The 144179-nt window shown below is 45.9% G+C and overlaps 2 protein-coding genes across 3 annotated transcripts; both read right to left on the minus strand.

Annotated features, from left to right (window-relative positions):
- Window positions 1-8983: 8983 nt before the first annotated feature.
- Window positions 8984-12335, minus strand: LOC144722316 (DNA-binding protein inhibitor ID-2-like). Its single transcript, XM_078600476.1, has 3 exons — window positions 11910-12335; window positions 11013-11082; window positions 8984-10337 (listed from the first exon to the last, which is right to left on the minus strand). Exons 1-2 carry the CDS (start codon window positions 12174-12176, stop codon window positions 11029-11031), a joined length of 321 nt encoding a protein of 106 aa, XP_078456602.1. The 5' UTR covers window positions 12177-12335; the 3' UTR covers window positions 8984-10337; window positions 11013-11028.
- Window positions 12336-50887: 38552 nt separating this feature from the next.
- Window positions 50888-107565, minus strand: LOC144722317 (membrane-bound glycerophospholipid O-acyltransferase 2-like). 2 transcript variants are annotated; one of them, XM_078600477.1, is made up of 13 exons: window positions 107270-107565; window positions 76417-76562; window positions 73887-73964; window positions 71720-71815; window positions 69200-69255; window positions 65386-65440; window positions 64159-64339; window positions 63058-63250; window positions 62577-62680; window positions 60259-60323; window positions 59683-59815; window positions 57255-57406; window positions 50888-56306 (listed from the first exon to the last, which is right to left on the minus strand). In XM_078600477.1, exons 1-13 carry the CDS (start codon window positions 107345-107347, stop codon window positions 56093-56095), a joined length of 1551 nt encoding a protein of 516 aa, XP_078456603.1. In that variant the 5' UTR covers window positions 107348-107565; the 3' UTR covers window positions 50888-56092. The 2 variants fall into 2 exon arrangements, with proteins under 2 accessions (XP_078456603.1, XP_078456604.1); XM_078600478.1 differs by lacking the exons at window positions 50888-56306; window positions 57255-57406 and adding an exon at window positions 58289-59533.
- Window positions 107566-144179: the final 36614 nt, after the last annotated feature.

Consider the following 144179-nt stretch of genomic DNA (forward strand, 5'->3'; position numbering starts at 1 on the left):
AACCTGGTGAATTATTGATTAAACAAGCCGCAAGACCACGAAGGCCTGAGGTAACCGCCATCCTTCGGTCCGTTGACAAGGGGCTGTAAATTATTATTGAGCGGTCAAACACTCCAGAGCAAGACCCGCCTATAAATGAGCCTTGCGACTCCATAAATTGCCGTCGCTGTACAAAAAAGGTTCCCTATGAGTGTTTGCTCTGCACGTTGCCACACATCCTGTGACATCACGGTAAAACCCACGCCTCCTGAGAAACAAAAACATCAATTCCCATGCCCTCTCCCAGGAAAACCAACAGATTTACATTACACCATCTCGACTCCACGACTACATTTCGATTTAAAGCTTTCGTGACTGCAGGGATTCATCTTCTTGGTTCTTTCGGTAAAGTCACGTAGAAGGGAAGTAATAAAATAATACAAATACAACATCATACAATAATTCTCACGACGTTTCGGCCACAACGCAAGCAGCCGTCCTCAGGTGAAAACTAGGTCTGTCGAGGCGACAGCGTCTGAATGAAACAGCACACGTGCTTGGAGCATATATATAAGCTGGGTTGGAAGGGGGGGGGGGGTGTCTTGACAAAATAATTTGCATATCAAGAGGAATTTAGCATATTTATGGGAAATGCAGGTATGTGATTAGTACACGACTACGCTCAGTATACCAGACTCAGTACATCGGGGCTGGGGTGGACGGGGGGGTGCACGGTTTAAAAAAAAGGAGTGCGTGGGTTTGATTGTGTTCAAAAATGTTCGTCTGGGTTGCAGTGTTTCATCAGAACGTGTAACTGGATTCGAGTGTGTGACCATGGGCAAGGGTGCACCTTGGTTCGAGACGGTAGTGTAGCGGCAAAACAGAACTGCGCTACAAACTCAGCAACGCGAGTTTCATTTCCCTGCTCACAAGCCAAAAAAATCGGTCACAAATAAAAATGATCTGAACCAGTCCTAGGCCTCCACTGGGTTGACTCACACCCTTAACTGAGTACCTGATGCCGCGTGTAAACATCAGCATTGGGGAGACAAAGGTGGCCGGGCGTGATGCTGGCCACCCGCCCGCTTCATGTGCTGTAGCGACCTTAATAGGTGCTCGCTAACAGCACCTGCCCCAACACCCTGTTTAGGTGGGGGGGCGGGTATCTTTGTCTTTGTTTATGGGTGAGGGTGTTTCTTGGTCAGAGCGTGTGTCTTGAATGTAAATGGCACATGTTACTGGGTTTTAATGGGATCGGCTGCCATTCCCTGAATTACAGACTTTTACTGTCGCAAGACTTCAGACCCAAGCTCAGTTCCCCCGATGATGACTGTGGGCCCAATGGCACCGCATCATCGACAAACAAGCGCCATGTCCTCTCATTTGTGCGAACGTGACAGATCCCACGCATTGCTCCCGAGAATAGACCATTGTGTGTGTTTGTGTGCAACGCAGAATCGCCAGCAATCGCTAAATGACAGGATTGTCCCGGCTTGAATGCTCGCTGGAACTAAATTTCGTTGTAATGACACGGCAGGGAAAGGTGGGGGGGGGACAAAAACACACCCCACTTTGTACGAAGTGAAAATCCAACGTTCAAACGAGCCCACGGTGGTGACACTTTCTTCACTGGCGGTGTTGAGTCAGTCGCGAGGGCTCCACGTTTTTTTTATTTTATGGCAGGAACATTCATTATCCTATGTTTAATTCTTGTCTGTAGTGGACGTCACCAGTGGCTGGCCAGTTTGTTGTCTGAACCTGCTCCGTTCGTCCATGTAGGTCGACTTAGCCTCAAATGAGTGTTCCCTGTGGTGTGCTTCAAAGTCTGCAAATTTGAAAGAGGAAGCGACTGGGTGGTGTTGGGCGCATCGTCCGCCATGGGAGCCTTGATGGGACTTTGCTTGGGTTACTTTTTAAAGGAAATCGGTCTGGCAGTTGTCCTAAAACATGTATTTGTTGTCCCAACAATCCTGTTAGTGACTTTTTGACTACAACTTAAATGTGTGTACGTGTGCGCGCGCAAGTATGTACTTGCGCGGCTGTGTGTGTGTGAGATTTGGGCTCAGCAATTTTTGGCCACTTTTTCCACACTCAGCATTGTGCATGTCTCAGAGCCTTCCCGGATGAGATGGAGGACACATTCCATCAGCTCAAAGAGAAAAAAATAACCCACTTTAGAACCTTAACAAACAAAACAAGTATTTCCCGTGCCCTTCTCTTGGCCCACTGCCCTCCCTCCCTGTCAGCCAGTCCTATTGAACGCGTTTGTGCCATGGGAGCGAAGTAAGAGGCACCGCTCTTCAGCTCTCCGCGTGGTTAAAGGGGCGCAAGAGTGAGGTGGGATTTTTTTCTACAAATTTTTTTATTTGTTTCTTCGGGCGGAGCGCAGCTGCTTCAGGCTGATGAGATGCACAAGCAGGAAATGTGTGTTCGTAGCTGCTGTTCTGGGCCAAACACATTTAGGATGTGCTCCGTGCACGTGCGACTGCGTGTCTGTGCCTGTGTGTCGCTTGCATGTTCTTGAGTGTGTGTGTGTGTTGAGTGGGGAGCGGTGGTGTAGCGGTTAGCGCACTGCGCTACGAACACGGCCACCCGAGTTCGATTCTCCCAATCGTCACTGGCCAACGCCAGTGACGATTATCTGGACCATTCCTGGGCCTCCCCTAGGTCGACTCAAATGAGTACCTGGTGCGGTGTGTAAACATCGCCACTGGGGAGACAAAGGCGGCCGGGCGTGGTGCTGGCCACCCACCCCCTCGTGTGCCATGCCGGCCTTCATAGGCGCTCGCTAACAGAACGTGCCCCAACATTCTGTTACAGGCTATATGGGGGATCTTTGTCTTCGTGTGGTTGAGCGATGTGGTCGTGGTTTGAAACTGCTGCAATCTCGGTGACCTGGGTTCAATCTCCACGCCTTGCACACCGCTATTGCCAACCCGTATTTGACCCTGTCCGTAGTCTCCCCTAGGTCTACTCAGCCTAAACCAAGCACCTGGGGTGCTGTGGTCACCTTCACCAACCTGGTGAAGTATGGCCAAATGACCCACGTGACCTGTATACTGTGTGTTGAATAAAGGGTTAGTGCATGATGGCCAATCGCTAAATGAGTTGTGTTGTAATTAGACAGTATAAACATAACCGACTTAACCAGTCAAGAACCCCAGGAGGCTCTTTCAAGGGGAGGCCTTGCTTTAAGCATTTGCTCTATGGGAGGGCAGTGACATGGCCTGACGGTAGCGTTTGCCACTTAGTTCAGACCTTCACGGTTCGAATCCATTGGCTTGGCCTGGTTATTACTACTGGACATCTGCGAAACAATAAAACAAATCTTATTTTACGAAACTGAAACTTTTTTGGGTATTTTATTAGGTAAGGCCTCACTAAGCTACGTAGCCCATTTTTAGAAGCGACCTGGCTACAAATGGCAGCTCAGCGAATGTGGCTTATCACGTGGACATTTATAGCAGTCAAATACTCACAACGCCTGTTTCTAAATGTGGAGGGAAAAGCCGGAAGACCTCGAGAAAAATCCAGGCGACCACAGAGAGAACATGCAGACTCCAAATACAAGACTCCAAATACACAGACATCAGGGTCGGGATCAAACTCACAACCTCCTGTATACCAGGCGAGGTAGTTAACATCTCAGCACCGTGGGCGCCATTTATGCCCAAACTACTGGACATTTGTGATAAAGAGCTTATAGCTCATCAGATTCCAACCAGTAATAAATAAATATTGTGCTTCTGAGGCTTATTAACCCTGAAAAATATGCGCCGTTTGCCTCACAGTGGGCGTTAAACATCCCCTTGACGTCACAGCGTGCCGGTGTAATGGTCCAAATTTGCTAAATAAATAAAAATTAACTACAAATTACTCATTTGGGATTCCCCATAGCAGCATCGCCAACTACTCTGAAACTCCTGAAGGCTATGTCTGCGGTGTTACTATTGTGCGATAGGAACGGCGGAAATACCAAACGTACAAAACAATGACTATTCATGTATATCTGCATGTGGGTTATAGAGTGTGGCGTGCAGAGAGTATAGTGAGAATGAGATGAAGAGGAGATAATGTTTGTGAATGATAAAGAGGCAGTGTGTGTGCGTGTGCGTGTGGAGCGGTGGTGCAGCCGTTAGCGCTACGCTGCGCTACGAACCCGGCGATCCGGGTTCGATTCCCGCTCACGGCCAACACCAGTGATGATTATCTGAACCGGTCCCGGGGTTCCCCTAGGTCGACCCAGCCTCAAATGAGTACCTGTGTAAAAATCGCAACTAGGGAGACAAAGGCGGCCGGGCGTCGTGTTGGCCACCCACCCGTTCGTGTGCCGTTGCCGGTCTTTGCTAACAGCACTTGCCCCAACAGTCTGTTAAGGCTATACGGGGGATCTTTGTGTTTGTATGACCATTGATGTGTGACCACACAACCTGGTACAAGAAGGCTCCCATCGCGAATGTTGTAGGTGTGCAGAGGGGGTGAGCGTGAATGGGTTTGAGAGGCACCCAGAATCCGATCTTGTCAGATCCTGGAAGCCCGATTCATACTTCTGAAGTTGCCCCAGTAAACATGATGGAACGTTGGCGTGTTTACAGAGAAGCCACGCAATTTTCTACGTGTGTACCCTCAGCAACTTCAGCCATTCCCACCCTTGTACAAGCGCGTCCCGCCCCCCCCCCCGTTCTGATCCTGTGTTACTGTGCCAGTAAACCATCTACTTTTACCCAGCAGCAATGATGATCATCACGCAGTCTATGACAGAGGCCGCACCAGGGTCGCAAACTGGTACCCGTACCCGGCCAGGTATCGGGTAGGGTACGGGTATCGGGTACCTGATTGCGACCTCTGGGATGAAGCCATGTTGCAGGCGCGGGTGGGTTGATTCTAGGAACTTCAATTGTGAGAAGAGACAAGACGTTGGGAAATGAGTGACAAACGGTTACTCACCAGTGACTCACGGTCTACCCGTACCCGGCCGCACCAGGGTCGCAAACGGGTACCCGTACCCGGCCGGGCACGGGTAGGGTACGGGTATCGGGTACCCGGTTGCGACCTTTGGTCTATGTGACGACTGGTGGGTCACCCCACAACTCCAGGTGTTGTAGACTTGAGCATGGAGATGGCCAGGAGATGGCAGCACAGCAATTGATAACACTGATCAACACACTTTTTCTGGCATAAGGTATTCCAACGGTTTCAAGGTAATTTTGGAGTGCTGATTCCAAATCTGGCATCAGTTTTTGTCTATCACATCAGGTTTTTGAGATATCAAATATTGCATTTTCAATAAAAACTGCAGAAGAAAAATATTAAATAAATGTGGATATCTACATACAATGATATTATAAACACACTATCCTAAAAATACAGCACCATATTTTAACACTAAAGCAGTCACTGACTCGCAACAACTTGCAATCATAAGTGACAGAGTTAATTTCGGGTAAAATCAATGAAAATGGGGTATGCCGATAGCATAAAAATGAGATGTGATAGAGCAAATCTGAGATCAGATTTGGAATCAGCACCCTGAAATTAGTCTAAAACAGCTGCAAAAGTCCAGGCCAGAAAAAAGTTTTTTTGTTGTTGTTGACCAGTGTAATTGAGTGTTACCACTTCCCAGCAGTTATCGAAACGCACCTTGAAACCGAGGCGACCTGAGTTTGATTCCCGTGCCTCGGCTGACATCAGTTGGGACCGATGTCTGTACAAATCCAGGACTCCAAAGTGGTCAAACAACTCCCTTGTGGCTGTGACAATCGCGCAGCAGAGAAATGACAAAACTCTATAAATTGTAACTCTGGGGGTCCATCCCAAAGTAACCGTAAACGTGAAATGTTGGGCCAAGGTTGGTCCAACATTTCACGTTTATATGTGCCACACGTCGGAGGCAACATCTGCGCGTTTGTTAGAATGTCAAATATTAATGGAATTGTCCAAACGTCAAAACAAAAATGCTCCCGAAAATTTGTCTTGAGATGTCAATGAGGAAGCACTATTTATAAATATCGTATCGAAAGGATTCTTAATTCGTAACTTGACCCTGAACCGTGATTATAAGACGCTCCAGAAAGTAAAAAAGTTACCCCAAACTTGTGCCCGGTGTTTAAAATAAAGTTATACTCTTTTAATATTTCACACAAACACAGCTCCCGGTTTATAAAAACTCACCCTCCAACGTACACGGCTACGAAGTGCGTCTTATAATCCGGGAAAGATTGCATATTATTAAGCCAGTGTATATGTATGTGTGTGTATGAGAATGAGAAAGATGTGCCAGTATGTGTGTGAATGGGATGGATGGAATGACGAGGGTGTGCGTGTACGCGCGCGTGTGTGTGAGAGAGAGAGAGAGGTGGTGTGTGTGTGCATGTCAGAGAAGAGAGAGAGGGGCAGGACTTGTGTGTATGTCGCAGAGGGGTAGGGCGCTGGGTGGATGGTTGGGTGGGGGGGTTGCGTGCGTGTGTGTCAGAGGGAGCGAGAGGCTGGGCTGTGTGTGTGTGGGGTGCTGGTGGTTGTGGGGGAACATGCAGCTCCCGGCAGGAGGGTGGGGAGGGCCCAGACAGCCTGGCGCCAGCCTGCACCTGTGAAGGCTTACACTGCACGCCTGATTAAACCCAGGTGTTCAGAGCCAGGGCAGGCAGGGGGTGGCGAGGGAGGAGGGCTGGGGAGGATGTGTGGGGCGGGGGTTGAGAGAGGGTGATGTGGGGGGGCCTTGGGGGAGAGGGAAGAGAGTAAGAGGCTCATAGAATGACGCCTCCCCGGTGCATCCTGTGCTAAAGGGGTTGCAGGTTCAAGTCCGGGACAGAGTGCTTCGACTGTGGGCTCCGCGAGACCACAATTATTGCTGACCGTAGGAATTTCATAAACGCAGCGTTCAAAATAACTGTGTATCGTTTAAAAGGGACAAAAAAAAATACGCGTACACGTGGCCCGCTGGCGTTATTTTCCAGTGGCGTGTTGTCACACTTATAATCCTGGGTAACTGGCTCTGTGCTATTGGAACTCACCAGGCAACCAAAGTCAGTGGCATGATTGCCAATGTTGTTGTGTTTACACCATCCAGAATATGTATGCGGAATATATTTGATATGAAGTGGCTCAATGGAAATTCTATGCCGAGGGGATTGATCATAGCTAATGATTATGATGATATTACTGCGGCCCGAACTGTATTGCCCTCAGGCAGTTTAGCACAATGGCAGTGACTGACTGGGTATATCAAAACAATAAACTTAACTGTGCATGGATCGTATGCGCAGTGACGCTAAATGCACTCACATGTTGGACATTGCTAATCTGTTCGTGGTCCTGAACCGGTGGTTCAAATTCCACATTCCTATCTTAGGGCAGGGACAATTGGAAATGATTGTCTCTTGACTTACACTAAGTGGGGCAAATGTGCCAGGCGGAGCTCACTCGACTACCGTAGGTGGTTTTTGATGATCGACGATGATAATTATTATACCATGCAATGTATACTGATAATGATGACGTGTTGGTATATATCATTATGGTGTAACGATGCATCGATTAATGATTAAGCATTACGCGTGACAATTTATGTTGGAATAGATTCACCTAACTTCTTGTGGACACGATAATCCCACATTTACCCAGTGGTTTACATTTTTTATTTATATTTAAATCGTATCGCGTGACAATAAATTTAATCTGGACATCTGTAAAATCTCTGAAAAAGAACGTGATCGCTCATCGGATTCCTCCAGTACAAATAAATATTCTGATTGTGAATCGCGAGTGTGGGGAAGCGAATTGTCCCAAAGCTAACGATGGCGATGAAGCCACGCGCGTGTGTATGGGTGACGATTGATGCAAGGAAGATGACAACGTACGATGGTGATGATAAACAACGCACGGATGGATCGGTGTCAAATATTTCCCACTGACGGTTGGGACACACACAGAGACCCTGCTGGATATTGAGCAGGCGTCCATGTGACGGTATTCTGTAAAGAGCTCACGGCCTATTGTATGTACAATAAAAAAAACACACCCAACCCCACCAGAGCGTGCCTCATTGAAATGAGCGTGCAGGGGGGCAAGATGTGGAGCTCTCCGGGAGTGAGCTTAGAATAGATGCTCACACACACACAGGGCACACTACTCACACGCGTTTACGTTCAACCTTTGTTTGGAAACGCAAGCTAAGTCTCGACTGATTAAACACTTCCGATGGAGCAACGCGCACACAAAAACCAGCGTGGGTTTTCCATTCTAACGTCCACGGGTGTAGTTTTTTCTCGGCTGATTGGAGGCCCCATTAATTTAACCACGTGCCCCCCCCTCTCAATTGAGCCCGTGTGCTGTGTATTTGCAAGGCGAGCCTGCAGTATGCGTCTTTTATTTAGCCAGGTGAGAGCCCATTGATATGCAATCTTTTAAACAAGTGTGGCCTCAGCTTTGCAAGCACAAACTCCCACGACTGCCACCTGGGAATTTTTAAAACCCCGTTTGTCAAAGGACCCAGTGGCAAGATCATGCATGACTTGCCCACTGTGTACCAGTGTCAATGGCAACATCACCTCCCAACTTGCAAGCTGTACAAATAAAAAGGTTCCCACATAAACCACAGTTACCCTGGCATTGCGCTCCCGCAAGAGATAGTCGCAATAGGCAGCAGCCACCTGGTTAAATAATAGGACACGGGCGTTATGTATCCACTGCCGTAGTGGCACCAACAGTACTACCCAAACACTTGAGCCGCTAGGCAACTATACGCCCAGCTTGCCGGGAATGTATTTAATACCCCTTATCTGGGTTCCGTGACGGCGCTGTTCAATAGAAATACAGCGAGGGTGAAGTGGAAAGTGTAGCTCAAAAGTGCAATGTTGCTTCCCGGAAAACCGAGTGTTGTTGTGTACGAATCGTGTGGTGGGCTTAGTCGAGGGTCAGTCTCGCCAGACGGCGGAACGAAAATGTGTCGGGGCAGATATTAAGCCATGGTGTCACTCACGGTGCAAGCAACAACGCAAACAAGGGCTTTAGGAAAAAAATGGTACATTTTAATATAAAATATTTTTCAACAAGGCGTGCCATATACATAAAAGGTATAGGCGAGTGTTAAAACAATGTTTTTCCAACAAGGCGAGTTTTGTCAAAGCAACATTATACACGGTCCATCATCATGGTCAGTAATGATTTATACACGTCGCCTGATACAGGATACGATAATCAAAGTGTTGCATCAAAAGGTAAAAAAACGTGTCATAAAGAGAGAACAGAAATAACAAATTTACAAGCGAACTTACGTGCAGCCAAGTTCGGAACATTTTTTGTACTTTTCTGCTGACAAAATTTTACTCTGTACACAATCCCCCCCCGTTTTTTCACAGCCTCGGCCACTCTCGCAGAAATTGACCCAAACACGCACGCACTTTGCATTGCCATTGGTCTAACAAAAAATATAAACTTTATATATTATATACATATTACACACAAGCAGCCACAGTTGTTAACGCAAACTGCCAGCAATCTTTTTTTTTTACAAAACAGTGCTTGATTGCAGCGGTACCCCACACCTCTTGAACCGATCTCAAGCTGCCCCAGTGGTGGTGGTAACAGGCTCAGGACTTGAGCCGCAAACAAGCACTGTTAAGACATTGGTCCACGAAATACCCTCTAACAGTTGTGCAGCACTGCCTTGTTGAGTGTACGTGCGTACGTACGGCAACTAACTTCCTCTCCCGTCAGTAAAGTGTCTCTCAGTACTGCACTTGCAGCAATCGCCAAACCTATACTACTTTTAACAGCAAACGAACCCATTAGTCCCCAACTCCAATTGCTCCCGTTTACATTTTCACCAGGTCCAGAGGGTGTGCAAATGTGTTTAATGCACCGGTTTGCATTCAAACGGCGAGTGGCGAAAATGTTGAAGTGTGCATCATTATCATGCATGCCAGCAGGCCCCTGTGGGGCCGGGGGTCTAGAGTTTGGGGGAAATGCTGCATCACTGAAAAATTGTTCTGTTTTTTTCTCTTTTCGGAAATTGTGAAAATGTAAAAGTCCAAGCAGCTGCATTTTACAAAACACCAACCCACAACTTGGAAAATCGACATTAGGTTTTAAAACGCTAAGGAATAACAAAAAAAACACTAGACATTGTTTCTTTTAGTTGTTTAAATTACTTGCTAAAAAATATAAAGCGGTGTAAAAAACAAGCTAAGGAATGACTGAGATCCGTTGGTTTCGAAACATTCGTCTGCTTGCGGCACTCTCCGCGTGCTTGTGGCGACTCTTCTTGGGGACGGACACACGTGGAGTCAAACTTCCTTTTTTCTCCCAAGTCGGCGCACGCCCCCCCGCTCGTTCCAAGGGGGAGGACGAGAGAAGGAATGCTGTGGAGAGGGGCACAAACAAGAGTGGCGCGGTTAGAAGCGGCTCATTATCCTGGGTTAAGAGGTGCTGTGTGTGTGTGTGGAAAGGAGGGAGGGGTACGGGTGGCCTTGCCAGGCGGGGAGCAGACAGCCTGGCGCCTGTCAGGAAATAACTGTGGACATTCCCCCCCCCCCACAAGAGACGCCTCCCCCTACAGCCCCTGGATGCACACAGCTGCAGCCTCCCTCCCCTCCCAACACACACACATCCAATCCCTCCCACCCTCGAAACACACACAACCCAAATCTTCCCTCCCCCTGCACACACCCACCCAACCCACCCACCCCCCTTCCACCCTCTTCTCAGCATTCAAAACAGCCAACAGGCAGCCAGCTCATGCTCTGGGTATTGCACAAGTTACTCGTTTTGTTTTTGCTTCGCAACCAGTGAAAAGGAGAGCAAGAAATCGCAAAACACTGCGTGCCCCCCCCACCCCATCATGTGATTTTAAATGTCAGAGGCCCACTCTTTTAGGATTTTGGTGATGCTGTTTTTGTGTTTTCAGCACCCCCCCCTCCACCGCCCCATTGCCAATGAATGCTGGATCCAAATGGTTTGAGTTATAGATGCGGACTGAACTTGCTGATAAACAAAACTGGATTGAAAATTGATGAGTTAAACTGCCATGCGCTTACCAAAATCTCGCGAATCTCAGCAGCAGAGAGTTTCGTTGTTTCCGGTCAAACTTGCCATGTCTGCGCACACCTGGAAAGAGAAACGGAGAAAAGAACATCGTCAATTACACATCGCCACAGCTTCACAAAGTTAGCTGTCGGTTCTCGTACCCACCGTACCACCACCACCCCCCCTTTCACTTGTCATCACTACCACAGATCACTCAATCCCGTGTCACTTTGACCCGTAAACATTATCGCTGTTTAAAATACCAAGGTGTGAACATTCTCTAAGTTGGCGTGGTGCGTGGGTGGGGGAGCTTTTTAAAATAACACCATCGAATGAGAATGTGGCCAAAACTGAGGAATTGTAATCATGGACGAGTTATATTGCAACTCTTGCCCTGCATCTCGCCGAATAGCTACGGCACACATGGCCCATCCTATAAAGTCAACCTCTTCCAGAGCTACGTGACCGCTCAAAGTGGCAATTTCAGCAGCCCCAGGTGTTTGATAACCCACTTGGGCAAATTCGGCGTTTTATCAATGAGCCTAATACTACACTCATGACTCAAATGTCTCTTCTTCACCATGGTGACATTAGGATTATTCGCATCCCTTCAGGAAGTGAACGACCAATAGATACGTTGAGTATACCAACTTTCGAAATGGCTTTTTTCCAGGCAGTTTAAGTGTGGAGACTAAATCTTTCCCAGTGCTCAATACGCATATCATTACTGACCTGGCTTGCCACACTTGGGACTGAATGATCGTGCCAAGAAGCCTCTCGACTCGTGCTCACCAGAGCGACACCCCCCAGGCCACCCTCACACAAGCCAGCCCAGTCTGCCCCCATCACCTGGCCCATCACCTGGCCCATCACCTGGCCCATCACCTGACACCCGTGTCACTGCGTACCTGCTGTGCGTCGCCGGGCGCTCCCTCCTCCACAGGGCCCTCGTCCAGTGCCACCTGGAGGTCCAGGATGTAGTCGATCACGTGCTGCAGGATCTCCATGCGACTCGCCTTGCGCCCCGTGGTCGCCAGCGTGGGCACCAGCTGGCTGAGTCGGCTGTAGCAGCCCTTCATGTCGTACAGCAGACGCTCCTCGGCCAGCCGGTGGACGGCGGCGGCGGCTTCGGCCGACTGACGGTGTACGGAGCGGACGGGACTCACGGCCTTCATGGCTGTGATGTTAACAAGAGGTGGTTGTCGGTGGTGGTAGTTGTTGTTGTTGCCGGCTCAACGAACGACAACACAAACACGTGCGGCGAACAGGGACAACCTCGAGATGCTATTTCGCTAAGCGCGGTCAAGTGACAGGTGACGATGCCTCGCGTTGCCCCCGCGCGCGCTCCTTTTATACTCGAGCTCGCGGTCCCCGCGGTCCAATGGGAGAGCGCGAACCGCGCAGAGGGCGGGGCCACGGCGCGAGAGCGCGGCTTTGATTGGCTGAGCGCCCTGCACGGGGCGGGGGGGGGGAGTTGGTGGAATGTCCCACTGGGGGTTCTGTCATTGTGAGTGTGTGTGTAAAGGGTGTGTGTGTGTGTGTCTGTAAGGAGTGTGTGTGTGTAAGGAGTCTGTGGGGGGGGGGTGACGGAATGCACTGGGGCGAATACCAGCGCTTATTGTCGCTTCCCAGTGAATGATGTCGCCTCCAGCAAATACCCACACACGCACACCTACAATTACATTACATACACCGCTTCACTACTGTATACGTATGCATTACACACGACGGTATACGCAGTGTACATGCATTCATTACCACCCGCATCACAACATATGCACACGTGAATGTATAACACACCGACATCACATACCACTAAGTGGCAGTGACGTCACAACGTCGCTTGTGCCAGGTTAGGTGCATCTAAATGCTGATTCTATACACGTGCATTAAACGATGTGTGTAGACACACATTAATTTCGCACGTACCTGAATCATCACATCTACTGCTGTGTATGCATTACTCTGTGCACCGATGTGACATTTTGTATCGAAAATATTATGTTCACATTTTATTTTCAAATTGAACATAGAATATACAGTATGCAACATATACCGTGTACTTGGGCGTATATCTCCTGGAGGTAAACCCCCAACAGGTCAACATTTCATTGATGATGTTTGAGATATTAATTTAACGTTCAATAAGAGACAGCATCCTGCAGCATGTGTCAATGTTGCGAGTTATACATACCTCATGGCAACATGCACTTTGTCTCCAATTTAGTAAATAATATTTTTAGGCTCATTTAAAAAAAAAATCATTAATTTGCAAGATATAAAAACATTTTTCGCTTAAATGAAAATTCATTTTGGCACTTTGGCTGAAAACATTTATTTGTTTTGGTTATTTGTATCAACACCAGTATACGGCAGTCACTGGAGTATTTAACAAGACACGGTTGGCTACGTACGGTGCCAAAGAAGTTATACATACATGACACATCTCGAGTTTTCATTTAAATAGTCTAGATTTGGTTATATTCTTGAATATATAAAGAGGACTGAAAATAGCTTTTTTTATCATCATTAATCGTCTACCCACTGCTGGATAAAGGGCCTCACCATCCAGCTCAGCTACCATTTATCTCATCGCTCCACCATTTATCTGCCATTCTGTCGGTCTTGTCCACAAACCATTTTTACCCCATCAAACCTACAAATTAAAAGCTCATTTGTGCACTCAAATTAGGTTTAATATTTTATTTGTAGAAAGCATGTCCATTTACAGCACTTTGTATTTTTTTAAAAATCGACCCAAGTTTTCCAGTCAAATATTTCCACACACACAGAGACGCACACACACTTACCTATATTTTAACACACAACCAACATTCAATACATTTTCACAAACACGCTCGCTCAACCGTAGTATGGGTATTATACTCGTGGCTAAGACACCACGCAATGTCCCCTATTCTTCTCGGTTATTATGAGGTGTAGTTTTGTTCCCCCTTTGCTTCATCTGGCTTTTTGGGGTTCTTACAGTGGTAGCTTGTGTTTGGCTCTGGGAGGGGCGTGCAGGTGCCTCTCTCTCCCAAGCCCCATTTATCGGTGCAGCTGTGTTTGTCTTGGGACCAAGACAAACGCGCAAAGGGGGCCCCTATGCACTCAGCAACCACCAACAACCTCATCCATACGCAACACAATATAATATTATGCACACACTCATAACACAGAGGCAGGTGAGAGTGTTGTGAGAACGAGATGTCTCCTAACGCCAAAGCTCCGTTTCCAGCATCTGTATGTCAATAAGCCTGTCCACAGATTTGCCCTTGCTCAAATGTGCAGCCCTACAATGTCCTGCTCACGCCAATGCTGGAGGAAGAGCCTCTGCTAGTGAGAGCTCGAGAGAACCTTGGTTTGGGAGTATGTTTGGCCTACTCTTCCACACTGGGCCAGACGTCTTTGACGTGATGGGAGTTCCCACACTTTACCTCGCCCTACACAACCTGCCGATCGACGAACTTTGGTGTACACATTTATTCGACTGGTCGGACAGAGGCGGGGGGATTGAATAAACTTCCCATTTGCTTCAACTGCCGCGCCTGGAGATTGAACTGGCATGACCTCTCAATGGAAATTGACCTCTGGATAGAAAGTCCTGTCAACTAACAATGACAGCACGGCAGCATCTCTTTAAAAAAATCAATGGATTCGAAACGTGTCTGCATGGCTTCTCACCCTGTTTAGATTTGACATGACCCTGTAGTTAACTGCAGGCTCTCCAGATATTCATTGCCAAAGTGGATATCGTATCTAAGTGAGCAGCCTCCACGCAAATATCTGAGATATGAAAATGAATTTCATCCTGACAAGTGGAGACTAAGCTGACCGCATGACTGTACGCATGCTGCGTGTGTGCGTTGACTGTTGAGGTTTTTTTCTCAAACAAACGAATGATTGAATTAAAATAACATAGTCATTTTATATATAGAAAACGTGTGGCCGTGTTGATGGAATTTCGTCACATTCCGATACAGGCAGCAGAAGAGAGGACCGTGTGTTTGGACAAAAAGGCACCCATCACGGATGGAATATTTAACATCAACTCTTGAGAAGAAAAATAAAGATTCCGTAAACACATCGAGTGGTCTTAACTTTCGTGTGTCGGCATGGATACACCACAAGGCCGTTCTACTAAGTTAGCAAGCTTTGTGCGCGACTTCATAGCATTAGCCAAACACCCACATGCATTCAAATGAATGGGTCTTTACATGAACTCCTTTCAATTCGATGGGGCCAGGAATTGACATGACGCGCATCAACACACTGGCATTTTAAAGGATGTGAGTAATGAAAACCGGTTTCATTCATTAATCGTTTCCGGTAACAGACCAAAAAGTGTTGTCACTTGGAAGCCACGTCTAATATGGTGTGTTGCTGTACACACAGCTTTCATTTGGCGAAGAACAAACATGCTATGTTATTCAGACGCTGTCTTTCCGACAGACCTGTTCTTCACCTGAGGACGGCTGCTTGCGTTGTGGCCGAAACGTCGTGAGAATTATTTTATTATGTATTATTTTATTATTTCCCTTCTACGTGACTTTACCGAAATAACCAAGAAGATGAATCCCTGCAGTCACGAAAGCTTTAAATCGAAATTTAAATGCTATGTTATATTTGCTGATTGGCCGTGTCGGGTGGTGGAGGGTTACGACACATTTATAAATAACGCTATGCTATTTCCACAGACATTATTTGCCTATAATATAGACAGTTCACCAGCAATGATTGATTCAAGCAAGCCTGACTCTGCTGGTGATGAGACACCGTCCTGTAATGTCGAAACCGGTCCACAGTTTTGCTGATCCCCAGAATAATGTACAATAGGGCATTTCACCCATTGTGGCTCAAAGATGCCTACACATGTACACTACACATACTTATGCATCGTGTGTAATGCTACACACACACGCCAATACATAGCGCATATATCATGCATAGTGTGTATACAATGCATTGCCATACATCTCAGAACACTGTAATGCGTGCATAATGAATTGTTTGGCTAAGCGAACCGCGTGCTATCGCATTGAGACTCCATGGGCCGCACGCCGCACATAGTAGCCCCGCCCCTCCATTCCCCCTCCCCCTCCAGTCCCCCCGCCCCCCTCCGGTTCCCCCCTCCCCGTGCCCCCCTCCCCCCCCCCGCGATTGCCGCAGACTCCGTGGCGCCACCTCGTGACGTCACCGCCCCAGCTGGCGCCGCCGCGGCGGCTGCCGTGGCAACCGATCGACCAATGGCAGGCGGCGGCAGTGGGAAGTTGCGGGGGGGGGGAAGCGGCGGCCAATGGGATGCGGCGGTGAATGCGCGCGCGGCTGATGAATGGGCGCACCTGTGGAGCCCCCCCCATCACCGTCACCCCTCCCCTCACCCCCCCCCTCACCCCCCCCCCTCCACTCCAACCCACCCACGTGGATGGGAGGCCAGCCCTGGCCACTAACGCCGCACTAACACTAAACACAACAGCAGCAGCAATGCACAGCGTTACGCAGACTTGTGACCCCAACACTTGAACACGCGTGGCTGTAGGAATACGGTGCAAGTGGCTCATGGAAGTTTATTTCATATACGGCCACATGTAGCACGCATAGCCCCATGCACGCTTGTACAGAAGCTATACACACACACTTGCATTCTATCTACGATGCATAGTAATACGCATAGGTGTGTAACGCATAGGTATTACTCATATCCGTATCTCCATATAGTGCCCGGCTACATACTGTGAACACCGAGATACATTCAGCTGCATACACATAACTACACGTCCACAGATGTACACACACGCCTACACGTGGGTACTGTAGTACTATAGTTGATGTGCATACACATTCACAGCTGCATACACATTGCTACGTACACATAGCTTCACAGTATATGCATTTACGCATTGCTACGTAATGTACACACAGCTACATACACAGAGTAAGCTACATATTGTTGAGTACGTGCACAGCTGCATTCACAACTATACACAAACTGCATTATATACACATACACGTCACTACACAAGCACATCGTACACACGCAATGAACTACATGTGCAAAACTACACAACGTCCACATCTACAACTAAATGCACGCACAGTGCTAAACACATTCACACACAGAGCTATAAACAACGTAAGCTGCATAAGCCAAATGTATTCACACAACACACAAGGACAGATAATCGGTCCTCCCAATGATGTACACACACACACAAGGACCCAGGCCTTGCCTTAAACCCAAAATGTGGGAAAATAATGTTTTTTTGTTGAAAGTCTTTGTAAAGCAAATTTTTCTTCTCCCCTCCTTTTTAGCTTTTCAGAAGGGGCATGTGGGAGACTTTTGATTCCTTTATTGAGGAGGGGAAAAAAGCCGGGTTTAAGGCACAAAGGTTCTCATTGTACCTGACCAGTAGTGGTTGCGAAGAGTCTATAGGAATTCAAACTTAACAGGCAAAGGGGTGTGGGAGTGTGTGGACAACACATCTGCTGATAACCCCACGGGCACCCACTAACATAATCACCATAGCAACATATATAATACAAAATATAGGCAATTTAAATTACAACCTGTCACGAATAAATGAAGATAATTGTAATATTGGTAACAAGGACTTCCCCCCCCCCCCATACATTTTGGTAGATTTTAGCATCATACCCTGATGGGAGGGGAATTAGTTAATTGACTATTGATGAATATATATTTCTGTTTATTAAAAATACTCAATAAAAATGTATTCTGGCCCTTACCTATTGGTGATCTTGGTCAACCCGTGCAGTTGTAAAGTCTGTGTTGCAAAAGTCGATGTTTTATATTGTTTTCCTATCTATAAACAAATGACAGCTTGTTAGTCTTTATATTTTAAGTCAAGGCCACGTAACTCATTATTGTGTCATTGTGAGGTTGTTTATGTATCCACATTGCATATGGTTCCATTCAATAAAGTACTATAATGTGCAGAACTGTATGTACATTGGATATATCATAAATAAGCAATGTCAAAACGCGGTGGCTTGTGATATACTGCCGGAATGTTGTCAACATTCCAACATGAAATGGTAATTTTAAGATTTATTACTAAAATGTAAGAGACAACGCAGCTTCAAAAGGTTCGTTTACAACAACGTACCCAAGGGACATTAAAATAATGTTTTTGGCATTATACAATGAATAATATGATGCTATGCATATGAAGCTGTTCTCATAATCCTCCCAAACAATGGGTTGTTGTGGATTCCCGAGTTACATTTACGTAATTATATATGAAGATAAACACACGTTAAGCCTAAATAGGGGCCCGCGTGGGAACTGGCTGGTATTAGCATCCTAATAAACTACAAGGCACTCTCCATTGAGTTGTAAACGTGGGGTGTGTGTGGGTGAGAGAGAGAGAGTGTGAGCAAAACAGGGACCTGTTGTGCGTTTGTGTGTATGTGTGACAATTCAACAAGGATGCCGTGTAAGATCTCACAGGGAAACCCCCTCTGTGTGTGTGTACACAAACAGGGCCCCGTGTGTGTGTATAACAGGGGTTCCATGTGTGTGTGTGACAAGTTCTATGTGTGTGTGAAACAATGATTGGTGTGTTGTATGTTATTAGGGTCTCACGCATGTCAATAAAACAGGGAAACCTCTGTATGTATGCATGCAACATGGTTCCTTCCCTACGTGTACAACAAAGTTTCATGTGTTGTGTGTATGTGCTTGTGGCAGGGTCCCCAAATGGGTGATTAACCGGGTCCCAAGTGTGTGTATGTGCTTGTGACAGGGTCCCATGTGTGTGATTAACAGGCTCGCGTGTGTTGTTTGTAGTGTATATAAGGCCACAAGTGTGTGTGTTATCAAGACTTGACGTTTGTGTAAGTGAAACAGGATACCATCATATCGATGTAAATGTGTGTAGACGTGGAAACTGGCCTCGTGTGTGTTTTAATATTCCACCTAGCAGCAAGGGTCACCATGTCTACGTATGGAATATATTCGGAGTCTAATGTATATAAGCCTGTACATGTCATGTGAGGCATGTAGTCACAATGGCCAATGTTGCTGTCTAGAAATTACTTTTGTGTATTGTTTGCACGATGTGTGAGTGTTATGTCTAATTGTGGTCTGGTGTGACTATGGAGTTGCTGAAATTTGTTTGGATGAATGTGTTTTGTATGTGGGTAAGTACGTCTGCCTCTCTATGCACGGAAGTATACGTCTTGTCTATGTGGTTATTGCTGCATCCGTGTCTCTGTATGCTGTATGTGGGCCTGTGTATCTCAATGTTTGTGTTTCTCTGCGTAGTATGTCTGTGTACATTTGCGTATTTTTCAACATCTCTTGGCATGCATGTATTTGTGTGCGTGTCTGTGTATCTTCTTGCGTGTGTGTGTCAGTATGTGTGTGTGTCAGTGTGTGTGTCAGTGTGTGTGTCTCTGTCAGTATGTGTGTGTCAGTATGTGTGTGTCAGTATGTGTGTGTCAGTATGTGTGTGTCAGTATGTGTGTCACTGTCAGTATGTGTGTCAGTATGTGTGTGTGTGTCAGTATGTGTGTGTGTCAGTATGTGTGTGTCACTGTCAGTATGTGTGTGTGTGTCAGTATGTGTATGTGTCAGTATGTGTGTGTGTGTCACTGTCAGTACGTGTGTGTGTCAGTATGTGTGACTGTCAGTATGTGTGTGTGTCAGTATGTGTGCCTGTCAGTATGTGTGTGTCAGTGTGTCTGTGTCAGTATGTGTGTGTCAGTATGTGTGTCACTGTCAGTATGTGTGTGTCAGTATGTGTGTGTGTCACTGTCAGTATGTGTGTGTGTGTGTGTCAGTATGTGTGTGTGTCACTGTCAGTATGCGTGTGCGTCTGTAACATCTAACAGGGGTCCTGCCCGCCACTGCCTGCGACAAATTAGCGGGCGATTCGGCTCATTTCCCGAGGGGGGGGAGGAAGAGGGTGGTCGGTGTGTGTGTGTCTCCACGTGTGTGTGTGTCTCCACGTGTGTGTGTGTGAGAGAGAGAGGCAGGGTAAAGCAGGGTGGCCGGGTGGGGTAACAGGTGGCCAGCCAGCACAATAGCTCTGGTGTGGGGGCTCTGGGAAAGCCGCGGGGCTGGCGCCAGGCTGTCTGGCCGCCCCCCCCTCCCACAAGCCCAATGCACACCCCCATCCCATCCTCCCCATCTCACACACACACACGTCCCTCCCTCCACATCTCACACACACACATCCCTCCCACCCAGCACCCTCCCTCTCTCTCACTCTCTTGCTCACCCTCCCACCTCTCCATTTCCCCCATCACATCCCCTCCCACACTGCAAGTCTCCCCGGCCACTAGCTAAGCTGCCACCATCATCACCATCATCATCACCACCACCATCATCATCACCATCATCACCACCACCATCATCATCGCCATCATCATCATCACCACCACCACCATCATCACCACCATCATCATCATCACCACCACCACCATCATCATCACGATCATCCTCACCACCATCATCACCACCATCATCATCATCACCACCATCATCACCACCACCATCATCATCACCATCATCATCACCACCATCATCACCATCATTATCACCACCATCATCACCATCATCACCATCATCATCACCACCACCATCATCACCATCATTATCACCACCATCATCACCATCATCATCATCACCACCACCATCATCACCGGTTGCTCCCGTTAAGTCTCGCAAACACATGATTCACGCGTGCATTCCGATACATAAGTGTGTGTAAATACGCACGTGTCTATGCACAGTCATGCACGGGGATGATGTGAATGCATTGATACGGGTCCGCATGTATGTTTACATACAACATGCATTCCGATACACATACCCATACATACGTTGCATCGATTTCAACTTATATCCTTAACAGACTATTGGGGCAAGAGGTGTTAGCGAGGGTGTGTGGTCAGGTGTGGGTAGGACTGGTTCAAATAATTTGCCATTTATTGATCTGTGAGCTGGAATCGAACTCGGGTTGCCGAGTTTGTATTGTAAGTAGCGCGCTAATCACTGCACCACCGCTCCCAATAGATTTACACACGTGCCTAAGCATGCAATCCAATACACACACGTGTGTACACAGTCATACACACGTGTGTGCATTGCCGACACGTAGTCATACTCATGTTTACATATTTCAGATTACTCATACATATATAGGCTATGTACGGAATGCACACGTGTACAAACAGGTCAATATATTCGGGTTTGCATTAACTATAAACGGTTACCGGTTTTGTCTTGCGAAATAGAAATATCTAGAAAATTAAAAAAAACTTTTTTTTTAACTGATAAACTATTAAAACTGCCACCACCGTGTAAAATGTTGAGCGCACTGCACTTGTAAATCCAAAGGTCGTAGACTCGATTCCATCACCCCGTGCCTCTGTTGTCCCACCCAGAAGTAACAATTGGGACCACCACATGGGTAAAGTACTCCCACCATTTTCCAAGACGTGTGGTTGGCGTGGAAGAGTAGGCCAAACACTTCCTTTGGAGCTTCCTCAAGTGGGGGCTCTTCCGCTAGCAGCGGCAAAGCAAGCCAATTGATGGCAGGGCTTGCAAACTTTTGGGTGTTGAAACCCAGAAATTCGGACGAATTGCACCACGCGCGGTGACTAATCCCGCCGTGCGGTTTGTAGTTCGCGTGCGCCAGCCAATCAGCGCTTTCATCGCAGAACGATTGACTCCACTCGGAACGGTTACCGATTATCGACAATCGATTGTTGTGAAATCGGTTACCGGTTTACCCCGGCATGCACACACATTCCCATACACACGCACGTGTATATATAGATAGCCATACTCACACACGTGTGTGTACATGCAAGTGAATATGCATGCATACACATACCCCATGCATAGATGTTAGCAATTCATGGACACGTGGGTGCATGCATGGCTACGCACTACCACGTGTTCACGCACATGGCTTCGTGCACACGTGCGTCCACACACACCACCGCAAGCACAAACCCTCTTCTTGGAAACGCAGCTTTGCAAATTATTCTTAAAATGCACCCGTAAAGGAAATAAAACAGCTAGATTCTGCAGCGCAAAATACAGTACGTGAAATAAATAAAGTTTAAGAAATGTATAGACTCATATATTTGTTTTAATGCTCAAATGCTATTATCCTGTAATTGTATGACAATTGCACAGGGAGTAGGCTAATGTGTAAAATGCTTAATAATTGTACGCGTAGATGCTATCGTTTACTCTGCTTTTAACGTGTACAGTATTATGTACGTGTATATTGCACATTTGCAAGTACTCAATTCAACGTTGCCAGCAGCAGAGGTCAATGCAGCAAAATTATTAGTTGTACTGTACCTCCATGGCCCAGCGTTAATGTTCCCTGTCTTTAACAAACACTGACCAGTGTGGCGAAGTATAGTCAAATCCCCCACTCCCCAATACTCGCACAGCGAGAACATGCACTCATCCAGCAGTGGATGAACAAAAGGACATATATTTAAAATGTTTACCCTTTGTAAATTATATTTTAATGTGTAACAAAACATCTGTTGAGGAATGCACTCACAAAGTCAAATTGACATCCAGTTTACATTTGGGTCATTCGTCTCCAAAGTCAGCACGACAAAGTTCTGTTCCTCCGTTCCGATTTGGGTATATGACAACTTTCTGCCAGGTCTGGTTTTGTATCAGGGGACTTTAGAGACCCAGGAGAAAGTCAACAGACGGTGAAGAATCCTTGGCAGAGTCCACCAGAAAGCTGTCTGTGCTGCCCTCTGCAGTCAACATCTGGCTGTCGCACACAATCGCATATTGTGGCTCTTGCAACAACAACAAAAGCCCCCCCCCCCCGACTATCAGTGTGTGTGATCCATCGTCTCAGAGTTTCTTGCAACTCAATAAACGCACGCATCTCAGAAGTTGATACGCAGTAAATACGCCCTACGTTTTGATTTGAAGCTTTCGTGACTGCAGGGATTCATATTCTGGGTTCTTTCGGTAAATACTAGATTTGAAGCTTTCGTGACTGCAAGGATTCATACTCGTAGGTTTTTTCGGTAAAGTCACGTAGGTAAAAAATAATAAAAATGATTTAGCTGTGACGGTCCCACCTGATGACGGAGACTTGTGTTGCCTCCGAAACGTCGCGATTTATTAATTTATTTCTATTATTTCTATAATTTATTATTATTTTTATTATTATTTATTTTTTACCTACGTGACTTTACCGAAAAAACTTAAGAGTATCTTTCGATAAAGTCACGTAGAAGGGAAATAATAAAAGAATACAAATATAAAAAATTGTTGTATTATTTTATTATCGAATAATAAAAGAATACAAATAAATGTATTATTGTTATTTTATTATTAAATAATAAAAGAATACAAATGTAAAACAATATATTTTTTATTTTATTATTTCCCTTCTACGTGACTTTACCGAAAGAACCAAGAATATACGCCCTATGTTGTTGGTTTGAACCTTCGGATCAACACATTGCCAACCAACGTTCCACATGTACTGGCTAAGCGCGTTCGTGACTGTTTTGTACTTGCTCACGAATGTATTTCGGGGCATTTTCCTCGTGTTTGTCGGACTCATATCTAACGTTTCGCTTCCCCCCCACCCACCCGACGAACCAGCACCTGGGTTGTCGGGGGTTTCCCTCCTTCGGGACACTGGATTTCGAGGAGGGGGGGGCGCAATTTTTTTGTTAAGGGCAATTGACCACCCCCCCCCCCAAATAAAAAGTCGACTATAATTTTTAGCCCATGAAGTGCTCTGCAGACGTTCACGTTTACCCGATGTGTGTTGGTGCGTACACCTGAAATGTCCTTTTTATACCACGTAGCCCCCCCTCCCCCTCCTGGAGGCATCTTAAGTGTGCGGCAAGTGTCAACTCTTCATCCCTGCCCCCCCTCCACACACTCTCTCGTTGTGTCTGTGCCAGGCACCGGGCGTGCCCAGCGTGCTTCGTCAGCTGCGAGGCGGACGGATTAAAAAAAAACATCTCGTCTCTCTCTCGTTGCGAACAACCTGGTGGAAGCTCACGCGATAGAGAGACGTTCTCATCTACTAAAAATAAAGATGCAAATTGATCAGGAGTGTAATTCTAGATTTGAAGCTTTCGTGACTGCAAGGATTCATATTCTTAGGTTTTTTCGGTAAAGTCACGTAGGTAAAACATTAAAATTATAATTAATAAAAGTAAAATAAAATAAAAATAAAAATCACGACGTTTTGGAGGCAACACAAGCTTCCGTCTTCAGGTGGAACCATCACAGCCACGACAGCTGTATCAAGTAAATGAGAGATTGCAGGAGCTACCACTCCGTTTATATAAAACATAAGAATATGATCAGGAGTGACTTAACCCCACATTCTCGTGATGTCTCAAATGTATCACACATTTAAGGAAGTATGTCACCACCATCATCATCATCAACCATGATCAGTCCACCGCTGGATGAAGTATGCCTAATTCCGTGGGACGTATCTCTGTAAACGTATTTTAAAACATGGATACAGGACACAGTAAACGTATCTTCTTATTTCAGGCCTCTCTCTCGCCGACGTTTCTATTTCACTGGGTGCTCGCCTGGTAATAAAAGAACTGAACCGACATGTTCAAAAACAAAAGCCAGCACAAACACTCGTGTTGTTTAGAACAAAGAATAATGGTGCAAAGGAAAACGAGATCATACATCGTGAAATGTGATACACTAGAATCAATAAAACAAAAACAACCACAGGATTTGAATGTCACGGTGTATCCCAGGTCACCATTGCAACATATGCAATGTATCGTGTGTCGCAATGGACCTACGGTTCATCTACGTATTAAATTCAGCATACTGCAATTACATATACATGCAAGGCTGTTCGTCCCATCGTCCACACAATTGTGTAAAGAAGGAATTGATTTGTGTTTCATATTGTGTGAGGAGTAAATACACAGTGTTAGGTGTGCAATTTCTGCAGACCTGGGTTGCTGCTTTATACACGCATGTTCACGGTATTTAAAGTGGAGGGGGAAGAGGCTCTGGATGCACAGGGAAAATTAAACAATGTCGTGCTTGTACTTGTATTGCATTTAACACGCACATTCTACGAAATTCCATCCTTGTGATTCTAACGTACATTGTATACTACAACATGGAATTCCAGGGAATGTAATATACATTATATACTACATAATTGAATCCGATATAATATATTATACATTATATATAGGATTGCATATCGGTATTCTCGTACATTTACTATAAGCAATGCATTTTATTTACATTATTTAGGGGATTTAAGATAGATTCTATATCACATCACGGTATTCTAGGGCACTTGATACACGTGACATATTTGATCATTTTGCCGGTATGTCATTCCATCCAGTTTTATCTTACCAGTATGCATACAGGTGCATACCGCCCCAACCTACCACTGCAATATATCCATCCCTTCATGTTTGAAATTGCATGGACAATCCATGCATATATATACCTTCATGCGTGGATTGTACTTGCAAGTCCTGTGCTTTAGCTGTCTTGCAGATGAAGACGGTGGCTCTCACTGGACTCATACCTGAGCACAGAGCATTAATACACACATGTATATACACACACACGGGCGCATGTGCGTGTGCATGCATGGTAATGGTACTAATAACAGTGCTGAAGTCCACGCATATACCCCCCTCCCCCAACGCAGAAAGCACTGCACGTGCGCCCCAGCGTCTGCCGTGCAGATGAGCCCACGCATGTGCATTCCAGCACCACAGCTCTCTCGCTCATGCCTCCGTCTCCCCCCCTCCCTCCCAACTCTTCTCGGGGCCGACACCAGCTTTCATGGGTGCACAGGACCACGGCAGCCCCAGGCCGAGAAGCAATTGATTTAATGTAAAGGCAGCCCATCAGCGGCGAATGTAGCCCACCTTAAAGGGACACCAAACACGTTCTGTCTACGGCGTAGAAATGCGAAGGCGCCCAATAGTTTTTTTTTCTTCTTCCCAGAGCCTCAACACACCGAGCAGCATATGGTCGGTGAATGTCCCTTCAGATGCGTCGGCACAATAAGGCTCAGACTCACGCGATCGGATGCCTGGGAAAACGAGATGTGGTTTTGTTCTTCGCGATCGTCTTATTGAGGCCCCAAACATGGGCTGTTTGACTTTACATCTCCGTGACGAGTCTCTTCTTTTTTGGGGCGTTTAGCCTGGGACAATACCAGGGACTGGCTTATCTTTGTGATTTCATAAGTGGGCAGGTGATGTGACATCATGACACGTGTGAAATCACTTACTGCTGGGTCAATTTATATGGAGTTGACAATTCACTTTTCACAGCTGCCTGGTAATTTATATATGTGGGAAGTAACCGAAGTGTTTATTTGTTTATTTTCACTGTAAAATGCGGGTTAAGACTATTTGCAAGAGAATGTTATTTTGGGCTGGTGCAAGAAACCCACACTCCCGATTTGAAAATTACCCATGACTAAACTGTAAAAGAGTCGAGTCAGCTACAGCAGCATCGTCATCCCTCCGGGGTCAGTAAAATGAGGACCATTTGGCGAGGCTGCATCACATGGAGCATGGAGTGAATCCAAAAGGGCTGTCCTCTGCATAGAATATTGTTTGCCACTAGAATGTGAAATTGAAAAAACGGAGATGATGACCACCCGCTACATATTAGTATATGGTGACGCATTATGCTTAAAATAATGTTCTCGAAATATTGTCATGTTACATTTTCTGTTGAATTAAGTATGCATAGCATACATTTGGTGGTGGGAGCAGAGCGGAAGTGCAGTGCATAGCAGATCGTGCTATGAACCCGACGACCTAAGTTATATTCCCACCCACTTCTAATATCAGTGGTAATATTTAAACTGTTCCTGGGTCAGCCCTATCCTCCACCAACCTGATTGATGTGGCTTGGTGAGCCCTTCATCATTTATTAGCTCTGAATTGGATAATTGTAGTTCAATAAAAGAATGTTACTCCACTTAATCCAACCAAAAACACATTTTAGCTCAACGAGCTCTCATCTCACTGAAATAAAATAAAATGCACACTTTAAATATCATGTACAAACTCACATACTAAGAATTGCACTCTAATGTAATGGCATTCAGGCACCTATAAAATATATAACGATTAAAATATTAAAATGTGTAGCCCGTTTGACAATCTACTGCTGGATGAAGGACTTCTCATGCCATGTCAGTTATGGGGGTTGATGGGCCATACTTCACCACAATGGTCATTGCAGTTGATGAAGGAGGTAGGGGCACCCAGGACTAGGAATTTCAATTAGGACATTGGGTTCATAGCGCCATGCGCTTACAAATGCGCCACCGCTCAAAACACATACATATTTAAGAGTAAATATTCCCCAGTTATGCTTTTTCCAAAGAATGATTGGCTTCCACCACAAAAATATTTAATTTCCAACACTTGCTCATTTGTTGACTTTGGGTAAATATAGCATTGAAATAAATATAGAAGCACTTGTGTTGTATGGCACTTGATGACTATATATGTGTTTGTGTGTAAACAAGCATTGTAATTTTGACATCAATGCGTTTAAAAATTGATGGGTTAGTGGCCCAGTGGTCTGCTCACTGTGCCATGAACCAGACATCCTGAGTTCAGTTTCCAACCACAGGTGATATCAGTGGCGCACTAATTTAACTGGTCCGAGTCCTATCCTTCGTCAGTGGTCACTGACGACTTTGGTGAAGTACGCTATAGGCAAAAAAACCCTTCTGACTGACTTGGTGTGGGCAGACCTTCATCTAGGAGTAGAATGACAAAGGTCTGTTAGTGTTTAATAAAATATTTAAAATCTTAAAGAATGGCACATATATGCAAGATTGCTTACAGCCTCCCTATAGGCTTGCTATATATCCAGCTGACAATGACTCAGATTAAACCTCAGTGGCGTCAGGGTTAATGGGACTTAGACTCGCGCTCTGAGCCCGTGTGGCCTTCCCACGCCTAAGGCACTCATAAAGCCATTAATGCACAATGAACTGATACACAAGCCTGTCCAATAATGGTCATTGTTCCATATTGTTTTGTGTTATCTCAGTGAATGCTATTCTCACTCATGAAAATCGCCCTCGACCTCACCGAATGTTCTGTTTCCCTCGCAGGGTCGACCCAGATGCCAGATGCTGGGACTGGTGTAACCCCCCCCCCTAATCCCGCCCCCAGGTATCTCACAGAAACCTATACACCCCTGCTTCTCCGTGATTCAGAGAAGAAAAACGGGACTTACAGCAACTTTTGGAGAGAGAAAAAAAAGTTTAAACAAAGTGCAGAGATCTCCTCGTATCGGGAGTAACGTGTCGGGCTGCGTGTGGCACGCAGTACCAGCGCTCCCACGGACCGGGCATTAGCATGAGAAAGGAGAGGACGGGCCCTACGCCATATGGCACCCGTGGGCCCTTTCGGGGGGGGGGGGGTCCGTGGGTGGGAAAGGGGAGGGTGAGGGATTGAGATGGGAGCTGGCGAAGGGGGGGGGGCGGTTGTACTCAGCGATGGTGGGGTGGGGGGACAGGCTGCTTTGTGACTCGCACACACACACACATGTGCCGCACAATAGGGCACATGGCATACGGAGGCCAGACCTTGGGATTGTGTGCCAATGTGCTGCTGAATGGCGATGCAATGGGAGACCACGACTCATTGTATATTGGTATCGATCACTCAATCAATGAGAGCCCATTGAGCTTCATTATCTCTTTTCTATGGGACACCTGTGGGCTGAGAGTTAGGTAGGGATGGAATTAAATGCTGGATTTAGTTTTTAATCCGAGGGCTGCTTTTAAAATTTGGGATTTTGGCGACAGCCCTGGTACACATTGATTTACTCTTGTCAACAATCTCATATACAGCCATTTTGTTAGTCTACTGCTTGATGTGTCCTCATGCTGTGCGGATCGTGGGGTCCCTCTGACGATACTTCATGCTGATCAGTCAAGTTTGGTTAAGGCAGATAGAGAGCATAGACGTGGGAGTATAGAAGTACAGTACAATAATGGACTTCGCTACACTGCCCTCTGCTGTCCACCACGCAACCTCTCAACCTACAACAATCTGTTGTGTATAGTGGTCACCCATCCATGCAATAGTCGGGCTATTGAGCTCTGTCAAGATCGGGCACATTCCATGTGATTTGTTCGTAAAGGCTTAATAATCTCACATTGATTTAAATGCACACTATGCGTGCGTGAAAAGTGTGTGTGTGGTGTATGGGTACGTATATGGTGGCTCGCTAGTGGCGTGATCTGGGGTGCAGTGTTGGTGGGATTTTCACAGCCACCGGGTAATTTCTTGCGGGCATTTTTTTGGGGTTTTTATCAAACCATGCCGTCTGCCGGTACAGTGCGCGTTAGAAAAGCCCGTGACCTCACGATCAAGGGTTGGCCATTGGGTGCAGGTGTTACGGTGCTGAAAAATTAACTGCAAATGTGAAACGTGTTTAACACCGTTGAAACTGCCACACACCTCGGGTCGAGGAGGCTCTGTATTTGGCAGAATTATTGCAGAAGTATGTTCCAAAGCCGTAATTTATGCTTGAGTACTTTATTTAAAAGAACATTGGATACATTTTTTAAAAATGGCTGAATAGGCATGTTGTGCTTTGGCACCAAAGTTGTGGAAGAGCTTACCTGGAAATATTTTGAATGCCCCCAGAATTATATAATTTAGCACAACATTAAGGGCATTGTTTTCAGGAGGTTTATGAACAGCTCGAATTAAGTGGATAGGACAGAGAGGAGACTCAAGCACATGCTATCTTTTATTTGTTTATTCTTGTTTGATATGGATACTGTATATACATAATGCATTCTTTCTGAACATTGTATTTGGTCTGTACTTTAATCACTTCCTTACCAAGTACGCAATTATCTCAAATACCAATTTGTTCTGGTACCTCGAAATGTACTGAGATATAGATTGAACAACTGTTTAAAAAAAAAAGTCAAGTGTTAGTTGTGCAATTGTACACGGTTAGGTATCTAACTCTTAAATTTCGATTTAAAGCTTTCGTGACTACAGGGATTCATATTCATATTCTTGGTTCTTTCGGTAAAGTCACGTAGAAGGGAAATAATAATATTGTTTTATTGATTAATTTTTATTATTTTATTATTTCCCTTCTACGTGACTTTATCGAAAGAACCAAGAATATCTAATTCTTGTTTCTGAAATCAACGACCATGCTACGCGCATGAAACCTGAGATTGTGGGAGAAAATGCTGTTGGTGAGCACCTATTTAGGTTGGCATATGCCAGAACCACTCCCTGCCTCTCTAAATGCTGATTGCTCACACAGCACAATATACTAATTCTAGACTGGGTGAATCTAGTGGCGAGCGACTGAACTTGGGTATATTGGGTAGTAGCTCGCCAGAAATGCCATCATTCCAAAGGCAAAGACGCCTCACAGCATTCTAGATTACTGGAAGCGCCTATTAAGGCAGGCATTTCACACAAGAGGGTGATGTGGACTACTACTACCCCCGAGTTTTGGTCACACACGACAGAGCTGAGTTGACCTCAGGAAGGCCCAAAGACCAGTTCACAATAAGCTGAGAAACCACTTGCTACTGATGTTATCGATATTCGCGAATCGAACCAAGATCACTGGGTGTGCTAACCACCAAACCACCAGCTCACCACCCCGCACAGAAAGACAAAGATCCCCCGTATAGCCTTAATAGACTGTTGGGGCAAGTGCTGTTTGCGAATAGCACCTATCAAGGCCGACACGGCACACGGGGGGGTGGGTGGCCAGCACCACGCCCGGCCGCCTTTGTCTCCCCAGTGGCGATGTTTACACATCGCACCAGGTACTAATTTGAGGCTGAGTCGACCTAGGGGAGGCCCGATTCAGATAATCGTCACTGGTGTTGGCCGTGAGCTGGAGTCGAACTCGGGTCGCCGGGTTCATAGCGCAGCACGCTAACCACTACACCACCGCTCCTCTCACACACAAACACGCGTGCATACTGTACATACCTGACTCATGCACACACGCATACAAAGACAAAGATCCCCCGTATTGCCTTAACAGTCTGCTGGGGCAAGTGCACCTATGAAGGCCGGAACGGCACACGAGGGCGTGGGTGACCAGCACCACGCCAGACCACCTTTGTCTCCCCAGTGGCGATGCTAACTACACACCGCACCGGGTACGCGTTCGAGGCTGAGCCGACCTAGGGGAGGTCCAGGACCGGTCCAGATAATCGCCACTGACGTTGGCCGTGAGCGGGCAATCGAATTCGGCTCGCCGGGATTCGTAGCGCAGCGATAACCTCTACACCACGTACGGACACACACGTACAGACACACACGTACGGACACACGTACAGACACACACGTACAGACACACACGTACAGACACACACGTACGGACACACGTACAGACACACACGTACAGACACACACGTACGGACACACGTACAGACACACACGTACAGACACACACGTACAGACACACACGTACGGACACACGTACAGACACACACGTACAGACACACACGTACAGACACACACGTACGGACACACGTACAGACACACACGTACAGACACACACGTACAGACACACACGTACGGACACACGTACAGACACACACGTACAGACACACACGTACAGACACACACGTACGGACACACGTACAGACACACACGTACAGACACACACGTACGGACACACGTACAGACACACGTACAGACACACACGTACAGACACACACGTACAGACACAGACGTACGCACACACGTACAGACACACACGTACGGACACACGTACAGACACACGTACAGACACACACCTACGGACACACGTACGGACACACGTACAGACACACACGTACGGACACACGTACAGACACACGTACAGACACACACGTACGGACACACGTACAGACACACACGTACAGACACACACGTACAGACACACACGTACGGACACACGTACAGACACACGTACAGACACACACGTACAGACGCACACGTACAGACACACACGTACGGACACACGTACAGACACACGTACAGACACACACGTACGGACACACGTACAGACACACGTACAGACACACACGTACGGACACACGTACAGACACACGTACAGACACACACGTACGGACACACGTACGGACACACGTACAGACACACACGTACGGACACACGTACAGACACACGTACAGACACACGTACGGACACACGTACAGACACACGTACAGACACACACGTACGGACACACGTACAGACACACACGTACAGACACACACGTACGGACACACGTACAGACACACGTACAGACACACACGTACGGACACACGTACGGACACACGTACAGACACACACGTACGGACACACGTACAGACACACGTACAGACACACACGTACGGACACACGTACAGACACACACGTACGGACACACGTACAGACACACGTACAGACACACACGTACGGACACACGTACAGACACACGTACAGACACACACGTACGGACACACGTACAGACACACGTACAGACACACACGTACGGACACACGTACGGACACACGTACAGACTCACACGTACGGACACACACGTACAGACACACGTACAGACGACCACGCAAGCGCTCCCGTAGAGCAAAAGCAGTTCGCACGTGCGCACACAAAGAAGATAAAACATCTCTGCCACACGCACACGCACGTGCGTGTGTGCGTGCGTGTGCGCGGGTCAACACGCGCGCAAGAGCACGCAGAGGGGCCCCCAGCGAGTTTGCTCTCTCGCAGATAAACATGTTCCGCACGGAGCACGTGCGAGCACCAACCCCTTAACTGGTGTGGGAGTAGGAGGAGAGGAGAGAGGAGGGGGGTTATTGGGGATCAGTTCCCTTGGAAAAGCTCCCCAGTGCGGGGAGCCACATGGGGTGGATGGTCGTCGCAGTCGCAGCAGCAGCAGAGTGCCGGGCACGAAAATGTTGTGCCTCGTTTTGGAAAAGTTGAGGGCCCACCCATCAATCCATCCATCCACCCATCAACCCACCCACCCATCCACCCACCCACCCATCCACTCACCCACCCATCCACTCACCCACCCACCCATCCACTCACCCACCCACCCATCCACCCACCCATCCACTCACCCATCCACCCATCCACCCACCCATCCACCCATCCACCCACCCACCCATCCACCCATCCACCCACCCACCCATCCACTCACCCACCCACCCATCCAACCATCCACCCACCCATCCACCCATCCAACCACCCACCCACCCATTCACTCACCCACCCACCCATCCAACCATCCACCGACCCATCCACCCATCCACCCACCCACCCATCCACTCACCCACCCACCAATCCACTCACCCATCCACCCATCCACCCATCCACCCACCCATCCACCCACCCACCCATGCACCCATCCACCCATCCACCCACCCATCCACCCACCCACCCATCCACTCACCCACCCACCCACCCTCTGAACTGCTGTCCCCAGCGTTCTCCATCGTATTCAGCAGCGCCCATAAATCATTAGCGCGTTAGTCAACGGTGACACGAGTTGCAGTTGTTTTTACTCTATTGAAACAAAAATAGAAAATTAAGAGTTTGTCGGCGTGTGCCTGAAACGACGAGAATTCGCCGGATATCGTCAGATCTATCGGAAGCTAAACCAGGTTGAACTTGGTTGGGTAGTGCTGGCATAGATGACCACCAAATATAAACCAGGTATTATAGGCTGCTTGCGGTACTAAGTTGTCGGTCGGAGTCAGTGCAGAAAAATCCATTATTGAACTGTGCATTGGTCGAACATCTACTATGCTCCTTCATATGATAAATCTGTATTTTCTCAAATGCTCCCCGCTTTCAGAAAGCCACACTGACCAGCGTGGTGAAGTATGGTCAAATAACTCACACGGTCTGCACAGTCGTGGTGGAGACCACCATCCATCAGTGGGGCTCTACGTAGTTTAATATCAAGGCAAATAATAATTACATTCTTTGGTGATACAAACGTGGCAAAGAAAAAAATCACACTTTTTACACGAAAAAATAAACATTTTTCAAGATATTTGTTGGATAACATGCAGAAATGGCAATCTTAAATGTAAGGATGTAAAATGTATATTTGGGTAATGGGTCTTTCGGTAAAGCCACGCAGATAGAAAAATAAAAAAGAATAAAAATAATAACAATATCACGACGTTTCGATGGCAACACAAGCAATCGTCATCAGGTGAAAAACTATAGCGGGAGAGCTGCCTCACCAAAGAATATGAATTCCTGCAGTCACGAAAGCTTTAAAGTAAAAATTTTGTAACATATTTTTTATACTATATAAATGTCATATATACAAAATACACATTCTTATGGAGGAAAATAGCTTTAGAAATGTGCAGCAAACTGCATTTAATAAAACGAGAAATTCAGACTTTCAATTGAAGTAAAACAAATACAAATTCTTAACCTTCCCTATAAAATCTGACCGAGTCTCGACACTAAATATGTAGAGATAGAGAGAGATCCTTGTTTGAAATTTTTTGTTCTATTTCCTTTATCGAGCAACATCAAAAAGACGGAGTATATGGAGTGTGGCCCCCAAACCGACGGCACCATCAGTATTGACGGAGAAGATCTGAAGAAAGTGACGGACTTTAAGTACCTGGGCTCCACCATCAGCTCAGATGGTAGCATCACGACTGATGTGAGGTCACGAGTCAATGCGGCGTGGATGAAATGGAGGCAAGTCACCGGAGTCCTCTGTGATCGGAAAATGCCGGATAGGCTGAAGGGAAAAATATACAAGACCATCGTCCGACCGGTGGCACTCTATGGATCCGAGTGCTGGCCAGCCACAACTGTACACGAACAAGCTCTCCACACCATGGAGATGAGGATGCTCAGATGGAGCCTCGGGCTCACTCGATGGGATCGTGTCAGGAACGAAGACGTTCGGAAGCGACTTGGTGTGGCCCCCATTGCGGACAAGATGCTTGAGGCAAGGCTTCGGTGGTACGGCCACGTGATGCGAAGTGAAGAGTCATCAGTGGCCAAGACTGCCTTGCGTATTGAGCCAGAGGGCCGCCGTCCACGCGGACGTCCGAAGAAGCGATGGATGGACCGAATAAAGGAAGACATGAAGACGGTCAACGCATCCCCTGAAGATGCCCTGGACCGAGCCAAATGGAGAAGACAATGCCGAAAAGCGGACCCTGCGCCACAGCGGGAACAACGCTAGGAAGAAGAATTTCCTTTATCGAACACTTAATATAATATGGGAGGAAACAGAAGTGTTTTGCACTTAAACTCTATACAGATTGTCGTCAACCGACTTGCTGTACTGCCTACCACAGACACCTGGTGCGTAGCAGGTGGGGTTGCCACCGAACCACGATGCATGGGTTCACCAAAGCGCCCCTGTTCAATAGCTGGGGATTATTGGCATATGCCACCGCATCTGCCACCAGTCCACACGTGTTGTTTTGCTTGCATAATTAGCAACTTCTAAATCAGTCACAATCTTGTTTGCCAATCAGTGACAGAGTGCCGACGTGGATTTCATTCGTGACGGGGGCGGCGGAGTGCAGCTGACATTTAATTTCAAGAACACAGAAGCATCCCACACGTGTGTAATTTATGGGTAAAAATTGGCCCTGGTTTTAGATATACATATGTATGATGATGTGATTTGAAGTTTTCGTGACTGCAAGGATCCATACTCTTTGGTTCTTTCGATAAAGTCACGTAGATGAAAAAATAATAATAAGAAAAAATAATAAAATGAAATAACTAAATTAAATGACGTTTCGGAGGCAACACCAGCTTCCGTCATCAGGTGGAACAGCTACTCACTACAGTAAATTTTGCTGTGGCTGTTCCACCTGACGACGGAAGCTTGTGTTGACTCCGAAACGTCGTGATTTAATTTATTTATTTTCATTTTATTATTATTATTAATTATTATTATTATTATTTTTCATCTACGTGACTTTACCGAAAGGACCAGAGAGTATATTTTTGATGATGTGATAAGTTTGACCTTTAACCCGAGGATGTAGCTGTGGGTCGTTAGTCCTTATACAAAATATTTAACGTATTATTACAGAAATTGATGAACAGGCTACCTTTCTTCTGAGCAAATATACATTACAGGAGAACTCTTTTATGCAAAACCGATTTACCGTGAATCCTATTATTCATGGCAGTTAGTGGGTTTGAAAAAACCCCGTTATCCGCAACCCTATTGTTCCTATTATCATTATCAACGATCATCCATGGATTTTCCCACCATGCTTTGCAGATCTGCTTCCTATTATCTGCAAAAGTTTCGTGAATGATTGGAGTCGCGTGGCAAATTCCCGCTCTTATCCATTACGAGCTTCACTACCCGGCTTCGCCCGAGACTTGGATTCTTGTCTTGGATTAACACGCGGCCTACGCGGAGGGTGGGGGGTGCGTGACGTCCACAGGCACACTGCGTGACGCTGCCGCATGCGGGTGACATCACAAATGTGACGTCACCGCTCACTTGCCATGCAAAATATATCCATTATTGCCCCCCCCCCCCAAAATACAAAAGTCTATTTTTATACTTTTTGCATTGTGTACAGTCTGGAAGCTACCCACATGCCAAATTTCAAGTTTGTTGCATGTTGGGAAGTCCGCTAAACATTTCAAACAGACACACACATTCACAAATTTCCCCTTTATTTATAGATTAGCTGCAAACAAAAAAATCCCGCGGAGGGGCGGAAAAACAATTTCGCGTAAAACAGAATTGGCGATTGGTCCGCCACGTCACCATGAATGAAAGGAATTCTCCTGTATGGCTTGCACGGAACTGGCAGACCCTACCATGGAAACACTGCAGAATAGTTCAGAGCTGCATCCTTGAGTTAAGATCCATATCAACTGCGCTGCAAGTTAAGCACGATTGGCTACCTACGATGTGAAAGAAGTTCAACATACATACATAATTGCCTGGAACATTATGCTGTGCAAACAGGACCCCCCCACATCCCCTTGAATTACATGACAGTGTTTGTTTGGAGGTGGTGATTAAATCAGTTTCGTTGAGTGTGTGGGAATGCAAACTGAGCGTTGCTGTGGCTGCGTGAGTGCATAGCAAGTGACTCACTCAGCTTGGGATGGATTTCTAGCACGGGACCTTCCAGGCACTCGACAACTTCCAGGTCCAGTGGCCAGCCCCCGGGGCCACGCTTTAGGCTGAATAAAAGTCCCAATGCTACTACTGACACAAAGAACTTACTACAAGGGTCGAGGTCTGAGAATGCAAATAAGCCGCATGGAAATCATCGGTATCAGCCTCCCCAAATTGTCGTGATGCCCCACGGTCCCGCAATGGAATCATAATCATACTGACATTTATAACGCGACAAATTTTGTAGACAAGTCAACAACTCAGAGGGGCCGTCCATAAATGACGTCACGCACCTAGGGGAGGGGAGGGGGGTCAGACATTTGTGACGATGTGTGACGAGGGGGGGGGGGGGTTTGAGAAACTTGACGTCACATCAAAATGCGTAACTTTAATTAAATATAGAATTGTTATAACAGCACCACATTAAATACGCACTACAAAGACAATAGTTTAAAGCGATTTGAAGCATGTTTTATTTTCAAAATGGAAATATGGTTTTGGGGGGGTGGGGCGGGCAGAGCTTTGTGACGTCATATTTGAGGGGGGGGGGGTCTGACTTTTTGTGACGCCGCGTGACGAGGGGGAGGGGGATCAAAAATCGTCCAAAATCGCGTGACGTCATTTATGGACGGCCCCAGAGGCGTGGAGTCCGGCTTAAGGCTGCTTCGAAAAGCCTGACCCAACACAGCTAAGGGGCCTTTAGACGTTTCTTGAATTGCAAAGTGCATTTGATGAACAGAGGTCGGAAGACCTGCGACTACTGAACCGCGTGCGGCTCTTTAAGGACCGGTCCATGACGCCACCCACCTGCAATGCGGCTCTTTATATATAGATGTTTTTTGTAGTACCGAATTCGAAAAAAAAAGTGTCTGTTCTTGTTATTTTGGTTGCCGATATGTTTACCGAGGGGCCTGCACGTGAGATTATTTCATCGCTCCATCTCCTCGGTAGAAGACCCCTCGAAAGTGTTTTATTCGTGTGTGGATATTCGATGGTTCTTTCGGTAAAGTCACGTAGATAGAAATAATAATAACAATCAAATAATAAAGCCTCTGATGGCGACCGCTTGTGTTGCGATCGAAACGTCGTGATATTTTTATTATTTTTATTCACTTGATTTCGATTTTTATTTTTGTTATTTTATTGTTATTATTTTTTCTATCTACGTGACTTTACCGAAAGAACCATAGAATATTAAAGTCAACATTCACGTGTGGAGTTTGCGGGGGGTGGGGGGGGGGGTGCACTGCCCTCTCCCAAGCTGGACACCTTTATTAATTTATTTTCAGTAGTTTTCAATTAAGATTCAAAAAAATATTCGCACACGCGATTCCTAATGTGAGGACAAAGCGAACCCGTGCCCCCCCCAAATATAGAAGTCAAACTCCGCCTCTGGTTCTATTCCTCAGTTGCCACTCTGTCGTTATCGTTAGATAATTTTCTTAAAACTTGGAATGACGTCATTAACCTGCGTATGTTTTCTCATCAATGTGTTCCTACGTCTGCCTCTCAAAGCAATTGCAAGTACACACGTATAAATATAACATTCAAACATAGAATATCAGTGGTCTGGCACATCCGTCTGGCTCGCTGCTAGCTAGATGCCTGCTTTATGCACATGTGGCTGGCTGGATCATTTACAAATCAGTATCTTGGCAGTGCTGTGTCGGTGCTCTTACACGTACATTGAGACACCTCGGCAATAAACGGTGTCCTCCATCAACCCGATAGGGTCACTTTTTTTTTAAAGACTGGGGGCATGATTGTACAGGAGGCACGTCACAATGTTAAACGCACTTTATTGAAATATTAAACGATAACAAACAAAAATAATTATGAACGAGAAGCTGTATGATGTTGTCCGTCATGATTTCTGTTCTCTCACCCCGCATGTATTTGATGAAAGCCTGTGGTGCCCATTGCTTAATTTGACTCCTTTTTGGCCATTTAGTTTGGTCCCCTTAAATGTTTGCAGAAAGTTTACATCTCAAATGACAGTACTTCACTCTAACAATACGAGAGGGTTGAGCTTTCAGTATTGGGGGAGGGGAGGAGGTTACCAGTGGTGGCACGAGGCCATTGGGAACCCTCAGCAAAAAGTGTTGCTGGGTGCATCAGCTGACTAAAAACGTGATGTGATGCACAAGCTACGTGAGCATTCCACAACACGTTGAGTGAAATCACTCAGCTAATAAGACTCGTAGCAATTACATTCACTATTTTTGTATTAACAACAATAATTTAAATGTATAAACCGCCCATAAATAAGCGTTCTCATGGTGCTATGCATGGGAAGGTGGAAATGATTAACATCAACCAAGGAAAGAAGCGAGAAAGACGTTTGAAAATAACTAAAGAGAGAAAGACATTTTAAACAGATACATTTTAGTTTCGGAAGTCCCCTGATCTCGAAGGGCCAAGGGGTTCCAGAGTTTAGGTGCACCAATTCGTGGCTGAAGGAGGTTATGAATGTAGGGAGGAGCAAGTCCATTTATGGCCTTGAAGTAAGATAGTCTCTAAATCAATACGGGTACAGACTGGGAGCCAGGTGTGATGTGCTCCTTAAAAGGTGTACCTGTTTTACACCCTGGCGGCCGCATTTTAAACATTAGAATTACGAGGCATTTAATTGTTTTCATTCTTTTGAGTACCTGAATTCACCCTTGAGCTAATTAGGACCGCTTAAGCCTTCGCTTCGTAAGCCTGTACCCAGCGCCTCCAAGTGAAGCTGGCCCCCATTGTGAGAGACGTGTTGCTGCCATCGGCTTCAGGGAGGTTCGTGCGCTGTTTGCCTTGAGATTAATGTTCACGTTCACACGCACGTGTGCGCTTCGAACCCGGCGACCCGAGTTTGTATTCCAGCTCAGGATAACACCAATGACGATTCTCTGAATCGGTTCTGGGCCTCCCCTATGTCATGTCAGCCTCAAATCATTGCCGGATCAAGCTAGTGCGGGGCCTGCAGCATATGTTTTAAAGGACCCTAAATAAATACATAAACACATTAATATTAAAACACACATTTTTAACTTGCAGGGTAAAGTCATTGTATTTTTTTCATTTGCTATACAGCCAGATAATACGACAAATCTCCAACCTTAAATACCCAGTCGTTCATAAAAGTTGAAGACAGTATAGTACTATAGCAATATAGCAAGTGCAGAATCATTGAACCGGAATTGATAGCTTGAAAGCATTTAGCGTGGGGCCCTTGAAAATGCGGCACCAGTAGCTACTACATATGTAGCTACTACATGTGTAGTAGCTACTTTGCTACTAGGATAATCCGGCACTGCCTCAATTGAGTACCCAGTGCGGTGTGTAAACATCGCCACGAGGGAGACAAAGGCGGTCGGGCGTGGCACTGGCCACCCACCCCCTCGTGTGCCATTCCGGCCTTCGTAGGTGCTCGCTAACAGCACTTGCCCCAACAGTCCGTTGCAGGCCATACGGGGGAGCTTTGTCTCTGTGTGTGGCCACGCCATGTAAAGCGCACACGTGTGCCTCGCGCTGTGTCACCAATTTGCATCGCGTTTGCATGAGAGCTCGTGAGCACGTGTTCCCCGTGCTCCCCGCGGCTTCTTCATGTCGCACCACCTGCAGGGCGGTCTCCCCGTAGCTACGTCCGGCAGGTGTGGCTAGAAGGGGGCTCAAGAGGCGACTGAAGCCTCAGCCCAGCACCCCCCCACCTCCATCTGTTAAAAGCTCAGCACCACCGCCCGCGTGCCTTCTTTTAACTTGCAAGCACCAATTTGATTGACGACGTTTAAAGTGATTGCTTGTTAAACAATGGAAGTGATATTCTTATTCTTGGTTCTTTCGGTAAAGTCACGTAGAAGGGAAATCATAAAATAAAAAAAACACAATATAAATTATCACGACGTTTCGGCCAGAACGCAAGCAGCCCTCAGGTGAAGAAACAGGGCTGTCGGAAAGACAGCGTCCTAATGAACACTGCTAAGGTTGGCAGCGTATTTGGGAAGTGATGTGTTGCTCATCTCAAGCCATGGGTAGACATTCCATTTTCCCGTGGCAGCGGCGAGTCCCATGCATCGGACAACTGCTGTTTTGTACTTTTGACTCTTTCCACAAAGTGCCCCCCCCCCCATTTCATACACTCGCGGAGAGATGATAGGCTGAGTAACCCCCCAAACTGTCCGCTAAACAGTGCATGGCGAGAGAGGGCTGGACAACGTGCAGAAAAATATGCAAAAAGCTTCGGGTGAGATCAAGAGCAGATCGCACGATAGACAACATCGTAAAGCGTTTTACTGTATCAAGGCGAAATATGTCAGGGGTCTTTGGCGTGCTGGGAGAAGTGAAACTTGACCGGTAGTAGCCACGGCGATGGATGTGGTGTATACTGGATGTGGTGTGCCGGGTGGAAAAAAACATTTCACGGGTTGCAAACCCAAGCAGACCGTGACTGGAATTAAGTCCGAGCACGTCGTAATCTCGTTCACACAGCTCCTCCGTCAACCACCCTGTTTTTGTACTTGTCCCTCTAAATCAAGTCACACAACGCGGTCACCTTCAAGAACACGTGTACCGCGCCCAGGTCTGTGTGTGTGTGCATCCACAGTGTCTGCGTTATGTATATGAGTAGCTGTGTGTACTTGGTGTGCCCGTGTGTTCACCGTGTCTGCAGTAGTGGCCCAGTGTTTACGTGTATAGACAGTCCCTCGATGTCCCTTGGTGTGGGTGCGTATGGATGCACACTATGGTCCGATCTGTCCTTCTCAATACTTGTGTGGTCACTATATTCCTTCGCTTACCTGTGGTGTATATGGATACTCTCTGTTCATGTGTGTGTACACTTCGATTTGCAGGGCTTAATTTCAGCCGGAGGACAGTCAAAATATTGTGGGTTATGCACTTATGTCCCTGTATACCAAACACTGTGTCTGCACTGTGTTCCGCTACGTCTGTATGTCCCTCTATGTTCCTGTGGATGTACACGATGTTCTTGTCTGTGTGTATATCCCTGAGTTCCTGTGGGTGGACGTTACATCCTGCCCGTATCTGCGTCCCTGTGGTGTCGCCGTATGTTCACTGCGCACGCCTCTATGTACACTAGCTATGCGTAAGTATTTACACGACTGCCTCCCTCTCTGTGTTAAGTCTCCACACGCGGGGCCACCACGCGCCACACCCCTGTGCTGGTGTCGTAATCATCATCATCACCACCACCACCCATATTCAATCCACTGCTGGATGAAGGCCTCCCCAAGCCGTCGCTGTCTCTCCATGTCTTGCGGTGCCATAACCTGCTCGCACACGAGCTAATTCAAGTGCCCTACCTGTTCCATTCCTCGGCTTGCCACTCCGACATTATTCTTGACCACTGGTCGTCATCATCCCCTTGAGCGACGTGTCCTGCCCAATCCCACTTCACGTTTCGTAACATGTTGCATTGTGTTCAGCTTGCGTGGGTTCTCTCATCCACGCGTTCCTATTTCTGTCTCTAAGCGTAAATTGCGAGAATGTATTTCTTCATAATTCTCTGGGAACTTTTCGGGCTTAAAAAGAAAAACGTCTTCGTTATTGTCCACGTTGTTGATGCACTCGCCACAGCAGGGAATGCGCATTGATAACCCCGTATTCGTTAGACACATTGGTATTTTGGTATGTGGAGAGAAACGTTGGACACTATGTATGTTATGTGTGTACGTCGAACTTATTTCGCACCGTATGAAACCAACCGTGTTAATCGGAGGTGTGGGGGATGGACAACAACCTAACACATGCCGAACAAGATACGGGGAAACAGCGAAAACATCCTCAGTAGTAGGTAATACAGGTCAGTATATACAAACTCAATGGATTCGTCAACAACATTGCCCTTTAAAGGGAAACGATAATAGACGACGTTTTATCCAATGGCCCTTATTCTGCTATGAGTGTTGACGAATACGGTGGCAGTGTTACGGGGAAAATGTGTTTATAGTGTTTTGTTATTTATTTGATATCAGTACCAAATTCAGTATCACACATCGTTCGCAGTAGCTTGTTAATTGGTGATATTGCTGTTTTCTCAATCAAGCATGGGCTGAGTGGAGGACGTGTGTCTACCTGACACGATCAACAGGCCGACGCGCACATCTAAATGGAAACAACAAAGGCACAAGAGCCGCTTCAAGTCGTGATATTGTGGCCATCCAACCCAAAGCCATGGCCCACACGCATCGTAAAACCACCGTAGTCTGCACTCCGTTCACGGAGGAACAGCAAAAGTCCACGAACTCTTAACTTCCGAAAGCCCTCTCGTCGCATTCAGCAGACCGTCGACGATTGACATCGACCTCTTGAACGCGTCGCTGACATCCTCGGCAAGAACCAGTATATATACAAATACTGTTTCTTGGAATTTCTCTCACTTGATACAGCTATCGTGCTGTGACGGTTCCACCTGAAGACGGAAGCTTGTGTTGCCTCCGAAACGTCGTGATTTTTATTTTATTTTTATTTTACTTTATTAATTTTATTTTTTTACCTACGTGACTTTACCGGAAAACACCTAAGAATAAGAACAGGAGCGTGAGCTCGCAATCATCGCCGTGCGTGTACACGCCTCGTCCCTTCGTGGGAGTCGGGGGCCTGGGGGGAGAGGGGGGGGGGCGGGATGCAGGTGCAAGAAGACTTCTGCCCGCGTCCTCATCCAAAGCCGCTGCCACTTTGCATGAAGTACAGGTGCGGCGAGCCAAAGTGCCGAGTCAGCGCAGCGCGGCCACAGTGCACACGCGGGCACCGAGTCACGCAGCCACCAACACGCAGCCACCAACCCGCGTGAGAAGTGGCGAGCTGCAATAACAACCACGACTGCACACGAGCTCCAACATTACACTTGCTTCACCACCACCGCCACCATCACCACACTAGCCGAGTTCTATGTTGAAGGAGTGTTTTGCATGTGGTCGAATTTTAAACTTTAGTTTATGAAAATGTATCTTAGAACTTTATAATGGGTTTCAAATCCTGTTGAACAAATCGAGATCAAATGAAGTACTCAAGTGTGGTGAATTTGATATTACTCTTTGGTTTTTTCGGTAAAGTCACGGAAGTAAACAATTAAAAGAAATTAAATCACGATGTTTGGGGCGCAACACAAGCGTCCCCACCTGAAGAAGGACGCTGGTGTTGTGCCCGAAACGTCGTGATTTAATTTATTTGAATGTTTCACCTACGTGACTTTACCGAAAAAACCAAAGAGTATGAATCCTTGCAGTCACGAAAACTTCAAATCTAGAATGAATTTGATATTCTCAGCCCAAATGACATTCTGCGTTTGTTTTTTTTAATATTAAGTTGGCCTTTCTCAGAAAGTAGGGCTTTTTTTGCTCTTAAGAGGCAAATTAGTCACGGGCACAGCTAAAGAGCAAGGCCGAGAGAACGTGGTGAGATAGAGCCTGAAAACTACTTTTGTTATCACGAAAGTACTTTTCAGGGTCGATCACAAAAGTACCTTTCAGGGTCTATCTCACCACGTTCTTTCGACCTTGCTTGTGATAACAAAAGTACTGTGATGACTGTGATAACAAAACACATCTGTCACTTCTGGGTCATTCTCCCATGCACTGCTGCTGTGGGAAGTTCAAGTAATAGGAAGTGTGTTTAAGAGAAAACTTAAATCGCATTTTTTTAACTATTAATCAGCGCCTGAACAGCGAATTAATGCGGACTGCACGAAATAATGTCCTACTCAATGTAAACTCTCACTGACATTTTAACCCTTCAAGCAAACATACGTCGCAGATTTCGATTTAAAGCTTTCGTGACTGCAGGGATTCATCTTCTTGGTAAAGTCTGTCGGAAAGACAGCGTCTGTCTTTCCGACAGACCTGTTCTTCATCTGAGGACGGCTGCTTGCGTTGTGGCCGAAACGTCGTGAGAATTATTTTATTATGTTTTATTTTTATTATTTTATTATTTCCCTTCTACGTGACTTTACCGAAAGAACCAAGAAGATACGTCGCAGAGTTCTACACCAGGCTCTGTGGCGTCTTGTGATAAATTTGTTGGACATGAGCTGTGGTTGTGAGGGTTAAACACAGGCGAAGGTGGCATTGCTGACTCATTCTCGATGTCTCATTATTTTCTCATTTTATAAATGGCAAATTTCCCCATCCCCCAGGAAGAAATAATTAAATTCAGTTTAATTTTTTTGTATTTGCCCATTACCCTGGAGGACATGTCACAACGCGTGATGGCATTTCACGGGGTGGGGCCACAGCCGGCCGGATGCACACGCCTCTGTGTCACCCCCCGCAACCGCGTGGCGCGTTCCGTGCCACACGCGTGCTTGCGTGCGTGGATGTATGGGTGTGTGTACGTGTTTGGGGAGTGGTAGTGTAAGTGGTTAGTGCACTGAGCCAAGAATCCGGTTCTCCGAGTTCGATTCCAGGCCACGGATAACATCATTTGGCAGCCGATATCTGGATTAGTCTACGTTCCCTCTTCAAAAAGCAGAACCGACCAATATACGAAGACAAAAGTCAAGTACGGTACGGTCCATCAAATCCCGTGGCTTTTTCAGCGTAGGGAGAACTTCACCCAATAGTAGTTTGACAGAGGGCTGTAAATTATTACTGTACAGTACTTCAATTTCCCGACCACATGAAGCCACACACTCACGAATGGAATTGTTCAAACATCCCAATGCAGGACCCTCCTGAAAGGTCTTGAGACTCGGTGAGGTTTTCTTGGATAAATGAAGGTCACGAGTTTCAATCATGAGTCATTAACAATTTGAATAGCATAAACTGAAAAGTACGTAAAAAAGCAGGGAGAGATACCGCTTTGAATTACATTGATGGACAGGGTGATTATATCGGTGTTCTTTGGGTTGACTCGGTCTTGCACGAGTACCTGGTGCAGTGTGTGAACATACGTGACTTTACCGAAAGAACCAAAGAATAATTCCTGCAGTCACTAAAGCTCCAAAATTAAGATTGTGTGAACATAAACACTGGAGAGACAAAGGCGGCCAGCCGTGGTTTTGGACACACCACCTCTTATCTTGTTCCGGCCCTCATAGATATTATCTAACAGCACTTGCCTCACCAGCCTGTATAGGTTATGCGAGTGGGATTATTTGCTCTATCCTGTGTGCGTGTATGCAGGTGTGCTTCATGAGTGTGCAAGGGAGTGGCGTGGAATTGTGATCAAAGAAAACTAAGGTTTGATCCCTGCGACTGACCAAATGGTGCACACTCGAGGCGACTTGGACATGGGACCTGGGCCTGCATCTCTGCCTTAGGTTGGCACAGCATGAAAATGAGCACGTGATGTGGTGTTGTGGTGGATGTCAGCACAGGTGAGACACAAATGCGACAGAGTATGTGTGGCACTGGCCACGTGACCTCACCGAGTTTTGCCAACCTTGACAGGTGCTCGCTTGCAGCAGTCGTTTCAAAAGGCTGTGGTGTTAAACAGGCATCTCGTTGATGTCTGTGGAGCCTTCGTGCACCCGGTCTCGTCAGCTAAGAGTGCAGTGAGCCTGGACTGTGCTTGGATGGGTGATCACCATGCACAACAGGTTGTACTAGGCTGCAAGGATACGTGATGGGCAGAATAGGGCAGTGCAACACAATCCTTTGTGCATTGTACTTATTATATGCTCCCATTTCTATGTCTCCTATTGTCATCAACCCCCACTGACCAGCACGGTGAAGTTTGGTCAAATGACCCCTCCTGACCCATTAGGCGTGGGGAGGCCCTCATCCAGCAGTGGCTTGACACAAAACTGTGTATCTACATCAGCAAGTGGTCTTGTAGGGCCCAAAGACGGTACTAATGACTGTGCCTTCAGTCAAATTCCAAAAGTGACTTTTGCCTTAACTTGGAGATTACAACGTTTTAGAAGAAACCTTTGGCTGTGATGCTCCCTGTTGGGCACAAGTGGAATTAGTTCTATAGCTCGGGCCAACAACAGTCACTAAGTTGTAAACCGTTACAATTTCAATTACTATAGCTCCCCCCAAAAAAATCAACAAACAGCGCTATCAAATGGAGCCGACACGTTTCTTGCATGAAGAAAGTTCATTATGAGTGGTCAGGGAAGGAGACCATTGGGAGGGAATTCCAAAGTGGAGGAGTGCGAGGGCAAGATGCAAGACATTAGTGTGGATATATCGTTACGCAAAGCCGGCGCCGCCTGTTCGCCTAAATCAGTGGTTCCAAACCTTTACTGCAGCCTTGCACCCCCCCAGAAAGGTCATCTCACACCCCCAGGGGGTCCAGCGTGCACCCCAGGTGAAGAACCACTGGCCTCAAAACACACGCCACCCCTCCTGGATCACATCAGCCTCAACTCCACGCCACAAATACAAATGAAGGCGAGAGATGGAAGCGTGATGTCGAAAATAAACAGCGACCCTACGAACATATTCTTATATGTTGCTTACGTATGATGACGTAAGCACGTTAGTGCGAGCCCTCCCGGAAGCCATAGAGAATGCATTGCAGCGCCCCCGTTCGAAAAAAAACATCTTTGAATGTAAGTCTATGGGACCACTCGGGGCGATTCTCAGCCGGAGTGATATCGCCCAAAAAGAGGCGGTACTCCACAGAACGTGACATGACGCTGATTGGACTATATCCAGAGGCACAGTGACGGCTGAGATTGGTGGTGCGTCGCCCAATCGCCCTAATGAAGAAACCGCCCCTGGGTGAAACCCACCCTGCTTCTGAACAGACTATTGCGTGGATATGCATAACTCGCCTTTTGCCCATCCAAGGACGGGTGTATTGCAGTAAATCTGAAACTTAAGCAAGCCAAAAGCAGACCGCGACGGGATTTTCATTGCATCCATTCGTGTGCAATTTGTAAGGGCCCGGTGACACAGACCTATTTCATTTTAAGGTTATAATCCCTTGTTCATGATGACGTCCTTCTTACTTTGATGTCTCAATAGCGTTACGGAGATCGCGTGACGTGAGGGTTCTACAGTCTGCATTATATACTGCCAGTACGCTCACTCAGTTTATTAACCATTGCTACAGTCTACATTATAGACTACCAGTACGCTCACCGAGGTTAAAAACCAGGCTACAATCTACATCATAGACTCCCAGTACACTCACACAGCTTAATAACCATTGCTAGTCTACATTATAGATTGCCAGTACACTCACTCCGATTAAGAACCAGGCTACAGTCTACATTAGTGTTTTTATTATTATTTCTATTCACTGAATTTTTTATTCTTATTTTTCTATCTACGTGACTTTACCGAAAGAACCAAAGAATATTAATTCCTGCAGTCACGAAAGTTAAGTCAAAATTATTGGCTCATTATTATTAATGAGGGATGTCCATTTGGAGGACGTCACCTGCTCATGAATATTAATGATGGGGGCTGTTCGATGTGGAGTGACGTCACTTGCTCATGATTATTAGTGAGGGGGGGGTGTACTCCATATTGAGTGACGTCACCCGCTCATTATTATTAATGAGGGATGTCCATTTGGAGGACGTCACCTGCTCATGAATATTAATGAGGGGGGCTGTTCGATGTGGAGTGACGTCACTTGCTCATGATTATTAGTAAGGGGGGTGTACTCCATATTGAGTGACGTCACCCGCTCATTATTATTAATGAGGGATGTCCATTTGGAGGACGTCACCTGCTCATGATTATTAATGAGGGGTAGCTGGTTGATGTCGGAGTGACGTCACGAGCGTTAAGCACAGACATTCCTGGGTGATTATAGTAGGTATATGGTAACAATTTTGATTGTGCTTAGACCTTTGTTCATGCACTGCTGGGTGAATGCCATTGTTTGGCCATACTGTGCTTCACCACGATGGTGTCAGTTTGCGGTTGGATTGGGTGTTTGGTGACCAGGACCGGTTAAAGAAAATCCTCAAGATATTCACCAAGTAAATGTGCCACGTGTGGCCCAACGTCGTCACGTGGTTGCCCCAGAGTTGGCACAACGTTCCATGTTTTTTTGTGCTGCATTTGCCAATGCGTTTCTGCGACTTTGCACCTCTGGGGGTTTAAATCCGTAAATTATGAGAAAAATCCCATATCATAACATAATCACCCGCGCTGAAAACCCATGTGTCAAACAAGATGGAAAATGCGTCAAAAGGACAGAGCATTATGCAAAACAATTGCATTGTGGCACTTCAGAAAATAGCGATGATTTGTTTGCATATGCACAAAGGTGTTTAATACACATGCGTGTTGTCTTGTTTAAAGCCTCTGGAGTTGCAACGCTCTTGGGAAAAAGGGAAAGTAGATCTAAGTCAACGTTTTGAAAGGCTTGAATTCTTCCACCCACCTCTGCTGTTCTCAGGTTTTGATGGCTTTTACGGTTCGGTTTAACATAGATCACGACGGCGGTTTTAACTGGAATTAAACATTGCTGTACGGCATGGTATTCCCGCTGTTCACCACAGCACTTGGCTAAACGGAGTTAAACCTACATTTTGATTTAAAGCTTTCGTGACTGCAGGGATTCATATTCTTGGTTCTTTCGGTAAAGTCACGTAGAAGGGAAAAAAAAAATATATAAAACAATAAAAATTCTCACGTTTCGACTGCAACGCAAGCAATCATCATCAGGTGTGATGATCATCATCATGTGTGATGATGATTGCTTGTGTTACAGTCGAAACGTTGTGAGAATTTTTATAGTTATATTTTTTGTATTTTTATTTATTTTATTATTCTCCTTCTACGTGACTTTACGGAAAGAACCAAAAATAGGAGTTAACCTAATTGTTATATGTGAATATAAAAAAACGCGTTTACCCACAGAAGCCTCATCGAGTCTCAATGCTCTAGTGAGGGTCCTGCATTGGGATATTCGGCCACTTTCTATTCACATGCGTTTGGATTCCCTTCCAAAACCGAGAGTCTGCTACGCCTCGCACACGCGCGAGGGGGTGAATCATTCGGCACTGTCACCTCCTGTCCACCTCGCCACCCGCTCAGCCTGTAACACCTGGCCAGCCACGGGCTGGTGATGCATCCATCACCGAATAACTCAGCTCAAGTCTATTGTCGAGGTTCAGCAGGAGGCATTCCTGTGGTTGTGCTGCCCTCTGCCGTTGGTCCTGTGGCTCACAGCAACAGCGGATGTTGGGCATTAAAACATTTCTGCTAAGTGCGGCACTGTAATGAGCAACAGGACAGAGAGAATATTGAAAGTCTAGGCGTCTAGCACAAGAATGAGAACTTAACCCATATATTTATCCTTGCAAATTGTTAATTTTCGCATGTCTTTTATTTAAACTTCAAATGTCAGTGATTTAAAAACGTAGAACTTCTTAATGCCCGTCATCTGTCTTCTTGGTTCTTTCGGTAAAGTCACGTAGAATGGAAATAATAAAAATAAAACATAATAAAATAATTCTCACGACGTTGCAGCCACAACGCAAGCAGCCGTCCTCAGGTGAAGACCAGGTCTGTCGGAAAGACAGCGTCTGAAAATTGATTCAGACCTGTTCTTCACCTGAGGACGGCTGCTTGCGTTGTGGCCGAAACGTCGTGAGAATTATTTTATTGTTTATTTTTATCATTTTATTATATCCATTCTACGTGACTTTACCGAAAGAACCAAGAAGATGAATCCCTGCAGTCACGAAAGCTTTAAATCGAAATTTACCCGTCATCTGGTTGAGTTATTGGAAAAAAGGCTTCGCGTACCTGGGGGCATGAATGCCTTTAAATACACACAAACACACATACACACTGAAACACAACGTGATTGTAAACTCGTTTAATAATAAAAAAACATTATTCTTTTCGCAACAGGTCCACATTTTAAAACATCAGAGCTCTAACTTTAAAACCCGACAGAAGCACGTACAATTGGAGGTAAATGCTTCCATTCACTTGACATAAAATTTGGCAAGCACTCCTAGTCAAGAGTGTTATGTTAATGTACAACCATTTCGTGGGATGGTCACGGGAAGGCCTTTTGTGCGATTAATAAGGCCGTGTCCCGCTACGTAATTGGTTCATCTGCATGCACAAGATGAAGAAGACACACGTGCCGTACAGAATCACGGGAAAACACGCGCACAACACCTTGTGAGCCTAAAAATGAGCTCCCTTGATTAGAGGTCCTTCCACCAGCTGTTACATGAGCAAGTTAACGAAGAGCTGCACCCATTACCACCTACACCCAGAGCAGCCCTCCATACACACTGTGGCGGCGAGGCGTGCAGCCGGGTTTGAACGTGGCTTCACGAAATCCGTTCATGATGACAAGGCAGCCAAAGGCAATTGCCGAGCTGAGCATTGTCGAGTGTTGTTTTGAGAGTTCCACTATGAAACTATAACATTTGTTTTTATTCTACAAGGTAACGCCCATTCAGCTATATAGCTATTTTTAAATAGTGACATGGCCACACATAATAGCTCAATGAAGTGGCTTATGTGGAGATTTATAGCAGCCAAATACGCTGAACGTATGTTTCTAAATGTGGAGGGGAAAAACCGGAGGACCCGGAGAAAAATCCACGCGACCACGGGGAAGATCACACATACTCCAAATATACAACAGGCGCCAGGGTTTGGATTGAATCCACGACCTCCTGCATATCAGGTGAGGGAGTTAACATCTTGCCATCGTGGCGTCTCGCATCAATGATCACAGCTCCAAAGAACTACAGAGCTGAACCCTCTCCAGCATTTACAGTGGCTGTAAACTGGGCCTAAAAGCAGCAACTTTAAAATCGCGGAGTGACAACAACGAAACACGGGTTTTGTCCCACGCCTTCATCAAAATGTGGGATGTTTGGTCAACTCATGATTGCCTCCTCCTTGCACAGACACTGACTGCACTATGCACACATCCTTTCCGTACCAACTGTGCCCTAGCGGAGTGACCCAGAGTGGCATCATCTGTACGAGTTGGAATCTAGGCAAGGTTGGAGAGGTGAGTCAAGGTTAGGATTGGTTCAGATGTAAGCAATACAAATTAAAATCGTACTTGAATATTGCAGTTAAAAGTTTGGGTAGTATTATAAAAAAGGTATATTATTAAATAATATGTAACTATACAAGGAGGTGGCTGGGTAAATCAAGGATCACAGCACTCAGCCAGTCCTGCAGATTTGAAGTGTGCTTCAAAGTGGCCAGCCACGAATGTGCCTGGTTTCCAATGCTTGTGAATGTAATGGTACAAAATTTCAAAACAACCTTTCAGCAAACCTTGACTAGATTTTGCCCTGCAAAGGTGCACTCCCCTTTGGGTGAATTAGTAGGCCGCAGCGGTGTAGCAGGAAGGATGCTTGGAGGAGCTATTTATGGTGGAACCTTGTAATAACATTTCCACTTTGAGAATGTTTACATATTTTACGTCCTATTTTAAAGCCCCCCCCCCCCCTCAAAAGTCATCCGTCTCATTGCTCTACATTTTCTAACATTCGATTTGGCGGGTCCCCTTAAAAACGTCGTAGCGAGGTTTCGCTGTACTTTGTTCCTGCAATAACGCACGACACATTTACCAATGCAACACGCTCATGGAACTGTATGATTCGAAATTAGAAACACCTCTAAATAAGCCACAAGGGTCCTGGCCTAATCGTACAAATTCCAAACATTAAATTCCACAAGTCTGCAGCCGTGCACATTATCTGGCCTTCTTCAAGTCAATAAAGACCGCTGCCGAAACACAAAATAAAAATAAATCTGTAGTGCAAACACGTGCCGAGTTTAAACAAGCGTTTGATTAAAATTGACGATCTTTTTTTCTTTTTAAAAACAGCAACCCAAAGACACAAAATGGTAAAACACACATTTCACAAAATACATGACTGTACGCACTCCAGGGGTAAATGAAAATCACTGGCAAGCCAGTCCAATAAATGAGGATGCGCCTTGTATTATGAAGTGACGTTTTGTAAGAGCAAATGGTATTGCATTGCGCATTTGTGTTGTACCTTATTAATTAGTTATATTGAAAATAGCTCATGCATAATAATGCAAGCTGCATCCAAACTGCAATGAGTGAGTGCTCCATTATTTCATGGGCACTAGGCCACGGATGTGTGAAGGGGAATACTGAATACTAAATATTTTTTTAATCATGAAAATGATTTCATTTCAATAGACACAGCAATTATTAGCATAACCTCATTACTAAAACGCCTTTTGACATCCCAGGGCCTGAATAATGTGCTGACGGAAACTTTTTTCAGATTTTACAGTATAAAAATGGCCAAACAGGCAAAGTATAATAGCAATCTGGCCGCTCTCTAACGAAAAATCTACAAAAAATGCCTTTCTGCCAACACAAACTAGGCCTCTGGTCTCAAAGTGCTTCAGCCAGCTGAGGGCACTGCTCACTTTAGTTAATTTTGCCGGAGAAATAACCAGGCGACAATGGCGGGAATCGAACCACCGACACCATGAAAAAGGCTCCGTGGTGACAGCGCATTCACTGCTCGGCAAAACAGATACTTAACAGAGTGCGAGATATCACATAAAAAGAGTCAGTTGTATGGTAATCTGTTTCTGCTGAATTTCATTGAACACGTTCTTAGTTAACGGAGCGTCTGCACAGCCAAAGGTATCAGACAGACGCACCTAACGAGAAAGATACAAAAATAAAACGGTCGGCACGAGAGGGTAACCGCAACCGGCCTGTCTGAGGTAAAGGTTACTAGAGTCGTAGCAACGTTAGAACGCGCAAACAAAAAAAACACCATGACCCCTCCCCGCTCCATGGCACGACCAAACGCGCGTTGCCAGAAACTCCGTCCCCCACCGTCGCGTCACTCGCCGGAGATCGGCTCTCGGCAACGTGGGGACTCTCATCGTTATGGAGCGCGTCGCAGCGCGGTGGGCCTTGCGCCCCGGCGCAACGCAACGCTTGGGCCCTATGCCACGGTGGCCGGGCGTTGTACGAACGCGCTTGGCAAACAATTAGTGGTCATTCGCGTAAGAGTCGTCTTTTCTTCATGTTTGAGAAGCCATCGGAACATTAGGACAACAACGGGACATTGGCGTGGAGCGGCTGTCGCCCCCCCCCCCTCCCCCGCTATACTGGGGGAAAATTGAAAAAAAGTGGGAAGGTGTAGAGGCACAGCTGGCCAGACGGTGGGCTGCAGATACTGTCGACAGCAGCCTGATTGGAAGAGGTGGCCTATTAATTTATATCCAATTCATAAATCTGTTCAGGACTGTCATGAATATGGTCCTGTGAGACGAGCAGCTAATCATGCGAGCATGAGACTGCTAGAATCATACATAAAGGCTGGGTTGTAAGAGGTTTGCTATAATATAGAATCCAGATGGTAAATTGAGGTTTAGAAGGAATAAAAAAAATGCAATTTGTAGAAGTGAAACAAGCATAAGATGCAAATATGTTGTCCTAATATTTTTGTTAGCTTTTTCGAGTCTCACGTGTGTGAGAAAACAATGAATAGTCTCTTATAATGAATAATAACTTCAATCCCTCAATAAAAGTTATTGGAATTATTGGTACACATTTTAAAACATTACTGCGGATGATTAAATTAATATTTTTGTCACAGATCAGCAATTCATCACTTGATGAATTTAAGTTGGACAACTCAAGTAAAAAATCCTATAAACTAGTTCTGCTAATACTCAGCACAGGATTTTAATCAACTGTGCATTGGACCTCGCAGCAAATTTTCATCGTAGTTCATAGGTCAAGTTTACATTTAAAATAAATTTTAAAATATGGCTGCGTGGTAAATAACATATAATACAGTTTTTTTTGTTTATTCTGATGAGAACTGATTGTATTGCAATCAATAAACGAATGTTTGTACATAAAAACAACCTATGTTTCTTGAACATCTTTTCGAGTGGGATTAGTTTGTTAAACCTACGTGCCAATTTTTCTATGTTTGACAATTTAATTGTAATAAAACTTGTGTACATAAAGTATTTAGAAAAATAGTACTGCTATGTTTAAGGCGCTTTTGGTGTGAGAGGCTCTGAGTTTGTTCAGGACGAAGCCTGCATAACTAGGCCCAAGTAAATAAAAGTCTTCCACAATATAAATTTTGCTTTCAGTAATTAAAACAAAAAATGTTGTCTTGTTTTGGTGTTAAGACAAAATATATGTGTAACTGCTATTAAAAATAGTAATAAGTGAGCTTATGTTTAAATGTTTTTATGAGGTAATGGCATTCCAGAATTTCTAATTACATTTTTGCTAGACCAAATAGACCACAAACTCCAAGTGTTCATCGCATTGTGATGGCCCAGGAAAGAATATTTTTGGTTGTCTGGCACTTTAAATCTTTCATAGTGTGGCTTTCCATACAATTTTCCTAAACTAAAAACAATAACAATTATACTTTTTTCCCACTTACTGTTGCTGCCAAACAACACTGCCCCCCAAGCTAATGGTCTACAGACTACGGCCGTGTTTCCTCAGCCTCCGAAGGTCGGAGGACACTTTAATACAATGCAGTGGCTCGCAACTCAATCTGTTGTGCTGGTGTGCATGGGGACGGAGGAGACTGGTAAACACGAAGAGCCGGGCCAAGGATGATGCTCATCGAGGTTTGGCATTTGTAATCGCTGATCTAAGGCACTTGTTACAATTTTTATTTCATAACCATTTAAGTACAATTTTGTAAATACAGCGCTTGAATGTTACATTTTTCTATTATTTACGACTTTTAAAAAATACATTGGCCTAAAAGCCTGGTGTTCTGTATTGTGTCATTTACTCCCACACCCTCCCAGACCCCTCTCTTTCCCCCAGCACCACCACCAGCCTCCCTACAAACCCAGCCCTCCCTAATAAAAGCCAGAGAGTTCTTGTACTCCCCAGCACTCTCTCTCCACATGAGACCCCCCCCCCACCCCCCACCCCCCTTCTTGCAGGAGTCTGTGAGGGACGGTCATAAAAAAAAATACATGGGGCGTGCTTCTTAGGACCGTGCTCACTGCTTGGTTGTGCTGGAGACGGCCGATCTCATTCGATTTTGGCGCGTGGCGGTGGCGGCACCGGCAACCGTGGTGCCGACGGCACCCCACAGCTACAGCCGTTGGAGCAGTTGTTGTTGAGCGGCTTCTGGTGTGGCGTGACGTCATTCCCGGAGCCCGCGCTCCCCCTGGGGCCGCTCCGTCGGCTCGGCAGCAGGAACACGGCCATCAGCGACAGCAAATGGAAGTGGAAGTACATGGAGCTACGGGCGCACACGGCGGTGGGGGTACAACGGAGGAGTTGTCGGTTACCGGCCACAGGGTGGGCACTCACGAGGCCAGGACCGCGAACGACGACTCTAATCCAAGGTCAAAGGCAATGGCCGATCGCTCAAAAATCTGTAGCTACGGCATGGCCGCCTCCGATTAGCACGGTTGGCTACGTACGGTGCGAAAGAAGTTCAACATACGTACATACATACACGATGGCTATTTGATTAAATGTAATTTACTTATTTTAACAGTTGTGTGCCTCTCACAGGAAATGCTATGTTGACTTTGCTTAGTGTTTAACTGGATGTGTGTTGAGCGAGTGCATCAACTGCTGGGCCCACCCAGAATCCACTTAATTGGCCTTGTTGTATCGGATCGATCGGCCATGCCATGCTAATCCACTGTTTCAGCCTTGCGGTGAAGGATGGATCAATTCTGCCGCAGGGATGTTATGCTTAAACATTAGAGTGCTCTGCAGTTTCGGGCTGGGCCCGGAGGAGCAGGACTTACGAGTGCCAAATACCGATAAAGCGTCCAACCATAAGTTGCGTGCGCGGGCAGACGCTAGTGTTTGTGGACGCCACTTAGCCAAACTCCTGGGTGATTTAAATCAGCTTGCCTGCACTAAATGATCACGATTGGTAGAGATGGCTGCTAAGCAAAATGGACATTAAAAGTTTCAACTACAGACCTGGGCCAGGTGACCGTGGAAGGTCGTGGAATATTTGCAAGTTGCGTTGCCCGAGCGGAGCTGTGAATGTGGACAGCTACAAACTGTGACCCAAATTGCGGAGGACTGCCCTCTGGCCAGGCTGCTCAGGAGGACTGAGAGCACTGAGCATTGCAGACGGAGATGTTGTGGCCTGGCTCGGCCGAGAAGGCACACGTTCGAAGAAAAAAATAGGTACATATTACATTTCCCACATCTGGCTGCTGACCTGTAGAATCGCAGCGTGGGCTCCGTGGCGAGCAGCACGAACGGCGCCACCGTGTAGGCGATGCCCATCTGCGTGGAGGCCCACGTGACCACATCGTACGCCACCTTGAGGCCTCGTGAGCCCAGGAATAGGTGCCGGAAGTTGTTCCGCACCTGCATACACCGCACCGCACGCAAGAGCGCTCAGTCAATTTGATGTGGCGAGCGAAAGGTGTTACAGGGTGTGGTGGCTCATTGCTGCCGTCGGGTAATTTGGAGACAACGGGTGGTGGATTACGTGGATTTGTAAAACTTCTAAACCCACTGGGCTGCAAGATGACCCAACACATGGTAAGGTGAGAAATTGGGCCGTGATTCCCGCTTGTGCAGGGCGATGAGTGTTAATCCCCTCATTTGCGCGGTGGGACTTCTGGTAATTATTTATTCAGGGATGCATCAATACATCTCAAATTTCCTGAGTGCCCTGCATTCAAATGCAATTCCATTCAAATTAAATTCTATTAACGACGTTTTCGCTTGTGGTAGAACAATGGAGTAAGTTGACAAAAACTTAACACATATTAAAGAATACCACGAAAGTTTCTGCACAGATACATTCAATCGATTGGTGTACTGCCATCGTGTCCTGAACACCTCGCAGAATCACAACCTTCCCATTTCCTCTTCCCTAAAGCACAAAGCTTATCCACGAATTGGCCAAACATCCAAAATGCAGTACGCTCCTGAACAAAAGTCTTGAGACTCGAACAGCCATTGCTTTTTAAATACCCCCATTCCAATCTGTTGACATCCACGAACCAATGCACCCTTCTAGCTTTGGATTTTGCTCAGTCACCCATGACACACCCTCACTGCTCTGGAAGCTCGTACACCCACCCACCTTGGAACTCTCTCTCGTGTCAGGTCTGAACCTCGCGATACCTTGGGAGCCTTTAACGTTTTGTGTGCAATGTAAATCTGACTTACGTTTTTTTCTCTTTTTTTTAATTCCCTGCCTTTCATTATTCACTTTTCAGGATGTAACAGCCACTGGGTTTGGAAAATAAACACATACAGTGGAATTATAGGCAGTACATAATTATTTACACAGACGTGTAAACCAGTGTTTCGATTAAGTGGCTTGCATAAAGAGATTTGGCAACAAGCCATTGATCGGATATAGCAATTACTTAGTTATATATTCTTTAAGTAAGGTATCATTTGAAATATCTACCCAGTAAAGCCTGATCGAGTCTCAAGACTATTTAAATGGATATGTTTTGGTATGAGTGGTCATTTCCGCATAACGTTTTGGGAATTAAAGGAAATCGTAGGTGGAGACCTATAACGGAGTAGTCATGTCATCCACGTACTTTCTTTACTGCCTCATACAGGAAACACGTTGGCCTGCAGCTGAAGAGCTATCTCACATGCACGACTGTTCCACCTCCGCATGACCCAACAACAGACGGACAATTGCCTCAACAACCAGCAAGAGGAAAAGATTACAACTTCCCCTTGACGAAAATTGTTGAGTAGTCACACGGTTCAAATGCAGACCACGCACACCGCTACATTGCACCTTGGTGTGTGTATGCGAGACGCTGCGGCAGAGCACTTCAGGTGGCACTACTAAGTTCACAGTCTCAGAAAAGTCGCAAAAATAACTCATCGTATTCAATGGGGGTTTTTTGTTGTTCACTTAATGTGGCTTAAATTTCGATTTAAAGCTTTCGTGACTGCAGGGATTCATCTTCTTGGTTTTTTTGGTAAAGTCACGTAGAAGGGAAAGAATAAAATAAAAAAAATAAAACATAATTAAATAATTCTCACGACGTTTCGGTCACAACGCAAGCAGCCGTCCTCTTCCCGACAGATCTGTTCTTCACCTGAGGATGGCTGCTTGCGTTGTGGCCGAAACGTCGTGAGAATTATTTTATTATGTTAAATTTTTATCATTTTATTATTTCCCTTCTACGTGACTTTACCGAAAGAACCAAGAAGATTAATGTGGCTTATTACAGATTTTTATTTTATTAAATTAAAATTATTGACATGCAATGAACACACCTTGCACGACGTGTAAAAGGAGCACCCCCCTACAGGAATTATTCAGGCAACTTCAGAAGACATTCTGGGGCATCTCCTTGCAGGGCAAGATGACTGACTGCACGGCAGGCGCAGTGGTGATATTGAACGATGATGGTGACGATGAGGACCGTTGCTTCCGACTCATCGCGGTGGACTACACAATCGAAGGTTGCCCAAATGGAATGTCTTTGTTTCATGACAACGTGAAACCTATGGTATAATTGGAACACAAGAGAGAGAGAAATGAAGAAAAAAAAGATAAATAAATGGGGGTGCGAAATTTGAAAAGTGTAAGGAGTTTTTGCTGGGGGGGGGGGATGGCGGGGGGGGGAGGGGGAATGTGGGGAGGAGGGGCTCACCGCTCGAGCTGCCATGGTCATGGGGATGCCGGTGAGGAAGGTGAAGTAGTATCCGGGGTAGACTCCATGCCACACAGCTGACAGCACGAACGTCGCCACCGTTCGGTGTTGTGCAGCTCGCTCGTAGCACACCCTGCCGGCACGTGGAGAGGTCGGATGGGGTCAGAGATTACACGGGTTGTATGAACGTGGTGGGGGGGGTCATAGAGGGGTCGGAGGTCATACGGAAGGGGTCACGTGGAGGTTAAAGGTCACAATAGTCTCACAACTGATCAAGTTGCAATATTAAGTCGTGTAGCTGGGTGGCTTGGGGGCAAAAAAAATACGATTTGAATGTTTAAAACGCCCCACCTCCGGCTGATAAATGTGGGAAGTCAACAATATTCATTATACGGAGAGACTTGTCCCCACGACATGAATGTGAAGTTGCTATGATTGGGTCAAGACTGCCAATGCAGGTGGGAGTACTGTCCAATGCTTGGTTGTGCATGGAAATACTTAACCTGGAACGTTTTCTCAATCTATCTCGTGACATGGGTTAACTACGTGGAAAGCAAACACACAATGTGAACTCACCGTTTCAGCCAAAGTGCAGTCTGTATGTTCCAGTTATCGATGAACATTTTGAAGCTGGTTGCTGTCTGTAGCGACAAAACAAACATACATTTTCCAATTGTAAAAACACAATGCACTAAGCTTGTGCGTTAAACATTACAAAACTACATATTGCACCCAGTTTTTTGAGACATTACTTTAAACAGGAGTAACTTTCGTGGCAAAGAAAAAAAACTAAACTCGCAGAGGAGTCAATGTTGGTTGGTAAAGGAAATTTTTCATTTTATTAAAAATTTCGAACAACTGTTATGCCTTTCTGTACAACCTGTTTCTACATGTTTAAAAGGAGGCAGATTTCAAAAGAACACGAGGTCCCTTCTTAGAGGATCCCCACATCCGGGACCCTGGGCTCAGTGCCACCTTGCAAACTGCTTGAAATACAAAACAAAATACTCAACTATTTTTATTTTACCAGTTAAGGCCCACTGAGCTATATAGCTCTTTATCAGAAGCGACCTGGCCACAAATGATAGCTCAACGAAGTGGCTTATCTCATGGAAATGTATTGCAGCCAAATACTCTAAACACATTTTGTTTCTAAATGTGGAGGGAAAAACCAGAGGACCCGGAGAAAAATCCACGCGCCCAAGGGGAGAAGTGTAAACTCCAAATATGTAGGCGTCATGGTCGGATCGAACCCACGACCTCCTGTATACCAGGCGAGGTACTTAACATCTCACCACCGTGACGCCCCATGCCCCTCAACCAATAGGGGGCGCAGCTCCTAACTCTCTCACTTGTTAGTCATTTCCCACCCCCTCCGTTCCCAGCCCTCTTCTAATTACTAAATGAAAATAACGGCCTTCCCCTTGATATTCCAATGGTAGGCTTTGTCATCATGCCTCATATTTATCTTTAGCCCAAATTTGTATCATTCTCTAACCAATCTTGATTTGAAGCTTTCGTGACTGCAGGAATCCATACTCTTTGGTTCTTTCGGTAAAGTCACATAGGTAGAAAATAAAATAAATCACGACGTTTCGGGCGCAACACAAGCATCCGTCATCAGGTGGGAAAGCGTGGTCTGCTGCTGAGGCAGACTGTTTTAAAACCAGTTATTCAACTATCTCCTGTAGTTAATTTCCAATGGTGATTGATAACGATTGTCATCGGCGGCAAATCTGCGATGGTCGGGTTGATACTCATTCTCAATTTAGATCTATGCCTTTTACTCATAACTCTCATCCAAGTTGGAGAAAAAGTCTTGTGATATCGTTGTGAATATCCTTAATAAGAGTGTGTCTCTTTACCAGACTCCTCTTCTGATTTGTGACTTTCTTCATGCCATGTCAGCGTCGCTGCTCCTTTGTTATAACATAGTTTGATATCATTTCTATATTTAGTTTTTCCCAAGTCCTTGATTTGTGAGGGACGAGATAACTGTGTAAGTTTCCACTTCATGAAATTCCAATTCATACTAAGCCAGGCATAATGGTAAATTACTATTAATTAATATTTCCTAGAATCTATTTGACAGTAAGTACAACAAAGTTAGTGTAGCAATAGGCCATTGTTATTGGAGGTACACGACTAGAAAACACAATGGAGTATAAACTGTGGCATTTTCTTTAGGTGGACTGAGATCACATTTTATTTCAAATAAATAGGTGAGCCAGTGAAGGTTGGGGTGCTGTTGAAAATGTAATTTAATCAAGAGCAGTATATCAATGCACTGAAAGAGGAACGTTTTAAATTTACTGCGTATTTCTAGATATTGTATTAGGAACAGAATCAAGGGACAAAAGTTGACAAAAGCGTAAAGAAACGGAGATACATGCTTGTAATTACTATGATAGACAGAAAAAGGAGCAAATGGAATAGAGAACAAATGCTAGAGACGTGGAATTCTGAGGAAAGGCAAGTGAGGTCAGGCAGGACACGTCGCGATGAGGGATGACGCCAAGTGGACAAGACTGGGAAGGGAGTGGTGGCCAAAAGCGGAACATGTCTGAGAGGACGACCACCACAGAGGTGGAGCAATGAGATGTAGCTAGTGTACGAGAGCAAGTTGGATCGCAAGACCATGAGAGATGTATGTTGAACTTCTTCCGCATCATAGGTAGCCAACCGCGGTAATTGGAGGTGCGAGGGAAGGACAACAAAATAAACACAAAAAGCAGTTCTAAAGAAATTAGTTGTTAATCTACATTTAAAAGTGCATAACTCCAGTGACTTCCTATTAAGAGATGGTGATCATAGCGGCTCGCAGATATAGCTTGGTTAGCGAGTTGTCCTCGCGTGCACGCTCATTGCACGACTTGCGCAAGGGCTCGTCGTACCTCGATGTTCCAGATGTTTAGATTAGACACCAGGTCCCACTTGCTGCGGCCGTTTTTGTCGTAACCGTTGAAGCCAAAACCGGCCGCGTTGTTGATCGCATCCGCTGCCGAAGACACACAAAGCGCACGGGATGCGCGGGGTGTGAAGCAACAGCGCTAGCGGCAGGCAGGGTGGCCGTGCGCACGGCCAAATGCTCACCAAATGAATATCCACAGTCTAGAACTTTAATGAAATGGCGGTGCGCGCTGTCGTCAGCTCGATTGAGACGACTATAAACACCGACTAAAGTGGAACATCTTACCGGTGAGCTGAAACTAAAATAACCGACGCGTTAAAACTCTTGCGCACGTGACAACTAAATATGTTTGGTGCTGGACGTTGGTGGATGGTATTACGGCAGACATTCTGGCCAGATAATTACATGGCCTAATGCCAAAAATCCATATTAAATGAACACCGAGCCCACTGCTTCACACTCACCCAGAGTCCAGGCGAAGTAGTACTTGGGCCGCCCACCCTGGCAGGACACGTAGAGGTAGCAGAGGCGCGCGTGCAACGGCGCCGAGGCGATGAACGCCTCGTCGGCGTTGAGCGACACGGGGAAGGCCTTGGAGAGTGTCAGGTAGAAGACGAGCGAGAGCAGCACCATCAGCAGCTTGGATGTCACGGCCGCCTGCTCACACACAAAGATAGACAAAAATCTTCCATATAGGGCGAGTGCTATTAGCGAGTAGCACCTATGAATGCGAGGAGGTGGGTGGCCAACACCATGCCCGACCGCCTTTGTCTCCCCAGTGGTGAGTACCAGGTACTCATTTGAGGCTAAGTCGACCTAAGGGAGGCCCAGAATCACGCACACGCGCACACACACGTACGCATGCACATAAAGACCCCGCCCTTCCGTTGAGATCCGCAGACTCACAGCGGCACGTGCTGCTCGTAAGCAAATATAAGAACCAGCATAATGCACCAAGGAGGTGATGGGAAATAAGGTGGAAGGAAATGCGATTGAGGTAGTGGCAGCTGAGGTGGGGGGGGGGGTGCTGTTGAAGGGAATGGGGCAGACGAGGGAAGTGGTAGTACCCGGGGGCAGAAGTGAGACTGGGTAGAAATTGAGGGAATGACAGTTAAATGGTTGTGGCAGTTAACGGGATGACAGTTGAGAGGGCAGCAGTTAGATGGGTTGGCAGTTGTGGGGGTGGCGGTTGCGGGGGTGGGAAGACTGGGCAGGTTCAGGGACAGCGGTGACATTCGGTGGCAGTGGCTGGGAAACATCTGAAGGGGGCACCAGGAAGAGAAGGGCGCCGTGGAAAAGGGTGGAGGTTGAAGAGGGTGGCGGCAATTGAAGGGGGTGGCAGTTGAAGGGGGTGGCAGTTGAAGGGGGTGGCAGTTGAAGGGGGGGCGGCAGGTGAAAGGGGGCGGCAGTTGAAAGGGGGTGGCAGTTGAAGGGGGCGGCAGTGGCAGTTGAAGGGGGGGGTGGCAGTTGAAGGGCGGCAGTGGCAGTTGAAGGGGGGCGGCAGTGGCAGTTGAATGGGGGGTGGCAGTGACAGGGGCCGGTGGGTGGGACATGCAGGTGCACACCGCGGGCGATGGCTCATGAAGGGGGCCGTTCTCCCGGCCGCACACGCCACTGCGCTCCCACCCCTTGTAATGGCTGCCCTCGATGAAGGCCGTGTAGTCCTTAAAGGAGCTGCTGGGCCCTGCGAGGATGCTCAGGAAGTTCAGGTTGAAGCTGAGAAACTGCAGCAGAGTCGGCAGTCTCCTGCGCGAAAAGAAAAAAAACCCAGCTGTGTTATTCTGCGTTCTACAGATAGTCTCAGGCACTGCAGGGGAACCTTCCAATGCGCATTTCTGTGGAGAAACATGCAAATGTATGTTAAAATCTGTTAAAATGGATGTGCGTATTTGGGACACGATTATCACGGTTGGCTATGTACGGTGCGAAAGAAGTTCAACGTACATACAAGCACTCGCATTCTAACAGACGTACACCAATCACATCGGCATGCAGAAAAAAACCCATTAAATTAAAAACAACATTTACAAGTATTTTATTTCCAATTTTCCAAAATAGACGATACATATCTGGGAATGTGTGTTGGTAAGCCTTGTAAGAAAAATTTGTAGCGACTGTTTTTGTGAAAACAAGCGAGGGGGTTCTGAAATGGACCAATCGTCCAATCTGTAAATTATGAGAAAAACATCGTAACCATGGTAATAGCGCAGGCTGGAAAACCGTGAATTTTAAACAACACACAAAAACGTGTAAAAAAACCAGCACATGGCCTTTTATGTTTATGCAAAACCCCATCAACAATACTTAATTAATAATTAACGAGGACCATAACGTACATCTTCAGGAAATGCTGGTGGCTTTTGCATAATGCACAGAGGCGGTGTGCTTTTCTCACACATTTTTGCCTGTTGCTTAAAACTTATCAGATGGACCAACGGGTGGATATAATATTTCAAGGGCGCAGAAATAAGTGGCCGGTGGTCTTCTCTTAAAGATATGTGCACAACACACACAATCAAGTACAGATGCCGCACAACGTATTTGTGCATATGCACATATTCACGAGGCAAGGCAGTGAAGCAGGCTTCACACATCCTTCAGTTGCTCCGTAACCCTTTGTAGAGAATATATGAGTACGGTGGAAAAGCCGAGTAACCGAACGTAGCCAAATCAGTGCACACTGCGGTTCATTATCTCCTTGGAATTTGCATGCAGGAATACCAACGTGTGCACGCCCACGCGTGTGGATTCGTGAGCACTCGTGTCTGTATGTGCGTGCGTTATGGTCTCACCTGGAGGCCAATCTCCGCTGTTCCACCGTAAGATCTTGGTCTTCTTTAATCATGCCTGGGGGCACGCACGCACACACGCACACACAAACACACAAATCCTGTGAGCAGGCACTAACCAAGGCCAGGTGCTCATTGTAGTCTGGGTGGACCTAAGGGAAAGGCAGACCAGGTTCAGATTCCAATTGCCATTGATGAGGACAGTGAGGAATTGACCCTGGCTCACATGGATTGGAGGCTATTGCTTAAACCATTGTACCACTAATCCAAACGGAAACAAAGAAACAATGACACACACACACAATGATGAAAATACAATCAAGCACACACACAGAGAAATGCAAAGACAAATGCACAAAGGTACAGAGACCCACAAGCGCATACACACACACCGAGGCCAATTACCTTTTAGTGAACCTGGTTAGACCATTTTGGAACGTATTATTCGCGAGCACCCATAATGGTCATCATTTCGTACAGGGGTGTGGGTGAGGCCTACCATCAGGACCGGCCTCTTTTGCCTGGTGTTGAAAAACCTGGCTGCATGTTTTCATTAAAATCTCAGTGAATTGCCATCGACACACGTACAGAGTGGGAGGGGGGGGGCTGCCTGACATGCTGGGCACGACAGCCCCGCTGTGCACTCCACGGCTGCCGTGCACTCGCGTGCAATGACATGCAGGCGCACGTGTGGCACGTGTGGCACGTGTGGCGCGTGTGTCGAGGGGTACGGTCAGTACCCCCGGTCTACGTCGGGCGATGTGTTCCCGAAACGTGCGACGACGAACATCGAAATGACGTAAGTCAAAGCAAAACATAGTCCGCACGCAACGAGAGCGAAAACGAACACAACGGAGGGTACGGTGCAGCTGTGTGTTAGTGTACGCGCCTTCATCCTGGACATACCGACAACGTTATATTAATTTACTAAATGACTACAAATATTGTACCCAACACAAGTGTATAACAGTAAACTTTAACACAAATTATACAGAGTACAATAAGATACAGTGCACAATAAAAAAAATCAACAAAAATGCAGCACATACATAATACATTCTACTCTACAGGAAAGTACAATTCTTTATGAGCGACACAAAGTAGTTTACGTACAGGGTAGGTGGAAGCAAAGGCTGAGAGGCGACCAATACGAGAAAGGAAGAATGATGATGCTGTCAGTGACGTAAGTGTGGGCCGAGGCGACGCAAATCGGGAAGTGGTGTTCACAGAATGACGACGTATTTTCTAAACGACGTTAAAGGGGTAAGTCGGGGTGTTGCTGCATTCACTTTGGGAGATTCCCATCTGATATGCCAGGGATTTCTCAACTACAAAAAAAATACTCAATAAGGAAGCGAGGCAAACATTCTGAGTGTAAAGAAAACGTCTTTGAGACTCTGTGAAGTATTCATGGGTGAAGAAAAAAAATGGAGCCGACATTTTCTTTCTCCATTTTCCACAATTTTATTCAAACTGTGTTCCCGGCATTGTGTCTTAAAAGAGACGTTTCGATTCTGAACTCTGGCAGAGCAGTGTTACAGAACAGCCTGCAGAAGATGATATAATAATGTTTAGTTTTACAGAGCACTATTCGTGCAAATCGCATCTCACAATCGCAAAGGAATCACAGCTAGAAGGTGAACCAGTGCCAACAATTGCCGAAGTTTTCAGCCAATTAACGACTGTTTAGACGTGTGGGGGGAAACTACAGCAACCGAAGAAACCCCACCCGTGCGAGGGGGCAACGTTGTATCCCATACAGAAAGCAGCAGAAGATATTTGTCCACACTTTGCTGTACCGCCGTCTCCTGGCAAGCCAAGGTATGGCACCTCGACGCCCATGGGAAGCGAGTTTCACAACATCCGTGCGATCCGCCGACACTCGCACTCCACGAGTTTCCATTACAGGCCATGTGCGTAGGGACCATTGCCTAGCGGTGATGACGGTGACTATGCTATTTCCCGTGACACGCGCACAAGGCGCGCTGCAATTTCCCGCGTGTCCTGCTCGCATGTACAGTAGAACCTCTGGTCACGACCATAATTCGTTCCATAACTTTGGTCGCAACCCGATTTGGTCGTGACTCGAACCTAATTTCCCCATTGGATTGTATGTAAATACGATTAATCCGTTCCAGACTCCTACGAACTGTATATAAATATTGTTTTTTTAAAGATTTTTAAGCACAAAAATAGTTAATTATGCCATAGAATTCACAGTGTAATAGTAAACTAAATGTAAAAACATTGAATAACAAAGAGAAAACCTTGAACAACAGAGAAAACTAACATTGCCGCGTCAAGGTTTAGAATCGTTCAACAAGATGATTGTTTTGTCTGCTACATAAGTCGGTCGATTTTGAGAGAGAGAGAATATTCGTACGAGCAATTCATGTTTCTATTGAAAGTAAGTTAACAGTAATATTTGGGTACAGTATTGTTTTTGGAAGCATTCACCGTAATATCGTATGAACGTTTACTTCACCGCATCATCGTATGAATGATGCGAGAAGAGAACAGGACCCTGCGGGGTGGGCTGGTAGGAATAATACTAATACCGGTACAGGGATATCGACCGCACACACACGCACACGCGCACACACGCGCATAAACGTACACACGCACACACACACGCACACACACACGCACACACACATACATGCACGCACGCACACGCACACGTAATGAAGTTGTGTTGCTACGCTTCCAGTTCGCCGTGAATAACGATCCGAAGCCCAATAGCGCCCATTCATCACGCCGCTCGAGTGGGCCGGACACGCACACACGCATGCACACACACGCACACAGTCACACATATACACACACGCACGCACACACGCACACACAGACACGCACACACACGCGCATACACACGCACACACACGCACGCACGCAAACACACACGCACACACACACGCGCAGGGGGAGCGGGCGGCCATCTTGTCGGACGGACGGACGGACAAACGGACGCGGACGGACGGACGGACGGACAAACGGACGCGGACGGACGGACGGACGGACAAACGGTCGGACGATATAATCTATTGGTGGTCTGGTCCACTTCGTTCCTACCAGTATAAACGGGTTCTTATGTTAGCGATGTACGTACTCAGCGCTTTCGCTCTCTAAATTACGGCTTGAATGAGGGGGGAGGAGCATGACTACACTCACAAAATTAATATCTTACTAGGAATTTTATATAACAGAAGTTATATACATAACTGTAAACAAACAACAGGAAATTTGGCGCTTACAAAAAAATGGCGCGGAAGGGGAAATCGGCCGCGGCCGTGTTTGATCACCACCCGAGTTTGTGTTCGTGACCAGATTCAATTTTTTTGTGAATTTTTTGGTCTGAACCCGATTTGGTCGTGGTCAGAGGCGTTCGTGACCAGAGGTTCTACTGTACGTATGTTGAACTTATTTCGCATCATACATAGCCAACCGTGCTAACAGAAGGCGCAGGGGAAGGACAACAAAACTAAATACAAAAAGCAGTTTTAAAGAAATAAAATATTCTTGAGAATAAAATTGTCGAATACATTTTTTAAAGAAATGCTCCAGAGATTCTCATTGCATGACAATTAAATTGAAAGTAGTATCTTTTTTTATTTTGGAACTTATGCAAAAGTAAGTGAGAATTCAAATTTCACATTATATTTTTTTCTCTGCAGTTTCTGAGTTAAGTGGCAGAAATAATCAACGAACTTACTGCTCTTGAAAACTCTGTTTAATCAAGGATAGTTGCCTGGGTTCGAACACAGAATCTCAGCAGTGCCGGATCACTGCTGTAAACAGGGCTGACCTTTAAACTTACCATCATGAATCTCAAAAGCCAGGCTTGTTATCTTCTGTGTCATCACCATCATGGGGCTGAAGGACAAGCAGAGGTGAGGGGAAGAGGTCAGAGAGGACATTATAAAAAGACGACATCGTTATGAAGGGTGGGAGAGGTGTTAAAAGTGTTCACAACATCCATATTCTCTTTTTTTACAGCAGCCACACAATAATGCAAATATATTGTCCACCAGGCCACATATTTTAGTTGTCATGTACTTGTGGCCATATTATGCCATATTTTGACATCACATGTCATTGTGATGTCACTAATATTTACCTCCTACCTCCAGGTCTCTCATCTCTCCATCTCACTTCTATCACACTCGCCTGCATGTCTCGTATACGGCTCTCCCATCTCTAACTCTTGTCTTTGTACCTTTCACCTCAATAATTTGTATAAAATTTGTCTTGGCGGCCCATAAATTGGCAGGCCATTGCTGGCTTAGGGACCGCTGTTGAACAACCCTGCTCAGGAATAACGTTAGAAAAGCAACTGCTGATATGCCGAGGTAACATTTATATCTCGTGGGCACATAAGGCCACATGAACTGAAATAGCAACTTTGTGAAAACTGGCTCAGTGGTTAGTGTGTGCTGCTGTTAAAGGCACAACTTAATTTCACAGCGTGAATATCATAAAGTAACCAAATTAAATAATAACATACACGGAAGACTTTTAGAAAAGGCGTAAAGGAAAAGATTAACGCAAACATATAGAAGATAAAAAGTTGCCCTTCTTCGAACATGGGAGGTACAGATGAGAATACAGGAAGGCTATGCTGTGCTGTGTGTGCAGTACAGGAGAGGGAGTGACCTCCCATTGTGTCAAGATTGATTGAATACTGAGACACAAGGCTGTATTCCTAGGTTTTCGGTAAAGTCATGTAGGGAAATAAATAAATACATTTTTAATCAAACTTAATACAAGTAAAAAAAAAAATCACGGCGTTTCGGAGTCAACACAAGCTTCCGTCTTCAGGTGGAACCGTCACAGTACGATTGCTGTATCAAGTAAAATGTTTTAATTTGAATTAATTTTAATTTTTTTACCTACGTGACTTTACCGAAAAAACCTAAGAATATGAATCCTTGCAGTCACGAAAGCTTCAAATCTAGAATAAACACAAGGCTGTATTTGTTGATGAAGACAAGGCAGGGAGGATGAGAAGGGGGCCAAGAGAACAGAAGCAAAAACAACCACAGATACATTTCTGATTCATCGTTAGCAAGCAGAGCCAAGAATATATTTTGGAAGCTCCACAGCGGGATCAAGCGATTGATTTGCCGCTGAATGAAAATCCAGCGACAAAGAAGAAATTAGCGAGTTCCAAGTCTGAGTCCAACATGCACCAACGCACGGGTGCATACAAAGACCCCCATATATATCCTAAACAGACTGTAGGGAAAAGTGCTGTTAGCAAGCACCAATGAAGGCCGGAACAGCACACGAGGGGGTGGGTGACCAGAACTTCGTCCGGCGGCCTTTCTTTCCCTAGTAGCGATGTTTACACACCACCTTAGGTACTCATTTGAGGCTAAATCGACCTCGAGGAGGCCCAGCACCAGTTCAAATATTCGTCACTGATGTTGGCCGTGAGCGAAAATCTGACTCGGGTCGCCGGGTTCGCAGCGCGCTAACCACGACACTACCGCTCCGCCCAAACGCAGACACGCACACACCCACCCGCAGACACGCACACACCCACCCACACACACGCACACACGCATGCACACACACGCATGCACACACACGCATGAACTTGTCCGAATGTAACGACCGTCATGTCCGTGGAGGTGGCAGTACAAGGCACGTTATCTATCATCTCGGACGCCTGCGAGCGTACCGGCCGCTGCCAGCCACACCTTCGCAGGGGTCAACAGTGCGTCATCGCACGTCGGCTAACCAGTCCCTGTGCGGGTAACGTGACATCATGGCGCAACCAAACCCGCGAGGCAGATGTGTGGTATCGGAGGGATGTGGAGAGATAGGAATCATGAAGATAGTGGTCCAAAGAGTGGTGTAGGGATGGCACCGAGTCAGATCGTGCCTCGTTAGAATTTAATCTCGCCAATGTTTGTAGGATAATTCTTGTGGCACCACCATACTAAATATGGCAACAAAACGTTCACGCTTATGTGTTTACTAAATATCTATGGCACAGCACAGGGCAATACCATCTAATTTTAGTAAACCGCCATGCAGTCATTATTATCATCATCATCATCACTATGATTATCATCATGATTATCATTAATGACCCTTCTATAGTGCCTTTTTCATATTGCTATCTACACCATTGGCATCAAGGTAGGCTCCATTAAACTAGGCATGTTTCCAAATTGGCCTTCTGAGAGCTGTCATACTGCCAACGAGCGTCATTCCCCAACGCAGGAAAATTCTGGATGTGAAGACGCGCGCCGCCAAAAGACGTCTCTCATTGCTGCACTCGCGACGTTTGATTGATCACCACGAATCCATTTGGACCTGCGAGACTCACCCGGAGAAGTCGGTGGAGAAGACCCCTGAGGTGAAAACGTAGACTCGGCTGATTTGGCACACGGTCAGGTAGCCCATCGCAAAGATGAAGGTGTATCTGCAATGCACAGACACACGCACCATGGGCAGAGGTTAACATTAGCAATGCAGAGCTTTACCGTATTCTGTGGATTTCAGGAAATGCTCTTGACCCATGTAATTAAGGAAATAGACAGTGGTATATTTTATAATCCGGAAGCTGTGTTTGTGTGTACGACCAGATTTGCGTAACTTTATAGACACCGGATACAGGTTTTTCATGCATCAATTAATCATTGTCATCATCAGCCATGGCTAATCCACTGCTGGATGATGGCTTCCCAAAGCCACTGCCATCTCTCACATTCTTACGATGCAATAATTCACTGAGCACCAGCGCACGAGCCGATCTCTCACTGCTCCATCAACTCATTAGACGTCCTCTCAGAAGCAGTCCATTCCCTTAGCTGCCAATCCGTTGTTATTCTTGACCAACGTATCAATTCGTCGTTGAGAACAAATTCTTAGGCTCGCGATGCGTGCAACTGAATCACGCAGGAGAGAATACATTCTTGCATAAAGTCCACATTTAGGTTAAGCGGTGCGAACAAAATTGTACACGTAAGATAGAAATCTATTCAGGACCAGTGCCTGTCATAGTAATGAGGAATTTCCACCACTGTATTAGGAATGACGATAGTGGTGGGACCTCGCTGGGCAGGTTTGAGCATGACAACACATTGCCAATGGACTGAACTGAGTTTGTGCGTGCATGTGTGTGAGTTCATGCATATTCCAGGGATCGGTCGTGGAGCGGTTAGCGCGCTGGGCTACGAACGCTGCAACTCGATTTCGATTCCTGCTCACAGCCAACACCAGCCTCAAATAGGTACCTCGTTCGGTATGTAAACATCGCCACTCGGGAGACGAAGGCGGTTTGGGCATGGTGCTGATCACCCACACCGGCATGTTCCGTGCCGGCGCTGATAGGTGCTGCTCGCTAAGAGCACTTGCCCCAACAGTCTGTTAAGGGTGTCCGGGAGTCTTTGTCTTTGTTTATACATACGCTCAGCAATGTGTACGCATGCATTGCCACGCGTTTCCCTAGTGACAGACCACAAGAGGCAATCGTGTAGGGGACGTGGGGACGACAGGGTGTGGCGTTTGTGGAGGCAGTAGCATTCATTGGCATTAGAAATCGTCGGAAGCGCCAGCTTGTGCCAACTGAACTGCATCTCTCTCTCTCCTGACACGCAGCGAGACGTTTACTCGCTGAAATACAACTCGAGGGTTGGCCCTGGCAGTCAGATCTGGCACAAGGTCTGTGCCGAGGTCGGTCTGCAACGTGCTGCTGCTCTGCTTTTGGAAAACACGTGTATTTTGTTTGGGCCAAAACGCATGGCGGGGGTTACCCAATGCTAGGCACCGTTTCTAATCGTTACAAGTCTAACTCTAAAAAACCCCCTTAGTCCTCTTAATGGCCTTGAACTCACCTTGGCACTAACCCTCGTCAGAAAAAAAGCATTACTTGTAAATCTAAAAACCCCAGGAAAATCTATGGCCCTATCATTATGATACTGGAGCCCTATTACTAAGACGGCTAGCTCTTTTGTCATTGCCTTTTTTTCTAATTTAGCAGAGAGCAATGACTTGGAAGGAAATATGAAGCCATTTTGTGAATTCCCTGCGAGAACAGGACCTCCCCCTCACCACTGGCAGTATTTGACCATACTTCACCGTGCTGGTCAGTGCGGGTGGGTAAAGGTGGAAAGGGAGCATGGCCATACTGCCTCCTGCTGCCCCACCAACTCGCCCAAGCAAACCAATGGCAACCTGCTTGCGCGTGGTGGTCACCCGTCCACCAGGCACAGACTACAACCCTGCTTTGCATTGCAGATCTCATGAGATCGGAGGCATTTCCGGGCGACGAGGCCGTAGGCAATTTTTATTTGTTACAGATGGAAACAAACGTGCGTGGCGATCTGGCATTTCCGAGGATTTCCAGGCAGCCACCAGCAACGGCAAACCCGGTGTGAGATGGTGAACGTGATTACATTATTTATCAGGCTCTGGGCAGCATGGTGCGAGGGTGAGATTGTGGTGGGGGCGGGGTGTTGGGGTGGCTGTCCCCCACTGTTCGGCGAGCATACTTGTGCACGTTGCGGGTGTCCACGAGGACGATGATGGCGTAGCTGGCGATCACCTGCACGAAGAAGTGAGCCGCGTACCTGTGCACGCCGCACAAGAGAGACGGAGCGTGTTCAGGCAGGTGCTGTGAGACGGCATAGCACGTGAAGAGGCGGCGATGCGGGTATCGTGGCTGGCCACCTTTGTTTCCCCAGTGCTGATGATTACGTATGTATGTGGATCTTCTTTCGCACCGAAAATAGCCAAGCGTGTTAAGCGGAGGTATGGGGGAAGGATAACAAACTGCACCATTTAAATCTTAGTCGACTTATGGGAGGACCAGGACCAGTTCCGACATACATCGCCACTGATGTTAACCGTGGTCAGGAATTGCTTACAGCTTCTTCAATCAATGGTAGAACACGCAGGTATATTTATATAGCCCCTATATGCAACTCCATGTCAAGATCCTGCATGGAAACAGTGAATAGTTGAACCAAGGAACATCTTGAGCCTGGACTTTAGCATGGAGTCAACAGCATTGATGGCGGTTCACATCTCAACTATTATGAATGTGATGCATGCTGAAAATATTTTTTACCAGACCCTGCTAGATATAAAGGGGAAACGAATATTTGCACAAAACACAAACGCGCTGAAATTAAAGGCAATTGAATTAAAACAAACAAAAAAATATTTGCACCCCTTCTGTCCGCATTACTCAATTTCAAAACCGTAAGCGGCATAAATGGCATCGCTCGGTGACAGCAGGGCTTGGCAGCCGACGTCCCTGAAAGCCGTAACGCAGCAACGCAACCCGTGGGTGCGTGCGCGGCACGGGAGATAATGGCACGAGCATCACAACCAAGCAGGCTGCCAAAAGGCGCAACAGTTTGGGGAAGAATTCTAAAAGCACGGAGCGAGTGAGCGAGAGAGAGAGAGGGGGAAAAGATGGGGGCGGCAGGGGGTGCGGGTAGGAGGGGTGGCAGGAAGCGTCGCTGCGCGGCTCGGAAACCGCACGCACGGCCTTGCCGATGCTGGGCTCCTTCAGAGGAAATCCTTTAGAGGGGGCGGGGGGCAGAGACGATCCCTATGATTGGCTCGCAACTCCTGGGGTTCCAACGGGGTTCCCCTTCCCATCATCTGGCCACAGCTCCTGCCAGACTTGAGCGCGCACACATCCTGCCCTAAAATACCATTGCCGCTTTTTTATTTGCACTGAAATCTGTGTCCCTTTGTCTGGGCGGAAGGGAGGCCAATGATGTTCATTATTAAGTTCTCCAAAGAAGAGTTTGTTAATGTGGTTTGCACAGCAGCAGCAGTAGCCGTTAATATTACTGTTATGAAAATATTTAAAAGTTATAGTTAAAGTTGTTTTGTTTACTCACTCGCTTGTTCAGCTCATTCACTCCATGCACTCAAGCACTCCCATAATCGTAGTTAAGGGCCCAGAAATGGCCTTTCACTTACTTATTGGTACAACCTGATAACCTAGAGACATGAGTGGGTTATCATACTCTTGACTTATACTGGACAAAAGAAAACTGGTAGCACTAACGTTTTATCCCCCCATCTGAGACGGTACAAATGTCTTCTGTATTTGGAGTTTGCACATTCTTCTCCCTGTGGTCACGTGGAATTTTCACCAGATTCTCCAGTTTTGCCCTCCACAATTTAAAACGTGTTTTGATTATTTGGCTGCTGCTATAATTTCCCACGTGTGATGATATTAGCTACTTCGATGAGCCATCTGAAAAAAAATCTCAGTGGGCTTTACCTGGTAAATAAAATAGTTCAGTTTAGTTTAGTTCTATTGACTATTACTTTGTCCACAACTCCACTCACCCATCCACCCATACATTCACGCATCCACTGACACACACGTTGACTCAACAATTCAAACACTGACTTCATGACCCACCCATTCACTTACTCACATTCACACACTCAATGATCTGCCCAACCACTTCACTTATCCATTCACACATTCCATTCCCCATTCAATCACTGCCTCACTTACCCAACCACCCACCCCTGGCTTCACCCACCCACCAACTCAACACCCAGTCACCCACCCACTCACCTACTCAACACACACCCACCCACTCACTCATCCCCTACCGACTCCCCACCCAATCTTACTTCCCACCTAGGGTGCCATGGTGGCAGGATGTTAATTACCTCGCCTGGTATACAGGATGTCGGGGGTTCAATCCAGACCCTGACGCCTGCTGTATATTTGGAGTTTGCGTGTCTCTCTCCCCGTGGTCACGTGGAATTTTCTCTGGGTCTTCCGTTTTTTTTTAGAAAACACGTGTTTAGAGTATTTGGCTGCTGTAATTTTCCAAGTGATCATAAGCCACTTCGTTGAGCTATAATTTGTGGCCAGGTCGCTTCTAAAAAGAGCTACATAGCTCAGTGGGCCTTACCTGGTAAAATAAAAAAAATGATTTTAGTTTTCAAACAGTTTCATCACTGCCCCAGTCCATCCACCCACCCCATTTTACTCGCCTCACTCATCCAACCCCCCCCCCCACCCGCTCTGTTACTCACCAGCCAAAGCAGAAGATAGCGAAGTACGATCCGAGTAGCGTGGCCAGGCCGTGCCGCACACGCTCGCTCGCCGCCCTCGGGTGCAGGTAGAGGCGGAAGAAGAACGCCATCGCCAGTGCCAGCAGCTGGCACATCACGAAGTTCACCTGCGCGAGGGCACGTACCGTGGCGCGCGGTTAGCTCGGCGTTATGCTCATCACTGCAACTCATTGAGAGCCCTTTGTCAATTCCCCTTTACTGCGTGAAGGCCGCTCTCTCCCCACGCTCCGGTGGGTCATGGAGGCTGTTGGAAGTTCGTTCACCGCACTGGTCAGTGGGGGTTGGCTGCCCAGAGCCTGGGTGCAAAAGTTAAAATTTGCCCCAGGCCTTTCACAAAAGACGGTGCCACAACAGGCCTGTCTCATTTATTTATTACCTCTAAATATGGTGGCATCACGTGAGATGGTGGCCGAGTACTTTAGCCCGAGGCCTCAAGGTATGTCTGTGGCCCAGGGGGAAGCCAGGGCCCGCTTTGGATGTCACTCACAACTGACGCTAGCCGTGACAGGGACATTAGCTCAGGCAAATGGGTTCATAGCACAGCGCGCTGATCGCTGCACCATCACTCAAAAGTTGAAGAATCTTGAGAACTCATCCCGCACCTCTGACTAGCACGGTTGGCTATGTACGGTCTGAAAGAAGTTCAGCCATGCACGCATTGACATGCGACGTGAGGACAGCACCCCAGCGATCCTGCGTTCAGATCTGAGTTTGCGGAACGCGTTAGTAAACCGGCCCGTCAGGTTTAGGGAGCCGACGGGTCTCAGCGCCGTCACCTATGACTACATCTGTGAAGTCTCCGAGGGCAGGGTGATGGAATCGCTGGCAGCTGCATAGTTTCCGAATGGAAACGCGTTTGTCTTATGACGCCGACAGCAAACCCGGGAAGAAAGTTTTGGGGGATGAAAAAAACACATTCCTGTGGAGGGAGCTGGTAGAAACGTTGGGTTGCTCGGTCAATGGCCAGGGTCAACGGCGGCGTGGTGTATTCCGCAAATATGCCCGACTGTGAGGGCGGGCACAAGCCGGCGTGAGTAAGTTAAACGTTGAGTTTTATAAGGGCACCAATGGGTGACCAGCCCCTCCCCACCCTCCCCACCCAGCCCCTCCCCACCCTCCCCACCCCTCCCACCCCCGACCCAGCCCCTCCCCACCCTCCCCACCCCACCCAGCCCCACCCCTCACATTTTGGGATGCACGACGGACGGACACAATAATCCCCTGTGGGCTGGTGTAACCAGGAGGTTCCTACCAGTAAAACAGTGCTTATCTCCACTGGCAGTCGTGAGCCAGTGGTGGAAAATCCACATTCCTATGACAGGGATAATTATTTTCAATAGCATATATATACACCAGCGTCAAAATCTATCGCCAGTATACGACATGCAGTGTTGAAAGGGTTCAACTTAAAGAGGGGATGGAAAGGGATACACGTGGTAACACACACACAACAAAAACCCCATACATTGGGTAACAATGTTTATTAAAAATAATCACTTGTGAAATTTGTTATGATTGTTTCTTTGGCAAGGAACATGTTGGAGAGGTGACTTATGTGGTAAATAAGTTTCACAAATATTTCCCATCAGCGAATGTACCAGGAAATTATCATTATACACGGAGGAAAAACGAATGTCGTTTCACCAGTGCTTCGCTCAACAAAGGTAGGAATGTGTCTTAATGGTCTCATAAAGCACGGAGTTCCCATGCTCACAAATGCATCGAGTGGAAGGGCATAATTTTTATCAATGGATTTAAGCCAGCAGTAGGAAATTCTACATTCCCATGGTGGCGACCAGTCTCGCCACAGGGCAAACACCGTAACGCAGTCTCGCCAGGTGGCGTCCATGTCACTGGGTCAGGTAAGATAACGAGAAACCACGCTGAGTTTTACAATTCTCCATTTAGATTTGAATAAAAGTTGTATAGAAAATGAATAATTATCAATGTCCTACTTTTAAAAATGTATCGCGAACATGATGAACATGTATACAGATTTGACATTGTGGTGACGGTGATAATAGTGGTTGTGGTTATCATGATTTTTGTAGCAGTAGTGATAACTTCTGATGGCGGTGATAGCGATGGTAGTGGTGGTGATGATGGGGCGTAGTGGACCTCGGCTGAGAATCAAAGTCACGACCTCACAAGTGTGCGAGTCCAGATGCTCAACAAATCAAGTTATAACTCGAAAAAAATCACCGTGGTAAATTTTTTTTCACGTAAAAAAACATCATCGTGGCTCAATTCATCTACATTGCTCTGCCAAAGAAATAACTAAATACGTCCACTCCAAAAATACATCTGCCAGCTGCAAGGACAACAAATCAATTAAGACAAATCCACACGTTATTTCATTTCTGCTTCAATCTACCTGTCCAACCCGGAAAAACGTGTTTGCGTGGTTGCTGTGTGTTCTTTTAAACATGGGCGATTTGCGGGTAACAGAATGTAACCTCGCTCACGTCATGGCACGCACCCCCAGGGGCCGGACGAGAGACTCCACGCGCTCACCCACGCTGGCGTCACTGCCATCGGCAGTCGCGGTGGGGGTGGGGGTCTCTTAGCACAGCCCGGTTAGACACGACCTGCTCCTCGCCCAGCCCCGTAGCGTGGGGGTGGTGGTGGTGGTCGGAGGGGACGAGCTCCCCCAACACAGTGTTGGCGTGCGGTGCTTTTTCTGCAATATTTTGCTGTCTTTTCTTGGATTTTCTGTTTGCACATAGTCACTTTAAGATGTTTTCTTGTTCATGTTTAAGTTTTTTTTGTTTGTTGCGGTTGCACCCGATTCAAGAGCCGAATGGTTCACATGGCTATACCTAATAAATGAAACTTGAAAACCCCGCTAATGAAAGTTTATCGCCCTTCTAAATTCTTATGGATGTACCTATGATGGAACGTAGCCAACCGTGATAATCGAATCGCACCCATTGCTCGCCCTACGCCGACTTGATCTGTGGCAGTAACTCTCTTGTGAATGTGTAAGGCTTCACCTAACGATGACGGTGATATGCCAGCCTTCCACACTTGCTGGAGGGGGCTGCACAAAAATCGTAGCCTTTCCCACACACACACAAGAGGGTGGATGACAGTGAGAGGAGATTTCTGTACGACAGGCAAAGGCAGATTGTATGAAAGTTTGTTTCACAATGTGTCGTGCCACCAACTCCAGCCCCATCCTTGCTGTGCGTTTAAACGATCACGCTGCAGGATGGGCACCTGTGCGGCAGCGATGGGGTGCCACGGTGCAGAGGTGTTAACTACCTCGCCTGGCTGGCCTACAGGAGGCCGTGGGTTCGATCCCAACCAGAGGTCGCAACCGGGTACCCGATACCCGTACCCTACCCGATACCCGGCTACCCGTACCCGGCCGGGTACGGGTACCCGTTTGCGACACTGGTGCGCCGGGTACGGGTAAGGAATCAAAACCCGTTTGTGACCTCTGATCCCAACGCTGACGCCGGCTGCATATTTGGAGTTTGCATGTTCTCCCCCGTGGTCGCATGGACTTTTCTCCGGGTCATCTGGTTTCTCTCTCCACATTTGAAAACGTGCGTTTAGAGTATTTGGCTGCTATACTTGTCCACGTGATAAAGCCACTTCGCTGAGCTACCCATGTGTGGCCAGGTCGCTTGTGAAAAAAAAGCTACATAGCTCAGTGGGCCATAACTGGTAAAATACAAAAATAGTCTTAGTTTAAATAGAATTTGGTTACCCCACCGGCTGGATTCCCTGCTCGCGATGCCAGCAGCAAGCAGCAAGCAGCCAGGGGCTGGAGGTGGGGTGGGGTGGTTGCAGGAAGACGCAATGCGGGGCTGCAATGTAAGACGGGGCGCGTTTCAAGGCCAACCGTGGCCAAATGCACTGCCAATGCCGCCCATTGCAGGATAAATAACCCTGCTGCTTCTGCTGCTGCTTCTGCTGCTGCTGCTTCTGCTGCTGCTTCTGCTGCTGCTGCTTCTGCTGCTGCTGCTTCTGCTGCTTCTGCTGCTGCTGCTTCTGCTGCTGCTGCTTCTGCTGCTGCTGCTTCTGCTGCTGCTGCTTCTGCTGCTGCTGCTGCTTCTGCTTCTGCTGCTGCTGCTTCTGCTGCTGCTGCTTCTGCTGCTTCTGCTGCTGCTGCTTCTGCTGCTGCTGCTTCTGCTGCTGCTGCGACGGCCCCATGGCGCTACTGAATGAGGGGAAAAAGGTCCCGTGCACACATTCCCGGCGGGCACGGCGACGATGCAGCTCTCCCACCCTCACCTGCGACTCGGGATCTTGACTCGATTCAGGATCGTGAATCAATTCAACACTCAAGTGGGATTTCTCATGGTTTCATCTTGCTTTCTACTGTTTTGAAAAAGAACACTGTCCTCAAAATATTTTTTTTCACAAATGCTCTTTTCCATGTGTACATTTTTTTTCACGCACATTTGCATAAATGTAACATCGTATATAACTTGCATATTATTTGCATACGTTGTATGGAATAGATCCTGACTTGCCATGATTCGATGCATGTACCATGAATGCAAGGAGAGATTTTATAGGAGGAATTAATGGATAATTACATGCCAGAACACACGTACACATGTTGGACTCGCGTGCGCACACACAGAGTTGGATATGAACCCTCTTCAGCCTGGCTGAGCTGCAGTAGTTTTGCTAATGAGCGCCTATCAAGTGGGGTTTGTATTCCCTACATTCACAAAGACAAAAATCACCCCTATAGCCTTAGCAGACTATTGGGGCAAGTGCTGTTAGTGAGCACTGAAGAAGGCCGGCACGGCACACGAGGGGGTGGTCAGAACCACGCCCGGCCGCCTTTGTCTCCCCAGTGGCGATGTTTTAACACCACACCAGGTAGTCATTTGAGGCTGAGTCGACCTAGGGGAGGCCCAGCACCGGCTCAGATAATCGTCACTGGTGTTGGCCGTGAGCGGGAATTGAACTCGCGTTGCCGGGTTCGTAGCGCACCACGCTAACTGCTACACTCTAGGGGAGCGGTCCCCTAGAGAGTCACAGACACATTAACGCACACCGGAACGCGTGTTACAAGTATAGTCAGAGTTGGCATCCCTCCTTTTAAGTGTAGGATTCAATTGCTGTGAGCAAATGCTTGGTGGCGGCGGTGTGGTCAGGGCCACGCCCGGACGCATTGTACAGCGTGCTAACCGTGGTCAAATCACAACGTGATCTCATCTTGGGCCGAGATGAATCACGTCGGGATGGACACGCAGCGATGAACACGCAGCGATTGACGCGTAGAGATGGGACGCATACAAACGGACAGACAGAAAGGCACACACACACAGACAAAGACACTTCAGCAGCACACGATGGTAGCGCACAGATGGACAAACAAGATCACATGCACGGATGGACATAGACTCACACTGATGGATACAAAGACCAAGATCCCCCGTATAGCCTTAACAGACTATTGGGGCAGCTAGACGCCTTTGTCTCCCTCATGGCAATCTTTACAGATCGCACCAGTTACTCATTTTATGCTGAGTCGACCTAGGGGCGGCACACGACCGGTTCAGATAATCATCACTGGTGTGGGCCGTGAGCGGGAATCGAACTCGGGTGGCCGGGTTCGTAGCACAGCGCGCTAACCGCTGCACCACCGCTCCCCACTTCTGATGGGACACACACACACAGGACTCACACAGACGCAGACTCGCTGCTCGTGCCCAGAGACCAAGGAACACGTCACGCCGGCACTGTCTCTGCTGTTCGCTCGACTGGGTCTCCCGCTCACAACCTTCACAGCAGCCTCCCCCCCTCCCATACACACATTCCTAGCGAGCCTGACATCCCCAGCCGCCGGCAGACACACAACTCATGTGGCCACGTATTACTCTGCTGCAGCATTCTCATCGCATATGTGTGTGTGCGCTCTCTCACACACACACATACGCACGCACCAACAGAGACAAAGATCCCCCGTATAGCCTTAACAGACTGTAGGGGCAAGTGCTGTTAGCGAGCACCTATAAAGGCCGGCACGGCCCACGAGGGGGTGGGTGGCCAGCACCACGCCCGGCCGCCTTTGTCTCCCCAGTGGCGATGTTTACACACCGCACCAGGTACTAATTTAAGGCTGAGTCGACCTAGGGGAGGCCCAGGACCGGTTTAGATAATCGTCACTGGTGTTGGCCGTGAGCGGGAATCGAACCCGGTCCACCAGGTTCATAACGCAGCGCGCTAACCGCTGCACCACCGCTCCCCATACCAACAGAGACACACACAGAGACACACGCAGACTGCCCGGGCAGTGCGCTGTTGCGGCGTGTAGAGACCGGAGAGTGTGAACTTGAACTTGCTACAGGCCATTCCTTCTCACAAAGGATGCAGTAAATTATGGCCGGAGGTCAAAGCTCAAGCTTTGCCTGTGGCTCCAACGCAAGGCCAATAAACCGGCTTGCAGCTGTCCCTATATTTACAAAGCAAAGGCTGAATGAGCGTCGAGAATTTGTGTTGTAGTAGGGAGGGGGCTCCTGCACGAAGGGGCATTTTGCCAGTTCCGTTGGAGCGTTTCGCACGCGGAATGGACCGTGTTTTTTTTTCTTGCATTCGGATGGGTAAACGCACTCAGATATACACAGACGGCGCAGCAACCCACCCACTCAATGTACCGCCACCCAGACCAGAGGTCGCAAACGGGATTTGATTCCTTACCCGTACCCGGACCCGGCCGCACCAGGGTCGCAAATGGTAGCCGGATATCGGGTAGGGTACGGGTATCGGGTACCTGATTGCGACCTCTGGGTTGAAGCCATGTTGCAGGCGCGGGTGGGTTGATTCTAGGAACTTGAATTGTGAGAAGAGACAAGACGTTGGGAAATGAGTGACAAACAGTTACTCACCAGTGACTCACGGCCTACCCGTACCCGGCCGCACCAGGGTCGCAAACGGGTACCTGTACCCGGCCAGGCACGGGTAGCCGGGTATCGGGTAGGGTACGGGTATCGGGTACCCGGTTGCGACCTCTGACCCAGACCCATCAGCACGCTGCAGGAAGGTGGGTGTGCGACGCGTATAACGAACGTGCGACCCCCTCCTCTGACAATTCATTATCCTGATACAGCGGTGCAAGTTTATTTTTCAATTCCACTGCCCCAGCCCTGCCGCCAAACCCAGAAATATGAATAGGAACGCTCCAGTCGATGGGGCACATGCCCAGACGTCTAGACAGCAAGAAGAGGCCAAGCTATTTCCCACAGGGGCATCTTGAGGCCCTTGCCACCGACGGTGGTGGAAGGAGTCAATCGCAGGTGCTGCCGCTTTACCTTATTTAAGGTGCCATCCTGACCAATTCCAACCCGGCAATGCCCCCTCGCCCAGGAGTTGTAACACAAGTTTGGATCGAAAGAGGCGGAGAGGCATCTGGAAACAACACCAGGCTGGGCAAGGCCAACTGGCAGCCACTGATACACGCACGTGTTCAACATAAACAGACGTTTGCCACAGACTCGAGAGGGAGCAAATCCGCTTTGTGAAAACTTCCACTGTAAGCGTGCAAATACACCAAGACAAAGATCCCCCGTGTAACCTCAACAGACTGTGGGGCAATTGCTGTTAGCGAGCACCTATGAAGGCTGGCACGACACACGAGGGGGTGGGTGGCCAGCAGCATGCCCGGCCACCTTTGTCTCCCTAGTGACGATGTTTACACGCCGCGCCAGGGACTCATTTGAGGCCGAGTCGACCTAGGGGAGACCCAGGACCGGTTCAGACAACCACCACTACTACCCCCTCGCCCTCACCCCTCCGAAATGACGATGCGACTCCCAAAGTCTTCCATCACAGATACTTGGAGTCGATTGTTCCTAAGTGAACGAACGCCAGGTGGGAAAGGCCCTGGGCATCTTGCCAAGCGAAGGCGGCACAACCGTGCTAATGGAACCACTGCCCTTCCCCTCCACCACCAACTGCGGCCAGGGGGAAGCATAAAGGATTATGATTGACAAGTTAAAAGCTTTGGGGCGAGGATTCGGCGCTGCCGATTTCTAAATAAAGGAGTCAACGTACGTGCACGTGACCGTGTGTGCTGTACGCGTGCATGCTCGACTCGCTGTCTGGTAAAGTGGACATTTACAGAATTAAACTCGTGTTTTTTTATTATTATTGTAAGCGAGTGTTTGTGTTACGTTTAACATCATTTAATATTTAGATTTAAAGCTTTTGTGACTGCAGGGATTCATATTCTTGGTTATTTCGGTAAAGTCACGTAGAAGGGAAATAATAAAATAATAAAAATATACAACTATTTCCCTTCTATGTGACTTTACCGAAAGAACCAATAATATCATTTAATATGATAGAGAAACGTAGGTGTTCTGCCTAGAGGTGGAAATTATATGTATATTGAACGTCTTTCGCACCGTACGTAGCCAAGCACGCTGATCAGAGATGCGGCAATTGCTTTAGAGACAAATCCCCCAATGGTTTGTCAGCGAATGAATACGACACGAGGCGAAATGCAGAGTAGGATTAGGCAGCCGTGCTTTGATCCACGGCTCTCATTTCAACAGGTTTCATCCAAACCCCCGTGCGCACGCCATCTAAAACGACATGCTGGTGTGAAATTGTTGTGTTGATAGGATTCACGCATTGTTTTGCAGAGCGAGATGAAGATTACATTGCTCAGAAACAGCTTGCGCTGTTGTGTGCTCAGCTAGAAGTAAATACGACGCTTTAGGTGGAAGGTTTTATGCATGGTGAACTTCTTTCACACCGTACGTAGTCAACTGTGCTAACCGAAGGTTCTCTCAGGAGGCGGTAATGTTCCCCCGGGAGCACTGATCCCAGGCTGCCAAGATGTTGGATTTGAATCCGCAAGCTCAAGCAAGATGACATCGTTTTAATTGTCTCAACACATACAGATGTGTCAGTGGTTAGTTTGAAGTTTCCTAACTAGGAAGGATTATTTGGTAGATATGGTCATAGTGAATGCTCGCTCCTCAGCAGAGGTTATCAGTCCGTACCAGTTGGTTGCAAAAGAAATCCCCGCCCCTTGAAGGAAATCTGCCAGAATGTTGTGCAACCACTTCCTACAAGCGTGGAAGAGATCTCCACAGGCAAAACCGTTTCACCGTGCGTACACGGCAACATAACAAATGGGATGCATTTCATTAAAAGACAAAATAATTAACCCGTAAAAACAAAGTTTTTCACTATAAATCCTTTATATGCGTGGCGGCTAGAGTCCTCTCGTCCTCTGGCTTGAGATGGCTGCCACCTATGGGTCAGATGATTGCCTGCCACCATTAAGCAATTGGTAATTAAATAGAATTTATTTTTTCCTAAAAAGTGTAACATTTTGGAAAAAAATTTTCACGAAAATAAATTGTCACGCACAACGAGTCTGTGTGCAAAATGTCAGCTCGATTGGATCACGGGAAGTGGGTTAAAAACGACCGAAAGATTTGCACGGTCGTAAGCGCGCAAGCAAGTGAGCTTAATATAAAGGATTTAATAACAACACATTCCGAAAAATATTTATATCAGTGTTGTATTTTGTAATCAAAACAACAAATTAGGAATTTCGGGGCACAATTCCTATAACGTGCGGCGGCTATGAATTCATTTTATCAGTCAGCCATCAAGATGACGACAGCAGTGGCTGTCGTTTTCTTGCTGGATGTCAATATGCAGCTTGTCCTATCGTTGCTTGCAGGTGACGACCACTCCATTTTTCAACTCTACAGTGACCGTGAGCCACGTCGTATCCGCTCCGGTGCCGAGAGAAGGCCCGCAAGGCGGCGGTGGTTGGTTTTCCAGAGCCATCGTTAAGTTATTCTAAAGATCCACAAAGCCTCCTGCGCCACAACGCAGCCACGGTGGGCTAACAGCCAAGCAGTGTTATTTAATTTAGTCAGCATTTTTATTTAGTTCAGTCAATGTCTTAGTCCAGTCGATGCCGATAACCTCTGGAAATGTAGTCGAGTCTTAGTCTGTGGATTCCAATTAACGATGCTCTTAGTCGAGTCAACTGGAGCAGTCACAATGTGGGTGTGAGTGACGCTCAATATTTATTCCCCAACATTAAGAGGTCAGCCAATCAGTAGAGTCGGTAACATCTTTTATAGATTTACATATATGCCGATTACCATTGTTGGGTCTTCCTCAGCGGACTACTGTCGATAATCATAACGATACTGAATTATATTAAGACTAAGCCGCCATTCAGAAGAGTTTATTCTGTCTCGTCAAAGTTGTTCGCGCTTTGGTATCTAGTGGACAGATGTCATCGTTGTGTCTGATGGGTGTCCCCTTCAAAGTCATCGTTGACTAAAATAACAAAAAACTTTACGAATATATTTGTTTTCTCCTTGGTTCTTTCGGTAAAGTCACGTAGAAGGGAAATAATAAAATAATAAAACATAATAAAATAATTCTCACGACGTTTCGGCCACAACGCAAGCAGCCGTCCTCAGGTGAAGAACAGGACTGTCGGAAAGACATGGACTCCGAAAGCACGTCTGTCTTTCCGACAGACCTGTTCTTCACCTGATGACGGCTGCTTGTGTTGTGGCCGAAACGTCGTGAGAATTGTATTTTATTATGTTTTTATTATTTTTATTTTATTATTTCCCTTCTACGTGACTTTATCGAAAGAACCAAGAAGATGAATCCCTGCAGTCACGAAAGCTTTAAATCAAAATTTAATATATTTGTTGTTCATTTCGCAAGTGCGCACAGCGTTGTCGTAGCACACTCCCCACGCCGACACCCAGCCACGCGTTATAGACGCCCACATACAGGTGCCGTCTGGAACAACGCGAAGGCAAATGAACAACGTACACGTCCTTACAGCACCTTTTCTGTGGCTGAGCGAGAGTCCGGTGACACTTGAGTGTGCAGAAGCATTGCCAAGCCGTGGGAAGACAGGATTACCTCGCAAGATTTGAAATTCAACTCTGGTCCTTGAGACAAACCTGGTTTTGGCGTCGGGAACAAAATGGTATTTATTTTTTGTTTGAGTCCGCAATAAGGCTCGTGTAGGTCAGCCAAAAAGTATTCCCTTGATGCGTATTACTCATTTGTCTGTCCTCTCAAGGTTGCCAAAGGGAATATTTCTGAGTTTTGAAGAATATAAATACGTTTTTATTTTTATTTACTTCGAATGATGTTTCATATCGACGGTGAAGTGATGAGAACAAGAACAATCCATTGGACACTTGTGCAGCTAGCAGATGGACCACCCTTGTGACGGAGAACATTTAAAACTATAAACTAAACCTATAAACTATTTTTTATTTTACCAGGTAAGGCCCACTCAGCTATATAGCTCTTTTTCAAAAGCTGCCTGGCCACAAATGATAGTTCAACAAAGTGGTTTATTGCGTGGAAATGTATAGCAGCACAAATACTCCAAACGCATTGTTTCTAAAAGTGGAGGGAAAAACCAGAGGACCCGAAGAAAAATCATCCATGCGACCATGGGCAGAACACACAAACTCCAAATAAACAGGCATCGTCAAGGTCGGGATCGAACCCACGACCTCCTGTATACGTGAAGGTACTTAACATCTCGCCAGCGTGGCACCCCACTTCTGGAAGACGACGTTACAGAACTTCTTCCGAAGTACTTTCAATCGTCTTTTCTTTCACGCTGAGAAATACAGTTTTTTATGCTCTGCAAAGAGTTTTTCACCACGTGCCAATCAAGCTGACATATTTCAATCTGACAGCTGAAGCAAGCCAAAGGAGGTGAAACTCCAATTTTAAAAGGGGAAAAATACTAGGGACTCTAACCATCATGAACTTAGAATATCCGGGCACCTCTTCACAAAATGTTTATTTTTAAACTTCAAATGGAAACATAAATCGTGATGATGCTGCTGCTGCTGCTCCTGCGAAGCAGATCCACACCAGCGACAAGCACGGGGGGGGAGCTCATGCCACAAACCGACAATGCCCCGCTATGCCGCGTCTGATGCTGGTGTCGACGTGCGTTCACTTAGCGTGCGATCAACCCCAAGGCCAGACTTGAGGTTACTGGGGAGACTTGCGGTGAGCGTGCCAATGGATTTCCACGTGACTTTGGGCGTCCCGATACTGCCGAGTGGGGACGCGTAGCAACCGGCCCGTCTCGCAACCCATTTATTCCCCGTCCATTTTCAGCGAGGGCTGCGGCCGCGAGTTGCGCTGCACGTGTGGCGTAAGCGAGAAAGCCTCGGGAGAAGTATTGCACATCGAGCCCACCGCTGCTTGTCAAGTTTACCAAGGTTCACGTGTCCCAAGAGTCATGGGCCACAATGCTCACACGGACGCTGGTCGGTGATGATCTGCTAGCACCGCCCAACGCCCAGGTGGGTTGGTGGAGGGGGCATCTGAGGACTGGTACAGTTGGCGCACACCGCAGATGTTTACCCTCGCCAGGGATCCAACTCGGAGAAGGTCATAGTGCAGGGCGCTAACCATTGAACCGCCGCTCCGTCCCGAGAATCTAGCAAGACACAATGGTATTAACACACATTCAAACTTATTGTTCATAATTAATTTACATGCTTTGTGATGTATTTATCTATTAATGGAAATGTGGTCTCTACAACGAAATTCCCCATGTATACTCACAGATCAAGCGGAGTACACGAAATGCAAAAGAGAAACTGAATGGGAGCCAGTATACAGTATACCCGTGACCAAGAGCCATATCTCGATTTAAAGCTTTCGTGACTGCAGGGATTCATCTTCTTGGTTCTTTCGGTAAAGTCACGTAGAATGGAAGACAGAGTCTGACTCTGTCTTCTCGACAGACCTGTTCTTCACCTGAGGATGGCTGCTTGCGTTGTGGCTGAAACGTCGTGAGAATTATGTTATTATGTTTTATTATTATTATTATTTTATTATTTCCATTCTACGTGACTTTACCGAAAGAACCAAGAAGAAGAGCCATATCGTTCATTCAAAGCGGATGCCATGTCTTCTGGGGAGGCGGTGGTGCAGTGGTTAGCACACTGCGCTACATCACCACGACGTTTGAGTTCAGATCCTCGCCGTGGTTCACGTCAGTCGCGAGCGATATCCGATCGAGTCTTGGTGTCTCCGTGTCACCAACCCGCACTGACCAACGCGGTGAAGTATGGTCAAACAAACAATTCCACATCACTGCCCCCGCCCAAGGCAGAGAGAGAGGCATTTTTCCATGAATGCATCGACAAATGTCGATTCGTAATTATATATATATTTTACATATAATGTCCTCCATTACTTGAATCTGTAAACAGGCTTTGATCACTTTCAATGACAGACAGTGCTACATGCGAATATCGATTCTCTATAACGAAGGGCCAGGGGGAAGGTGAGGGCAGGGTGGTTGCTTGCGGGAATGTGAATTGTTGACCGAGATGTTTCAGCATGGATTTGCATCAATGGGAAACACAAGCCCGTCAACGTAAGGCCATATTTATTCCCTGTTAGGGGATATCCTTCATGGTAACAACTGTATATTTATCTCACTGCAAAACTTACCTCATTAATTCGGACAATGTTGTTTATTTTGTCATGCGTGAGCCTATTTAGGCCTGTTCCATCCTATTCAAGGTGAACCTCAGCGACCGATGTTAATGTTGGCAAGCACTTACGCGATTGCTTTTCAACACGTTAACTGGAAGTAATTTTATAATTTGTGGTTTTGGATTTCACACTGGCTCATAATGGCCCACTCTCGCAAGCGAATTTTGCCGCATGATTCCAAACTCGGACTCTGAATACCCGGAAGACGCAATGCTGCAAGAGGGTTACTGACCGATCCGTACGGAGAGAGTCTCATCCCCCAACTACAATTTAGATTTATAGACATTGACGACTACATCGCAGAATGCTGCATGGAATTGGAGACCCATGCTTATTTTATGCAGAGAGACAGCGAGTCCTAGGCCTGGACTTGCACAGGGGACAGGGAGTTGGCAGGGAACACGTGTGCGCCTTCTCCACGTACGTCAGTTTAGCATGCGCAAGTAGAAGAGTCTAAAATAACTATTTGAAATGTGCCACACACTGCCCAAGTGTTCGTATATTTTTTGTTTAAATACAATTTTTCGTATTCACTAGTTCACATCCTTGAGAATCTCACTTCCCCAGGGGATTCATTGATAATGTTTTCCTGGGTAAAATACAAAAACAATATTCTTTGATGATTAGGTCGTCAAATTCCCCTCATTAAATACATTCTTATTTTGCACGATAAATGCATTGAAGTTTGTAAGAATTTATAATAATAAAAAATGTATGCAAATTATACGAGGACTGCCTATGACCAAGTCACACGGAATGCACCCGATCTCGTCAGATTTCAGAAAGCTAAGCAGATTTCAGCCTGCGCAGTGCTTGGTCAGGTGACCACTACGGATCTACGTGGTGGTCGGCAGAGGCGAGTGCAGAAAGAAATCCATTGTTGCACTGTGCTCCCCCGCCGACTGTGCTCTCTCTCCCGATCCCAACCCGCAGGTGGCCAGAGTAGTGAAGTATGATCGAGTGACCCTCAAGACCTGCAATCCATCATCGACTGGCTAAAGAGGCGTGCGTCTGCCCGCACTGTTGCAATTACTCCCCCGGGCCACTGATGTGCACGAATCAGCACGGATGGGGGGGGGGGTGTGCATGTTGCCGATGTGAGTGAGTGTGCTAACTGCAAGCAGGGGGTACAGAGAAGAGCCTCGGCAGTGAAACGATGCTCGTGGTTGGGTGACCAAAAGAATTGCTAAAGCAATGCCGCAAAAGGTGCCCACACGCCTCGTGTTTACAAACCGTGCCATGGCATTAGTAATTGGCGAGTTGAGTCGTATATAAAAGTGCTGATCAAATGCGCCGTCTCTGCAAGATACTCCACGCCTGGTAGCCTAGCAACTGGTTTGATTGCAACAAGCGATCGATGGCTCAACATTCATCGGTTGCCAAAACCACCAAACATTACGTTGGGGAGCGCAATATTAATATTTGTATAATTAGCAATGGATTTAAGGGTCGAATGCGTGTGCGCGTTACGCAGCGACGAGCTACTCTTTCCATTACTTTTTTAAACACTGTACGAGATAGTTATTACTTCGTTGTTTTTATATAGGCAGTGTACAAAGCACGAGTGACAAAAGGGAACAAAGCGCAATGATTAGTAAAGCGTTTAAATGTGGTAACGCGTTCTCCATGAAGAGACATTTTTTTAAACAGGCAAAACAGACGTTTCCTTTGTGCCGCGTGAGCGTATGAAATTGGCCATCTGACACTGACGTGCACGACTTTAGGAAATTGGAAGTGTTAAAAAAAGACGCGAACGACACTGCGATTTTGCAAGGGGGTTTCGTGCGCAAAAGAAAATCACGCACGAGAGTGCCGTGTGGAGCAGAACTAACGCTAAGGAGCAGCTCATGACAACGCTGCTCATCATCATCATCAGCCACGCTCAATCCACTGCTGGATTAAGACCTCTCCAAAACATCTCCATCTCTCGGGCACGCAAAGCAGTACTAATCCATAGACCACCGGCTTCACAGCCGATTTCATAGCTCCATCTCCCCGACGGAGGACCTCGTGGGGGCATTTTCCCGTCGTTTGGATGCCGCTGTTGTTAGTGTTGACCACGGATGGAAATTTCTTTCAGGAGGTGTCCTGTCTAAGCTCACTTACTTATCTGAGCAGTCTAACTTACGTATGCTCTCCAATGCTTCTCGTGTCAATGTTTCTACTCCAAATGTCACAGCAGGCACATGGGTATGCTGCTCTGCATGATTGAGCTTTTCCAAAGCACTCCAACCTGGTCTTATCCACCTGCTAGAAACATTTGAAGGGAGATAAATAATTACATTTAAAGTTGTGTTATGAGATGTGCATGCCACGTTTCCCAAAGCCAGCCCAGTTGCGTGGGCCTGAATGGGGACATTGGGGGATGACATCACCCAGGGAAGGAGTGTGGTTGGGAGAGGGGCATGTGGAGCCTGGCTTGACCTTTGTTAACATTATAAAAGAAATATGTCACAACGGCGGCCAAAAATAACCCAACGACCCGCAACACACAGAAGCAATAAAGTTTTGCGATGGCCAAGAAAAATGTCAGTGACATTTGTGGACCGAATGTCATCCATACTGCTTAACATCCCACTGGCGGGTGAAGTAAGCATTTGCACTGCGAATCAATTGCCCAGATCCACGATCAGTTTGCTGTATGTGAGCAGCAGTTTGAAGGCTATTGGCCCCCACTTGACAAACACGCATTAACGGGACAGTGTTTGCAGGGCAGCGCTGTTTAAATAATACAAGGCCAGGTATTGCTGGCCAGTCAGCGATATGAGGTCACTTGGCTATTTTTTGTTGTTGCTGCCGTGATAAGCACACGCCTTCTCTTACCATCGGGTGGTGGCCTTCATTTTCCCAAAAGTAACTTGGTCTCAGCTCATCCATACTTGCCCTCGGCGATTTGACAAATCGTCATCACTCAGGGGGTGCCATGGTGGCGAGATGTTATCTCCCTAGCCTGGTATACAGGAGGTCGTGGGTTTGATCCCGACCCTGACAATGCCTGTATATTTGGAGTTTGCATGTTCTCACCGTGGTCGCATGGATTTTCTACGGGTCCTTTGGGGTTTTCCCTCCACATTTAAAAACATGCGTTTAGATTAATTGGCAGCTGTACATTTAAACATGATATACGCTATTTCGATAAGCTGTCATTTGTGGCTAGGTGGCTTCTGAAAAAGAGCTAAAATCTCAGTGGGCTTTAACTGGTAAAATACAAATTGTTGAGTTTAGTTTTAGATAACAAAATGGATTTCATTTTGTTCCATTTGTACTCTTCCCATTTAAGCCAAAAGGTACACTGGTGTACAATCTGTATATATCGTAAATGATTTATTATCAGACCGACAAAACGATGCTTGTATTATACTTAAAATAAATTATCTAAAAGATAAATGGATGAATTTGTATGTACAGTACATGGTAGTCCAGCAGACAGAATGCTGGTCAATTCCTGCAGCCACCTATTAATGACAAGGAATTAAGAAAGGTGAGTGTCTTCTGCCGAGTCAGAATCCACAATGAATCATGATCAAGGCCGGTTTTGTGCAAGGAATAAGTGAGTAGCCATGGATATGCAGTAAAAGCTATGAAAGGATGTTTCCCCATTGGAATGCAGTATTTGGTAATGTAATAAATTCTAGATTTGAAGCTTTCGTGACTGCAAGGATTCATACTCTTTGGTTTTTTCGGTAAAGTCACGTAGGTAAAACAATTGATAAAATAAAATAAATGAAAACAACTAAATTAAATCACGACGTTTTGGAGGCAACACAAGCCTCCCTCATCAGGTGTAAAAAGGCTTGTCTTGCCTCCGAGACGTCGTGATTTAATTTAGTTGTTTTCATTTATTTTATTTTATTAATTGCTTTACCTACGTGACTTTACCGAAAAACCCAAAGAGAATGTAACAAATGTCCGATTCAGGCTGATAAACGAACAATCACATCGTAAAAGCTGGCCTGCGTTTGTTAACCCCTCACCCCCGAGTGCTGTGGCTAACATTTCCTGAGCAATATTAAAACAATTTACGTCCAAAGTGATTCGCCCTCGTGCATTTTTTTTTTGAACACCCGATATAGGGCCACCCTGTGGGGGGGGGGGGGTAGAATTTCGGAGGAGAGAAGCGCAACTCCCGCCGCCACCGCCGTCACTGGGTGCGTTTCCAGCAGTGGTCGCAACCCGGTACCCGATACCCGTACCCTACCCGATACCCGGCTACCCATACCCGGCCGGGTACGGGTACCCGTTTGCGACCCTGGTGCGGCCGGGTACGGGTACGGGTAGGCCGTGAGTCGCTGGTGAGTCACCGTTTGTCACTCATTTCGGGTAGGGTACGGGTAGGGAACGGGTACCCGTACCTAGCCGGGTACGGGTACGGGTAACCCATTTGCGACCCTGGTGCGGCCGGGTACGGGTAGGGGTAAGGAAACAAAACCCGTTTGCGACCTCTGGTTTCCAGTGTGGCCTCAAAATACTGGCCTAATACAGGCGTGGGTTTCCCCCGGTGTATCCGTTCCCTTTAACCGGCAACCGATCATTTCCATTAAGAACGTTTGGCTAACTTACGATTTGCAAGGTACATTTTTTATTATTATTATTATTGATTTTTGAAACTATATAGAGTGTAGAAAGCAACGTTAAAATGAAAGTAACACAAATAAACGAATGAAACCGACAAATATCACAAGCCAATTCTGGAACGCAATTCAATGGATACAATGCGGTGCCAACCTGAGACTGCCCGTCACGTTTCTGGGCAGCATGGGGAGTAACGCAGCTAAGAAAGTCAGCTTTGCTTTGCACGGTATTTCATCTTTGAGCTTTGGCGAGTGTATTATTTTTTTTTTGCGTTTCGGAATTATTTTACAATGTTTGGGGGGGGGGGGTCCCAAAAAACCGCCACAATAAGCAGGACACGGCATATCCGTTTTCGGCGCTTTCCACGGCTGTGTCGGGGACACTTTGTGAGTGATGTTGCACGTAAAGATGATCAAAAGGTGATCTCTTATGACAATAAACATCGTACGAGCTGGATAAAGGTCATCGGAAACATCAAATGAATGGTTGTGCTCTTAAATTATTTTATTAGCTGGGTTTACAATGCCATTAACATTCTTGAGTGAACCTTGTCCGATTATTTTTTTTTATTGTTGGCAGTACTTGGACCATAGTTAATTCTGTCAAAAACACCCTTTGCATTGATACATTCAAAATAGAACATACTTTAAACATATTACAATTTATCACAACTGCGTGCAACAGTCTAAAAGAGTTTCGAACAGGGCAGCCAAATCTGTTCTTACTTGGGTGCCGGATCACTCACTCTTTTTTTTATTGGCCGAAGTATTTCACACTGCTGACAGAAGCCACTGAGATTCAAGCAATCCATCAATCAGTGCATATTGCCCACGATGAAAATGATAATCAAAAGCGACAACGCACCAATGCGCTGAGAGGTTTTTAATCAGAGCGTATTACCTGTCATGAAACCGTAGATCAGAAACGCGAACACCGACAAATAAAAGAGAATAGCTGAAAAAGTATACAAATAAGTATGGAGAGGGGGCTGTTGGGAAGATGAGAATGGACACTCAAAAGACACTAAAATTTCAGATGACATACAGTCATGACGTATTTCCCGCACCTCCGGATTAGCACGGTTGGCTACGTGCAGCGCGAAAGAAGTTCAACACATGCACATGCGTACAGACGGTCCAGAAAAATAAGCGCGCTTGGGCAGGACACGTCGCTAGAAGGAATAATGGCCAATGGTCAATCCTGGTGATGAAGTGGCATCCTAAGGAAAAGCCCAAGAGGACGACCACCACAGAAAAGGAGTGAAGAGATCAGCTTGTGTGCAGCCGGTCACCATCAGTTATGGGACCAGACCTGAAGAGGCCTTCATCCGGCGGTAGACAGAGGATAGCTGCTGCTGCTGCTGATGATTACTTGAAGGTAAATATTACATTTGGAATTTAGACTGCAACACACAATGGCCTACTGAAGAGAATTAATGTCATCAGGTCTTTGGCATCCACTTTGCAAGAGATAGCGTGCTTTCATAATCTGGTATAAATTACTAGGCAGGAATAAAACTTATGAGTTTGTGCAAACTGGCTCAGTATTGAGACTGATGTCCACTATGTTACTCAGTGTATACTCACTAGGCCAGACAAGACAAAGATATCCTGTATAGCCTTCACAGACTGTTGGGGCAAGTGCTGTTAGCGTGCACCTATGAAGGCCGGCATGGCACTCGAAGGGGTGGGTGGCCAGCACCACGCCCGACCACCTTTGTCTCCTCAGTGGCGATGTTTACACACAGCACCAGATACGAATTTAAGGCTCAGTCGACCTAGGGGAGGCCAAGGACCAGTTCATATAATTGTCACCGGTGTTGGCCGTGAGCGGGAATCGAACTCGGGTCGCCGGGTTCATAGCGCAGGGCACTAACCACTATATATTACTTGGCCAGAGCACATGCATACGCACAGAAAAACAATATCCTTTGTGGAGTCATGCCGAAAGTTGGGACATGTGCTGTGAGCCAGCACCCATTCCAGCTAACACAACACACGAGAGGACCGTGTGACGAACGCCGGGCACTAGCACCAGTGCCGGCTGACGTTAACACATTGGACCAGGAACTAATGTAATAATAAAGTCGTCCCACGTGAAGTTACACAAAAACACAATGCAGCCACTTTAAGTTTGAACTGAAAATTACATTCTAAAAGGAAATTTCGATTAGAAATGCCACCTTTTAAAATTTCAGAGAAACCAACACAGAAGCTAAAGAATAAAAAAAGAATAGGCAAAGCATGCTGCTATAATGCAGACCTTTGCGATGGCTTTAATGTCTAGAAAGCTGTCCAAAGTATGTCACCGACCCCCTAAGGCCGAGACGCACCTATTACGAGGTTGGACGAGAGACGTGGAATACCGTACGCAACCCGGCCCAGGCATGTGCATCACCATGGCCACAAAAACACCCCACACATATCCACAAACGCGCACACACACACACTCCATGAACAACAGCATGGGTCACGGTGTGAATGAATTGTGTTTGGCCATTCATAATGGCGACGACCGCGATGGCCAGGTGGCTCAGGAGGGGATGGTGTCCCGCGTGCCTGAGCTCTGAGCCAGCAATTGTGCGGCGGCCATTAGTTTGAATACTCGGCACCGCCCCAAAACTATGCCAGTTTCGCAAGAGTCTTAAAGTCTCAGAGCTGTGTGTCGGTAACACGGTTCAGATGCAATGCTGGTAAAGGTGCAGCCCTGAAAATGTTCACTCACGCCACCGCTGGTTGAAGGGCCTCCACAAGAGGGAGTTCTAGAGAGCCCATCTAGATTGTATTTGGCCTATTCTTCCACACGAGCCAGTGGCCTTGGAAGCAGTAGGGGGTAAAAACCCACACTTTTATCCCACCACGCCCATGGGCTGTGGTGTGCCCATCTATGGTGCCAGGTGGACAGAGTTGCAGTGGGGATAAAGAAACTTGCACCGCAGTTTGCCTTTCAACTGCTGCTCCGAGAGATCGAGACCGAAAACCGGCGACCTCTGAATTGCCAGTCCAGCATTGCAAACCATTACACTGCGGCGGTGGCAGCATCGGTAGGGATGCAATTCTTGCAAGTGGAAAAATAACAGAAGGGGGAAAAAAAATATTTCAAGAAAAATTCTACCGACGGATTGTGGCAGGGCCTCCCCCACTGGGGAGGACAGGAGAGGGCACATTCCAGTGTGAATTCCGGAGCAATTAGAATGCCGACGTCAGACGAGACAGTGCAAATAGACATAACCTGCCTGAGCTCAAGTAAGAAAATTACCGTTCACGCAGGTGTGAAAGACACAGAGGCTGCAGCGGGAAGGCGACTCTGTGCGTGTGCGCGCTTTTCTACGCGGAGCAGCCGTGCCGTGGTTAAGTGCGCTGTGCTCCAGTCCCCTTCTTGCTCACGGCCAAAATGAGTGACGAATATTTTGAATTGTTCCTGGACCACCCCGAGGTTGATTCAGCCCTAAATGAGTAACAGGTGTGGGGTATAAATGTCGGCACTAGAGAGACACAGGTGGCCGGGCATGGCTGGCTATACCACCCCTCTTAATAGGTGCTCGCGAACAGCACTTGGCCATAATGTCTATACGGCAGCTACATGGGGAACCTTGGTCTTAATGCGCATTTCCATAGAGGGATGGCATACGGGTTTACTGCACTGCGCTGTGATCTTGGTGACCTACATTCGATTCCGTGACATTGCCAATCGAGTGGTAGAAATCGTTTTCTAGACTTTACCCAGGTCAGGTTCTGTTGAGCAGATAGACTGCTCCAGGCAATGGCTGCTGCCGTGTGCTACACTTACTTGAATAGGTGCGAACTAAACTGGACATGAACCCAAAGCCTAGCTCGCATTGAAAGGGGAGACGTTTATCCTCGAGCATACACATCTGTGTGCATGTGTGTACACATGCAGCAGTCTTGTGACCATGCATTCATTAAAATAGATTATACTCGGTTATTAATAGTATACGTATTTGCAATCTGTATCTTTTCGCTACGATGAGGCTAATGGGGTGAACAAAACATTGCAAATAAGCCCGAAAACAGAGACAGTACAAACGAAACAGGAACATTGTAATACGAAATATAATTCCTAAATCACATCATTACACGGCTGAAGCAGAGTGAATCCTTAAATACTTAATGCTCGGCATGACGGCTTCAGGGAAAATGAGGATAAGGGTCAGTGTGTTCACCACGAGGGCAATAGACAGGTGTGACTTTGTATTTTACCACCGCACCTGACAGCGGGACATTCACGCACAAATGTGCTTGCTCTTCAAACGTCAGCGCTTGTTTCAAACGCACCTCAACAAAACGACCTTTCCGTGCAGCCCTGCCCTGAAGGGGAATGACCCCCTCCCAGCAGCACCACCCTTTGAGCCGATTGATCTCACGAATCCAGCTGGCTGGACTTTCCGCTGGCACGCCCTGCAGTACTCAACTAGCGACGATTTTTTGGGGGTATTTATTTTGTCAGGTAAGGCCCCCTATTAGAGCTACATAGCTCTTTTTCAGAACTGACCTGGCTGTCACAAACGATAGTTCAACGAAGTCGGTTATGACGTGGACATTTATAGCAGCCAAATATTCGAAATGCCTGTTCCTAAATGTGGAGGGAATTTGGAGAAAAATCCACGCGACCACGGGGAGAACATGCAAACTCCAAATCAACAAGTGTCAGGGTCGGGATCGAACCCACAATCTCTTGTATACCAGGCAAGGTAGTTAACATCTCGCCACCGTGGCACCCAAACGGACACGTGGAAAACGCACTGCGTCCTGAGCGTGCCCGTACTCCGCTGATGGGACTAAAAAAAAAAGTAAGAAAAAGGTCTAGACCGCATGCATGCAGCCCTATAAGGGAGTGATTAGTGACGTTATTTATTAAGGAAAACCATCTCCTCATATTCACGTTCATTGGGTATCACTTTAAATATTGAGGTTTTTGTTTTACAGAATTCGAACAAATGTCTCTTGTTGTTATTTTGGTTGCCGACCTCTGGTCTAGACGCTGCTGCTGCTGCAACAAACGCTGCAGGTCTGGAAGGCCTGCGGGGCTATGCACAAAACATATTAATGGAATTTGTACCTGGTGGAACGAAACCCCTCGTCTTTTATTGACTCTTTTATCACCACAATTAACCATTACGGTGTGTTGCAAACTTTATAACACCTCAATAGGCCACGCAGAGTACATGGGGAGTGGTTCTTGCTGGTGACATCAGAAACCATGCAACATTTAATAACCCGCATTCAACTTATTTGACTCGTTACAAAGTTGAAAGTCGTCCGAATTTGGGCCACTGAACAAATGCAGTCAGCCAACATTGTGTATGGACAGGCAAATGTCGATGAACTCTGATAATTTGCATGTGATAATGCATCAAACGATCAATGAAAATAGAATTTTTTTTAATACTCATGATGCATAAATCTAATAGGCTAATAGTGCAAGTGGAAGACATTATTTTAATGATTTATGCAAGTAAACGTTTATATGGTGTTACATTTAGGCGATGCAGAAAATACAAGAAAACAAACGGGACTGCTCAAGGAAATATACAAGAGGCAGAACAAATAATAAACACTACAGAGCAAAGATTGTTAAACATGCATGCACTAAGACACGAGCGCACGTGCGGGAAAAAAAACTACTACGTGAACAGAATTGCGGCCCCGGATTGTGACAATTCATTGAATTTCTGAGATGGCGAATCGTGAAACGTAACCAATCAGGGACATTGCCGGCACGATGCCCTGGTAATCTGTGGGTTGACGTAGATGCTCATTTTAGGCTTAGGCCAATTTTGCAGATGCAGGTGCAGATTCAGTTATCACAGTAAATGCAATTTCCAGAGGGGTGTGTGTATATATATAGCCAGGAGCTGAGCCCAGGTGATTTAACTGGGCGTGATAATCACAAGCAATGTAACAAATCACACCCACGGTGATTTGACGAATCGCCACCATTGAGGCACACGATATGCTTTCTGTGAGCGTAAACATTTTAATTGACCGATCGATAAATTAATTGTTACACACGTCATAACCAACTCTCCACCACTCACTAATTTTTCCCCGTTCGGTTGTATTTGCTCCATTCGCTGAAAGTTAACAGCACATCATTTGCAAGAGTTGTACATAAACTATTCTCACAAGGACTACTGAACACACGAGTTGATTTTAACTGACAAATCGGTGCATCGTCACGTTCATAATGAGACATAAAAAAACATATATGCCTTGTATGAGTATTTATTATTCAATTGGTGCAAACTTTTCTGGATGGGTTTCAGTCTAACTGCCAAATGCGAAATTCAATACTGCCCTCCTAAAACACATAATATGTTGATGTGACTTTCCATTAACCAGATTACATTTCCATGAAAAGTGTATTTGTTTTAAATACAGGGAAGATTTCAATTCCAAAATACGAAGCCAGCTGGGTGAAATTCTACAGCAGGGTCAAATAAGTGAAATTTTGTTTCTACAACGGAATAACAGAGTATTGCTTTCCATAGTAACAAAAAAACCCGCCACTTCCTGCATCAATGGAAAAGTGCAATATACTCAGTGAGCCATGACTCATGGTATTACCCCATCAGCCCACAACAGCCGACACTCATGGTCACAGGGCTCGGCAAAATGTGGCTCCGAAGCCTCCCCCCCCACGCGTGTCTCTTCATAAGGGCCGCTTTGGAACGTTATCGATGAAGGAGTACCGTCTAGTATTTACCGACATGCATTGCGGCTCTCGAAATATTGAGTTTTTTTTTACCGAATTGGTTCGCGTATTAACTGCGACGTTTAAAAAAAAGACAAAAGTGCATGGGACAAAGTGCGACAAGAAACATCTCTGGCGAAACGAGCTTCAGTGCGCAACACGGACACACCCAAAAATAAAAGGGGAGCGTAACACAATGCGAACTACGTCACCAATGTATCTCAGGGTCAAGGCTTAAGAAAATGTGTCCAAAAAAAACGGTGAGAACCTCTTGCTCTTGATATTCGTAGGAAGAAGCCCAGATTCAACGTGGCAGCAACGGCCATTAGCGAGAAAGTGGCAGTGAAAATCAGCCAGGTTCAGTGCTAGGCATGTGTGGCAACGCATCGATTGATTAATTTTGTTAATGAGGCTGACTATACGTGTATTGAATTGCGCGCAATTACTGTTGCATTTCGATTTAAAGCTTTCGTGACTGCAGGGATTCATCTTCTTGGTTCTTTTGGTAAAGTCACGTAGAATGGAAATAATAAAATAATAAAGATAAAACATAATAAAATCATTCTCACGACTCTGTCTTGTCGACAGACCTGCTCTCCACCTGAGGACGGCTGCTTGCGTTGTGGCCGAAACGTCGTGAGAATTATTTTATTATGTTTTATTTTTATTATTTTATTATTTCCATTCTACGTGACTTTACCGAAAGAACCAAGAAGATGAATTACTGTTGTGTTAAGTTTTCACGGTTGTGCTATATAGCGCTCCGGTGAGTTTTCATAAAGAGTCTTCCTCCCCAGAACTTCAGGAACTTCAGAAGGAACATGGAAGCGAAACGTCGAACATTATACCAAACCAACCTGCAGTACAACCACTATAATTACTATTTACTATACGAATGCAAAGTGTATGGTAATGTTACGTCTAGGCGAATGGGACGAATGAGAGATGATAAAATCGAGATGAAACAATGGATTCGCTAATCCAGTCATCACCAAGAATCGTGAAACTTAATTTACAAAAGGAGTGAACAATGCAGAACAGGTAAATCGGCAGTCGGCTTATCCACTCCGGAGGCAGTATCGATCCAGTTAGTTTACACGATGATGTTTTTGTAATCTAGACGGGGTAAAGACATTGCAAGACCCACTGAAAGCTCCAGCTACTGTGCACATCAGTATCATATCCCACGATTTCAAATAAAAAGAAATGACCCACATTGAGAGCAAATAAAAAAATCAGTAAGTCAATAAATAACACGAATTTAAATACCAGCATGCATTCAGATTTCTTTGTCAATTGAATAACAGCGATAAAAAAAGCCATGACGTGAATAACGACGATGATGAAGTTCTACAAACATGCTGAAAAGACGCGACACGCAATGTCACAAATTGTGCAGTGCTGCCGATTTCAGCCGTTTTGCCACGGATTTTCCAAACAATTTTTTTGCACTGCATTTGTTATATCACAAACTGCTCGCAACAGGGGCACGTGCCCTTAATTGGCTCCACCCAGTTGATTTATAAACAGAGGAAATGATTGCTTGTTGGATGCTGCTGCATGCTCTGGGGCGGCTTCATCTAGGAGCCCAATAATCTGTTACTGCTGGAGGCTAAATTAACTATTTCTATTTTATTTTACCAGTTAAGGACCACTGAGCTATATAGCTTGTTTTAGAAGCGACATGGTAACAATTGATAACTCAACGAAGAAGCTTATCATGTGGAAATGTATAGCAGCCAAATACTCGAAACGTATGTTTCTAAATGTCGAGGGAAAAACGGAGGACCTGGATAAAAATCCATGCGACCAAGGGGAGAACACGCAAACTCCAAATATACAGGCGTTAGGATTGGGATCAAACGCATGACCTCTTGCATACCAGGCGAGGTAGTTAACAGACTTATAAATGAAGGTCACACAAATGGTGGCTGACGAGTGATCTATTACGAGCTGTGGCCAACACTGGTTCAGTCCCTGCTCCTGTCTGGTAAGTTCTGGTGGGAATTCACCAAAGTGTCACATCTGGTATAAATATAACATTACAGAACCTCCAAATACTGTACAGAATAATGTAGTAATACTGTATAGCTCAATGTATAACCAGGTAAGAGCCCACAGAGACCTGTGTGCCTGTGTTATCGGCATTTTATTTATTTGACTGGTATATAATTAATGTAGCACAAAAAAATGCACATGCTTCTACGTAGCTGCATTTACTCGTGCGCCCCTTGGCAATTGGACCGCGACTCTCAAAGGTACCCTCACTTGGGGTTAAACACGCGGCATTGATTAATTGACGCCGAAAATTTTTAACGATCTCCCAACAGATTCCGGCAAGCCCTTTGGTGCACGAGCGGGGCAAGTGGCAACATTGCAGTGCTTAGGGGCCCTCTCCACACCGTCAAACAAGGCTGTGGAGTAGCACGGCTGAGAAATTGGTGGGAGCGGTGCTTGCGGTTTTTTGGTGGCTTTGTGGCGGCGGTGGTGGTGGGTTTGAGATCGATCAGTAGAGTGGGGGAATTGGGAGGGTGTGGAGTTTTTTTTTTGGGGGGGGGGGGGGGTGTTGTGGAGGGCAGCGGTGGTGGCTACTTTTGTTTGTTGCCTCTGGGAGCCTCACGATATTCCGGCTGCATACCCAAACATCGAGACGCACCCCCGACTGGCCCGGACGGCTTTGCAATCACGTCAGGCACGCTGTGCGGTGCGGTGTGCGGTGGGGAATCCACGTCGCTCTATTTTGGTGACGTTGGCAGGGCTCACCTTGGAACAGGGAGCGTCCCTGCTACAAGACGAGATGGTTAGGGGGCATAGAGGAGGAAAGGGATTATCGCCGAACCCCATGTGCTCGTCTCTCCGTTGCTGTTAGCAGACACCAACAACACAAAATACAGGCCCCCTTTTCTAACCCTTACTCACCATGACTGATGCAAATAACGAGTGTTCAATAACGCTACGTGTGGCCAGTGCTAAAGCGAGCATGTACTCCTGTTGTGGTTAATATGTTTCTGTTGGTAGGGCCGTAACATCACGCCATGTATCCAGTTATCTGGTAGAGAATATGATAGTTTCGATTCTGTGCATATACTGGCCTCGGACTAATCGTGCTGTCATTTATACGATTAAAAAACCACTTCAGATATGACATAAAACACAACCGTAACGATACCAACCGCACTTGAATCCATTTACACAACTGAAATACAAGAGACGGAAGTGAAGATACCACAGTTCATGTAAAAGTTGCACGTGTGGAAAACAATTCGCGAGGAAATGCAACCATAGCGATGGACAAACCACACGAGGCCAAATGCAGATTTAGAAAGTTTTAAGTTTCCTGAATTCTCCCGCGCAAACCCCCCCCCCCACACATCTCGTTATTACGTTCTTGCTGTCATTTAGCGCGGTGACTTCCATCAGTTGAGAACCAATGTGGAGACAAAGGACATCGACAAGTGATGGGCAATTGTGCAGTTTAGACTCAAGCAGAGCTTAGAGATCTACAAACTCAGCCACTGAGGTTGTCAATTGAAGTAAAAATAACCAGGTCACGGTGAACAATAGCACATATTTGACATTCTACCAGCGATCAATGACATGAGTGTGCACGCACACCCATTGCTGTTGTCGCTTTACTGCTGAATGTGGGTGTGCAGGTTGGGGAAGGAGCTACACAACACTCACATAACTGGCATAACTTACTCACACAATAGGTGTCAAACATTACATTTTAGGTGAAGTAGAAATGTGTGGGAAAATTACCAGGGCTCTAGGCGTATTTTAAAACACGGAAAGAGCAATGGGTATTTTTACCTGCCCGGTTGGCTATGTACGGCGCGAAAGAAGGTCAACATACATACACTTAAGTCAGTTTAACACGTAGTTCTTTCGCGAGCAATATCATCCATAAGAGGTTTTCTGGGTTAGATTGCGTAAATATATAAGTGTGTCGTTAAAAACCGCATAATGCGCATGCATAATGCACGCTGACTCTGTAATCCCCCCCACCACGTGGCGCCAGAGCACAGAAGCGTGGTCACCACATCCACAAATCTGGCTGTCGCCTGATGATGCTCGTTGTAATTACTGGCGAAACGTCGGACTCGGATTGTAAATGTCGTAGCTTGGCTCTCCAACACACCGGTGTGCTGTACTAGTGACGAATTGGCACGTTCTGTTTACGTGACAACCCTGACTAGTTGGCTGTGTCGGGTGTAGGCGGGTTTAACGACACATTTATATATTTACGCGATCCAACCCAAACAAAAACCTCTATTATGGATACATTTAAGTATCCTCGCTTCTCACCTGAAGACTATCGGCCAAATATAAATATTCGTTCCTATAGATCCCATTCGCCGATATTCCCAGTAGCCGAGCGTGGGCTGGTTGTGTTAATCTGATGCTCAAGAGCACTCAGCACCGAGGCAGACGACACACACACAGATTACTGGGAAACTCCTAAAACTCCAACAGGAAACTGTTGGAGTTTGGACACTGAAAACCCACCGCCGGCAAGAGCTGGACATTGTGTTCCACCGGAATATCGCTCAAGTTTGAAAATAATAATACAAAGCATGCGGTCTCTCCGACAGAAACTGTTGCTGAAGCCCAATATGTGACACATGGGTGTCACAAACCGACCACAATAAGACAATCACCTGCACAGAGGTATTTTTTTACACGGCAGGATCATAAGAAAGTGACGGCTTGGGGCAGCTTTAAAACTATTTAAACTATAAACTATTGATTATTTTACCAGGTAAGGTCCACTGAGCTACATAGCTCTTTTTCAGAAGCGACTTGGTGGCCACAAATGATATCCCAACGAAGTGGATGACCATGTGGACATTTCTAGCAGCCAAATACTCTAAACGCATGTTCATTCTAAACGTGGAGGGAAAAAACCGGAGGCTCTGGAGAAAAGTCGACGGGACCGAGCGGAGAGAGAGAGACCCCGCAAACTCCAAATATACAGCAGGCATCAGGTTCTGGAGCAAACCCACCACCACCTTCTGTAGACCAGGCGAGGGAGTTAATGTCTCACCACCGTGGTGCCCATTCATTCAGCAGTGGATTGAGCACGGTTGAGGGTGATGACATAGATACACCACTTAAGCAGCTGTCCATGTGTAACCAGTGTTTAAGCTACTGTGTGCAATAGGTGTGAATGAAAAAAAACACCGACAGTACCCAGATTTCAACACGGTTGGACATATTGAGAGTGTTTCTCAATTGGTGTAAGGGACAGGCAATTTAAAAACGAGAGCTGGCGCTCTCAGTGAAGTAATCAATATTAATGATACTCAGCATCACAATCTTATCGATCATATTCATCACGTTCATTAGCTTCATAACATCAGGATCAACACTCAAATCATTCGTGATCGTCATCATCGCAGTCATCGACACCATCACCACATTCATAATAATCACTCATCATCATCACATTTAATTGATCATCTCAAACGCCATCACATTCATCATCCCACGATCACTACTCATTCAGATTCGTCATAATCAATGCCCTGATCATAATATTCACCATCACCACTATGGCCGTGTTGATGGTGAAGATGATGATACATGCACGTGTTTGTAATGGTGTTGATGATGGTTGTGATATTACTTTCATCATGATTTAGACGCAATGGTTATAACGATGAACATAACAGTGACATGAGTGATTATAGATGATTAAGGTAATGATATTGATGACCACGATTGTGACAGTGTTAGCTAATGACTGATTATGATTTTCGGATTGTATCGATGAATGACCGTGGTAATGCCTGTAACATCAATGATTGCTACGATATTTATGATGATATAACGACTATGAAGAAGCGTGTAGCGATGATTCACGCGTAAGGTGGTGGTGATGACTACGATGAGTGAAGATGATGATTTTTGTCAGTGAAGAATAATTGCGATGCACATTTGACGGCGACTGACGGAATTTAACGATGGCAATGCTGCTCACCGCTGCGATCACAGCGTTGCCCCCCTACCACACCTGGTCGATGGGCATGTTGAGTTTGTTGCTCAAAGGCAGCAACACGGTGGAGCCCGTTGTGGGCAGAGGCGCGTCCATAGCGTGGCTGGCTCCCGTCCACTCCTCGTCTTCCCACCTCCTCCTTAATCTTTGTCCCTCTCCTCCTCCTCCCTTCTCGTCGTCGTGAGCTGCAGCGGTGCTCGGGAGAGAGTGTGGCGTGTGGTGCTGCGGGAGGAGGAGGAGGGAGGAGGAGGAGGGGGGGGCGTGTGAGCTTCCCAACACGCAAACACCGCCAGCACCCCCAGCCACGACACGCTTGCCCGCCCTTCCTGCTGCCCGCGTGCGTGGGGAGGGCGGGGCGATGGAGCGATATCTGTGACGCGGCGACGCAGTTCCGCCTGCAGGGGGCAGCAACGGAAGAGGGCATCTACAATGGTTGGGCACGTCGAGAGAGAGAGGGCCGGGTGAGTGGTCGCTCAAGAGAGTGTGGTGGGGGGGGGGGTCCGGTGCCATCGGTGGGTTCGCGGTGGCTGTGGTGCAAATAAATGATGACAATGTTTATGGCTTTTTGTTTCGGGCATTAATTAATTTTGTGCTGGTGATATTTAATGTCAAAATTGAGTTCGGGAAAACACCCTGGTTAAACTACCCGAACCCTAAGATCTAACAAGGCCGTAATTATAATATTCAAATATGCTCAAAATGCCCCCCCCCCAATATATAGCTATTATTTTTTTTAGCTATGCTATGTAAATTAAAATAACAATTTGCTAAACCTTGGCCACAATATCTGGACTTGTCTTCATATAAATCAATGCATAGATTTATATTTATATGATTGTGGTTATGGTTGTACTTTATTAATCCCTAATCTCTGCCATTACATTAAATGAAAAAATAAATGGTAAAAAAGTTAAAATAGAGCAATGTAATACAATACACTCTTAGACATTATTGTAAAAAAATTATAAAAAGTCCATCCCATGTGTAAGTGAATTTTTAAATATTTTAGGCAGGAAATTAGTTTAAAAATTTTGCTTTTTTTTTGGGCTGGGACCCCCAGACACCCTGAAAGATTTGGTCCCCCCCAATGTTGACTCCGTAGCTACGGCCTTGGATCTAAATACCCCCCCCCCAAAAAAAAAAAATCAACACCGAATAGCTACGTTTAAAAAGAAATGCTTTTAGATATGAAATCAATACAGGTGCTGGGTGCATTGCGACAGCACAATATCGTGAGAGGTGGTGGTAGCTTGGGGCGGGCGGGGGGGGGGGGATTTCATCTAGCAGTGGATTGTCCATGGCTGTTGCTGATGATGGGTGGAGTCATTAGCCATGTTCAAACGAGTGTTGGGCGGCGCTCATCTCTCCCCGATGCTGAGTAAGCAGCGGACATTTCATATTCCCATAGTGGGAGTCCATCTACTCATAGGACAACCACTCTGTGAACCTCCAACAAAGTGGGACCTGTTATCGACTCTGGTGGGTGATAAGCTGAATCAACCCCAGAGCAAGATTTGAACTCGCAACACTTCAATTTGAAGCTACTGCACTCTATCTATAGCATTACACAGATGAATACAGGATTAAGCATCGTATCCCATTGCAAATTACGAGATTCGAAGATGTTGTAAGTATACATGCTATTTGTAATGTGCGTGCTGGAAATCGTTTCAACGAAAACCAAAAAACTCTCAAAACATTGGCCAACATGCTTTGATTCAACAGCCAAAATTTACAGTGTATTTAGGAAAATAGCAGTACTGTACCAATGTTTTGGACAATTTCTCTTTTGAAGAAATGCCAACATGTTTGGCTTTTGTCCTTTGGAAGGGCAACTGAATATTGCCATTCGCCAAAAAACGTTAGCGCCATGTGATATATATGCTTGGCAGTTTGCTTACAAACAATGTCTTCGACAAGTTGTTGTATACACAGTGTACATCAGCCAGAATAGCTCAAATAATGCAACTTTAAGCGATAATCGCTTGTCGGAAATTTTATTGCCAGCATGTTCACCATAACCTTCCTTCTGATATTTTTTTTTATCTCTAGTTAGTGCAGGGGTCTGCAACCTTTAAGACATAAAGAGCCACTTGGACCCGTTTCCGAAGGAAAAAATAAACTGGGAGCCGCAAAACCATTGCAACATTTAAAACAAATATAACACTGCATATATTGTTTCTTACCTTATTGCTATATACAGGATCGTGCAGTCAGCTGTCAATCTGAATAAAAAAATGACTTTTTCACTTAACAATGTAAAATATATTTTTGCAAATTAATAGCTAAATTACCTGGTTAATGGGATTTTTGCTCCTGAACCTCAGTGCACAGTGTCTGCACATCAGGGCTGTAAGACGTCACCTTCATTTTCACACAGGCTTGCAAGCTGTCATCTGTGAGGCGTGATCGATGTTTGTTTTTAATGTAGTTCATGTTGGAGAAGACCTGCTCACATACATATGTGGAGCCGAAGATCGACAGGACTCCAAATGCATACTTTTTCATATTTATATAAGTGTTGGGGATGGCATTCCATGTTTCGAATACAAGTTTGTCCTGTTTGGGAAGGTTTTCAATATCACTCCATTTATGATTCTGAGCCAGAATGGCCTTCTGACGGGCAACATCCTCAAGAGTAGCGGTCAAGCATTTGAACTTGGACACCCATATATCTTTGTCGGCTATATCGGCCAGTTCCATCTCAAGATCAGGTTGACTTACACCTGCAAATGCAGTCATATTCAATAGGGATGGATCGATCGCCAGGGGAGTGACAGGGAAGGATAATGTCGTTTTTTCCTCTCTGAACTCACAGAATCGTTTCCCAAACGAACTTTGCATTGTGGTGATTGCAGACTTGAAATATTCCAAATTTATCGTATCATGACTTTGTTTGAACTCTCTCAAAGAGGGAAAGTGAGACAGTGTACCTCTCTGTAAATCTTTGACAAACACTGTCAACTTGCGCTCGAATGCCAAAACCTCCTCCAGCATGTGCAGGGATGTGCCTCCTTTCCCCTGAAGGGTTGTATTTAGCGTGTTTAGATGTGCTGTCATGTCTACCATAAAATGTAATTTTTCCAGCCACTCTGGCTGTTCCAGCTCAGCAGAGGTGAGCTCTTTGCTGCCCAGGAAGGTTTTTACTTCTTCCAAACATGTGACAAAGCAACGGCAACGTTATTGCCTGTCACCGGGCGGGCAGTGTGGAGCGGAGCGGCGACCTGTCAGCAGCGGCAACGCCAGAGCAGGTGTCACAGTGCGCCTCCTCCCCTCGCTAGCATCCGCCCCGGAGCCGCGGTCAAGGTTCAAAAGAGCCGCATGCGGCTCCGGAGCCGCAGGTTGCCGACCCCTGAGTTAGTGTATCCAACAAAATAAATTTTAGACGTTGTTTACGTTGTATCACAAAAAAAGCTGTTAAAATGTCAGAGTCGAGTTTCTTATTGCGTTAATCTCGCAAACCAACTACAATATTTTGTTTGATTAGCAACTTTATGATACAGTAGAAATATATTTCCCAAAAACTATACATATTTAAAGCCTCCGAAAGGCCAAACTATGGAGTCTGGAAATTTCAAGAAAGTTTTATCTTCAGTATAAAAAAAATCAGCAGAAAATTCACCTCCTTCACAAATCTGTCCCTCCGCATGAAAACATAATTTGACACATCACATCAGCCATACAATAATTCTGGGAGTGCATAATTCAGAAGCAGTGGTTCAACACATGCAAATTATGGACCGGTTTTGACACTCCATGTTTCATCAGCAGTCAGGGTTGCTTGAACCAATGCTGTGAACTGCCATATGTTTAACGCTTAATATAGTACGGAGAGGTATTGTAAGCTCTCTTTGTTTGGTCTGTATGTTTACACGCCTCTGAATCAGTTGACAAAACAAACATACATCATTCAAATACAACACGAAAAAGGAGGGCAAGACGGCCCTCTTCGAAGGAAAGCAATCTCTAACGTGTACTTCTGTGTTGTGCATTAGACTCAGGTCGAAGGCTAATGATTTAACCGAAACCGCGCTAATCAAGTGGCAACAGGTCTAAGGGAATGTACACGTATCAAGGAATCTAGGAGCACTGGTTTGAGATCACATTCACCATTGTTAACGTGACCTAAGACCAGGTTTGAAAGTTAAAGACCCCTAAAGGTCATTTTCAGGACATTTGCTAGTGTGGTGAATTATAAATATGACACTTCCCCTGTACAATTTACCACCTGAATTGTTCACTGTTTGTAACCTTGGTATCATCACAAGCCATAACCCATCTACTGTTAAAGGCCTTTCCAAGCCTTCGCCACCTCTCATGGTCTTGCAATGCAAGATAAATACAAAGAGCACCTGTACACAAACCAATGTCACTGTTAGATTTTCACGATGCAAGTACTCACAGACATGTTTTCTGCATTGGTCACTTTTTAGTTGGCCATTGCTATCATCCGTTCTCGTGACATGTCCTGCTCAATTCAACTTAATATTCTTAACAATAAATATCGTCTATAACTTGCGCAAGTTATTTAATACTGAATTAGCGTTCCTCTTTCTGTCTCTAGATATAATTCCAAACAAACACCTTGGTATTAATTACGCTGCCTGTCCAGGCCTTCCTTTTAAACAAGATTATTCCTCTTGGGATCCCACTTGGTTAAATAAAGGACGTTGAAGGGGAGGGCATGAACGTCTCCAAACCTGTTTAACACGTCGGCTTTCGCGACCAATATCATCCCTAATAGAGGTTTTTTTGGGTTAGATCTCCAAACCTAATGGCAATTTGGATTTGTGTGGAAAGAGTGTGCTGTCCATCCAGTGTATTTGCATAGGTACTCTTTGTTTTTTTTGGTCAAGTCAAGTAGGTTAAAAGAAAACAAATACATTAAATAACGACGTTTCGGAGGCAACACAAGCTTCCGTGTGTTGCCTCCGAAACATCGTGATTTAATTTATTTGTTTTCTTTTAACCTACGCGACTTTACCGAAAAAACCAAAGAGTATGGATCCTTGCAGTCACGAAAAATTCAAATCTATTTGCATAGGGTTTATACCGAAGCAACTTGTAGACTCAAAAGTTTAAGAGCCCATTGCTGTATGAGCAGGAATTTAAGTGACTAAAGCCAAATATTTGCTGTTTAATTATTAAGCTGCAACAATATTGCCAAAGAGACAATGAGGTAAATTGTAGACAAAGGCATCTACTGTGAGAGTGATGATTAAGATCCATTGATTCATTAATAGATTCTTAAGGCTCATGACGTATGCGTCGAAAAAGTGTAAAACAATTGATGTTTGTTTATTAAAACGCATATATGCAAATGTATGTTGAACTTCTTTCGCACCGTAGGTAGCCAACCGTATAATCGGTAATATTGACCATTACTAATCGTCAGACCTTGCAAGCTAAGCTCGCTTGAGCCTGGTTAATACTTGGATGGGTGACCACGTGGCTTCCCAGGTATTGGACTGTCAGGTGGCAGTAATGAGTGTTGCCCTCTTGTATCCGTGGTGGGGCTTTCCCTGGGTTCTCCAGGCCCCCACCGCATACCACTCATGCATAGAATTGGCTAAATATCCTGAAGACGGAAGCTTGTGTTGCCTCCGAAACGTCGTGATTTTTAATTTTAATTTTATTTTTTATTAATTTTAATTTAAATTTTTTACCTACGTGACTTTACCGAAAAAACCTAAGAATATGAATCCTTGCAGTCACGAAAGTTTCAAATCTAGAATTAAATATCCTGAATCGAAGACACTCATGAAATAGCCTCGGGGCTTTGTGAGGCCTTTATGAATATGCTATTGTTCACTTGAGGCTAATGGAGTGCACGAAGCTGAGACAGAAACAAACAAGTCGTACATTTAGTTTATTCCTGAATCAAACGGTGTATTAAAAAAGTTGCAACAATTCAATGAATATATAATGTTTAATCATTACATCCTACTTACCTTTACTGTATGTATCTGGGAGGTAATACAGGTAATTATGTAAAACTTAAAATTGTGAGGATTTCCCCCCCATAAGTATTTGTCAGGGAATAAAAGTATTTAAGAGAAATAAAACGAACAACCCTATTCACGATGAGAATAGGGTTCCCCCTTTTTTCTGGCAACAAAACAGGTGTTAAGATCTTAAAACACCAAACTGAAACCTTTTGAGACGAGGCTCAAGAGAAAGCTGTCTCTAGTATGGACCAATCAGTTTAAAAGACAATGCATATATTATCAGAGTACGTTTTTTGTTTGCATTCTGACCACAAGTATTGTGCATAATAAACGTTTTTGGGTTAGATCACGTTATTTATAAATTTGTCGTAACCCTCCACCACCCAGCACGGCCAATCAGTAAAAAAGTGTCACGTTGACAAAAGACAAATAGTTCTCTACTTTAGCCCACCGGTGTGTTGAAGAGTGAATCCACAACATTTAGAATTTTTTAGTACGACGTTTCGCTGGTAATTACATCCAGCATCATCGGGCAATTTGTCAGAAAAGTATTGTGGTTAATGCAGACATGATTCCTTGTAAAAGGTTTCAGTTTGGTGTGTTAACATCTTAATACCTGTTTTGTTGCCAGATAAAAAGGGGAAAACCTATTCTCATATTTTGGTACTGGCAAAGCAGGTCCCATGATGTAAACCTATTCACGATGTTTTGCAAAAGGGGCCAGACATCGGGGTCAGAGACATGTGGTGCCAATCTAAGGTGGGGGGTGGGGGGGCAGGGGGGACAATGACCTAGGGACAAGGCCACAGGTCGGTGCATTGACGTCACCACACCTCGCCATTGTTTCCTTCCCATTTAGAGATCCCACGGCAGTTAAACCGGCAACACCCTGACATCCAATAGCTGCTCTTGCAGTCTTGCCTCACTAAGTTATAACTCGTCGGGTGTGTATATGGGGTGCCCTCTTAGAGGAGACACGTGGAGAAGGGAAGCAGCCCAGTAGCTAAAGTGGGCAGACAAGGCCAAGATTTATTTGACATCAGCCTTCGTCGTCCGTGTTATTTTCTTTTTACTCATGACAGTATTCGTGATTTTCAGTTTCGCGAGCCAAAATATAATTGCACCAATTTGTGTCGAAACTCTAAATCTGGAGGGTGCATAATTGACGTAATGCATATATTGTGGAGATGCTGGGTGGATTGTTGCTTTCAGCAGTGGATTGACCACGGCTGATGTTGATGATAATCATATATGTACCACTGAAAACCTTGAGAAACACCATCCGCTGTGCAAGGGATGTTAATTTATGAGTACGGTCTCAATTTACAAGATGAATGTTTCCATGTATTGTCTCAATGGTAGAATAATAGCATGTGGAAATTAACCACAACCAAATTACAGGAAAGACTGTACCCACATTATTACAGCTTTGCAGGTCTCACTTGTAGAAGGACGAAGTGGTATTATAACTTGCTGTGTGTAGTCTTCAAAACATTGCAGACGAAACTCAGCAGCTGCACTTTACGTTTGGTGACCAGATTCCACACTCCATCCTCCACGCCGAGAAATGTCACTAACGATTCATTATTTTCATTCGTGCCTTCCATTAAGCTCCTTCGACGGAGGAATAGCAAACGCCGCACAAACTCTGCTCACCTGAAGCCCACATGTGGTGAGCGGACCACGGCAATGGCATTTCGCTCATCAATATATTAACCGTGCACAAGACGAGCAAAATGTACAGCAAAATCACACTTCGGTTTTTATGACTATTGCTGGGCCTCGAGATGATCTTCTTTCAGCATCGCTGTGAGCAAACAATTACCGCGGTGCACTGTAACCCACTGGCTTTGTAACCATGCATCAAATCAATTAATATTGACCACTGCACTCGGCCACATATAATTGTTTGAGCAGAAAAAAACCCTTTTTGAGAAATGGCAAACAAAAGCAAAGATGGCATGTTGGGGATAACCCCCTGTTGTTAATGACGCTATTATAAGAGCAAGCCACCACCGTTGAATTCTGCTTACCCACGTCAATATTAGGGGAATCACTGTTGGTGGATGCTATTGTAGTGTAGTAGAACGACACTACTGTATTGGCTCGGTATGGGGGCTGTAGGCAGGTGTCACGGGGGTCGTGTCGAGCCGTGACACTCTGCGTGAACCCAACAGGACACATGACCGGATAAAGGGGGGGGCAAAGGGCCCCAGGGGAGTCACGTGGTTGGGGTTCGGGCCTTCCAGAAGGATCGGGAAGGGGGGCGTGGCCTGGGGTGGAGCCGGCCACGCCGGAGTGGTTATAAGCGGGGTGTGGACAGAGAGCTGGGCTGTTCTGCTGGGGTCCACTCTGGGTGGGATGAAGCCACCATCTACGATCCTAGGTCTCGGGTCCAGTAGTGCAGTATCCCTATGTGTTAGCTAAGTTAGAAACGGTGGTTACCACCCTATGCCGTTATCCTGTTAATGTTAAGAGTTACCCATTGTTCTTCTTCTTGGTTCTTTCGGTAAAGTCACGTAGAATGGAAATAATAAAGTAATAAAAAGAAAACATAATAAGAAAATAATGTAATTTTTTTTTAAATTTTATTATTTCCATTCTACGTGACTTTACCGAAAGAACCAAAAAGATGAATCCCTGCAGTCACGAAAGCGTTAAATCGAAAGTTACCCATTGTGTTTATCTAATAATGTTGCCTCGAAAGTTCCAGTGTGCGCCTGAATTTAACCCACTACACTATTATCAATTCCTAATAACTCATTATACCTTGCACGGCTATCTGTGGATATAACACGGATAATGTGCTATCAATGTGCCCACACTTCGGGGTCTTTCTTCTTATCTGCGATACACTTGGGTAACAGGAAGAATGGATTCGCAGATGAGCAGATAATAGCATTTTATATGTGGATCCATTGGGGCTATTGAGCTTAGAATCGGTGTTTATAGAGCCACGATAAGAACCTTTTTTGTTTGTTACTGCACTGGAAAGATCCTGGTTTCAAAACCATGCAACTACCCAAGACAAGGCAGGTTCCTCAGTTTAGTACATTGATGGTTTTTTACTCACCAATGTGGCATTTTGGGGTAAACGGCACGGATTGTGGTCAGAAACGTTTTAAAATATGTTTTCTTCTGCTCATAAAACGTTTGAATACAACCTAAATGAGCACATACTACCACAGTATTCTTAATTCCATGAAGCAGCTCCAAAAACGGTTTGCACATTTCCTCCAAACAATCGCCGTACAGTATTTAAATATTTGGAGTGTGATTATTAAGCACTGCTATCTAATCGTAATTTTATGGTAGCAGGCTACATTGGGAGTTGAACAGAACAAAGTTTGTTGATAAGCCTGGTCATGTTTGCACGTGTGATAAACTCAATGCAACTGAGAAAAAAATATATGGATGAAGGCTCATAAGGCGATGAATTGTTATTCCCTTACAGTGATGAAACAAGCCCAATGTCCACATCATTTAAAGTTAGGATTCGGCCACATCTGATACAATGTATTGGCGAGGCCATATTGAGGCCCATCGTCATCAGTCATGAGTTATTCACTTTTGGATAATGGCCTCCAAGCTCTCCATCATCTATCATGACCTTGGAATGCAACGCTTCCATCCAGCTCCTGAACACAAGCTCCATCTCCACGGTGGACATTGACTTGGGCGTGCTTCCTATTTTTGCTACCGTTCGTCTCGACCACCGCCATCAAGACTCCCAGTGATGCGTCACGGTTGTTGACGACGGTGTTCTAGCAAGTTTTACCCAATTTTACACGCATTGAATGGACGCCAAAAATCTCACTCAGGGGTTATCCGTCATTATTTCTCGACGGCAGCGCCATACGAGCCTCTGCGCTTTTGTCGCACCACTTGTTAGCACTCGCAACGGATCGCTTCTCGGGGAAGACGGGGAAGCCCGCGGAGGTTCGTGGCGGCCGCTGGGCTGCCTGCTCCGACACCGCATCACGCGCTCGCTCGCTCGCTCGCCATGGCCGTGAGCTGCGCCTGGAGCTCTACGCAATGCCGCGGCCACCTCCTCGTGTCCCTAACAGGGAGCTGCAATATTGTCACGCTTGCTGGAGAAAAAGCACTCGGCCCATTGTACGTTATGCAAAACGGATCAGTAAAACCCTGAAGAAGTACATTGTTGTCGTCTTGGATTTGTTGAGGTCACCATCAATATAAATTTGAATAAATGTGACCGACTGACCAGGCAGCAGAGAGACGACTGTAGTAGACCGGTTTCGTCATTATTTAGAAACATGCGTTTAGAGCACTTTGCTGCTATACATTTCCACATGATAAGCCGCTTCGTTGAGCTGTCATTTGTGGCCAGGTTGCTTCTGAAAAAGGGCTACATAGTGTCTTTCCTGGTAAAAAAATAATAATTTGCAATCATCAGCACCAATATTCACTGCTGCAAAGTCTGCCTCTGGGAATCATATGCGTGGAGTCCCAACTTCCACACTATGGAGCCCATTAGCTTGGCTAGTATCAACAATGATCACATCTGCAAAAAAGAAACCGAGAGTTTACCAGCCTGCGTTATTTTTCTGTTTCCGACGAGTTATTTTTCTCGTCAGGTCACAGATGGGATTGCTGCTGAATCTGGCGCTGAGAATAATAATGAATCCCCTCGCTCGCTGCCAGTCACAGGCACATCCCCTCACCCCAGAGGACACACGCCTGCCATTTTTACCCGTCATATTTTTGTTGTTGCTTTGCATTTCTAAAAATAAATATTTGACTCCCACCACCCTGCACATACGCGGGCGCTTCGTCACTCCCCACTTCCTCGCGCCGACGAGAGCTGCCGTGGCAAAGCCGTCGGCCGTGTGTCTTTACATAGCAGCCCTGAGTCAACTCTCCGAGTCAATCGTCTGGCAGCAGCAGCAGCGGTGGCGGTGGTGACGACATTCGTGGGCGATGCCAGCGATGCGGGGAGAAGCCATTGCGGCGTGTTATTGCGCTCGACTAATATCAAAACAACCGCGTGTTTGTGGGGCACAAAGTCCGACGTTTTTTTTGGCTCCGTGTGTTGGGAACTCATTGAGGGAATTGGGAAATTGTCTGACCTTTCGTTCCACGTGCTAGGAGCCAATTCTTCAGGAACACGGTACAACCTTTAACACACACAGAGAAACAGGCAGCTATATATAGCACATCCGTGAAAACATACACAGTAATTTTGGCAGTGATACCGAACTCTATTTTCTAGCCATTTCGTTCGAGTATATCCGACACCAGAGTATGCTATGAGCATTTTCGTTATTAATACATTTGGACCAATTGTTGCTATCTGAATTGCAGTCCTGATTGATGTACATACTACGTGCATGCACAGCCCCTTTGTCTATTCCACAGCTGGATGAGGAACTTCCCTCCACCCTAGCAGGTTATTCGATCCCGATGCCATCCTAATGGACCTGAGATGCATCGGAGAACACCTTCAGAACATGCCTGTGCTGGCCATTTAAACTCCTGCTGGCACTAATATTGGGAGGTCCCTACATTGAGCTGGCAGATGTCTGAGAGATGGCTGGGTGACTCAGGTCGCAAACCATATTGGTAAAAAATAAAAGTTAACAAAAGTAATAATGGAAATAAAATAAAATAATAAATCACGACGTTTCGGAGGCAACACAAGTCTCCGTCATCAGGTGAGACCGTTGACTTGTATTTAAGGGCTGGTCTTTTGGAATTTCCTCACTTGATGCAGTAATTTTAGCTGTGACGGTCCCACCTGATGACGGAGACTTGTGTTGCCTCTGAAACGTCGTGATTTATTATTTTATTTTCATTATTACTTTTATGAACTTTTAATTTTATTTTTACCTACGTGACTTTACCGAAAAAAGCTAAGAGTATGAATCCTTGCAGTCACGAAAGCTTCAAATCTATAATTAAACCACATTGGGTTTGGATCTAGCAGCCTACTCGTGATTAAAATTAGTTTTCGAGTGTAGAAAATTGACGATGATCATCAGCTTGATCACGAATGGCTTAGAAATACTATTCAATACGTTTATTTTGCCAAAATCCAAGTGGTGTGAATGAAAAATCTGTTTCATTGACTTGCGTGAAGAATGTGTGTGTGGTGGGACAAGTGGGAAAGCTCTTCACCGTAATGTCGATATGAGGGCACTTGTTGGGACATCTCCTCTGATCATTTTCTAACAGGGCTGCACTGTTCTGCAAACATTCCAAATGGCCACGGTCTCATGACACGATGGCTTGTGGCAGCTGTGCAAGAACTCTGACTCAAGGCTCTTTCTTCACGCGACCTTTAGGCTTCCATCTTTAGCTACAGTATAAGGCGAGTGACTCACCCTGTCCATCTGCTGAATAATCCCTCAGAAATAGAAAAAAATAATTTCAGTTCCGAAATGTATTTTTCTGTTTTTTTTACATGCACTCATCGGTAACTGATTTTGAAAGATGCTTTCAATTAACCAATTAAACTGAATGCGTTGAAAATACATGTCACGTGTGGGAAACAATCAATTAGCCTCATGCACATTTTTTTTTACCAATGTTGACTTTAGGCTAATGAAAATATCGTACTAACAAGATAAAGCTCGACACAATACCAACGAGACAGGATTAATAATTTATTCTTGAATCAAAACTAAATTCCAAATTGTGACAATTAATTAAATTGCTTGGAGGTGAATTGTTGTGCTGAATAAACTGGACTGAGCTCATCCACATTGCTACAACTGACAGCTTGGTTTAACTTGACCGTGCAAATTGGACCAGTAATGACTAATGAGTGCAAGTGACTGTCCAGCTACCCAGATGACAATTCAACAACACGATGAAAGCTGGGATTGTTTTTCTTCTGTCAGTGAGATGAATGCATTGTACACGGCTGTCTCATCAGATAGGGGGGGGGGGGTGCTTTGGATAGTGGACTGCGTGTCCTACCTTATTACAGACCAATTCTGACCTTATTGGTGACTCTTATAAATCTCAACGTTCATCCGACAAAGCCCCATCACAAGGGAGAAACACAAACAAATAGACACATTTTTTGCTCGTATTGAAACGGCTGTAACGCCATATGGACATGAAAACGAAACTTCCATGTAAAAGAAGACGGGGCAAACCATAATGGGTTGACAGCTATGATATTGGACAAACTTTCCATGTTTTCCGGGGACCTTAATCCCCGTTGTGTACTGGAGTTCCCTGGAAATGTGTTTGATCCCGGTGATGAGCAAGTCCTAAGAGATCATGCGTGGTGTTGTCGTGTGTCCTTCGTCACATTTGTGTTTCTGTTTTTTTTAATTCTCTCTCTCTCTCCCCCGTTTCGCCTGTGGATGTTGTTTTCGTGTGGATTTTGTAAAGTGCTTTGAGTTGCACGTCCATTCATGCTCTAAATAAATAGCCACTCCTGATCCTTAGCTTCTGAGATCTGGCGAGATAGGAGGCATTCAGAATGATTTGGTCAGAGAGGTATATGTTCGTTACAAGATGTGAGTTCGTCTGACACGTCGCATGCAGGACTTTAAACTGTGTAAGCCTCAAGCGATTCGGTGACGAGAAGTCTTCCACGTGTCTGAGCAGTGTGTGCTGCTGCGAATTTGGGCGACAGAATTCCGCTTGTGCCCCCTACCGACTGCAGGGAACGGTGCGTCCTCTTGTTGACCTCACAATGCTGCCCCGAATGCCACCGACTGCCACTTGCAGTAGGTGGCAGCATCGCTTGACCCCCCCCCCCCCGTGTCCTTCTTGTTCTGCTGCACTTCTGGAATGAGCCACAGAAGCGGCACGAACCACCCCCATCAACCACCTACCCAGTAAACATTCCAACGTTGGGTTAACGAATGTTTATGTCGTTTTTGTGAAATTTCGGTCACAGTTCGTATGATAAATGTTACATTGCTTATGGCTTTATTTTGGTTATTTCGAAAAGTTTTTTGGATTGGCCATGTTTGTTTGTTGTAGTACGGAGTTAGAATGATGGCTTTAATCTAAGTTGTCTTGTGGTTGTTATTGACTTGCATCCCACTGGGATTTTTGCACAGCGTTGGTGTACGGTGCTTTTTTCTGGAAGACTGCAGTTTTTTCCAGGATTTTTCTGTTTGCGCATAGTCACTTTAAGATGTTTTCTTGTTCATGTTTTTTGTTTTTTGTTTATTGCGGTTGCACCCGATTCAAGAGCCGAATGGCTCACAGGGCTATACCTAATAAATGGAACTGAACTGAAAACTGAAACTGGATTGTTGGACCAACGTTGGCCCAACGTCCCACGTTTACTGGGTACATGAAAACATTACGCTTCTAAACGTGGCTAGAGAACGACTCAGAGGTGCGAGGAACCACAGACACACAGGAAGGCAGCAAGCACGTGAGGGGCCGCACATAAATGACGTCATGCGATTTTAGACAATTTTTGACCCCCCCCCCTCGTCACACGGCGTCACAAAAAGTCAGACCCCCCCCCCCTCAAATATGACGTCACAAAGCTCTGTCCCCCCACCCTCCAAATAAAACATGCTTCAAATCGCTTTAAACTTTTGTCATTGTAGTGCGTATTTAATGTGGCGCTGCACTCTGATGTTGTAGGAGAAAACATTTATTAAAAGTCTATTTAATTAAGTAGAACGTGTTGTCTATTTTTATTTAAAGTTGCGCATTTTGATGTGACGTCACATTTCTCAAACCCCCCCCCCCCCTATCGTCACAAATGTCTGACCCCCCCCTCCCTAGGTGCGTGACGTCGTTTATGGACGGCCCCTGATGAGCTGGCCCCGACAATTGGCCAAGCTCTGCGGTCCTCTATATATCAAGGTTGTAATTAGTGAGTGTTTACACGTGGGAGCACCCGGAGTAAACCCACGCGTGCAAGTGGGTAAACTCTATCCCCATACAGACAGAACAGGCGGAGTGCACATTTTTACCGTACTGCCGTCTCCTGGAAAACCAGGCTACGTGCACCTCGATGCCCACGGGAAGGGAGTTCCACAACATTGGCGCTATCCACCATCCCTCGCCTCCACTCCGCTGGATTACAGGCCACGTGCGTAGCCACGGCAGATCCTAACAACCCCCCCCGCCTCCGCCACCACACGAGCAGTGTGGCCACGGTGAAGGAGAGTCGCGAGGTCGGCAGGCGTTGAGGTGGCCGCAAGGTCAGGGCGTCGAGTCCGCCCCGCCGAGAACCGGAGTTCAAGTGCAGGTTTCATTCACTCGTTCTCACCCGTGATTAATACTGAACTCCCAAGGGTAAGGGGCCGTCCATAAATGACGTCACGCACCTGGGGGGGGGGGGGGGTTGAGAAATGTGACGTCACATCAAAATGCGCAACTTTAAATAAATATAGACAACACGTTCTACTGAATTAAATGGACTTTTTAATAAATGTTTTCTCCTACATCAGAGTGCAGCGCCGCATTAAATACGCGCTACATTGACAATAGTTTAAAGCGATTTGAAGCATGTTTTATTTTCAAAGTGGAAATATGGTTTTTTGGGGGGGATGGGAGTTTTGTGACGTCATATTTGAGGGGGGGTCTGACTTTTTGTGACGCCGTGTGACGAAGGGGGGGGGGGGGTCAAAAAATCGTCCAAAAGCGTGTGACGTCATTTATGGACGGCCCCTAAGGCACTGATGGGTGTTCAGCCCAGTCACCGATGACGGCACACACACAAAAACTACTTTGATTCTGTACAACACTTGCTACATTCCAGCTCTGAGAATGTAAAACATGATAGTATTATTATTGTCATGCAATTCTGTAGCAAGGCAGGTGTGGGGAGAGTGCCGCCCTCTCCACACCTTGCGGGACAGGTCGTTCGAAAGGATCTCAGCTAGCTCAGCTTTCGCGAAATCGCACTGCTCAGCAAGAGGTCCGAATCGCTCCTTTGTCTTATGACATCAGGCCAGTAGCACGCTCGGGATTAGATTCGGGATAAAAAAATTGTAACGCGTTAAGTGGGTGCCGTGTCATTTGAACTGTGCTCAGCTGTTGCCATTCACGCCCGCACGCTCACATTGCCAATTTACTTTATGGCGATCAAGTAGCAGGCAACGTGGGGAGAAATGTCCCAGAACGGAATGTTCGAGAGGGCACTTGCCGCTGGGACAATTTCACGAGGTTGACCCACACGTGGTAGAACAACAGGACTCTCCGTCATGAAATCATGAGTTCAACATCCTGGGTAGGGGTTTCTCAGCCTGGTAATTAGGAATGTAACGATGCATAGATTATTCGATTAAATTCGTTTTTTTACACCCACAACACACGTATCGAACCGTGTGAGCGAATCGATTAGTTAGTGTTTACGTAAATCACAAATGATCTGCTGTTACATTTATACTAAATGACAGTTAAATATTGAGAATCCACCAATGTGACAGAATAATCAATACACACGTGGATTCTTGACGATAGAACTTGTGACGATGAAATTGTTGTGGGACAGGAGAAGAATCCTTACGTATTTACTCAATCATCATCATCACCCTTATTTGGGTTCAGAATCAGCATCTTTATTTATTTATCCCGGAGTAATCCGACGAGCTATGAAGCTCTTTTTCACAGATGTCCAGTACTCTTTGGTTCTTTCGGTAAAGTCACGTGGGTATAAAATAAAATAAATCACGACGTTTCGGGCGCAACACAAGCATCCGTCATCAGGTGGGAAAGCATGGTCTGCTGCTGATGGACACTTGTGTTGCGCCCGAAACGTCGTGATTTATTTTATTTTATACCGACGTGACTTTACCGAAAGAACCAAAGAGCATGGATTCCTGCAGTCACGAAAGCTTCAAATCAAGATTAGATGTCCAGTAGTTTATAAAATGAGTAACACTGGGGCGAGACTGTACCACATTATGGGAAGTCTAAACTAGAATTTATATTTGATCAGATAAGGCCAATTAAGCTATACAGTACAACCTTGGATTGCGAGCATAATTCGTTCCGGAAACGTGTTTGTAATCCAAAGCACTCGTATATCAAAACACTCGTATATCAGTTGTGATCACGTGACGCTCGGCAGACAAAGCGTACACGTACTACTCGTATTGCAAGACCTCGCTCGTTTATCAAATTAATATGTATTAAAAAATTTTGCTCGTCTTGCAAAACACTCGCAGACCAAGTTACTCGCAGTCCAAGGTTTTACTGTATAGCTATTTTTCAGACGCTACCTGGCCACAAATGATAGCTCTACGAAGTTGCGTATCATGAGGACAACATGCAACCTCCAAATATACAGCAGCAGCAGGCGTCAGGGTTGGGATCGAACACCACGACCTCCTGCATACCAGGCGAGGTCGTTAACAACTCGTCACCGCGGGAAGTTAACTACCTCATGACAAGCACAAGTCAATTCTGATTGTCGTGTCGATAAATTGGTCGTCATCATAATAATGTGGACTGTACGCGATAGGCGAAATGAAAATAAGCAACGGGCATTACTGGTTTGTCCATGAGGACACGGACTCAAGTTTGATGCCCAATAAAATGTGTCCACTGTCGTCGGTTTTCGTTGTTGCACTGCATACCTCTCTGAATTGTACCGCATGTTGTTGATGATGATGACCGACGTTCCTGCAGAAGCGCCAAGCGCGGTGAGCGAAACACGAGACATCTTGCCGAACAACAATAATTAATCGGTGTGTTTACATAGCGTCATTAATGCAAACTGCATCTCACAACGCCGCATAAACTGCAAACACGTCGGAGAGCATATGCACAATGTTTGGGGTCCAATTTAAAGTATTGCTGCTGACATACAAGGCCTCAAATTACCTCGCATCAATTTACATTGGGGGCCGTCCATAAATGACGTCACGTGATTTTGGACGATTTTTGAACCCCCCCCCCCTCGTCACAAAAAGTCAGACCCCCCCTCAAATATGACGTCACAAAGCTCTGCCCCCCCCCAAACCATATTTACATTTTGAAAATAAAACATGCTTCAAATCGCTTTAAACTATTGCCATTGTATTGCGTATTTAATGTGGCGCTGCACTCTGATGTTGTAGGATAAAACATTTATTAAGAAGTCTATTTAATTAAGTAGAACGTGTTGCCTATATTTATTTAAAGTTGCGCATTTTTATGTGACGACACATTTCTCAAACTCCCCCCCCCCTCGTCACACATCGTCACAAATGTCTGACCCCCCCCCCCCCTAGGTGCGTGACGTCATTTATGGACGGCCCCTTGGACAGCTGCTAGGCCTGTACGCAGACCGCCGCGACCTCCCCTGACTGCCAAATGTCCACATCCACTCCGCGTGCCAAGAACGAGACTCCTGCGACAGGGGTGATCGAGACACCCAGCGCCCTGCCCACTCGTGGTCGGACAGGCGAGCTCACTCGCCACGTTTTTGCTCTTCTCTGAAAATAATGAATATTTTTTTTTTAACACGTTTTTATGAAATGTACCGTGCTAGTAATGGCAGAACTCCACGACTCCAGGAGTGGCCCCGAAGCTTGCCATAACGTAAGGGGACCGTGGCCAATTACAGCCAACGTCAGATTACCGTGGACAATTAGACCCAAGCCGAAACATAACATGTCAAAAAAGATTGCTTAAATTGTATTTTATTTGTAATGATAGAATATAGTATTGTCATCAGTATGACATAAGTATACCAAGTTTCCAGTCGATACGACATTGGGAAGTGGGTTAAGATTGAGTTACAAGATTTGAGGATACAATAGAGTGAGTTAGATAAAAGCGTGTAATAAAATAAAATAAAAATAGTCGCCCGTTCCACCCTGCCTACACTTCCCATAACCAGTGGGATTCCGGACTGCCCTGCGATATTCATACTCCCTGGCTTCTCTCATGGCGCACTGAGATCGCTGGATGAAACCTCGCCTCATAAATGCCAATCATTACGAGTTTACGACACTAATGTCAGACAACTAGCGAGTGTTTATACACGTGGGAGGAGAGCGGAGCACCCAGAGAAAAAACCCATGAGAATGAGGGGGGGCACTCGATCCCATACAGAAGGGGCAGATGATACTGGTAGGAACCACCTGGATCTACCAGCCCACAGGGGATTATTGTGTCCGTCCGTCGTGCATCAAAAAATGGGAGGGGTGGGGCTGGGTGGAGAGGGGAGGGTGGGGAGGGGCTGGGTGGGGTGGGGAGGGTGGGGAGGGGCTGGGTGGGGAGGGGCTGGGTGGGGAGGGTGGGGCTGGGTGGGGGGTGGGAGGGGAGTGGCTGGGTGGGGAGGGGCTGGGTGGGGAGGGTGGGGCTGGGTGGGGGGTGGGGCTGGGTGTGGAGAGGCTGGTCACCCCGTGGTGCCCTTATAAAACTCAACGTTTAACCTACTCACGCCGGCTTGTGCCCGCCCTCACAGTCGGGCATATTTGCGGAATACACCACGCCGCCGTTGACCCTGGCCATTGATCGAGCAACCCAACGTTCCTACCAGCTCCCTCCGCAGGAATGTGTTATTAGTCCACACGTTGCTGTATCCGCCTTCTTCTGACGAGTCAGGGTATTGCTTGGTCCACCAGTGCTGGTTTACAGGCGTGCACCACCATTATTGCATAAATACAACTGTCATCTGCAAACCTAAAGTTGTTTATATTTGGACATCTTCTTGGTTCTTTCGGTAAAGTCACGTAGAAAGGAAATAATAATAAAAATAAAACATAATACAATTAAAATTCTCACGACGTTTCGGCCACAGCACAAGCAGCCGAAACGTCGTGAGAATTTGTATTTTATTATGTTTTATTATGTTTTATTATTTTATTATTTCCCTTCTACGTGACTTTACCGAAACAACCAAGAAGATGAATCCCTGCAATCACGAAAGCTTTAAATCGAAATTTATATTTGGACAATCAACTTGTACAGTCCAACCCATGCAAAATCACCCATCTCGGAATCATTTAACTCGACGTAGAAAATAAATCGGGTTATTCGACATCTGCACGTCAATTTCCTCTCCTTATGTACGTGAACTCACCAACACCTCCATCAACTCGAATGCCTGTTTTTCTGCTCCCAATATAAATGTTGTATTACTCTTGTCTTTGCCATCTCGACCAAAAATTCCCTCACGCTGTCATTAATTCTTCATGCTTCACTTTGCCGACAGCTTTTGTGTTATCAATAAAACATAAGCAACTTTCTGAACTCCGACCGCGCATTTACGCCACATTCTGATTGTAGAGACGGCATCGCTGATTTCCCTCGGCTTTCGCAAAGGGGCCGTCCAGAAATGACGTCACGCACCTAGGGGGTAGGGGGGGGTCAGACATTTGTGACGATGTGTGACGAGAGGGGAGGGGTTTGAGAAATGTGACGTCACATCAAAATGGGCAACCTTAAATAAATATAGAATTGTTATAACAACACTAATTGTTATAACAACACTCCTACAACATCAGAGTGCAGTACCACATTAAATACGCACTACAATGACAATAGTTTAAAGCGATTTGAAGCATGTTTATATTCAAAATATAAATATGGTTTTGGGGGGGGGGGGCAGAGCTTTGTGACGTCATATTTGAGGGGGGGGTCTGACTTTTTGTGACGCCGTGTGACGAGGAGGGGGGGGGGTCAAAAATCGTCAAAAATCGCGTGACGTCATTTATGGACGGCCCCAAAGGCACGCTCTTCCTTCGCCATTTCTGAACGAATGCCTCCCCCACACAGTTGCCATCCCTTGTGGTCCGGAGATGCCACAATCCATCTCACTCCTGCACATGAACAATACGCATCGATTTAAACGTTTTAAAAACGCAATTCTGTGTTATCCCACTGCTCTGCAATGGATTCCCTCTGGGTTCTCTGGTTACCTCCAACAGCTTAAAAAACCCACAATGCAATTGGTATTGGCCAACAATCCATGCAAATGCTGAACTTTTACTTGCAAATTACGGTACTCAGTTGGGATTCACAAAGCAACTTTGCCCCTTTTTCTTAAAAAAACTTGCAAGGACCCTCTTCAAAAGGAGTCTGGTGACAGTGAGGTGAACAAGCACAATAATTGAAAATGATTTTGAAGGGAGACCTGGGTAGGATAAAATATGCATCGCAACACCAAGGTTCTAAAGCAGCAGATTAAATTGCAGAGTTGAACAGGATAACGCAAGTGCGCTTATAACATGAAGTTTACACTTGTATTGTAAAATACAGATAGCACGATGAGCCAGGCAATCTGAGTGCAATACCCGCCCCAGGATAACGTCAGTGGAGAGTGAATTCCCCAATCTTGTCCTGGTACCGCCCGCTCCCCAACTTCGTACACACCCGTCTGTTGAAAGGGGGCTGGGTATGGTCACATCTAACCAATATAAACCAAAAATCATTGAGAGGCCTTCATTCAGCAGCTGAATTGACAAAGGGCTCTAAATTGGTTTATATTTTGTAAACAATCTTGACGACAATCGTCATAACGGCACAACGGGTTTAGAGTTTAATGAATTTAAAATGTAGAGTGAAACAGAAAGGAATGGCCAGGTGTATATCCTGGTGGTTGTTACAATGTGGTCCATGGTTTTAGATTGGTGATCACAGTTGCACTATGAGCTATGAATTGTCCATTTGTGTAGGCTAGAACCGCAATGAGATTCACTGACTCTGGAGTGCTGGCTGCCTGGGCTACAGTCTTGTGGCAGCAGAGGGAGCCGTGCGCTTATATTTTGCCAAACCCTTCATTGGGCCTCCAGGTTAAAGTCCAAAAGCAAATTCAAGCCACGATTGTGCCAGTTTGTTTGCATAATCACGGGCCAATTTCAGCGCGATTACTCGAGTTTGTGGCAGAAAACAGCCACAAATTACATTGAAGTTGTGCCGCTGGTATCGCGTCGTGAGATAAAGCTATTACATTTACAAACCTTCGAGGGTTTTTTCAGAGCACAGCTCTGGCAGACGGTATCACGTAATAATTACTTCAGTAATCACTTCAATGGGCACCGTTATCCATAATGGGGAACAAGTGTTCATTAACATGTAAATCAAACCAAAATGTTTTTTTGTTGCAGAGCTGGAATAAAAGTTAAATAATAAATAAACTAAAATTAGTCGTGTTTTTGTTTTTCTCCATTACAGTTATTAGTGATCAGGCTGACACTGCCAGCTCGCAAAAAATTCCAACGTTGTTTAATCATGGGTGGTTGAAACCTGAATTCGAACCCATGTTTCTCAGCAGTGCCAACTAATTCCTTTGTCCTCAGAGCCGCCCATTGCGCGGCATACGAAATAATTACGTTGTATGTAACGCATGTCAGTGGTTGGTGCACTGCGGTATGAAACCCGGGCCGCTCCCAGTTGGTTCCCAAACCACGGCCAACATCAATTCAGGGCAAAATCTGAGCTGATCTCGCGTGTCCCCCCTTCACCAACCTACTTCCTGACCAGTGTGGTGAAGTATGCGTTTACAAACTCTCAGCACCAAAAAGCCACGAGGAGGCCTGCATCTAGCGACGGATGGACGACGTGCTGAGCCGTTGTATGATTACGTACGCCGTACTGTATTGTGAAGAAAAAAAATCCACTTTGTAGCATGCAGTACATGTTTTGCAATTCCATTCCTAGTGCAATACTTGGTAGCCGAATCTAGAATCGAACTATTGACTCCAGTCAGCGAAGAGCACAACGACCACTTGGCTACCCAGTTGTTTCATGCTACAGGGATCTAAAAAGGTGCCATTTCATAATTGCGAGTGAAAAAAAACAGTGCATGAATTGGGGTAATAGCCGTCTCTGAGAACCATCTCAGATAATTTACGTGATATTGAGGGAATTAAATATATATGGCAGCCAAGCAGAGACCATACATTGCAATCCAACGAGCATCAAAAGGGAACTGGAGGCAGGGGAGTAAACCTAATCACATCCGTTCTGACATACAAACAGCACGGCCTGCAACATTCATAGGTTATCGGGTACAATGTGCCACTAACCCAAATGCCTGCGGGCACAAAACCCCATTTTTGTAGATACATTTCTCAAGGTCGGTGCAAAGCAAGAAAACCTAATTTTGTCACCGAGCAAGCGAAACACGACTTGCTCCTGCTACTGCTCGCCCCCCCCTCGCCTCCCATAGAGGCCACAACACGCCCCCAGGACCGGACCACCTCGTAGCCAAATCCACTCCGACGCCAGTCGTCGTAGAGCATTGCGCTCCGATTGTTTGACATTCGCACTTTCCGTTGGATAATGTACGGTGCGAAAAAAGTTCAACGTACGTACATTTGTGATGGTGATGTTTATTTTTTTAAATGCTGGTTTCTGCTTGAAATGTTTGGCAACAAATGGGAGGGAGCCTGAGTGCTTGGAGAAACCACCTTGGCACGTGGGGGAGAGCAGTCGTCGGCTCCCGCAGGCTTTACCGTCCCACCAGCTTCGCAGGTGGACGTCAATTGAACAAAGGTGCGTCGTGTTTGCTGTGCCCGTTCGAAGGATGGCAACGTTGTGTTTTTACAACGATTTTCTTTTTAAATTATCGACGATGCATACCAACTAATACGGTTAAAACTCAGTTTCCACGTTGCTCTCCATCTGTGGCAGCTTCGAGTTCGGAGGTTGACAGTCAACGTGCCAGCAGCACTTTCTCTCGTGACGTCTCCCCCCGCCCGTGCCGAGCTGGGTCCACACCGTGATTTCATCACACCGTGCGTGGCGTTCGTCTTTTGTCTTCCTCTAAGCCTGCCTTCCATTTTCCCCAATGAGGCGGCACGGCGGCATATACACGTGTGTGTCGAACGCAAATCGAGACGGCACAAAACACTGTAAGAATCACCGAAGTCGTAGTTCCATTAAAAAAAATCCCGACAGCCACGGGACAGCCTCAAGAGTTCACAGCAGTACGACTCCCTGCTGTGAGGCTTTGCACTATTTGACCGGAAAATGTTGTCTTCTAACTCCCGAAAATTCAACATTCATTGGCATTGCATTGTTTCCCTACTACAAAAGTCAGGAAAACATTGAAGCTGGAAGCACTGCTGCAGATCGTGACGAGGGATGTAAGAAATTACGTCTCACGAATAATCTTCAGTAACGGATAAACAAATACATCAATTGGCATGGGAGTTTCATATCATTTACATCAACAACACAGGACCCGATGTTGGGATGGGCATTGATGACGCACCATTGTCTTGCCCGCCTCGTGCCGAGCGTGCATTGCTTTGGGTTTACCGCAGTTTCGAGGCCAGATGCCGAGAAATAGCTGCAGATTTAATAAATAAAATAAATAACGTTTTTTCTTGAGAGAGGATGCAATTGACATATCACTTCAACACTTACGTGCAACTTATCTTTAAACATTGCGATTCCCTTTTCAAATGTAATTATAATTATCTTTGGGTCTTTCGGTAAAGTCAGTATAGATAGGTTCAAAGAAAATAACAAAAAACTACAACAACAAGTAGAATCAAATCAAGATTGATCTACAAGTTGTTTTATTAATTTATTTTATTTTCTTTGAACCTATCTACGTGATTTTACCGAAAGACCCAAAAAATATGAATCCCTGCAGTCACGAAAGCTTTAAGTCAAGATGTAATTATGAGAATGAGGGCATATCACGAGACACGTTCGTTCGGAACTCTCGTACAGCAGTGTGCATCGCCGTGTTGAAAAATGGTCCACAGAAGATGACATCACAGAACTGCTTCCGAGATCCCTTTCAGGGGCCTTTTTAAGTCACAAACTAGATGGGGCCACACTTTTCCACAGGTCCCGTTTAGAAAGATATGTTTTTTTCCACTTGCTAGTCAAACAAATGCGTTTTATATTCTTGGTTCTTTCGGTAAAGTCACGTAGAAGGGATATAATAAAATAATATAAATATAAACAAGCAATCATCATATGATTGCTTGTGTTGCAGTCGAAACGTCGTGAGCATTTTTATTGTTTTATAGTTATTTTATTTTATTATTTCCCTTCTACGTGACTTTACCGAAAGAACCAAGAATATGAATCCCTGCAGTCACGAAAGCTTTAAATCAAACTGCGTTTTTTTTGCAGGGCTGGAACTGAAGGCGATCAACTCACTCTTCCCGAGAATCCCGGTTTATTTATGGGTGGCTAAAATCTGGATTCGAACCCAGAATCTTTGCAGTGCCAGCTCATTGCTCGAATTCTTTAGCTCACGCATCCACCTAATTAAAAAAAGGCTTTCTAAAAAAAAAGTGCTACTTTAATCAGTCGCGTGCCATGATATTTCTCAGAGTAAGCCACGACGCGCCAGTATCGGTCAACGGCGATTAAAATTGCAGCACTCGACAAATGCCCAAAGCTAACATGGCAACGGATTAATAGCGGCCCTCCACTCTCACGAGTTAAGATGGAGAAATGAACGTTATCGCGACATTGAAATTCGATAAGTCATTGTGACTTTTTTTTGTTGTTGCAGCATAAACATTAATTACATTGCATTAAAAAAAACCCGAGCGGATAAGGTGAGAATGAGATTAGGGACAAGCCAGGAAAATGAATGTGTTACGCAGTTGATGCACAAGTCCACAGCATTTAAAGGAATTCGTAGTTGCTGCAATGCGTTATGTAACGCGGATGCTTTAACTGAAACACGGTGCTTCATGCTGCTCGCACACCCGTTCGCAGAAGGCAGGGGGAGAGGTCACTTGCCTCGGAGCAAATTAACCAGGTACCCACTCCTTGTAATGCACACTCGGGATGGCGCGTTTCAGCCGCGTGCGTTTTGGCTGTGGAAAACCTCGGATCCAGTCCAAAGCGAGGACGGAACGGAGTCCAACGAGGTGAGCTAAAGGGAAATTGAAAACCACCCTGGAATGATAAAAAAAAATAGTCAAAAATGTCACAGACGTGACCCAAGAAATGTGTCTTGCGCACTTGCGAAGGCACCTTCGGAAGAAATGTTGGCTTCCTTGGAAGATGTGCGTTTGATTTATGCCATTGCAGCTGGAGCGTTAAGGGCCAGATTGCTCCTCTGCATGGGCTGGTTGGAACTTGATGCAACAGGGTTAAGGGCCTGCCGTTGGAACGGACGATGGTGATAATGATGATGGATGACGTTACTGGACCGTGTTGCTTTGCAAAAAAGGTGGCTCTTTTAATGCATGCTTTACATCTGAGGGGTTTGCCTCGTTAGATGTTAATTTTTTTTTTACATGTGGTGAATGTGGAGGATGCCGATGGAAAATCTGAAACAAATAAATGCCAAAATAGTAATATTGTTTATATTTTATGAAAAGTGGTTGGGTTAATTTAATGTTTGAAACAACTTTGTTTTGCAATGTTTTACGATCATGCGGTGAATTACTTGGCGGGAAATGTACTTTACTATAAAAATTGTTTTAATAAGGAAAGCCTTAATTTACACTTGATTTAAATTATGCATATTCCCAAAACCAGATCATGCAGTAAAGACTTCTATATCGTGGCCAAATAAGTTGTTTTCATATTCATTTATTAGGCTGACAATGAATAATGCTTTGCAATAAACGGATCCAAGAAATATACCAACAATATTTTGTTTCAACCAAATTTCCTGAATAGCTACTTTTTATAGGTGAACATTATAGATTTATACGAGATATATTTACCAAACTTTTTACAACCGTTTTGCCAAATTCATTTGGTCCAAGCTGCCAAAGGGGAAAACGCGTCAGAGTTCGACCACAGCAGAGATGTAACTATGACGTCAGTGCAGGAGCGAGGTGGACGATGGGTGGACGATGGCTGCACTGAGCCTTGACGGATGACGATGGCAAGGGGAAGCCTTCGTGAGGAGGCCTTCAAATGTTACATTGCTTTTATAGCTTTATTTTGGTGATTTTGAAAACGTTTTAGTTTAGCCATATTTGTTGTAGTATGGAGTTAGACTGATGGCTTTAATCTAAGTTGTCATGTGGTTGCTGTTGTTGTTTGACTTGCATCCCACTGGGATTTTTGCACACAACATTGATATACGGTGCTTTTTCTGGAAGACTTTTTCCTGGATTTTTCTGTTTGTGCGTAGTCACTTTAAGATGTTTCTTGTTCATGTTTTTGTTTGTCGTGGTTGCACCCGATTCAAGAGCCGAATGGCTCACATGGCTATACCAAATAAATGAAACTGAAAACTGAAATAAACCACCTTTAGTGAAAATCTACATTGCTGTAATTATTCTCATAGGAATCCAGGGGGATGTTTCACGTTTTTTTTATTGCGATCGACCACTGGTTACCTTTTTGGCTACTTAATATAAAAGTAATCTCCAACAAGTTTAAATTATTCAAAATATATATATTGGAAGGGACAAGTCGGCAATGCAGCAGAATATATATAGGGCAATTATATAAAGCAGATTGGGATGAAAATAATGAAATTGGGGTGATAAGGAGCAGGATGTAGTTCATTATGAAAACAGAATTTGACGAAGAAAAATGCTTCATCAAGCTTTAAGAAGAAAATATTCCTCATAAGCAGCCATCCATAATTCACTATGTAACACGATTTTTTTGTTCTGTTCTAATTACTTATGCCTCAAAAGTATAGAAAATGACTATTATTCCCCACAAACTTTGCTTTTGTGACCAGGACATTACGTGAAGGAATTACACAAATGCACACCACGTTTTCTCATTGAAAATAGGTGCATTTCAAAATATCACTGTTATGGTCACAAAAGCAAAGTTTTTGTGGAATAATAGCCATTTTCTGTACTTTTGAGGCATAAGCAATTCGGAAATAACACTTACTAACCCAGGAACAAAACACACATTTTATTACACAGTGTATAATCTATCCACTGCCGGATGACGGCATCACTCACGTCATTCCTCAGTCTTGCGACGCCACAGTTGATGTACACGCGAGTGGATCTCATTGCTCCTCCTCGACGAGTGACGTCATCTCGTGCCGCGCTGCTTCCTGTGACAGCCGCATCGTCATTACCCCAGACCCGTCGCCGCCATCCCCGTCAAGCCGGGAGTCTCGCCCAAGCCCACTTTTCTTAAGTGGTCCATAGTCATGATAATTGTTTTTTTTACCCTTTTATCTGGCAACAAAACTGACACCTTTTTTTACGAGGAGTCATGTTTGCATAGACCACAATGCCTTTTGGCGTCATCTGGTCCAACACCATGTGAGACTAGGCTCTAAGAAAAGCTGTCTCGGGTGTGGACCAATCAACTTCAAGGACAGTGCATACATTATCAGAGTTATGTTTTTTGTTTGCATTATGACTGCAGGTATTGTGGTCAATGCAAACATGACTCCTCGTAAAAAGGTGTCAGTTTTGTTGCCAGATAAAAGGGTAATAAACCAATTATCATAATTTTTACTGGCAAATGAGGTACCAATGGTGGTCCATAGTCCTCCAGTTTGCATTTGTTCTCAGATCCACGTGGTCTCCTTTCTCATCTCGGTGCAATTTCCAGCGTGCGTGTTATGTATTTTCCACGTCATGTTCCACTTTGTCCGTGTATGTTTCAAAATACGCACGTTACAGCAGGTAACATGCCAATGTACGTTGCGCTTCAGAATCTAATTTATTTTCTAAAAGCATCCCAACAAGCTCTTTCTGTCCACTTGTTAAGTCCACACTTAATATTTGTTCCCCAGATATGCGCATTCCATTTGCGTCCTTCACGCTAGCATTCCCTTTTGTTGTACATATTTTGTGGCTTCCGATGCAGTGACGAACTGCAATTGCATTCCACGGTCGCCAGCAGTTGAAACGGTGCCCTGCGAGAGCGTGGTGCAACATTCCCAGGTAGCAGTCTTCACGATACCACACTGCCCATTGCGGTGAAGTATGGTCACACTATTCAACACCCCCACCCTCCCCCATAGCGACCGCAACGTCAGCGAGACAGGCTCCAACCTCGTAGCCGCATTGCAGGCCGTGTCTTGGTAATCCTGATTAAATGCCGGGGTTCATTCATTCAGCGTGTGCCTAATCTCAGAGGCGTGCGATATTGTCCTTGGTGGCCATATGTATGGATAACTTCTTTTGCACCGTACGTAACCAACCGTGCTAATCCGAAGTGCGGGGGAAGAACAACAAAATGAACACACAAAAAAACAGTTCTAAAGAAATGAGCTTTCAATCTAGATTTAAAAGTGCATAGCTTCAGTGGCTTCCTAATATCGGAAGGAATAGCGTTCCAGACGGCCATAGAAGCGCATCTGAAAGTGCACGAAGCATTCACCGCCTTTGTTTGACGGTTATCCAAAAGCCGCTGCGAGGCTGACCAGAGACCGCGTGATGATTTATGCTCCTTGACGAGATCAGCAAGGTGTTGGTGGTTCATAATATGTAGATACTGAGGTCAAGTCACCAAACACTTTAAAAAATTAACCCGTAAAAACAAAGTTTTTCACTATAAATCCTTTATATGCGTGGCATCGGTTTTATTTTATTATTCATTTCTGTTTTTCTTGAGTAAGAGTTTCATTTTTATCACATTGGTATTTTAAATAAAATATGAAATTTTTTTTTTCCTAACAAGTGGAAAATTCTGGAATTTTTTTTTCACGAAAATAAATTGTCACGCACAACGAGTCTGTGTGCAAAATGTCAGCTCGATTGGATCACGGGAAGTGGGTTAAACAACGACCGAAAGATTTGCACGATCGTAAGCGCGCAAGCAAGCAAGCAAGTGAACTTAATATAAAGGATTTAAAAATGCCGTCCAAGCTTTCAAACACAATTCATAATGGAGAGTTCTTGTTTCAGGTTGAGAATCCTCACTGAAAGCGTTTTAAAACCCCACCGGGAAGGCAGCGAACGGCGAAGTCCACGCAAATATGTTTTCAAAAATAGATAAAACGCCTTGGTGAACAAACGGTGTGAGTGATATAAAAGTAGACGCTTGTTCGAAAACCATCCGATGCCAATGAGTTGTTGTGCCCACCAACGTTTATTTCATAGCTCGTCATCTTCCAGTGGAGTTGTAAATCTCTCGCGCCACACTGTAGACTCTTACAATCACAAACAGGCAAATGCCACATTATAATTTGTGTTCAATAGCCTGACCGCCATTTCGCGAGTGTCTGATAGATTGACCTCACTGATTTGACAGAGCTGTTGAATGATTGCTTGGACACTAGTTGAAGCAGGAGGCTGCCACTCGCGGTGAAAGGCTGGATCTGTTACTTATCCATGAAAACCAAATTCCCCATAGGGTCACTCCAGGTTGCTTTGCCCTTCATCGACATTGCTCGTCCCAACATATGTTATGCAATGCTTACACTAGCTCCGTCATTTATGTATGGTGTCTACCCATCTGGGTTTGTCTGGGAATTGGCATCAGTGTTTCACGTGGCTGGAATTGATGAGCATTACGATCTTGTAGCGGTACTGTGCTGAACTTCATCGAAGTATGAGACCTAGGCCGACTTGAGACAATAGGTCCGGGTTTGCCCTGTGAAAGAGGTGGCAACCCGAGACATTGACCTGTCCAGCAGATTCCCTCCTTCCCTCCACTGTTGCATGGTGGCACTTTCAACAAATGCTTCAGAAGCGAAACACGTTAAGCAGCGATGCAAATTTACGAAGATATTTACAAAGGTGGACTCACGTCTTAGGAGACTAATGATCGTTGCGACATCGGCACCTGGATGGCCGTGGCAAACAAACACCTCATGGATGACTCGAACGTGGAAGAGTCGGGCTTCTCTGTCTCTCTCGACAACTGTGGACCCCGACTCGAACGCAGCTCCACACGTGGAAGATCAAAGAATCGCCAAACTGCCACTGAGGTGAAGTCTCATCAATCAAACACCACATCAGAATATCACAATAGGTTTTACCCTTTCTGGAAATAAAACAGTTGTGTCAAGATGTTCAAACGCCAAACAGAAACCTTGTGAAAGGAATCATGTCCGCACTAACCACACATATCCGTGGTGAACACACAGACACGGCTCTGGTAGTAGATGATGCATTGCCTTTGAAACCGACTGGTCCACAACCAGAGACAGCCTTCTTTAGGGCCTAGTCTCAACCAGTGTTAGACCAGAGGACGCCAAAAGGCGAACAGCACAAAGACATTCTAGATTTGAAGCTTTCGTGACTGCAAGGATTCATATTCTTAGGTTTTTTCGGTAAAGTCACGTAGGTAAAACATTAAAATTAATAAAATAATAAAATAAAATAAAAAAAATCACGACGTTTCGGAGGCAACACAAGCTTCCGTCTTCAGGTGGAACCGTCACAGCCACGACAGCTGTATCAAGTAAATGAGAGATTTCAGGAGCTACCACTCCGTTTATATAATGGTTGGAGAGGGGGGTGGGGGAAGCGGCAAGTACAGCACACTTTTTATTCATATGGTAAGGTGAGGCTTAAGAGGGTGAGCCTTTTTTAAAAAGACAATGCCACTTTGAGGGCATTCATAGACCAGGGTCTCGGCGGCGACGCTGTGATACACACAGCGTGACGGTCTCCTTGGATTGGTTTGGGGAACTTAGCATTCAGACATATACCACGTTTCAGAACTCTTGCTCTTCCCTACCGCCACACGAAAGAATAAGAATGATCGGTGCTCACGTAATCACCAACAGCGGAGGGCAAGAACCAGCAGCGTCATCATCATCATCCGTGGTGCATGAACACCACCGCCGTCGGCTCTCTCTCTCACCTCTGCTTCAAAGCTGCTCCCTCGTATACACGCCTCGATGGGCGTAGGGCCACATTCAATAACTCAATCAGTTGGGTGATTTCACATCTCATAAATCAATTGAACAATGAACCACGGGAGGCTCAAGTGGTCACATACCCCCCCCCCCACCGTGACTGAGTGTACGCACCTTCCCCAACCTAACTCAGCCTCTGTGCTCACCACATGATAAGGTTGATTATATCACCTCGTGATAAAGTTAAAGCTTAGTGTATAAGCAACACAACAGTCGAGGTTGCTGTGCTGTCCTCTGCCGACAATGTAATTCAACAGCAGCCGGGCGGTGGTGGCTCAGCACGCGTGTCACCCAGCACCGTGGAGGCGGGGGTTGGTGGACCGCACAAATGTTGCGAAACTTCCTTTCCGTGGGCGCGGAAGGTGGCTCGCATGGACGAGGCGGTACAACAAACACGTGGAGTCCATCTGATTCGTCGATTTGGGATAGAGTGTTGCCCTCTTTCGAGCGTGGGTTTTTTCCCGGTTGCTTTGACTTGTTCCCGAATGTTAACCCTCATTAATTGGCTGATAACATCTTAATAAATAGAGGATTGCGGAGCTTGGGAAATTGTTGGCGCCGGCTTACCGCGTGGGTGCCTTCCTGCTTGTCTGTGATTGCTCGCGTCTGAGTCGCTCTCTCTTTTTGGAGAGTGAGTCAGCACTCTGCGTGTCATCATGGTTATATGACGCCTGTTTTATGTGTGATGGTGGCCCATTCAAGCACTGTCTCGGCTCAAACCTGCTTAGCCTCCCCAGAACTGATGAGGCTGGGTGCATTTCAGGCGATTCGGTCCTCACAGAGAGGTGAAGAGCCCATTGACAGACAGCAGTACTCGCACAACAACAATTTGTACCTCCAAGACGTTTGATACTGGTAGGAACCACCTAGTTCCACCAGCCCACAGGGGATTATTGTGTCCGTCCGTCCGTCCGTCGTGCATCCAAAAATGGGAGGGGTGGGGCTGGGTGGAGAGGGTGAGGAGGGTGGGGAGGGGCTGGGTGGGGAGGGTGGGGCTGGGTGGGGGGTGGGAGGGGTGGGGCTGGGTGGGGAGGGGCTGGTCACCCCGTGGTGCCCATATAAATCTCAACGTTTAACCTACTCACGCCGGCTTGTGCCCGTCCTCAAAGTCGGGCATATTTGCGGAATACACCACGCCGCCGTTGACCCTGGCCATTGACCGAGCAACCCAACGTTCCTACCAGCTCCCTCCGCAGAAATGTGTTTAAATGCGTGTGCCATCATATCTGACTTGAATACGTGCTTAACTTGCTAATCCTTTAATACATTTTCTTTTACATTTTCTAAACTAAACACACCTTGACCCTGACCAAGTTTAACAAATCTTCATCTCAATGTATTGTAATGCAAAATAAACATGATCGTGGTCGCGTAAAATAACACATTAAGTGTTGAAACAAAATATCAGATGTTCATGTAATAAAAAGGCATGGGATCTACTTTCTGTGCTGCTTGCCGGCACTGCTGCTGCTCCTCTGGGCGAGTGTCTCGCCTCCACCGACATCGGTGTGATTCATCAACCCCACCTCCTAAATGCTTCATCACAGGTGTGCGCCACTACACATGTACACGTCACAATCAGCCACGACATATCCACTGCTGGATGAAGGCCAATTCTCTCGTATTCTTACCGCGCGACAATCAGGCTATCACCCAACCACGGGCTGATTTCACTGCTCCATCTCTGCTGCTCCCTCTTTGGGCTGCTACTGCGCCGTTATTCTCAGCCCTTGGCCAGCATCCCTTCCCGTGATGTGTTCTGCCCAAGGCCACGGACTTCTTTTAACGGTCAATGTGATGTCTATATGCACGCGTTCTCTACTCCACGGGCATCCCTTCTTATCTCTCAAGTAAAATTCCAGGCATAGCACCTCTTCACGCTTCTTTGTGCCCTGCTCAGCTTTGTGTTGCATTGCCCATTGTTCCGCTCCATATGTCATAACAGATGCACATGAGGCTCACGTACAAGGTAAAGGTGCAGTCCTGCAATTGTTTGCTGTCACCGCTGCTGGCAGAAGAACCTCCATAATATGAGCTCTGGAGAGTCCCCTCTACGAGAGGGCCCCGCGGTGGTGAGATGTTAACTACCTCACCTGGTATACAGGAGATCATGGGGTCGATCCCGACACTGACGCCTGTTGTATATTTGGAGTTGGCGTGTCTTTCTCTCTCTCCCCGTGGTCGCGTGGGATTTTTTCCGGTTTTCCCCTCCACATTTATAATCAACACGCGTTTAGCGTATTTGGCTGCTATACATTTCCACATAAGCCACTTCATTTGGCTATCTTTTGTGGTGAGGTCACTTCTAGAAGAGGGCCTTTCCTGGTAAAAATAATAATATATATTCAGTTTAGTATTGTGTTCCTATTCTTGCACGCGGGTCAGACGTCTCGTATAAGATAGGGAGTCATCTTCTTGGTTCTTTCGGTAAAGTCACGTAGAAGGGAAATAATACAATAATAAAAATAAAAACATCATAAAATAATTCTCACGACGTTTCGGCCACAACGCAAGCAGCCGTCCTCAGGTGAAGAACAGGTCTGTCGGGTTCTTCACCTGAGGACGGCTGTTTGCGTTGTGGCCGAAACGTTGTGAGAATTATTTGATTTCGATTTAAAGCTTTCGTGACTGCAGGGATTCATCTTCTTGGTTCTTTCGGTAAAGTCACGTAGAAGGGAAGTATTAAAATAATAATAAAAATAAAACATAAAATATAAAAATAAAACATGAAATATGTTTTATTTTTATTATTTTATTACTTCCCTTCTACGTGACTTTACCGAAAGAACGAAGAAAATTATTTGATTATTTAATTTTTATTATTTTATTATTTCCCTTCTACGTGACTTTACCGAAAGAACCAAGAAGATGAATCCCTGCAATAACGAAAGCTTTAAATCGAAAAGATGGGGAGTCTCCACACGCTGCCCCACCACACTCGACCTGCCCATCGACTAAGGGTCCACATCTTGCCTGCTCCTCCCACAGAACTCATCGACGAACGTCCGGACAATACACCACGCGACACACGGCACCAAGTGGACGTTTCATGTTTTATTAGATGCAAGTTTCAGAATCGGAGTAAAAGAGCAACGTCATGACGCATGAAATGTAGCATGGAGGGAAAAGGTGTCGGGCTAAGGGACTCTTATGCGACAGCACGGCACGATGGAGTGGGGGGGGTATGGTAGGGGGCATGGGTGGGTGGGTAAGCGGATTGGAGGCATGGCTCCGCCTATACTTATTACTGCATGCAATGGCACGCACACTCCACAACTGCCTGGTACACAGAGAGCTGTTTATTTAAATATATATATTTTTATCGTTCATTTTTTACATCAAACACGCATGCAGAAAGTTGTTACTGAGCACGTAGCCGTCACAAAGGTTGTATTCTTAATATCTGGGCCCATGGAGTCACCGACGTGGTTTGAAACAGTCCCTGGAGGCAGGGAGATTTACTTTTTGGTCCACGGTGTGGATGCCCGTTGAAGAAACTCGTGTGGTACCAACTCTCATGAAGAAGACCAGAAGAGTAAAAGTGTTGACGTCTCTGGAGATCAGACCAACTTAAATGGAAAATGCTCGCAGAATTCAATGTCCCTCTGAACATGTTTTAGTTAGTGACAAAATAAAAACAAGTTTTATATTTCACTGACAGCTATAGCCATTTCAATATTTTATAAAAACCCATGGGAGGCAGCAGTTCCCACATGCCACAGCAAATGACATTCTTTTCATCGGGACTGACAGGGTAGACCCAGGGCTAAATATTGCAGCATTTGTAACTAAAAAGTGAAGCTCAGTCACAATGCTGAAAAAGAAACTCATTTTGTCCCACAATTGTGGCACAAATCCCAGTCTCATGGAATCAAAAATCACAAGCCACTGGCCCTGAAAAAGTTGTTTCATACTCCCAGAAATTACGTTAAACTCTCTTAACCTAAACAATGAATCCCACATGGAAATAAACGTATATTAAAAGCTCATTGGGAAGGTCTAATATGTTTTAATAAAATCATGTTCTTTTCCGCAATTGCGTGAATATAAATGAAAATGGAAGGTTTTTGTTTCGGAATTGAAAGCTTCCTGCAAATCAACATGTGGCTTCTAAACAATCTCCCACCCCCTCAAAAAAAAATCAGCACTGTTGACATGCATTTGAAATGTATTCATGGTGCTAAGATTACTGCCTGTACCTTAACACATCCGTGTCTATTTGCGGGTCGCAGTCAATGAAATGGTGAATTGAAGATGAATACAATGATGAAAAATGTTGGTTCGCACGTTGACAAATATAGGGAGTGTCCTTGAAAGATTAATAGTGGAATGCAAATTGAACTGTGGGGTCATTGGAGGTAATTAAAATAAACTGTCCACTATTTAACCACACTAGATCCCATTAAAGCACCGCTGCTTTAAGATGTTCATTTATAGGGCGCTTAAATGCCGCGGCATCTATCACATATCGCCTGACAGCAACATCTCAAATCGCACATTTCATTGCCTTCTGGCAGCCTTAGCCTTGAGAGCCCCAAGTGGCAAGTGTCTCCATGTGGCACGAGAAGTACACGAACACCCCCCGCCTGCGATTCGGGAGTCTGCCGGCAACGTGGCGATATTTTTTTGCGAGTTTCCCCCCATGTCAGTACCGTAGGCCTTCCTGCACAGAGAACATGGCACGAGCTGCAGCTGCTCTACACAATATAATGGCACGCACAGATATACATACACGTGTACATTCACACATACACCACGCGCATGCGCATACACGTGTACGCTACGATACAAGCCTCGTATGCGTATGAAGCAGTTGCTCAATCAGGTTCTGTGCTGAATGCAGGCAGCTCCGTTAAAGAAGATTCAAAAGGCTCCAGACTCTGAATAAAAGTTCCGCGCGGCTGATTTTTAAATCCTTTATATTAAGTTCACTTGCTTGCTTGCGTGCTTACGACCGTGCAAATCTTTCGGTCGTTTTTTAACCCACTTCCCGTGATCCAATCGAACTGACATTTTGCACACAGACTCGTTGTGCGTGACAATTTATTTTCGTGAAGATTTTTTTCCATTACTTTACACTTTTTAGGAATTTTTTTTTTATATTTAATTACCAATTGCTTAATGGTGGCAGGCAATCATCTGACCCATAGGTGGCAGCCATCTCAAGCCAGAGGACGAGAGGACTCTAGCCGCCACGCATATAAAGGATTTATAGTGAAAAACTTTGTTTTTACGGGTTAATTTTTAAAGTGTGCGTACGTTTAACAATGTTAAGATATTGTTATTGTGTGCCCTAAGATAACTACGGGTCAGTGTGGCCTGCCAGTTAGCCTCGGGTGACACAATTTCCTCGACA

Source organism: Lampetra planeri, chromosome 14 (assembly GCF_965212315.1).
Source record: "Lampetra planeri chromosome 14, kcLamPlan1.2.h2, whole genome shotgun sequence".
Lineage (NCBI taxonomy): Eukaryota > Metazoa > Chordata > Hyperoartia > Petromyzontiformes > Petromyzontidae > Lampetra > Lampetra planeri.

Bases quoted from the DNA above. Each gene is read 5' to 3' on its own strand.
- LOC144722316 (XM_078600476.1), bottom strand. From the start codon at position 12,176: ATGAAGGCCGTGAGTCCCGTCCGCTCCGTACACCGTCAGTCGGCCGAA. The intron at 11,083-11,909 runs GTACGCAGTGAC...TTCTCTTTCCAG, and splicing joins CGCCCGGCGACGCACAGCAG to GTGTGCGCAGACATGGCAAG.
- LOC144722317 (XM_078600477.1), bottom strand. From the start codon at position 107,347: ATGGACGCGCCTCTGCCCACAACGGGCTCCACCGTGTTGCTGCCTTTG. The intron at 63,251-64,158 runs GTGTGCACCTGC...GTGTGTGAGCAG, and splicing joins TTCATGAGCCATCGCCCGCG to GCGGCCGTGACATCCAAGCT. The intron at 57,407-59,682 runs GTGAGCCCCTCC...CGGTGTATGCAG, and splicing joins TGACCATGGCAGCTCGAGCG to GTGCGGAACAACTTCCGGCA.